Below are 144,004 nucleotides of genomic sequence, written 5' to 3' on the forward strand. Positions count from 1 at the left end.
ATTGAGACTAAGGAAATGACACATGGCGTAATACTGACACGTGTCACTGTCATTGTCACGTGGCACGATGACAGTTTGACACGTGACAATTTTTTGATTTTAAAAAAAAATTCAAAAAAAATAATAAAAAAAATAATAATAAAAAAGTTCAAAAAATTGAGGAACTGACACGTGGCACTCCCTCTAACGGCGTCAACCTTGACTTAACGGAAAGGGCAAACGTGAGACGTTTTAACAAAAAAAAGGGACCAGTTTAAGACTTTTAAAAATTTGGGTACCATTTTGAGATTTTAACTCCAAAATGGGGACCAAAGACATAATTAAACCTTTTAAAAAATTTGAAAATAACCTTTTAACTTTAGCCAACTAACTAATTTATATCCCTAAAAATATAAGTACCTCATGAAATTCGATTAAAAAAATTACCCGAATTTTAACATCCGAAATATATATATATATATATATATATAATATTCATTTTTTATAATTGGTTTATATTTTAATATATAAACCAATTATATATTTTTGGTTTATATATAATTTGAGAGAGAGAGAGAGAGAGAGAGAGAGAGAGAGAGAGAGAGAGAGAGAGAGAGAGAGAGAGAGAGAGAGAGAGAGAGAGAGAGAGAGAGAGAGAGAGAGAGAGAGAGAGAGAGAGAGAGAGAGAGAGAGAGAGAGAGAGAGAGAGAGAGAGAGAGAGAGAGAGAGAGAGAGGAGAGAGAGAGAGAGAGAGAGAGAGAGAGAGAGAGAGAGAGAGAGAGAGAGAGAGAGAGAGAGAGAGAGAGAGAGAGAGAGAGAGAGAGAGAGAGAGAGAGAGAGAGAGAGAGAGAGAGAGAGAGAGAGAGAGAGAGAGAGAGAGAGAGAGAGAGAGAGAGAGAGAGAGAGAGAGAACGGATGAAGGTCAAAAATTTATTTTGGAAAGTTTTAAAAATTTTGGCAGTGTTGAAAATATTGTTGGAGGTGCGGAAAAAAATCGTATAATATTTCTCATCTCCTTAAATAAAAGGGGATTCTTTTTAAAGTGGGCTTTTACTTTCCACACTCTCGTAGTTTCTAACTGGAACTCGATAATTCTTAACATGATATTGTCTTTCATAAAATTGGCTTCCAAATTATCCATTCTAGAAATCTTTCACCATTTTCTTAATGTTTTTCCTTTTATATTTTTGTTTGACTCCTTATTCCTAAGCTGACTCAGTTCACACAAAAGCTTCTGCATTCTCGTAAATTTTCAAATCTTTGATTAATTTTTTTAGAAAACTATCACATAAACTTTTAAAGAATTCTTAAAAAACTCTCAATCTACTCATCAAGAATTTACATTTAAAGCAAAAAAAGTAATAAATAGAGTAATAATATAACCAAAAAAAACTTTAAAAGATTAGAAGAGTAAATATAATAATGATCTGTTTAAAATTACCACAAAAAATTTGTAAAACAATGGAAATATAATGAAGAACTAAAAAATAAGTAATAAAAGTAATTCAAGACTACTTAAAAGATTAAAACTAATTTGAACATTTAATAAAAATAACTCAATTAAAAAAAAAATCATGTCTTCAAGAAAATATAGAGCCACGAGCTGTAAATGTTTTTCTATCTACATATCACATTTGAGATGGATAAAAACTAATTTAGTATTCACTGCTCTAATGCAATTTGCTTAATCTATGTTTAATTTCCCAATCTTAAAAGCCATTAAAAACATAAATATTACATTTAACTCTTAACCGTATAATAACAAAATTTAATATTAAACAAACAAGATCTTCTAACATTCAGTTCACAAATTGTCTCACAAATTAACAAAATTAAGAATTAAAAAATAATTATGAACATATAAATAAAATAAAATCTAATATGTAAAAAGGAAAATGAAACAAGCAAGAGTTAAAAAAAAACTCACAAATATCTAAAAAGAATAATTAATAATTCATGTATATCCATGCTAATTATTAGTTAGTTCATTAAAATTTCTGATAGACATGAATTTTAATTTTGGGTGTTCAAATTTAAAGATTAAAAATATATTTAATTCAACAAAAAATAAGAAAAACTCTGAATAATTTTTATTGTTGCACATGGGTTTGGCTTAATTCATAATTCTTTTTATTCATAATACGAAGTTCTAATGAAGGAAATATTTATAAATAAAATTAATTGTTGTTAGTAAAATAAAATAATACTATTGCTTTATTGAATTAATTAGTCAAAATCAATTTAATTTTTTTTAATAATTGAGTTATGAAGAATATAATACATTAGCACACATTTCCAAAATTTATTAAAAACTGATACACTTATATAAAGAGCCTCGTTCCATTTTGTAATTTTTAATGGATATAAAAAGCAGTGTGAATTTATAAATATTTTTTTAATACAATTGATAGACAATTACATTCCTTAACTATGCTCTGAAAAACTTATTTAATAATAAATCAATGTGCATATAATACCATTGGTTAAAAATATAACTCCTTAAATGGATTTTAGTATTTTAAAGAATTACATTTCTGTTAATTAAAAAATTAACAGTAAACTGTTTTTTTATTAATAATCTCGTATAGTATTTTTATTACAATTTTCAGATAATGTTTTTATTTATTATTTTTTAATTATTGTTCCAACACCAACTATAGCTGTCAATGTTCAAATAATAATGTGAAGATCTAATATATTGAGTTTAAAGATAATAATGTAATATACCTATTATAGTGTTCAAATAATAGAAGTCTAAAGAAATGAATAAAGTATTTAGATTCTCTATGATTTCCAAAGAAAGTGTTCGGTTTGTGCAGTTGTAAATCCAACTGTTATAATCAATAAAAGTTAACTTTAAACATTTATTCAATATGAAACGAATAATTTTTTAGGTGAGATTGTAGTTTTCATCTTATAAATATTTATTTCTAACTTTCGCTATAATTAAAAAAGAAAATAAGATATCAATTTAGAATTATGTTTTTATTAGTTATTTTATGTTTAGTAAAACAAGTTAAACAATAACTTATGAATAAATTATAAGTTATTTTCGTTAATTTTCTTACGGTAAGACCCACTTTTCTTTTTGTGTCTTTTTTCTTTAAAGGGCTGTCCTATCTTGTGGGCCTAAGGGCAGGCCCAAAGGGAGGATCAGACCTGATATGTCCCAATCCTAATCCTGTACTTTTCTCGTAAAATAGAACCCTTGTGCCTCCTTGAGCAGCCGTACTCTCTGTTAGGGTTTGCCTCCTCGCCGCTTCCACGTTCGCTCAAGCTGTTCTTATCCCACGTAAGTATTTCCGATCCATACTCTTTCCTTCTGTTGGGTTTTCGTATTCTCAGTTGGGGGTTCACCGTGATAACCCTTTTTGCAACTATTCCACCGTTCATTTCAGCTTCTAGGATCTGCTCTCTAAACTGTGGTGCTCGTAGTCTAAGAGTCGAGGTCTTTCCGCTAGCTCTTTCCAAGTAAGGGAAGCTAGACCTTATTGTATTTTTCGTGGGATCTGCCTATTTTACGAGCTTTTGAGGATTTAATGGTCTGTGTGAGAATACGAGTGTTTGAGAATGCATGTTTGAACTGTTTGGATGTGTGTGGCTGACTGTTGCACGAGAAAACAGTGGCGGGTGCTGGTTTTCTCGCCCAAGCGAGCTAGTCTCGCCTAGGCGAGATTATCAGAGGCTCGCCCAGGACCTTCTCACTCGAATTGTTGCCTAGGCGACTTGTGTTCTTTTTGAGCGAGACCTCGCAGAGTCACTTGGCCCCTTGTCGCGCCCTCGTCTAGGCGAGATGGGATCCGCCTGAGCGAGAGGGTCCCTCTCGCCTGAGCGAGCTCTGCTAGCTTGGGCGAGGCAGCGGGCAGGTTTTGTTGTTGTTGTTGTTGAGTGGTCCGCTGATGTGTGGTTTGTTATCTACTCCTAAATGTTTTACAAGAGGGGTTGTGTGATGATGGCATGATTAATATCTTACATTTGAAATGGAAATGGCATGTTAGTTGATTGGGTATGAATTGAAAAGCATGGGTTGTATGAACTGTTGATTTTGCATGATATTATTGTTATGAGAAATTCTTGGTTGGTGGGTGGAACATGTTTAAAGTATGGGTAGGGCATAATTTCATGACTCTTGTAATGAGAGATATTGGTGGCGCCTCATCGGTTTGACGTAATCCCACGGATCCTCTTAAGGGGAGTCCCTGGTGGTGCCTTGACAAAAGGACGTAATTCCACGGGGGGTCGTGGTGGTGCCTCAGGGCTAGGCCGTAATTCCACGAAGGCCGCGTGGTGGTGCCTCCTGTAAGGGTATAATTCCGTGAAGACCTCGCAGTGACGCCTCATTGCTAGGACCTAATTCCACTGCCACGTGGTGGTGCCTCAGTTAAGTATCCGAATAGTTTAATCTTAGGGTTTTATATGGATGGGTATTTCACATTGGGATGACTGCTATGTATGATTGAATATGAATGGTGTGTTGTGTGCCTGTATGATGACTTTTCGCTAGCTTACCCTTTTGCTTACTTGTGTGTTATGCGTGGTCTCTTCCTTTGCAATGATCATCAACCTTGTTGATGTGAGCAGATGTGAGAATCCCTGACAGTGGAGATGGTAATAGGAATGCTGCAGCTTGATGGATTGAACGGGTGTTGGGCCCCACATTACTGGAGGATTATATTATTTATGTTTTCTTGTCCGATCAAGACCTAGTAATTTTAATTTTGTTCTTTTCAGTATTTTGTTCTGGTTGGGTCATGTGGGGCCCTTTCCTTGTAATCCGGGTATAATGGACGTATTGTATACCTTTGTATCCAAAACTCTGTACTCTCTGAATATTCATGTATGTGATGAATGTTTTATTGATTGAGGTTGTTCAGTTTTTGGCACGTTACACTTACTCGAAGGTAATTTATAATTTATAAATTAAAGACAACGTTAAAAAAAGGAGCTGAGGGAAGTATATATTAAATACATTTTTTATCCTTTTATCCTTCTAAGTTATATATATATATATATATATATATATATATATATATATATATATATATACTTTTACATTTTTTTATTTGATAAATATTAATAATAAAATGAAGAAAATAAAAAATCACATCTCAAACTCATTTAATGACTCAAATATTATAGTACTCTTATCATTATATAATCACCTAAAGCTTACACGTGTAAAATAATTTAGGAATACATGAACCAAATCAAATATATGAAAAAAGTTCACAATTCTCAACTAAAATCAAATCTACCAATAGCATGGAAATGACATAATTTACTATAGGTGCACACTATTTAACTTAATTATCAATTGCCAAAATTAACTTATAATTGTTTTCATACAATTTAAATTAAATTAATGTAAATCAACAAAGATATAAAGATTAATTGATTTATCATATTGACTCTCAATTACAAATACAATTTGCATCATTAAGATCTCAAGTCTTAGCAATTCAAAAATATTATAGAATCTCGTAATCTTAATTCATTAATCAAAAACTCAAAACCCTAACAATCATTATTTACACAATGGATCAATGTAAAATCAAAACAAGCACCACTTTTAAAATCAATTAACGTATGATTACTTATTTTAGATGCTCATAACTCCTTGAAAGCATTATATATGGCACTATAAAAAAATTATTAAATAACAATTAATTTATATAAAAAAATAGTTAATTATTATATTGATTAAGTTAGATAAGTTTTTAACAAATTTAAAATTATTGATATTTAAAATAATTTTTATAATAAAGTTTTATAATTGGTTTGTGAATCATAAACTAAATTGACCTACAACATTAACTAATAAAATTTTAATTATTTAATAAAAAATAATAACTAATAATTAAAATATTAATAATTAATGTTAGAAACTAATTTAAATTTTGATTCTCAGGCGAATTATAATCTTTTATTAATAATAGAAATTATTTCATATTTCAATAATATTTAATTTATAAATTAATGTCTAATCTAGTTAGTACAATGACGAATTATTTTTTGTCTCTAAATTATTATTTAATAATTTTATTGTTGTGTAAGTTGTTTTGTCCTTCCTCCTAGAATTATAGAAGAAAAAAACTTAATCCCTATTGAATAAACTAAGGTAAGACTTTTGAAGACAAATCTCACTGCATTCCTACCTTCTTCTCTCTTTCTCTAACATTTTATTTTGTATAAAAGTATTTTTATTTTATTTTCTAATTCTAATGAAATAATTTAACTAAGCCAAATAAATATTTTTATATTTTTTAAGGAAATGACATTAAACTTTATGACAATTACAAATTATTAGATTATATTTGAACGATTGGTATTAAAGAAATGTATGAAAGTAGCCCTATTTAATATAGTCTTAATTATTTATTGTAAGTCGAATTTACAATTCATATTTTTCACAATAAAATGTTAACATTTCTGTGTGTGTGTGTGTGAAAATGAGAGAAAGAAGTTAGTATCTCATGAGAAATTTAATTATATGGTCATGCTTTCATTTATATGGCCTATGAGTATATGAGTTTTTACTCTCCCACTTTCATCTCTCACATTGTATGGTTGAAATCTGTTTATCACACTTTCATCCATAGACTAGAGACTAATATACAATCAATTTCATACATTACTTTTTATACACAATGAAATAGTAGAACCCTAATTAAAAAAATGTGTTAGACGAATCACATAGAGATGGAGTACCATGTTTTTGTGCTCAATTATTATATGACTAAATGCGCCAAGGAACCTTGTCTCTGTGTGTCTCATCCCAATTATACCAACAACTGTCCATTAATTTCCCTTCATCATGCAACCAAAGTCACAACATTGATCATTACTCTTGAACTAAAAAACCAAAAGAAATAAAGTGAGTTTTCTTTTTATCATACAATTAAAATAGGGTAAAGGAGGTAGAAGATTCCATATATATATATATATATATATATATATATATATAATTAAAATAGGGTAAAGAAGAGATGAGACCAAATTATAATATACAAGTGAGTGCAAACTTTATCTTACAAGTTATTTTTTTTAAGATTGAGTTAGACTTAAAGTTTATATTTGAACAATGTATTAGAGTCATGTAAGGAGTATATCTATCCTAATGAAATTTCTTGATTGTTTGATTCATATTGTTCCTCTCGGTATCATACTATTAACAAATATTAATCTCACATACGAAATATGTATCTTTTAGCACGAAAGAGATTTGTTAGTGTTTCTACTTATATCGTTTACAAATTAAGATATAAGACAATTTAAATACTCATTATTCTTTCCATCCTTTAAGACGTCTTTTAAGAATAAAATCGTGACAAAACACAAATAATACCTCGGATGAGAGGTGATTAACCCTAACAATACCATTAGGCGAACTTGGGATCGGAATAGTTAGTGATTTGTACATTATCTAAAGTTAAATTATACTATATATATGTGGATGTAAATTTTACCATATTAGTCAGAAACCGATTTTTTTTTTTTTTTAAGATTGAGTTAAATAATGTTTCCGTAAAAAAAGTATAAAATATTGAGAGAAGAAAATACACATGATATCCATCCACCAACATGCAGAATACTTCATTTTCTGTCATGGTTTTCTCTGATGACAGTGAATTAGAGACAAATTCTTAAAGCTATACTATAGAAGTGCAATAATTTTTGATATATAGTGTGAAAACGGAATAGAAAACCTTTTGGTTAGAAGATTTGGAACAGTGCTTTAACCCATGATATTGACAGAGTAGTGTGTTGTGTTGAGATAGTGCAGGAGTGGGGGCATGGTAAAGATAGTATAGTGCAGTGGTGGGGATGACTGCAACACCGCCACACTGAGCCAATAGACATTGGCGTGCACAGTGCAGTGCACACCACCAAATCAAAAGATGTGTGGATGAATGAATCAATATATGTTTGTGATTGATTCTACCACATGCCTCCAAATCCAACTCACATGCCTCACTCTTCCATACACTTTTCTACCCCACCACACCTTTTTCTCTCACGCCAAATTATTTATTAATTAATTCCAAACCAATTACTTAATCATCCTCAAAATGGTTTCTCACAACACCTAGCCATTGTACCTATAATGGGTGCTGCTACTGCTTTTGTTGCCCAGTTTCCAACACAGTTTTTCATAAGGACAAGTGTTACATTGCTAGGGTTTCGAATCAATCTCCCACTTCCCTCTTTGCAAACCAACCCCATCCACACAATGTGCTTTCTATATGTCAATCACAATTTACAATATTATTTATGTAAAATAGATGAAAAATACTTTGTTTGGACTAATTGATGAAAACTGAGTTAAAAGTAAAATATATTTGTTTATTATTTTTTATTTTTTATTTATTATAATAAGGATAAACATAAATATTAATAGAATATATATTTACTATGTGCTTTAGGAAAAAATATCTCAGAAATAAATTCATTGGAAAATGATATTTTTATCTGTTTATGCTATTGTGGTTTGCGTAAAGTAGAAATGGGGGAATGTATCTCATCATCTTTTGAAAGAAAAAGTATTTGATATATATTGCTACCTTTTTTTCGTATCATTATTTTTACTCCATTTGTTCATTTCTTTTCCTTAAGTTACATTGTTGTGTTCCAACTATGATTTGTTTTTCTCCTTAATCTCTTTCTCTTTTAGGAAAATATAAGTATTGGATTGCTATGATTTTTGGATCTAAAAGGATAAACGTGCTACTCCAAAAAGATTGAGATCTTTTCTTTTCTACCCCTTACCAAAAAAGTAATATTGAGATCGAGGAGTTGCCCGTGGTAGAAGAAGATGCTCATCGTAATCGGTGTAGATGATGCAAGTGGCCATTGTTTTTTATATATTATCCACAAATAAAATAAAAAAATAAAAAAAATAAATTATATTTGTTTGATTTGTGTCACTTCATGTCTCTTCAAACACTTGGAATCAACAACCACGTAACCATGTCCTTCTCATGTCCACCAAAAAAGGGCAAGTCCAAAACCTTATTTTCATAGGGCACTTCCCTATTGGGGAAAGTTTTTTATTTATCATGCCCTTTGTGGAATCCCACCTCGTATCATCATTCCAAATGGTACTATATCTAGCTACAGTTTCTAGTATAAGATATGGTCATTATTAGGTTCACATACCCCAAATATGACCTCAAAATTTGTTCACCGATCATGCATGCTGCTCAAGGCGTGAAACTGAAACACCCCTATCATCTTAGGGCACTATTACCTTAACTAATTAATCCATTTTACCAACAATCATTGGCTAAACTTCCTCAAATCACGAGGTCATAGATTGTATATGTTGATTCAACACCTGAACAATATATAGATAGCTAGCATAAGAAGAAAAAAAATAGTTAAAGAATTCCACACATTTTAAGATAAATATATATTATATATATTCACTATAGTTGATTTTTTTTTTTTCATTTTGAATTTATGTTACGTATACCTTTTTTCAGAGAAAGCTACAATCTTGTTAGATACATCTCGTGAAGATTTTGGAAATCAAGCAAGAGAACCAAAACCTCACAATTGTTTCAAACATGTCATCTCAATCTTTCTTGACATCTCACACCAGCAAACATTAGCAAAAGGAGATTGGTTTGTGATAACTTGATTAACTATGATTAAAAGACATAACGTTTCACTATGTCTGGAACATCCTTAATTATCTTGAAAACGAGGATAAGAGAAAGAAAGTCCGAGTGAAGATGGAAGAGAAAAGGGTTTAATTTTGATGCAGGCATGTGTAAAAGTGACATAAACAAAAATGTTACAACTGGGGCAATGTGTTAAAGGCATATAAGAGTAGCAGAAACACAGATGATGCACTTAGTGAACAGCGATAGGTTCGAAAATTGACGTCAATGATTTACTTTGCATCAATAATTAATGTGTTAACAAATGTAAAGCATAAAGCAAATATACTTTAAACTGCTTTAGCGCCGCATTAGATTTTTGCGTTTGTGAGTGTATTCAGACGTCGAACACTTATTGGCTGGTTTAGCTCGTGAACAGCAATTCCACTTTTTTTTTTTTTTTTAATTTTCTCCCTTAATTCCTTCTTTAATTAAAGGAAAAAAAGGAACCTGCCATTATACTTCCATGTGTTCATCTGCACAATATTATTCGTAATTAAAACCATGAATATTCCTACAAGATGGACAACAATAATGCTGCACTTGAATAGTTTTTGACATGATAATTCAGAGCAAGAACCTTTCTCATTGACTTTCTGTCGTTCATAAGAAAAGAATCGTTAGATATAACTCATCGTTTTTTGAATATATGCTTAATCATACACTCACATTAATTGCTGTAAATACTATATATATATATATATATATATATATATATGTCTGTATCTATATGTATATATATGTATATGTATATATGTATGTGTGATTGTATGATGTATATGTTTCTAGCAGCTTTTGTGACGTGTAGAATTCATGATTTAACTTTCAAAGATGGAGCAGTTAATCCTAGCTAACAATCTCATCAATGGGAAACACTCACAAGCACTTTTTCAAGGACTAATCCTGCAGTAACTAGCTAATTGTTATTTAAGAACTAAACAAGAAAATAAAGGTGTAATTAAAGGATTAATAATGATATCAGATGGTGAAGAAAAAGACAAATGATGGAGTAATTAATATTCGTTTGTTACAAAACCAATTCTTGAAGAGACCTGAGAAACATGATTAGAGGTAAATAGATTTAGAATGTGAAGATGCCTTTAAGCTAGGGCTTATAAGATAGTAGGTAGCAGCAAGGAATAAAATGAACTTGTGGTTGGGGTTGTTGCATATGGATGTAGAGATCATAAAGTTAGTTCCTTTTTTTCTCTTCTTTTCTAATTTCTTTTTCCATACATAAATTAAAATATTATAGATCAATGAGCAATGAAGATAAACCCACATTTATTCCGTGCATACGTGATGCAACATTTCCTCTTTCTGGCCCTATATATACCCTGCATCCCCGTTCAGGTCTTCACACAAGGGCAATTGATTTGTTCCATTAGAAAGTGAACTTGTTGTGTTGAATGTTAGAGAAAAAAGGGTGTTAATTATTACAGAAAAAACTGAATGTTTGTTCTCTCCCTTCGACCCTCATCCAATCCATTGTTGATTCTTATGCAGCAATGATATCAGATTTCAGTAAATGAATGCAGATTAGGGTAAAAGGGAGGTGACAGAAGAGAGTGAGCACACATGGTACTTTCTTGGATGATAAGGTTTCATGCTTGAAGCTATGTGTGCTTACTCTCTATCTGTCACCCCATCTTCATCTCTTTCTTTCAATCCTCTTGTTCTTCACTTTCTGTTAATATATATATGTATCTGATTTTTGTTTTCACTTTCCCTTCATATAAGTAACCCTAAGGCTCGTGTTGTCATATCATTCAGTATATTATGCTTTATGGGCATCTCATTCCATGTCTCAGGTATGTATTGCTGGTTTCCACATATGGATTTTTCTTGATTAGCATGCAGATTTGAAGTGCATCAGTTTCCTCAAGAAAAGTAATTTTATTTCTGTTTTCGCTTATAGAGAGCCTACTTTCACAGATACAATAAGTATCTGTAACTCTAATTAGTTGATGAATTTTGATCTTGTATGCTCTCAGTTAGCCTCAGTTTAAGAGGTTAATCACTGAAAACAGTTTTATATTTTCATCTGATGACAGTTTAGACACAAGATTCTATTTAAAACCCATCTTAATTTTCGTTTATTTTACTCATGAATTTACCAGATTAACTGCTAGGGTTTTGGGGATACTCAGTTAAGAAGAAAAATTGATCAGCAAAGGTATGGATTTTGTGACGGAAAAATGGGATTCTTTGTAGTAATGAACATGGTTTTACAGAAGTATAGATTTAACTGAAATTAAATCTTGATTTTGTTGGTTAGGTTTTATCTGGTATATATATGTATATGTACTCATCTCTCTTTTCTTTATTTTAAATTTTGGGATTGAACTCAGAAGGATTTTTGCAGTTGAATTGAAAGTTATGAACTACAATCTTTCAAAAAGGTAATTTTTTTTTTCTGGGATATGCACATAATCATGGATGGATAGTTTATGCATTTTTAACACGCACAGTACTCTATACTATTCATATCTCTTTGGTATTATCAGTCCTTCAGAGTATTATATGGGTTATGTCAGAATCTGATTTTTTTTTTTTTTTTGTAATGGTTGGAGTAATCAATTTAACTCCACGACCTTCATGGAAGTAGTGAATTTCCACATTTCTTTACTTTTACTTTAGTTAATCCTATGTCATCGAATTTAACTCTATGCGTTTCTGTGGTTAAATTAATTCAAGTATATTGATTGTCTCCCTATATATCAGATACTTTAGGGTTCTAAAACACAGTAATTTAATGAGTATGAATTTTCATTCCCTGACATTTGAGTTCTATGCCACTTTCAGGTTGTAAAAGGTCTTGTTGATGAAATGGAGTGCAAACAATTGAAATCTTCCAGAAAACAGCTTGGTGGGAAATTAAAACAACCATATGTATGTTCTATATATTTAGGGTTGATAAAAAAAGGAAGAAAAAAGAGTTATGGGGAAAAGGGAATGCCTAAATGATAAGTGTGTCTGCATATTTAATTTTTACCTGCACAATCATGTAATTGTAATTAATACTCTGATCAAATATACATGCACCACTGCATGCTAAAATTGTACAAACTATGCTAATTGTGTATAGGGTTAGCTTTTATATGTGTGTGTCTGTGTATTAAGGGTACGTGAAAGAGCAATAGTTTTAATTATTTTTTCTGCATTGATGTGTGTGTTTGTCTAGATACATTTCATTTCTCTGACAAAAGTAAATTATTATTAACATAATTCCAAGTTAAAACAGAAGTATATGTAATCTAGACTTATTACATGCATAAACAATAATTATAACATAAAATACAACATAATAAAAATGAAAGTAGTTAATCTTTATTAATGAGAGTGAGCTTCTGTATGTAATGAGAATTTCATCTAAAATAAACAATTTCCTGAGCAAGCACCATTAATCTTTGAGCTGCCATTGCTTCCTTTCTTTTTTTAAGCATGAATTCTGACCTGATAAGGCTATATATATGTACTTCTTTTTTGGTTAGTAGATTAATCAGATTATTAATAATAACTATCTTATACACAATGTTGAGCATATATATATATATATTGGAAGTAATCATGTAACTTTTTAATACTATCAATTCATTATAATATGACATTAATTAATGGCAGAATGTGGCCTTCAAATACTATAATTGATTTAGTTAAACACTTTATGATATGAAAATTAACAAATATTTAAAAGGACGACTAAAAAAATTTAAATACTTTTAGATCCGTATTTGCTCTTAAGAAGCACAGAGAAAACTGACATACTTATTTTCTTGAGGTCCATTAAGCTGTTGAAGATTAAATATACATTGCCTAATATTTAAACAAAGAAATTTTCAATAGAACAGTACTGCTCCCCTTATTGTAATGTAAAGGTAACCCTATGCAAAATATATAATATATATATGTATATATATATATATATATATATATATATATATATATATATATATATATATATATATATATATATATATATATATATATATATATATATCCAAAGAATATGTGTGCATGCAACCAGGAATAAGCTGTTCATTGAACATGAACATACTTTTTAGTCTTTTTATAACAAAAGAAATAATATATGCTTTAATTTAAATAAAAAGTGGATGTGCAAAGTGATGAATTCAATGGACAGTTGCTTGAGTGGTCCTTGTTTGCATTCTGAAAATTTAGCCGTACGAAACGAGGTAAGTTCATACAGAAAATGATTACACAAATTGCTAGAACTTTAGTAAATATAATATTTCATGGATGAACAATTGGTCATTTTTGCTCTGATTTATTCTTTCTGACAAATAAATTTGAATCCAAACAAGTTCTACCTGAATTTATCAAGCGCATTCTAAGTTACTCTTAAGCAATAATGTTTGCCAAAGACGTGATACTCTATTGAGGTAAAGATTTTTACTTGTTTACCAATGAAAAATCACTAAAGCTAGTTATCATAAAAATGAACAATCTCATTGTATATACATAATCTATAACTGAAGTAAAAAAATTAAAAACTTTTACAATGTTAGTACATTCACACTAAATTCAAAGTAGAATGTTTAGAGAAAAATCATTTGAGTTTATGTGTTACCATGTAGAATCAAGAAGCTCCAATTTAGAAGTTAGAACTGTATCATACTTGTTGTCGCCAATTTTTGCTAACGATTCCTCTTAAATGACTGAAAGATCTTTGACTAATCTGTAATTAACAATCATAATCACTCACAAAAAGTAATACTTTTGTATTTCCAAGAAAATGATGCAGGGTATACATAAACATCATGTGTCCATATGCCAATGCCTCCATGTGGGGAGCACAGCAACAAAAGTATATAAAATTAAGAAAAAGAAAACAGAATTCTCTTACAAAACCCCTCATCAAATAAAAAACTTGTACAATGAGCGCAAGTAATGAATCAACTAGGAAGTTACACTCTACTTCTTGTAATGAAGGAAGAATCAAGAAACCAATTTGCACTCAAGCTACAAATGCTAAACTCAATCAATATCACTCCATGCAGAAGAGCAAGATGTTCAATGCTGTACTAGGAAGATCATCTTTTAAACCATTGTCAATAAACCAGTTGTCTATAATGCTATGTGACAAATTACTTGAAGTTTCAGCAGGCCACTTGTCAACTAATCTAAACCCGAAATGTGCTGCAGCAGAAAGCAAGGTAGGTTCGTCTACTCGGCGAAAAATGTGGCAAAGAATAAGTGCAGGAACATTACCATCTTCATGGCTTCCACCAGTGGCAATGAGTTCTTTGGCAGTTGCAAACAAAGGCAATATGGCTTCAGGAATGTATGTCACATCTGTGCCAATGATGACATCAAATCCTCTATTGCTCACTACTTCCTTTATGCTTTCTATGTGGTCTTTGTTTCCCCACTCCAATCTTTTTGTGGTTAGTTTAGTCAGCAACGATGGTTCAATGTTGGATGCAACATTTTTGGCCAGGAGATCAAGTGCAAAACCATCACCATCGGTTGCAACCACTAGATCAGCATCTCTTGCAGCAATCATTGAGCAGATACCTCCGCTGCCACACCCCAACTCCAAGATCCTCTTTCCTGCAACAATGCTGGGATTTTCTGCAAGGACAGAAGCCATCAACCGCGCCGATTCCCACAGCATCAAACCCGTTGACTTGCAGGTATGTTGGTACTCTTTTGAAAGTAAACTAATCTTGAAATTCCAGCCTCTAAGGTTGATCTCAATGATCTACAGGAAAAACTCAGGTGATGAAAAGTGGACACACTAATATGTTGAAGAGATAAAAAAATCTAAATAAAAACATCAGTATAAAAAAATAAGCCAAAGAAAGCTATCGTTTATGACATATATGCAACTAATAAATAAAAATTGAGAATAATACTGAAGGAAATTTCGAAAAAGAAGTCATTCAAAAGTTGCTAAAAGGAGAAAGGAAAAGGCCTTGATATGCAAATTGTGTACATCTGAAAGAACTAACCTCAGATGGGATACGTTCAGATACTAAGAAAAATGATTCCATGAAATCTGATTAATTTTTGTTAGAACTAAAGGATGAGTAATGATTGAGCAACAGTGAGAACTTTACCTCGTACTCACTGGAAGGTAAGAATCCGAACATGTCCATTGCCACACCCTCAGACAAATCAACTGCAGAGTCATTTAAACCACCATTCAAATTATTTTGCTTGATTTCCTTGTCGACATTATCACTATCAAGATTATTGGCCTCAGCTTCTTGGCTTGAAGACAAGTTGGAACTATCTGATACACGAAATACAGCTTGGACCCATCGACTAAAACCAAAAAACAAAAAGGGAAAACAGAAGTACAGTCAATGTGTTTGAATGTGAAGGAAAACAAATGGAACCTCATCTTTAAAAGTATCATATATGATAGAAAGCATTAGAAGTTCAAGAAAGCATCCTACATGATAGGCTACCTAATGTAAAAACACAACTCTTAGAACACAATTAATACCATATAAAAATGACCAAAATGAACTTGTGATAAAATATATTACCGATTCATTATCAACTCCCTTGAGCGGTTCTCAACTTGTTTGCAGTATACATGGAGTTTGTCAACATCAAAACCATTTTCTTTGAATAAATTTGTCAAGAACTCATTTGAAAAATAGTAAGCGCGCTGGACAGGAAACAAAGGGAATACTACTTTAGAAATGAAGAAAATCACCAAGTTACAAGTTAAGATGGATCAAGCTGAAAACTTACGGTGCCGTCACCTCTAACATAAAAATTATCACTGATCTTTTGATCCTTGGTAGAGAACCTTTCCTGTAGAGCACAAAAATAGATACAGAAACTGTCAAATACTTAAATAAAAAGAAATTCATCAACCAAAATTTGATAGTCAACAGTTTTCCTTTCCAACACCAGAAATGCTAAAATTGAAATGGTAATTAATTAGTTAGATGATTCACCATATTTTAGTTAAGGAATAATGGTCTAAGAGTTTCACATTAAATGAGGAAGATGTAGTATTATAGTATAGAATTGCCCCACCTCGGTATAAACATAGCTAAAACCAAAAACTAAAGAGCTTAATATTTAAATCATTTTAATATTGAAAGTTAAAACAATAAGAACTATATTGGATTTTGATTTTCAGATCAGTATCTCTAGTATCACTATAAGTACTTTACGTAAAAATTTAGTAAAAATGGATACGTTGTGGCTTTTCTGGAATGATCTGAATATTCATGATTCTTTTTTCCCTCCGGTTGTTCTAATTTATCAATAAATTTGTGAGACCATTTCGTTGATTCCAATACAGTTAGTCCTATTTTTATTTACTGTTTTTTATAAATAATTATCAGAAGAAAATAAATTAGATAATAATTGCGCGCTTTTCAATTTTCTGTGAGTTAAAAAAGTAAAGTGCAATAATAAATCCACCTGAGCAAGGTCCCCAGTAGCATAGTCTCGGAACAACACATATCCATCTGGCTGCAATTGGAGAAAAGGTATGACTTTCATCACATGCAGACGAGTTATCTCCAGCAAGAACTCTGGAATATATAATGAATTCTTTCATACCTTGATAACTTTTCTAACATTTTGTAAAACTAGAGGCATCTTCTCTGGAGACACTGCAGACAACATAAATATCTGCTTACCATGTCAGCTACATAAACAACTACTAATTGCCAATAATAAGAATACAAAAACTATCTGAAATAAGGCCAGAAAATGAAAGCTTGCAACAAACAAAGCAAATTTGATCACATAATCAGTCCAATCTATGTTCAGTTAAAGATTTAAACTGCCAATCAGAATTTCAGATACCATTGTAACAATATCAACTGAAGATGGAAGAATCTCTTTGCACAGATCATCAGCTGTCAAATCAGAGACAAAAGCACTAACATGGGATTCCTTGTAGTCTTCGTGTGTCTGCAAAAAAAGAAAGCAAGATTGTTCTCACTAGATGTATCTAATAAAAAAGTATTACAATTCATATTTTTATAACAGAATAGATAAGCAATACAAACTCGTCTTTTAAAACAAAATAAAGTGTGCCCTTTTACCAAAGAAAGAATTAACAACTACTAAGGCTTAAAGTTAGCTGATTTGTAGAAGAAGACCACCACGTGGAACATTCTAAAGAGACAAAAGTTGCAAAATTCCACCAACATCCTAATGAATAACCTGTGTAAAAGATGAAGTTTATTTCCACAATGTATACCAATAATGTGGCATTAAACCGCAGATTAGGATGATTCCTCGATGTCTGTCTATTTGGCAAAACGTGATTCACATTAAGTTAATTACAAAAACTTGTGTGAATATACATTTCTCTGCATAATGAACCTGACCAGAAAGATCCACATTAACAGATCTGTTAAGGAATTCGAAAAGGGTAAAAATAGCAGGGAGATCTCCATTATTGGACCACAAGTAAATCATACAAGTAAACTTGATATCATATATAACCCAAAACCTTAAGGCATTACGTTATATCCCTCAAATTGTAATTTTTACAGCATATGAGACTTCTTACTGACACTTGCACAGACTGAATAAAGATGCACACAAGATAAAGACTGAATAAGGAAGCACGCAGCCAAGTCAAGTCACATACAAACACATATAGAAATAGATGATGATTGGACACAGATTTCAAAAAGGAGGTTTCTAACCTGAACCAACTCAACAGCTCGCGGTGAGAAATCACATGCATACACAAAAGCATCCGGATATGATGCTATCACCGGAAAGATAGTATTTCCAGCACCACAGCCAACCTGTTTAGCACACACCATGACTTGTTAAGAAACTTACTAGGCCAAGGACCTCATGGAGAGGATCGTGAACAGAAAATGAACTGTGTCAATAAATAACCAGTACAAATTTCGCAAGTGACAAGTAGAAGTGTAGAAAACAAATGCAGGAAGGTTCTATCTGCTATGGTTCACGCAAAAAACTTTATAACAATCACATTAATCCAATTATAACATTGTGGCATGCGTGTATGCTCAACATTATAATTCCTGAGTAATTTAAACAATTATAAAGGATAAACTAATAAAACACAGAAGCATAAACAGTATGATCAGGAATATATACCTCCAAAATCACTTTCTTTCCTCCTCCCTGAAAATTAAAAATCCCTTAAGCCATTACAACACCATCCAAAACACATAAATAAACAAAGATGGTATTTCCTTTCACTCACAGAAAAGTACTCGCCCCATTCCTTATCCAAGTAGTGCCGGTCTTTGAAAAACTGAAAAAAGGTATTATTACCAAAGTCAATTACACAACAAATTCCATGGGAATTAAACAATTAGAGTAAAGTTATCCAGTTACATCAAAAGACATCACCAACAAGAGGAAACCAGGTATACTGGATAATACACAAGTGAGCAACAAAATTTGAATTAACAGAGAACACAAACACAAGTACTGAGAAAGACTAACCCTGTCCTTGTGGCGCTTGTAGAAAACATCCCAATACCTCTTGGCCTCTCTTTCATACTTTTCTGCAAAGAAAAAACAAAAAAATTAAACTTTTTTTTCATTTCAATGGAGGAATTTCAAATGGATAGGGAATTACCTCTCCAGAAAGGTGAGACCCCAGAATTTGTATTGGGATAAATTTGCAACCTTTGGGTTTGGGGTGGAGATTTTTGCTCCCCTGAAGCCATTGCAATGCCTACTTTGTGAGGTTTGCTTATACACAAAGAAGCGTTAGAAGAACAAGTGAGATCAAACATCTGTTTCAATGAAACTGGATTTGTGCAAACACTTCAAAACCTACCTATTTGGGTTTCTTCCGGCATTTGGTAGCGGAAAATACACTTTCAGGCTTCGGGGTTTATACATTCATTAGTTAATCAATTCTTTTATTATTGAATCTAAAATATAAGAAAACAATTCGTTCTGGAAAAGATCCAAATATCCCCACTTACATTTTTGACAGCTGTCTTATTTTTAGGTTTTTGGGTAATCTGCCCATTCTCATTTCCGTTTTTGACGAATGTATCCCTGTGATTAAGCTTCGATTTCATTCGATTGTGTGGCCAAAGAAGTCATTTTCGTTTTCCCGCCTTAGATGGAGGAGTACTGCATGATTTGATTGATTTGCATGGATTAATTAATGAGCTCAGTTGCTTTGCGATCAAAGTTCATTGTTGTGTATTTTAAAAATTGTTGCAGCTGCGTTCTTTCCTTCTTCCTCAGTTTCTTCTTCCTCAGTTTTTACTCTCCGTTCTGCAATATCTTAACCCATCTTCTTAAGGTCTTCCATTTATTTGGTTTTTGTGGTTGAGTCTTTATTTTTTTTGTTTTCTGAGTTCGTTGTGGGTTTGTGTTATTTTTGGTTATCCATTTTTTTCTGTTTAATATTTGTGTTCTTTTTTCAGTTCTTCAGTTTTGGATATTGGGATTATTTATATTTGTTGTCTTTTTAGTTGGTTCAGTTTTGATTTTGTAGTTTCCTTCGTTTTTTTTTGTTGTTTCAGTTTTGTATGGTTTACCAGGTATGTATTCTGTGTATTTGAGTTTCATGAGTTATGGTTTCTGTTTGTTCTTTCCGTTTAAGAGTTGCTGTTATTTTTTTGTCAGATTCTGTAGTTGGTATTATTACGTTCTTTGTATTTTAACTTGGTGTAGGTTGTGTTTGTATCTTCTGATGGCGAGAAAACTTGATCTCATCAAAGATATTGATGACAAGAAAGAAACATTGAAACTTGTTGTTAGAGTGAAAGACTTGTGGTTTGTTCAAAACCGGGATAATAGTCGTCATATGGAGTTGATTCTTTTGGATCAGAAGGTAATGCAATTGTGATGTTGTTTTATGTGTTGTTGTTTTATGTGTTGCTATTTTTATGCTTTTTTTTCCAGGGTGATATGATTCCTGCCATGGTAAAAAAGGAGGATTTATGTTTGTGGGAAGAAAAAGTGGTAGAGGGTCAAACCTATATAATGCATAACTTTAAGATATTGAAAAATCAAGGACAATTTCGGGTATGTGAACATCCTTACAAATTGTTGTTCATTGGGGCAACAACTATAAAACAACAACCAATTTCGAGTATTCCACCGAACGTTTACAACTTCAAAAGTATTGAAGATATAGTGGATGGAAATTACTCTGCTGATCTGGTGTATGGTATGTACATATGATGTTGTTCTTTGGAATTTAGTATATGAAGATTATGAGTTGAATGGGTTGTTATTCTTTGTTTTAGATATTATTGGAGTGGTTGATAATGTGAGGTGTAATCCTCAGTCGAAGAATGTGGTCTTTCATATAAGGGATATGAGGTTAGTTATTATTTACTATGTTTTTTAATATTGTTGTATTCTCATTTAACGGTTGATATTGTCGCATTTTTTACAGTTCTGCAGTCATTGGTTGTACGTTGTGGAATTCATATTACTTCAAGTTTATGAGTAATTGGAGGGGTGAACCAGATTCCTATCTTCTTGTCGTTCTGTTGACACAGGCTAAGATTAAGTCGTGTTCAGGTTTGTCCATTTTATTTGTGTGTTTTGTGGTTTTTTTTGGGCTGATCTTGCTGTTAATTTAGGACGGTGGCCAGTCTCAATATCTAATTCCTGGAATGGTTCAAAGCTCTTTATGGGTGAAGAATGTGTTGAGTTAGTTCGATTCAGGGAGCAATGGATAGAGTATGTTTTGTTATATTTTAGACATTGTGTTTAACATATATTGTATTATAATCATTTAAATTTTCTACTTATAGACGTTTTGGCAATGAAGTTAATTCGAGTCAAGAGTGTAGCCAATTGAGTTCACCATCTCAGTATAGTGAACATGAGAAATTTATGTATAAAGTTGTTGTGCGTACGATATCTGAAATTACATGTATGAAAGAGGTAATCAGTAAGTTATTCTGGGTTTTTGTAACATTTTTGTTGAATTTATTATTTATTTGTTGATATAAGTTTGTTTTGTTTTTTAATAGGAACAATATTGTGTTACCGTTGCAAATACTATAAAGTTTAATTTAGGTAATGATGGATGATGTTATCCAGTATGCAATAGTTGCAGGAAGAAGACTGATGAAGTAAGTCCTTTTAAGTGTGTTCTCTGTGGGTTTGATAATGAAAAACATGGAATTAGGTTTGTATTTATATTTTAGATATTTTTCATGTTTACATCAGTATTATGTTATTAAATAACTAAATCTTTTTGTTTCAGATATAAGTTAGAATTACAGGTTACAGATGGAGACAGTTACACAAATTTTGTAATGTGGGATCAAGACTGTACTAACTTGATTGGTGTATCAGCTCTTGAATTGATGAATAAGATGATTGAGGTGCTATTAGTTTGTTTGTCAATTGTTTCACTAAATGGATGTGTAAGATTGCATTTTATTTGTTTTAGGATGGTGAAGATGATCCCAAATGTTTTCCAGAGGATTTAGATGCTTTGCTAGGATGTACTCTTGCTTTTAAGGTTAGAGTTCAACCAAGTAACAGATCTTCGTCTGTAATGAAAGCTTCGACCAATCCTGAAACTATTGCTTCAATTAGAAGTAAACTTGATCCTAAGATGGTAGGTTGATATGTTGTACCAAGAGAATTTATGTGTTTTGACTTATCCTTCATAGCATGATTTTTTTACTATTATTCATATGTAGATTAAGGACAGCAGTGATGAAGGTACATGTGATTCGAGTACCGAAGCAAACTCCAAGGGCGGACCCGAAATAGAGGAGGTCATTCTCTTGATTATGATTTAGTTGTTTTTCCTTTTTATTGATTTTGTGATGTAATAACTTAGTTTGAGATTATGTATTTAGTACTTTGATTTTCAATGACAAGATAAAGGAACTAAAGCAGCAGGTATATGCGTTTGGAATAAGCAACCAAAAACAATTGGGTCTATTAAAAGTGCACCTCATGGGATAAAGGTATATGTAATATCCAATTTTTTTACTTTCTTAATTGTAGATTTTTACAGTTTACATTTCGGTGAATGATAGCCCAAAGAGTCGAGGCCCAAGGTTATATGTGGTCCCAATACGCAATCTCAAACAATTGCTCTGAATATAAGTGGTCGTCATACAAAATAGGTACGTCTAATTTGTAAAATTTTGTACTTCTTTCATAATTATAAATTTATTCAAATTTGTTGAATGAATTTGACAGATTGAAGAGTCAAGTCCCACAGTTGTATGTGTTTCCACAAAGCAATCCAAATCATCTAATGGATCCACAAACAAATCAAAGTCTAGTGGTTCCACTAAAAGTGCATGCCATACAGGAAAGGTATGTAGAGTTTAAACTCATTGTATACTTAATTTTGATAGTACTATTGATTTGAAGTAAGGATTTTATGTTTAAAATCGTAGAACAAAGAAATCATTGGACAGACAGGTTTTGATCAAAATACAAAAGTTGATATGTGCATGGTAATATATAATCTCTTCTTATGTTAGTTTTACATGTTTTTTTAATCCACAAAATAAATATAATAAAAAATTGTTTGGAATGTGCAGTTGACTTTGAGTGGATCCGCAGATCATGATCCTTATATTGACTTCTGTGTTACCCCTACCAAGGAACTGTTGTTCGACTTTGAGGTTGATTGCGACCATCTGGATGATATTCCAAGTGCAGAATTTTCTAGGTCCAAAACTAAAAAGCGGATGAAACAGGAGAAGCTGTAAGGTTGACCAGTAAAGTTTGTAAATATATATGGATTTTGATGTCGTGGTGATCAAAGTTGCTGATGGTGTCTTGTATTTTGGAAATCATTATCATATTAATGGTTTTATCTAGATTTGGATTTTGGGACAGTTGTTTATTTTTAGTATACCATCGTTGTAATATTTTATCCACGAACTATGTTTACCAAATAATATGTTTACCAACTATATTATTATGTAAATGATATTATTTACTATTGCACATCAAAATTCTAAGTTCCGTTCAGAATTTAACTATTATGTTTGAAATGTGTTTACGTTATTTCTTCGTATATTCAAATTGATATTCAATCAGCTTAATCGTTTAAGCCTGTGTGAATTTATTGTTCTAATTTCCCACGCACATTCAATATATTATACTATTTGTTGTGTAGAAGGTCGAACTATGGTTATAACATTATTGTATGCATGAAGAGGTTCAAAATATAAGAATAAGCAAGGTAATTACAGATAGAATTAGTAGTAAATAAGAATTCTATAGACCGACAAATTAGATGTTTATATATATATAAATATATAACGATAACCAACATTTGTTAACAGATATATATCAAAAAGATTGTTGTTCTTCTGATGGACCTATGAAATACTATTGTGGTTAATTGTTGGACAAAACAAAGTACCAAATACAAAGGTTATACTTTTATCTCCATTACATAGATAAAATTCGATTGTTCCTTATCTACACCAAGTCTGATTATGGTTCCTTCCTTTAATTTGTTCTGCTTGCAGAATTCTTTCCACCCACAACTTAAGTAGCATTCTTTGTTCGTTCTTCCAGATCTTCGAATTGTACAAGGCCAACAATCACCTTCAGAATTGACCAATATGTATCGTGTCCTCTTCTTAACAAGAGCTTTTGCTGCAAATTCGGATTCCAAGTACTGAAAGAAAATCAAGTCCGTAGTTATAATTAGAACACATGAAAATACATTACACTATAACATCTAAGGTCAAAAATCATATACCAGTGATGATGATTTGGTATCATTCTCAGATAAGCATTTGGCCATTGAGTAGTAAAAATCTGCAGGGTCATAGTCTCCGAGATGTGTATCATGGTTACTAACGCTGACCACTTGAGGAGCATAATTAATTTCAATTCCCTCAGATGAAAAAAGCCTAAATAAAAACGTATTTCTGTCAACATAACTCATATGTATGATTTTGTTTTCCTTGACGTTGAAATATTCAGCCATCTCTAACACCCCTTTCTGTAGAATCAAGTCTCCATTTACCGACTTGTGTATACCAACATCATGTTTCTTCTGACGTGGATCAATTAGTTGAATGTTGTCATAGTCCAATTCATGTGCCCAAAAAATAACAAAGGCATATTCCAACTTAATGCATGTCTGCACCAGTTTAAAAGTATAATTAATAACTAGCTTAAGAAACCAAGATGAACTTATGAATCTTAAAATAATACCTGAGGCAGCAATAGTTCGGATTTAAAGCAAGTGAAAAACCTCGAAGAAGACAAGGGTCGTTGGGGATTAGGAACCAGTCTCGGAGCAGGATAGTCTATTTCCTTCATAGCCAAACTGAAAATACGAATCTGAAAGTAACGGTGTCCACAGTATAGTATCCCCAACCAGTATAGATCATCCAATTTATAAAAATTTGAAATTTCCCGTGCTATACGAAAGCTTCGATTTTGCATGAAAGACTCTTCAAATTCAACCATAAGATAGTTTCCTACCGGATCACGAAAGTAGTTTGTCCCCATCTCCATATGTTGTCCCCAGTAGTCAAAGAAAGTTTCATCAAAACGAACGAACTCCTACCCAACAGTTTCGAAACGAAAAGAAGTCATTTTTTTTATTCATCTTTAGAAAGAACCAAAGTATTACATATAGCAAGCAAGGATTTTTTTAGAAAAAATCTATGTATTTACGGTGTAGAAGATGATAACTTGATGAAAGTTTGAATCTTTACCAGAAATCTAACAATAATCATGAACAAAAATTAAATCATAAGTTCAATACTTACCCATGTTGGAAATACCAAGTGGAGTGAACTCTGGAACCAATTCTTGAAGGAATACCATCTTGTAGGATTGTTTTGGTTTGCCTCAGAAGTCGACATTTGAGAAAATTTGGTTGGTGAAGTTCGAAAGTTTTTTGGACAACTTGAAAATTTGGTTGGTGCATAAATGAATAGTAACATACTATATATAACTCTGAAACAACTTGAAACTCATCAAATGGAAGGTTCTACGCCAACCATCATTACTTTTTAACTTAATTATAAAAATTATTTAAAGAAACAAAACCTTCATTAATAGATGTAGACATTTAGATGAATGAAGTACATGTAGAATGACTTTTAGGGGTTGAACTGCCCCATCCTATACAATCAATCATTTCGATAATAAAGGATTAAATGCAATAAACTAAACAAATAAAATTAATTTGGCGCGCAATTTATATTTTCGCTCATCTAAAAGTTTGCTAAGATATTTTGTTTCAAAGCTTCAAGTATATCAAAGACTTAAACTTAGAAGAGTTATAGGAAAACCAAAATCCAAAAATCAATTATATTAAGTTTCGGGTACAATGTGTTGTTGTATTATTATTATTTTTATTTGTATATCATTGTTACATGCTTTGTGTTCTTCTAATGGACTGGGAGAAGTTTTTAATTCGTCAATGTTAAAACAAATATTGTGTTTGGCTTGAAATACGATATGCAATACAAATGTGTACAATGATTTTGTATGAACAATAATATTATTTGTCACAATTGTTTCAATAATAGTTTGATGATGGAGTCCAATGCATCTTGCGCAAATGCAAGACTGAAAAGAAAGATGATGCTCAAAGAAAAGAAAATGAAAAGGAATCATAGAGAACTACATGATGACGATCATCGAAGGAAAAGGAACTGTACACCACTGTCTGATATTACAATGATCGATTTCTTCAATTAGTAAGATTTTATATAGTACCTATAATTTTTATTATTCTTATATTGTACTTCATTTAGTAAGAGTATATTTGAATATACACAGTGTACGCAGACATTGGAGATCCAATATTCATATGCAGGGAATGCAAGGCCTACATGTGGTACGAGGAAAGGATTAAAAAGACCAGGAGATGTGTAAGTCCGACTTTCCATTTGTGTTGTAGTAATGGTAAAGTTCAACTACCAATTCTAAAAGAGCCACAAATTTTTTTGCAACGTCTGTTATTTGACAATGAATCCAAAGAAAGCAAGAATTATCAAAGTCATATTAGGACATACAATATGATGTTTGCCTTTACATCTCCTGGAGCTAAAGTTGACAGAACTTTTAATAATGGAAAAGGACCGCCCAATTTAAGAATCCAAGGTCAATCTTGTCATAGAATAGGGAGCCTTTTACCAGTACCCGGTGGACTTCCAAAGTTTGCCCAACTATATATTTACGACACCGAAAATGAAGTTCAAAATAGAATGGAATCATTAAGGCACATGAAAAGTTTCTTCTATTGAACTTAAACGAAGCTGAACAAGTACTTATATTAGCTCTTACTCTTTGCAGGAATCAAGATAATATCGATTTGGAAATTGTCAGCAAATTAAAAAAGATGCTCGATGAGTTCAATGTTCATGCTAAATCATTTAGAATGGCAAGGGACAGATATAGGAACCAACCATTTGATGATTTGAAATTGAGACTTATTGTAGACAGGACAAAGGATGGAAGGATATACAATGTTCCTAATGTTTCAGAAGTTGCAGCCCTTATTGTTGGAGATGTTGATACTGCTTCAGGTAGAGACATCATAATGGAAAAGCAATCCGGCAAATTACAAAGAATAAATGAATTGCACACAAGCTACCTAGGGTTTCAATATCCTTTACTATTTCCATATGGGGAAGATGGATATAGACATGATGTCAATCATCGTGATAGACCAGGAATCAACCAGAAAAGAAATAGATTGACAATTAGGGAGTGGTTTTGTTTCAGGTTGCAAACAAGACACTCAGAAGCATTAACTTTGGTTACATCTAGACGACTTTTTCAACAATTCATTGTTGATGGATATACAATGATGGAATCCGAAAGATTGTCGTTCATTAAATATAATCAATCTAAGTTAAGGGTTGATAAATATAATAACATCTGTCAAGCCTCAGGTAGTTCAAAAAGCCAAGGATCACAACAAGGAAAGAGGGTTGTTCTTCCTTCATCTTTTATTGGTAGCAGAAGATTTATGGACCAACTGTATTTTGATGGAATGACAATTTGTAGTTATATGGGATTTCCAGATCTCTTCATAACTTTCACATGCAATCCTAAATGGCCAGAAATTACTAGAGCATTGAAAAAGTTAAAGTTATCCTCAACCGATCGTCCTGATATAGTTTCAAGGGTCTTCAAGATTAAATTCGAACAACTTCTCATAGATCTAACCAAAAATCATTTATTGGGCCGAACTATTGCATGTAAGTTATCCATTCTATGAATAATGATATAATTCTATTATACTAACTGTTCTGTGATTATTTTGTAGTCATGTATATTATAGAATTTCAAAAGCGCGGCCTACCTCATGCACACTTGCTCATCTTTTTGCATCCGAGCAGTAAATACCTAACTCCTGATGATATTGACAAAATCATTTCTACTGAAATCCCGTGTCCAATTACATGTTCTGAACTACATCAATGTGTTCTAGATCACATGATACACGGTCCTTGTGGTACTATAAACAAATCCTTGCCTTGCATGAAAAATGGAAAATGCTCGCGCCTATATCCAAAAAACTTTCAGAACACCACCAGTGTATCAGAAGATGGATATCCACATTATCGTAAAAGGAACGATTCATTAACTGTGACAAAGAATGGTGTTTTCCTTGATAACCGTTCTGTGGTTCCTTATAACCTTGAACTACTTTTTAAGTACCAAGCACATATAAATGTTGAATGGTATAATCGCAGTACTTCGATCAAGTACTTATTTAAGTATATCAACAAAGGTTACGACAGAATAACGACTGCCATAGTTCCACAACAGAACGAAGCAAATTTGAATACACAACTAGTAGATGAAATCAAACAATATCTGGACTGTAGATACGTATCTCCATGCGAGGCATGTTGGAGAATATTTTCGTTCCCCATTCATGGACGAAATCTAGCAGTAGAAAGGTTATTTTTTCATCTACCGGGAGAACAGACAGTGTACTTTAAGGATGATGACGAAATGGATGATATTGTGGGAAAATCAACAGTTTCAGAATCAATGTTTACAGGTTGGATGAAATGTAATAAGAAATATGCAGAAGCCAGAAAGCTAACATATGCTGAATTCGTTTCCAAATTTGTTTATGTAAAGAAAGATAGATGTTGGAAACCAAGGAAAACAGGAAATACTATTGGAAGGCTAATTTGGGTACCTCTAAGTACTGGTGAAGTGTTTTATCTTAGAAGAATGCTAACACATGTAAAAGGTGCAACATCGTACATAGATATCAGAACAGTTAACAATGTAACATATTCTACATTTAGAGAAGCTTGCTTAGCTCTAGGAATTTTAACAGATGATACAAAATATGTTGAAGCTATAAGAGAAGCAAAAGATTGGGGTTTCGGACATTATCTTAGAAAACTATTCGTTACTATATTGTTGTCGAATAGTGTTAATCATCCAGAAGATCTATGGAACAAAACATGGGAGTGGCTTGCAGGTGGAATTTTGTATTGCGAGAGAAATATTTCCGGAATTGAAGGTTATATCTATTTTGTTTATTTGCACATGAATTGGGTTACGAGATTGTCTCTTCCAAAGTAATAAGATATTCTATAAATTATTTGTACGCAGATTTAACCATTGGAACAAAAATGCTCTAAAATCTGACTTTGATCGAGATAGAAAAATTGCTTGAAGATAATAGAAGCAGTTTAAAATTCTTCCCAACCATGCCATACCCAAATGATTTTGTTGTCCAAAATTGTGGAAATAGGCTTATTTATGCAGAACTGAATTATAACATTGCTGAGCAACGAGAATTGTTCCAATCCAACTTAAGATCAATGACAGGTTCAGAAGCTATGTTCTTTCTTATTGTATTACTTTAAACGAAAATGACATTATTTAACAACTGTCATAACAATTCCTTTCAGGTGAACAAAAGCAAATTTTTGAAAAGATTAGTAAGGTCGTTCTAAATAAACAAGGAGGAGTATTCTTTCTATATGGATATGGTGGAACTGGAAAAACTTTCATGTGGAGAACACTGTCAGCAGCATTTCGTTCTGAAGGAAAAATTGTATTGACAGTTGCTTCAAGTGGAATAGCTTCTCTATTACTACTAGGAGGACGAACAACACATTCTAAATTTAAGATACCAGTACCAACATTAGATAATTCAGTTTGTAATATCGAACAAGGATTTGAAGCTTCAGAGTTGTTAAAGAAAGTTGAACTTATTATTTGGGACGAAGCTCCAATGGCACACAAATATTGTTTTGAAGCATTAGATAGAACTTTGAATGACATAATGAGTGGTATGACGAAAGAGAATGCTGTTTTTGGTGGAAAAGTGATAGTATTCGGAGGTGACTTTAGGCAAATCCTTCTTGTTATCCCTGGAGGTAGCAGGTCCGATATTGTAAATTCCACAATTAATTCATCTTATCTTTGGGATCACTGTGAAGTTCTAACATTGACAAAAAATATGTGTCTGCTACAACGAGGTTTACAAAGTAGTACTGCATCCGAGATTCAGGAATTCTCGGATTGGATTGTTAAAATTGGTGATGGTAAGTAAGAAGAACCAAATGACGGTTTAGTAGAAGTCGAAATACCCAAAGAATTTCTGATTTCAGAGTTCAATGATCCGATAGAGGCAATTGTGAATACAACATATCCAGATTTAATTCACAAGTACACAGAAGAATCATTTTTGCAGAGCAGAGCAATATTAGCAAGTAGAATTGAGATTGTCAATCAAATCAATGAATACATGCTATCACTAATTCCAGATATGCCAATGGAAGTCATGAATTTATAATGGTACATGTTGGTATGATCGGTATTAATAATAGTCTTATTTATATATCTAACAATTGTTCACAGGAGAAGAAAAAGAATATCTTAGCTCTGATTCAGTGGATGAATCCACTTCAAGTGATGCTTATAGCAATATCACCTCTGAGTTTCTAAATTCACTTAGTATGTCTGGACTTCCTAATCATAAGATCAAACTAAAGATTGGAGTACCTATAATGCTTTTGAGAAACTTGGACCAAGCTACAGGATTATGCAATGGAAGCAGATTGATCGTGACCAGACTTGCAAACCATGTCATAGGTGCTAAATTGATAACAGGTAACAAGGATGGACAAGAAATTTATATTCCTCGAATGTCAATGTCTCCGTCCTAGTCCCCATGGCCATTTAAGCTAATTAGAAAGCAATTTCCCATTATGCTCTCATATGCAATGACAATAAACAAATCTCAAGGACAGTCACTAGGTTTTGTCGGATTGTATTTGCTGACACCCGTATTTAGCCACGGTCAGCTCTACGTTGTAGTTTCTAGAGTTCAAAGTAAATCTGGATTAAAGATATTAATCCATGACAATGACAACAAAAGATGCAGCAAAACAACAAATGTTGTTTACAAAGAAGTCTTCCAAAATGTATAACTTAGCAATCTTTTGTTATTAACTACAAAATATTTTATCCAGTAGTGTTTAGCAATATGATATAGTATTAAACATTGTAGCAGAAACTTACTTTATTTGGACATACATCCAAGTAGGCCAATCATGCGTGAAACATCTACCCATGCTAGATGCCGAAAGTTAGAAATCACGATATCAATTCCCAGAAATGAAATATCAATCTCCACGTTGTTAGATACCAGATTAAGAATTCCTGAAAACAATAAGTAAATAAATATCACAGAAACAAATTTGGTATACACTTGATGTGCTAAATCCAATAACGATCGACAAAGTAGGTAATTATCTTATTCATGAATATTTAAAGACAAATTTACAAATTTTTCATTGTCCCCAAATTCATAGCCAAATCACAGTGATGGAGGAGTAATTCTTACCCAGATCGATCCATACTTTGTTCTCTGGTCCCATTTCTGCTTTGTTCATACAAGCTGAATGACATGAATGACTGTAGGAAGTAATGTCGAAACCACGAAGCTTTACCATTGCTTTGTACCATTACTCCACATATGCAAAGCTGTATTTAAGACAAAACCAACTCATCCACCAACTCATCCTTAATTTAACTAACAACACCACAATAATTGATTTATGCACCTCCATTACATAACAACGTCACTGTAAAATATTTATATATTAATTCTGACTACATAACAGAATATCTTCAACCTAACGGCGTTATCATACCAACAGCGAAACAAAGGAATGGATTTCATGTAATTTCAAATCCGGAGATGAGTGGTGAATATAAATCTATAGGTCCCAGTATAATTGTACAAGAGTCAATTACACGGTTCCAACTAACATATTTTAGACCAATTTATGGACGAATACCAATAAAAACCATTGCCAATATGTACAAAGCAGTGGTGAATAATTCTTTGTTAAATTTTCAACATCTGTTGTAATGATAATCATATGTTTGAAAATTTTTAATACATATAGTAGGCTTATACATTTTCTTATAATTATATATTTCTACAATACGTAATGAAAAATTACTTTCAAAATGTACAAACTATTACTATTAAAATAAATTATACAAAACTTGAGTAATTGAAATTTTTTTAAACAAGTTGATTATAGTTTTGTACGTCATTGTTGAAAACAAAATAACAATTAAATTTAGATCTCATTGTTGAAAACAAAATAACAATTAATTGCTTATTAAAGACCAATTCATCATCGACTAAGGAAATTCAATAATGGATATAAAAACAAAAATATAACTACGGATAAACATATTAACAATATTGAGCACACAATATTAACACAATAAATAAAATAGTAGAGTACTTAATAAAATATATAGATGTACAGTTAAAACATGCTAAAGTATTCCAGGTGTTCAAACTACTACATTAAAACTACTACATAAGGCTTTACATTCTAAACCTTAACTACACGGATTACATTTTTCTTCTCATTGTCCATTCGAAATTGAATGATATCACCAACAACCAACAGATTATCTTTGCAAAATCTTTTCCACCCACATGTGATATAACATTCATAACAAGTTCTTCCAGTCCATTGAATTCTGCAAGGCCAGCGTCTGCAGGTTTCATTGGTAATGAAATATCTTTTCCTATCCTTATCCAAAAACTGTTTAGCAAAATTTGAGTGCAGATACTGCAACACAATGAAATTAATTTACACAAACCAGCAGACCGAAAAATCAACATCAAATTAAATACAATAAAGAATTTGCATACCAGACATGAAGATTCAACATCATATTGAGTTAGCTTCTTGGTCAGGTTATGATTTCCATTATCAAGGCCATTACCAACCACCGTATGAGTATCATTACCAGTGGAAGTATTACCATCATTGCTCAACAGTTCAGATGAAACCCTCTCATACAATATTTGTGTTCCTTCAGCCAAGAAAATCTTATAAAGGAAAACATTGTTTCCTATATAACTAAAATGTACATAAAAATTGCTATTCAAACCATAATACTTAAAGAACTCCGCGAAACTAAACAAAACAAAACAGCCATCTATATTGATGTCCACAAAGAACTCAAACTTTTTGTATAGGGGATCATACAATTCCACCTTCGAGTCCAGTTTAAGATCATCTTGACAAAACATTCAAAATTCCTCTGGCAAAACTATAAATAGCTGTTCACAAACATGAAATAAAAAACCAATATTACCCACAATATACATATGTATACAACGAAATAATAATAAACAAGTATAAAAATTGTTACCTTTGATGTATCCACCATCAGTCGAAAACATTGGAAGAACCTAGGTGAGCACGAAGGTTTACATAGTTTTCGTGATCCTGCTGAATTCCCTACAATAGGATAATGAATTTCCTTCCAGTGTACGTCAAATACTCTTAACCTAAAATATCGATCACCGCAATACAGGGTACATATATATGCAACATCATCTATACCATAAAAATCTAAAATCTGTCTTCCACCGACAAACTTCCTGTCGGCAAAAGTCTTTCCTCAAATTCAATGTTCAAAACATTTCCCCTCGGATCTGAGAAAAAATTTGTTCCTATTACCAACGTATCAGCCCATTCCAAAAAGAACCCTTCGTCAAAATCTAAAAACTCCTGAAAAACAAATTACCCAGACTTTAACGTTGATTCAAAAACCCAAAAAGAAACGATCTTTATAACAGAAACGGCTACAGGAACGAATGCATGATCATATTAAAGTCACCCAGAAATTTTACAGCGAAAAAGAAATTCAAATAACGAAACTATAAACACAAAGCTGTAGGGCACTTTTGTTAAAGCTAAAGCGTTTTGCACTTTTGTCCTCCATGTAAGCAGATGAAAATGGAAGTCTGTAGAGCACCCGATTCTTCTAATTCAGGAACGTAAAAATGAAAAACCAAAGCACTCAATGTGTACACTACACGAAACTGAAAAGCCAAATCAAATCTGCAATGCACTCTTTGTAGAGATACGAAAAGACTGTTTGAATTTTTCGGAATATGCGTTGCCGCCAAAAACCCACATATTTTTTCAACAAAGTAATTATTAATATATCTCACATATTTTCCCTTTCAACTTTTTATTATTTTGGAAACACACGACCTTTTTTTAAGTAGGTTTTTCAAAAGAGTATTTTCTTATATTTAGATTCATCTATAATTGATTCAAACATAAATTAAAACTATATCGATGAATAGAATAACAATAATATAAATACAAAATACACACAACGACAATAACAAAAAAAACAATAAAAGACCTGTGTGTCACGGGTCTCATACTAGTTGAAATTTAAGGCATAAGAACACCAGGGGCTAAAGTTACAACTTTTTTATATATCACATCTACTTATTTTTATTAAAAAAATATCTATGTGTGTATTATTTACAGATGTAATATATTTTTTTGTAATATTATAATTTATTTATAATAATATATATTTTTAATTTGACGTACATATTTTACACTTTTAACTATATGTTAAAATTAAAAAGTAAAAAGGTTGTCTAAATGTATTAAAAGTAGATACACATCTCAATTGTTTAACGTATTATAAATCATTCAAGAGTATTGTGTAATTATTTATTATTTATTATTTAATTATTGTTATTAATATAATTTTTTAAAATATATAGAAGTATCAAATATCTTTTTCCACTAGTAAATTAAAATAGAAATATACTTTATATTAAAGAATTTACAAAATTTTAATATATGTTTATCTATTTTTTAAAAGGTAGTCGCACCTTTTTCTCCAACTTGTAGGTTTTAATTTTTGTTAATATTTTAGTAAACTACTCTTTATTTTAATTTAAATTATCAAATGATAACTTTGTTATGATATAATATGTTATTTTTTATTATTTTTTTAAAACTACATAATCGTAAGATATAGATAAAGTGGTATTATAAATTGTTTATGTGTAATTTATTAGTTATTTTAAAAAGTTAAGAAAAATATTTCCGAATTAGTTTAAATTTTAATTTAGTAAATTAATATTTTGTACATAAAAAGAGAAATTTTAGGGTGGTTCCCGTAAGTGTCAGTCCAAGTTCCATTATTTACAAAATTATAACATTTATCTACATTATAAATTGCAAGGAAAAATATTGTTAGTTTTTTGAAACTTGGAAATGTTGATCAAAAGAGTCTTTAAATAATTTTATAATATAATTTATGTAATATCTCATTATATATTGATAATGTAAAACACATAGTGAAGCGAGTACATAAAAAAATATATATACAATCATCCTCTGATTAACGGTAGAAACAAAATGATTGCTATATATATTATTGTTCAAAATGTGTGGTGTAACTATCTACACATATTGTCTCTACTTCCCACCTATGCTTGACGGCATAAAAACAGTAAATTGTTTGTAGTCAATAATCCATCGAAAGTAAATAGCTTTTTTATGTTATAAATGAAGTAAAAAGAAAACGAAAAATAGTACAGGTGTGTTGTGAAAATTTTTGTGTTTGCAAAAGTTGAAAACTTGTTTGAAAAGTCTAGCACAGCTATCCATTTAATTATAATATATCTCCCAACTAATTATGAAAGAAAAAACCCGTTCATTTTTTATAATGACTGTTGACGGTGGTTTTATGTGGAAACGAAAAATAGTGGAAGTGTGTTGTCAAAAATTTTTAGCTAGCAAAACTTGAAAGACTTGTTCGACAATTCTAGCTCAGCTTCCAATTTAATTACACTATACTCCGCACTTAATTATGAGAGCAGCAACTAATTCATTTTTGGCAATGATTGTGACAGGCAAAGTTAATGGTGATTTTATGTTACGGTTCAACTTTGATGGAAACAAAAAACAAAGGAAGTGTGTTGTCAAAAATCTTTGGCTAGCAAAACTTGTTCGAAAAGTCTAGCTCATTTCCTCATTTAATTATACTATACTCCCAGCTTAATTATGACAACAACAAACATCTCATTTATGGTAATGATTGTTGAAGGCAAAGTTAGTGGTGATTTTATGTTACACTTCAACATTGATGGAAATAAAAAACAGTGGAGGTGTGTTGTAAAAAATCTTTGGTTAGAAAAACTTAAGAAAATTGTTCAAAAAATTTAGTGCAACTCCCCTTTTAGTTATATTATGTTCCCCACTTAATTGTGACAACAAGAACTAGTTCATTTTTTGTAATGACTATTGAAGGCAAAGTTAATGGTGATTTTATGTTACAATTCAACTTTGATGGAAACAAAAAACAATGAAGGTGTGTTTTAAAAATCTTTGGCTATTAAAACTTGAAAAACATGTTCAAAAAGTTTAGTGCAACACAACATTTAATTACACTCTACTCTCCACTTAATTATGATAGCATAAACCAGTTCATTTTTTGTAATGATTGTTAATGGCAAAGTTAATGGTGAGTTTATGTTATAGTTCAACTTTGATGGAAACAAAAAATAATTGAGGAGTGATGTCAAAAATCTTTGGCTACCAAAACTTGAAAAACATATTCCAAAAATCTATCGAACTCCCCACTTAATTTGATGTAAGTTTCCACTTATGCATGACAAAAGCAACCAATACAGTTTTGGTAATGAATGATTCAATCCAAGTAAATGTTTGTTTTATGTTAGAGTTGAACTGTGATGGGAACTGGAAATAATAGAGATATGTTGGGGAAAAGGTATGTCAATCGAAAATTCAAAAACTTGTTTAAAAAATGTAGCACAGCTCCCCATTTAATTACATGGTACTCATCACTTATGAATGATAACAGAAACCAATTCATTCTTGGTAAAGACAAATAAAGGCAACGTAAATGGTGTTTTTATGTTAAAGTTGAAGTTTGAAGGAAACGAAAAATAGTGGAGGTGTGTTACCAAAAATCTTGGTTTACCAAAACTTGAAGAACTTGTTCAAAAAATCTACTGCAGGTCCCCACTTAATTTAACGCAAGTCCCTATTGAAATTGTACTTCAGTTGATGCCCATTTCATTTATGTTGAAATAATTTATTTGTTTTAATTAAAATTGTTTAACTATTTTCAAACAAACTTGGTGAGTAGTGGTTTAGATATTTTGGGGAGTTGTTAAACATGGAATTGTGACCCAAGCAATTTTGTGCAGTTCCTATTAATTTGCTTTGAGTTTCAGTTTCATTTTTTTGTATTTAAAAGTCTTTCTCAATTCAATAAATCTGAGATAATACATTGCAATTTGCTCTTTGCTCTTTCTCTGTAATGTACTCCTTTGTATTCTCTCTCTTAAAATACCAACAGTCCCTAATTATGCATGATAACAACAACCACTTCATTTTTGGTAATGAATTATTCAATCCAAGTAAATGATGGTTTCATTTTATAGTTGAATTGTGATGGGAACCATAAACAATAGAGATATGTTATTGAAACGGTATGTCAACTGAAAATTCAAAAACTTGTTTAAAAATAATAAACAACAATCAACAACACATTAAAATTAGGCAGACACACTATCATATTTACCAAAACACACACACGCACACCACATTTGTAACACACCCATAATCAACCACAACAACTGAAACAGAAACCACACACACAATCACCCACGTAATAGTTGCCCACGAATCGAACGATAAAGTCCACGTACAACTCACCCACGAAAAAACCAACAACAAACGAGTGAATGCCCTAGGATATCTCAATGAAGACAAACGACGAAACGAAATAAGGGACCAAACACACAAGCACAACCACAAAACCACCAATTATCGTGGAGAATACAAACCAGATGCCCTATTTTTTCTTTTCATTTGAATCAATTTTCTCTACCAAATAACACAAGCGTTGGCGTTCCTCCGTGAAAACGAAATATTTTGGCTCCAATTACACTCGTGTGACATTTGAAAAGAAAAAATGAAAATTGAAAGTGAGGTGACACATTTGTTGTGTCAAAATTAAGTCAAAAAAAGTGTAGAAATATCATTTTCCTAAAAAATTTCGCACATTCATTTACGAAATTGGAATATACATATATGGTTCCTAGTGTTTTTATATTGTAATTATTACTCGTCCATGTCTTCATCACATTAATGCTTTTGAAGTATTTATAAGGGGTTCATATTTAGTGCTTGCATGAAGCATGTGATTTTAATTACAAAAGTTGGATGTCATTTTATTCTACCTAGTTAATTCACATATTAAGTCCATCATTTAGTCATATAATTCCTAAGTTGGCTTAAACTGTTAAAACTGTATAAGACTTATCTTATCGTAATTGATTAAATTCTTATAAATGTGTGGGACTTTTGTGGTAACCTAATATATATTTGAGCGAATTTAGTTTCATGCACAAGAACACACAATGATATATATATATATATATATATATATATATATATATATATATATATATATATATATATATATATGTTTTTTGGGTTGAATTTTCATGTATGTTCAAGGTAGTGATACTGTTGGTTTATGAAAACATAAAGAGCAATAAACCCTACAGATAATTAAAAAATTCTCAATACCCAAAGGACTAAAAGCGAAAGTGTATCTAGGAACAGTAGATAATGAATATTGGTATGTGGTCTTCCAACTGCAAAGCACCCTAAGTTTCCTCTTAGTTTTCTCTTATGATGAGGAGAAAAATAAAGGAACAAAATAATGATGTATGTGCTCTCATATGGGGACCACAACCCCTTGATGTAATGTTTGTCGGTTACTATTTTCTAAAAGTCAATATTCCTAATTTGTCCCCTTTATCAAATTATAAGAAAACAAATACAAAATGGAAATAGAAATGAGGCACGCCACTTTTAGAGGGGGCGTGATGCCATCCAACTGTAGAGATGAGTGATGAGTGTCACCATTTGAATAACAAGTTAAGGCAAGTGAAAACTCCATTCCTGGAAGGAGGAAAAGCTCACGACAATATGGTTTAACAATAAGTGTATAAACTAAAAATGATCAACCCGTTTACATGTAGTAGAACACCACTTATATAGATAGGCTTATACTAGCAAGAAAAGCTTGAAACCCTAATTTCTAAAAGCATCTCTAAAGTAGCACAAAATAGGATGGTAGTGTGCTCTCTCATGATGATTCTTGGCCAGAGTCCAAAAAGGAGACAAGGTGGTCTTCTAATAAGTCCAAAAGGAGCTTTAGGTCAAATGAGACAAAAGGTACAAAGGTGTTTTTGCTTTTTGCTTTATGCTTTTACTTTCTTCTCTCCTCCACCTAGGCTCCACCTCATCCATTCCCTCCACTCATGTTGTGCCACCTAGCCATGCTCCTTACTCCTAATTACCCTACAAAACAATTAAAGATAGATTAGCATGTTGACTTAAGTCAAGTCAACTTTAATGAACAAGTTAAACCTAGTCAAAGGTCAACTTAGGAAAATCATAATAAGGAGATAGAAAATAAAGATAGGGATGAAGGACTGGAAGTCTCCACTCTAGTCATGCTTCTTGTAATCCTTATTGGGGGAGCTTCCATGGAAACTTGTGTGGTCAAGCCTTTATCATCCTCTCCTTCTTAGAGAGAATTCAACCACAAATTCTTATACCCTACGTCAAAAGGTGAAAGATCACACACATTAAATGAATCACTTATGTTATAGCTTTAGGGTAAGTCTAACTCATAGGCATTGTTATTGATCTTCCTAATGACTTGGAAAGGGTCATCCCCTCTCGGGAGAAGCTTGGACTTCCTTTGAGTAGGGGGAACCTTTCCTTCCTCAAGTGAAGTCAAACTCAATCTCCCTCCTTGAAGATGACTTCCTTTCTCCCTTTATTTCCATCCTCTTGATGTTTCTTAACCCTTTTCTCAATAGTTTCTTTAACTTGCGCATGTAAGTCTTGGATCATCTTAACTTTGGTTTCCCCATCTTGGCAAGTCCATGCGTCATGAGTGGGGAGAGGAAGAAGATCTAAGGGGGTTAAGGGATTTAACCCATAAACAACTTCAAAAGGAAAGTGGGAAGTAGTGGAGTGCACTACCCTATTGTATGCAAACTCTATGTGAGGAAGAAGTACCTCCCACTTCCTAATGTTTTGGACTATCATGCACCTCAACATTTGTCCCAAAGTTCTATTCATCACCTCGCTTTGGCCATCATCTTGGGGGTGACAAGTAAGAAAAAATAAGTTTGGTTTCAAGCTTTCCCCACAATGTCCTCCAAAAATGGCTTAAGAACTTTGTGTCTCTATCACTCACAATGGTTCCAAGAATGCTATGTAGTCTTACAACTTTCTTAAAGAAGAGATTTGCAATGTAAGTTGCATCATCAACTTTGTGGCATGGTATGAAATGAGCCATTTTTGAAAACCTATCCACAACCACAAAGATAGAATCCCTACCCTTTATTGTCCTCGAGAGCCCTAAAACAAAGTCCAAGGAGATGTCAACCCAAGGCATGGAAGGGATGCGTAAAGGAGTGTAAAGACCATGAGGTTGGACTCCAAACTTTGCTTTCATTGATGCTATTTAATTTTTGCAATGTTAAACTACATGCTTCCTAAGGTGAGTTGACACATAACTCACTAACAACAACTTTTTATTACTTTTTTTACTGTTTTTAAGAAGTTTAGGTAAAATAGTAAACGCTTTGATTGTACTGCTATAAAATAATCAGTTGAGTCAGTCCACTTTAATTGTACTATAATAAAGATATAAAATAATTTGAAAGAACAAAATATCTTTAAGTTGATCAACTAACTAACCTACTAATCTGGCTCAAGTCAGGTTACAAATTTTTTTACCACAAAAATAAATGGTTAGGTTAACTCATTCTTAACTAAGTTCGTAGTGAGTCAACCGATGTGAATTTTGTCGACTCACTTTGACACTCCTAATCATAATTCATTATATTACAATCACATTTAAATAGAAATTAAAAGTAAATACAAATAGTAAGAAAATACAACTAATTAAAGATTGGGTTAAATATGTTTTTGGTTCCTTAACTTTCAATAAATTTTGGAATTAGTCTGTTTCAAAACTTTTGATCAATTTAGTCCTTCATCTTTCGAAATACATGAATTTAATCTTTACAATCAAATTTTGTTAGGTTGTTTTGATGTTTCGTATGCATTTTAGGATTGTATTTGAGTTGTTTATATTGTTTGACACATTTTTGCTTTAATGTTAAGTTAAATACTATTATGAAACGCGCTTGAAATGTCAAATAAACTTAACAAAATTTGATTAAAATGACTAAATCTACGTATTTCAAAAAATAAAAGACTAAATTGGTCTAAAATTTTAAAATAGACTGATTCTATAATTCACTAAAAATTAAGAATTAAGGGACCAAAATCATATTTAACACCTAAAAATTTGATTCTTATGAACTATTTTCTGTTTTGTACGGGTAGTATCTTAATTTGCTTCTTTAACTATAACCCATTTTGAATAACTTTTAAAATATGAAATCATGTTAATTATCTTTATTTGAATCGTAACATTTGAAAATTTTAAATGACCACAAAAATTGTAGATATTGTATTTAAATATTTTTTAATACACATATTTCTTTTCTAACACGCGATATAATTTTTTTAGCATAATAAAACTATTTCTTTAGAATGTAAGTTAAGATTTTTTTAATCATTTTGATAAAAGAAAAAATCTAATTAATATTATTGAGATATTTATACGTCGATGCCAAAGTTTTTTTTTTTTTTTAATTTTTTACCAAGATCAATGAAATATTTTTATGGAGGTTAATAGTATCTGTTTACATGAATTTTATAGTAATAAATTTTTATCATGTTTGTAAAAGAAAAAAAATGTATTTCAATTTACCTTACAAGGAGAATTATTTGATAATAATACCTTAAGCAAATATATCAAGTTAAATTCACTATACTTAAAATATCTTATCTAAATATTTAAAAATATTTAAATCCTTTTAAAAATTAAACAACATGAAATTAAAACAATTCACATTTAATATATTTGAATTCAAGAAAATTACAAATGCATTATACAATATATTTTATAACACTCTAAATCAAAAGTTTATGTCGAATGGTGAATTAAAGTTTTTGTTTGAGTGGGGAATCTCTTTATATTAAAAAGATAAAAAAATGAATATTTTATATATTCATATATATTGGATAAATTTTTGTATAAATATTTTTAAAAAAACTAAGAAAAAATATGTTTTTTTTTTCAAAAATAGTTAATGTATAAATTTAATTTGTAAAGTTTTTTATAATATAATTTTTCTTATTTATATATTTTACCATAAAAAACATTTTATAATTTTCTTATTATTTTTATTTTCAAAAATTATTTGTTAGAAATGTAGCTAAACATGTATCGAAAACTTATCAAACATGCACTAGTTACCATTTCATATTACTTTGTGACTTATTCAGTAGTTGTTAATTATCTATGTTTTACTTGAAAGTGAAGAATAAACTCATAATAGTCCTTCATTATATGTATTGGTATAGTTAATAAAAAAAAGTTGGTAGGTGTAAAATAATTTGCACAAAAACATTATGATTATGTACAAGTGATATTCAAATATGATCTAGATTGGTCAAAAGACAAATTTGGTCAACCTTTTAACAAATTGAATATAATATATCAGTCTTCAACATTGAGGAAACATTTGTAAACATGTTATTCAGAAGAGGAACAAGAAAATTTTAAAAATAGATAAAAAGAAAAGAAAATTAAAGCATAACAAGTGAATTTTTTTTTTACTGATTTCTAACTATATAAATAGTTAGTTGAAGTATACAAATTTTCCTTTAGATAAATTAATTAACGGAGTTTATATATTGTTTTTTCTTTGTTTGTGTTATATGGTTACTGTGTTTTTATAATATATCGATTTTGATGTATTAAAAAAATTATTTATTTTAAATTATCAGAATTAATGTATTTAGAAATGGAATACTAAAAATCCAATCCAGTATCTAAATTTTAATTCAGTATCTAAATTTTAATTTCTATACTTGAAAGTGTTGTGGCTATGCAGTATAGAAAAGAATAATATAGAAACAAGTTTAATAAATTTATTACCAAATAAAAAACTTGAATTAATTTCAATTTTGCCTACATGTTAGTAAGGGAATGGAATATTTGTGACAAAAAATGAGTCAAACTTTGACACAAATAATGATTTAATAATTGGCATCAAATAATTTAGAAAGAAGCATGGTCGGTTGAAAGAGTAAGTACAGAAAATATTGAAAATGAAGAAAAAGGAAAGTTCAACAAACAAAGACCATTGACCTTTCACTTTGAATTTTCCTTTCCAAAACCCTCTCCAACAAGTTTTAGTCATAAAGTGCAATCAACACACAATTAATTCCAATATCATATCCTTTCACATTTATTTTGTACTTGTTTAAGATAAACTAAACTTCAACATTTTATTTAATTATTATAGTTGTCTAAACATTCTCTTTTATTTCTTGATCACATTTTATCTAAGCATCATGTTGGAAATCTTATCTATATCAAATCATTTTCATTAATTAACACGTATTGGAAACTTCTTTACCAAAAGTATATCTTTTATTTTCTTAACAAAGATTAAATATATTTTTCATCTTTTAATTTTAAGTGAAAATTAGAATTAGTTTCTTTTCAAAATTTTAACCTAATTTAGTTTTAAAATTTTAAAAATATCTAGTTATTATAATAAAATTTGTTTAAGTTCATTTAACATTTCAAACATGTCTCAGGATAACATTTGAGTTATTTACACTATGTAATACATTCTCTTTTTGATAAATATGTTTGAAATGTCAAATGAACTTAATAAAATTTATTAAAATGACTAAATCCACACATTTCTAAAATTAAGAGACTACTGAACTAAAATTTTAAATAAAGACTAATTTCAATTTTAACTCTCAATATAGATAACATAACTACATACACAAAGTTCATTAATTATATTTTTCAAAACAAAATATATTTCTATTCATAATCTAATTTTATCTTTATTCATCATCCAGCTTAACTTCTACCGTTGAGTGATATAATTTTCTATTGCTTTTAGTTCATAAAATTGTAATTTTTTTCATCAAAACTTTAATATAGTTTAATCTTCAAATTTTTAAATTAAATGTATATAGTCCACATAATTTAATTACATTAAATTATTTTAACATTCTCAAATGATGTTCCTGCTTATACCGTTTGATATGTTAAAACTCATGTTATATGTAAAAAAAATCCAACATCATTATATTAAAAAAAGTTTATTTATTTATTTTTAAAATTTGAAATCAAAATATATATAAAAATTTAAGAGAAACAAAATATAATTTTGGGTTTAATTATAATCGTATCTAACTCTTTAAAATATGTTAACTAATTTTTGAACATACTTGTATCATTATTCTGAAGACTTAATAAAAGAATAAAAAAAACAATCAAAAAATCAGAACTTCTCTTGACATATCTTATATCAAAATACAAAAGAAAAAAAATATTTTTCAATAAAAGGAACTTTTGAAAATCAGTTGTAATTATTTATATATTTATGTGTGTGTATAAAAAACATGTTACTAGTTTACACGGTGAAGGTTATAAGTATGCACAGTGAGGATAGTGTATTTTCCCAAGAAGACACATAGAAAAGTGTTGTAATCGTTCTGGCCTCGCTGTTTCTGTCTTTGACCGAACTGAACCCAAAGAAGAGGAAGAAACCTTAGCAGCTTTCGGCGCTTTTTTTTTCTTTAATCTCTATGTTTCTTTCCCTTCTTCTTCATCTTCTTCGCTTCACATTTTTTTCATATCATATTCATCCCTGTCTCTCTATGACACACTAGTACTTGTTCTTTTCTGTACCCATTATTACCCACACACCCCAAATACTAATATATATATATTATAATCCACTATTTTATTATTATCACTACTATTATTGTTTTTATTACCTTAAACTAAACAAAAACCAGTTTTTCTTTATTGTTTTGTGATTGTTTTGTTTTTATATACTAGAGTGATGTATCCCTGGTTTCTACACTATGTGCAATGAACAAACCAACTGAAGTTATTGCCTTTTAGCTTCAATCTCTCAACTCAACCAACGCATCACCCAAATCTAGCGGCATATCTCAGCTTGCACTTTCACAACTCTGCGAAAGAGAAAAAGGAAAAAGTAAAAGCGAAAGAAAGAGAAGCCCTTTACTTGTTTTCAGGTAACCCTCTTGTTTTTCTCTGTTGTATTCTCAATCTCTCTCTAAAGATCGTTCCTTTTCCTGGTAAATTGAGATGAACTGGATTTTCTTTTGGCTGAGGAGATTTCTGTAATTGATTCTGCTCTTGCTTATTCAGATCGAGATGTGGGTTTGTTCCTTTTTCTGTTGTTGTTTTTGTTGTTGTGTTGATCTTGCATTTGGTTTGTGTACCATTTTGGAATGCATTTTTCTTTTGTTTGTTTAAGTTTGATGGGTTGATTGGACTTTGCATGCTAATGGTAGCATTTGAGGTGCTGAATTTTCTTGCTAAGTGGGAAGAAATTGACTTGTTTCTGTTTGTAGGTATGACACTGCCTAGCTGACCAATGATAACATTAATAGAAGCAAGGAAGGAGAAATGAGTGTATGCCCAAATGAATTGATTGCTTTCTTCTTGTGTCTATGAATTGGGGAGGCGAAGGTGTTAGCACATCAGAGATTTATGACTTGATTATTTTAGTAAACCCAAAAGGAACACTCTTAAGGCACAGTAAAACAATAGTTCGTGTAAAAGTCTGTCAAAGTCCTAGGTATCTTAGTTATCTTCATAACCCTGTCCTCAACATGGGGGTACTTGTAAAATTATCTGATTTGTGGGATGTATGGTGAAATTCTTGGTACATTGATGTTTACTACTACCTTGGACCTTTGTGTCACTCCTACTTCATTCCTCCTTGATTACTAAATTGTTCCCAATTGTGAAAAGTGGGGAATTTCCTATTGTCCATTCAAAATAGCATTTTGGCCTTTTGGGAAAATAACTTATTCATCATATTCTCATCTTCAAATATAACGTGGCAAATATTTTGGCACATATAGGTTTTAGTTCAACCTGCTATCAAGGGGTGCTTGAGTCTGTTTTACTTCATTCACCTGTCTTATTATGCTGAGTTGAATACCAACTTATGAAGTGACTTGAGATCTTCCTTTGCAGGGATGGTGATTTTTGTTTGTCTTGTTTTGGCTGCTGACACTATCTAGTTTCTTTGTTAGGTGAAACCAACCCTGCTAATGCATGTACCCATTACAGACGGGCATTGAAACTCAGTGATTTCTGGTGGAGCTTGACTAGTCATCTTCTATGCTGTCTTGTGTAACAGAAAATATGGGCTTACTCTGTAGCAGAAACCGGCGTTATAATGATGCTGATGCTGAAGAAAATGCGCAGGTCAACAATAGTAAAAAAAAGTTAAGGTCTTAATCTTAAAGTGTTACACAGCTTTCAATTTGATAAATTTGTGTGAATTTGCAGACTGCAGAGATTGAAAGGAGAATAGAGTTGGAAACAAAGGCTGAAAAGCACATTCAGAAACTTCTACTACTTGGTACAGTTTACTCAGTCAGTTTTCTTATATTTCTTTTGTATATATGCTTCGCTGATACATTTTGAAGCTAAAGTTAGTTAAATGGAGTGATTTATAGACACACTTGGAATCCAGTATTGTATAAGTGTTGATGATGCTACCAAATTTGAAGGAATCACACATATTTTGTACCTAGTATCTGCTGTTGTTCGGAGTGCTTCCAAAAACCACTTGGTTCCCAGATGTGTCACTGTTACAAATGTTATCATTTATTTGTCTCCTATATGTAGAAACCTGCAAACTCTGTGGTTTAAGGTCTTTTACTATTAAAAGAATGAAGGTTGCTTATCTTCTAATTAACATTATTCATAATTTGATATGCTTTTGAGATATAACATCATGCGGGCCTTCAACTAATATCTCAAGCTTTGGGGTAGTTGGTGATTGACATGATGATATACTCATTCTTGTAAATAAAAGTTTGTTGCAAACAGTGTTTTAGTTTCTATTGTTCTGGAAACTATTTGATAGATTTCGAATACTTATTAAACAGAATATCTTGGATGACTTCTTCTGTTAGTTTAGTGGTGTATCCCCTTCCCATTCATTTAATTGAATCATATATGCAATAAGTGCTTAATTTCTTGTTTAGTTGCTTTTTTTTCTTCTAGACTTATTTGTATGTGTCAAATTTTCTGTTGTTTAGGAGCTGGAGAGTCAGGGAAGTCTACAATATTTAAGCAGGTAAGAAAAAAACATTGCTGTCCTTGTTTTAGCTTTGTACACACTTACTTGATTGTTGATATTTATTTGTTTTCCTGTACTATGCAGATAAAACTTTTGTTTCAAACTGGCTTTGACGAGGCAGAACTAAAAAGCTACTTACCAGTCATCCATGCTAATGTGTATCAGACAATAAAAGTACGCAATACTTGAAAGGGTGTGTTAATTATTTTTCTCTTTAAAATACAGAGTTTGCAGTGTCCACTGCTTATAGTTTGAAAAAGTTTTTCTGTGAATTGAGTTTTATTGGAGGTAGTTGAGTATATTGTTTTCCTTAATATGTACTTGATGTGTTTACACAGTTATTGCATGATGGATCAAAGGAGTTTGCCCAGAATGATGCTGATTTTTCAAAGTATGTTTTATCCCATGAAAATAAGGTAGTTTACTGCCACCATCTCTATGATCCTCTTCTACAATATGGCCAAGAATTTTAGGATGTGGTCTTCAAAGTATTGCAACTGTGTTTAGTTCCTCCATCAGTCTTCAATTAAGTATTTAATAGATTTAGTTCATCCATACTTCAAGCCCAAATGGGTTTTGCATGAAGAGGCATGCTAGTAATATAAAACCATTCACCTGTCTTCTTCTTCAGCTTTTGGATAGAGGTTTGTGACAGGATTTTTGTCTAAATTCATATGAAGCTTTCTTCATTTTTCTTTCAGGAAATTGGGGAAAAGTTATCAGATATCGGAAGCAGGCTGGATTACCCATATCTCACCAAGGAACTTGCACAGGAAATTGAAAATCTGTGGAAGGATCCTGCAATTCAGGTGGCTAGATGTCATACTTTGGTTTCTTTTACTTAATTCTTTCTATATAGTTGTTTTTTGGCATAAGCTAATTAGTTTATGGATCACATTTTACTTTCTGTAGGAAACATATGCCCGTGGTAGTGAGCTTCAAATTCCAGATTGTACTGATTATTTCATGGAAAATTTGCAAAGGTTGTCTGATGCAAATTATGTCCCAACAAAGGTAGCAAAAATCTATCATACTTTTACACAGATTTTAAATCTAATTCATAATTTTATTTTTATCTGCCCTTGGTACATTGCGTATCTGATCCATTTTCTTGGTTGATTTAGTATTTTTTTATTTTCTAGATGTTTAGGTTTTGATCAGCCAAATTATTTTTATTTCTTCTCTTACTTTTGTTGGTGTAAGATTAAACAGGTCCGGGTTACAACCCATGACGCATCTATTTTATTACTGATAAAAACTGTGATTAAAATGGGTCTGAAAAATCAATATTTGCTTCATATTTGTAAAAGATCAAGTAATATGGTGTCATTCTTGATCTGAAAAACAATTAGTGGTATGTAATCCTGTTCTGACCGGCCTTATCTTTCTTAACTTATTTTTGTACTTAAATCAACTTGTGTTCTACGTTGCTTCTTGTTGGTATATTATAGTTGCCATACTATTCTACAAAAATAGAGTATCTATCTCAGAAGAAGTTCACCAAAATTTTGTACATTCATAATTTTATTTGTAATTTCTCAATATGTTTTACAACTGCAGGAGGATGTTTTGTATGCTAGAGTGCGTACCACTGGGGTTGTAGAGATCCAGTTCAGGTAAACATGCTGTTTGGTTTGATACTTCTTACTATACTTGTTGGTGGTGCTTTTTGATGAAGAATGAAGATATATCGCCTGCATTAATTTGCAGCAACATAATTTCTCTATATTTGAACACAAATCAAGATTCGGATAACAAATGCATCAGGGAAATTATGGTAGCACCTAGTAAGGATAGGATGGTAGAATCTTCTATATGATGATTTGGTCTTGTGAGAAGAAGACCAATAGAAGCAATGTAAGAAGAATTTACCAGATGATGGGGATAATATGTAGAGGTAGAGGAAAACCAATAAAAGGTTTCAATGAAACCATTAAGACAGACTAAGATCTAAATGGTTAAAAATTATCAAAATCTGGTTGCACTATACTTTTGTTTTTGTTTTTCAAATGATCTTTGTTATGCTTGTCTTACTGTGTTTGTGACTGACATATGTATTTGATTTTCACTGTCTCTTTTTATATTTCTTTAACATAATATGGCATACAGTGTAAAAATACTCAACAACATATGTTGTTATATCTTTGCTATTTTGACAGTCCTGTTGGGGAAAATAAGAAAAGCGGTGAAGTCTATCGACTCTTTGATGTTGGTGGCCAGAGAAATGAGAGGAGAAAGTGGATCCATTTGTTTGAAGGAGTTTCAGCTGTAATATTCTGTGCTGCAATTAGCGAGTATGGTCTTCCATCTTTAATTTGACACTGTCAACTCTCAAAAACACTAACAAAAATTCTTGCATTCTTGCAATATTTCTGGCAAGAAGACACTACAATTATTAAACATATAAACTTAAAGGGTATTATTGACGTCAAACTTGCCTTCAGGTATGATCAAACACTTTTTGAGGACGAAAACAGAAACAGAATGATGGAGACTAAGGAGCTTTTTGAGTGGGTCCTGAAGCAACCGTGTTTTGAGGTTTCCTTTTTATAGTCTTTTTTACCTTTAAGTTTCTACTACAATTACAAAAGAAATTTCTTATGTCAACCTTTTTTTTTTCTGGTTCCTTCATATTTTTTCACGAGTTGACATTTCTACCTATCTTAGAAAATAATGATGTCCTTGTTTTTTGTACACAGAAAACATCCTTCATGTTATTCTTAAACAAGTTTGACATATTTGAGAAGAAGATCTTGAAAGTAAGAATCATCTGAATATATTGCACATTCTTGCTGAAGAGGTTACCACCATTTCAGTCTCTAATGTCTTGCATTGTGCAGGTCCCACTCAGTGTATGTGAATGGTTCAAAGATTACCAACCTGTTTCAACAGGGAAACAAGAGATTGAGCATGCATACGAGTAAGCAACTTCTTTATACACTAAGGCATATAGAATAATGCAAGTTGATCAAAGCAACATGCCAAAATAGTTTATCTCTGGCATCCTAGTTCATCATTCTTTGTTGTGTAACTGCTTTCTACTGCATGATGATGAGCCAAAACAATCTTGGTTGTGCTGTGTTTCCATCAGAACCATAATATGAAAGGGAAAAGAGGAAATTCCAAGCACTTGATGCTTACTTTTTCATGTCCAACACTCTTTGTTTTCAGGTTTGTAAAGAAAAAATTTGAGGAATCATATTTCCAGAACACTGCTCCTGATCGTGTAGATCGTGTGTTCAAGATCTACCGAACCACTGCCCTAGATCAGAAGGTGGTGAAGAAGACTTTCAAGCTTGTTGATGAGACTTTGAGGCGGAGAAATCTCTTTGAGGCTGGCTTATTATGAACAAAAGGGATTACAAACACAATATTTTAACATTGAAGAGAGTTTATCAGATTTTGGGTATACTAGGGGTCAGGTATACTAAATATTAAAAATCGATTTGTTGATTTGTATTTTCAAGTTAATCTTGTTGAATGAATGAATGAATGAGTGAGTGGAGAAGAAGGGCCTTGTAGTTGATCTCCACATCCTTCTTCAAAGGGTAAAATTTGTTACTCAAGTTTCAAGATTTCATGATACCATGATTTGTGATCATGTTTTTACAGATTGAAAGATATATTTCATATATTGTGTCTGTGATCATACTTTGCCTCATACTTGTGTTGTGTTGTGTTCATGTGCATGCATGCTCCATGCACACGTGTAAATAATTTGGAGATGTTGTGCTGCTTTGTGGAGTTCTGAATTCAAACCTATGTTCATTTGTTTTTGAATACTTGTTTCCACCATTGGTCGGCATTGATGTTCTTTTCTACGATGTTAGAGACATGTTTTTAACACATGATTCACGTGTACGCGTTTTCTTTTGCTGTTGCGTATTGTGACTTCTGTTCTGTTTCCGTGCTTCACCCACATCTCTCTTAATACAAACATATTTTTTGTCAATGGCTAAGTAAGACTTTGTTTAATAATTTCATTTGTTACTATTTGTGTAACGCTTTCTAAATTTTTCACACCCTTTAAAAAATTTACTTAAATTAATTGAAAATTTGTATTGTTATTGAAGATGATTCTTATAATATTTAATGTTTTTATTGGAAAGATTTCTTACCATGTTATAAACTTATATAATAGTTTGGATTTTATTTTATTCCTGTTTTGTATTCTTACTCTTGTAATAGTTGTGTATCACACGCAAAAATCAAGGGCTAATTTTAGTTTTATTCCGACGTGGTTTTTTTTTGTATTCCTGTTTTTCTTATTGAAATATCATTTCCGGTTGTTCCTACGTAATTAAATACAAAAATTGTTAATAAAGTATAAATATTGATATTAATATTAAATAACGCATACGTGATGAGTATATCTTTAATACTTGAAGAGCTGTCTTTCCAAGTTCAACCATTTAAATTAATTGGTTGATCTAAATAGTATCATAAAAAAATAATAAACGTGATAATATTAAAATACAAAAGCAATAAGTAATGATTTTATTAAAAATTATTGTCAACAGATCCTAATTTTTCAATACCACGTTATTTAATAAGCAATAAGTAATATTGAAAAACATTTTTTTCTAAAGTCAAAAGTTAATGAAACGTTGAACACGTAAACAATGTTTCGATACAAACTATGACATAACGTTATTATTAATTAAAACGATTTTATGTATTTTTTTTTCTCAAAGGCAAAGGAAAATAATAATGACGGAACACGAATTCATATAAAAAAAAACATAATGGTGGGAAGATTCCTTTAAGGAAAAGTAATGAAAAAGATGCACACGGACACATCAAGTCAAATAAAGACTACAATAACAATATATGATAAGATTTTTCATTTAATATATAAAAAATTGCTTTCTATTTTATCTTTAGTAATATTTTAAAACCATGGTCCAAAATTTGTCATGAAAACCATCTATCTAAAAAACATAAAATAAGAAAAAACAAAACAAAACAAAACCTCATAATATAATGTATAACAAATAATATATTTAATTATCTTAACTTATATAATAAAAACCACAATAAATATACATATTTATACCAATTTCCATCTATATTGTACAGATATTATAATTAGGATATGTAAGAATGTCAAAACATTTCCTAATTACATATTAGTAAAGGAAAAACAAATAATTATCAATATTATTAATTATTAAAAATAAAGTAAGATGAAACTTTACTAAAAACATCATTAGATCAAGTCACAATGTAAACATGTCATAGTGTGTGCATTTATATATCAAATTTATATTTGCAAAAAACTAACAACCATAGTGATAATTTAATGCAATATAATGAAAAAAAAAATTCATTTGTATCACAGAAAATAATAAATTAAAAATGAAAAAACAAACTGATTTTAATTTTAGTTATATCAAATATATAATTTAGTGCCTATATTATGGTAAATTCCTAATTTAATTTCTACATTAAGAGCAAAATCAAGATAAAATTACATGTATAAAAATAAAATAAAAATTTAAAAAAAAAACAATGTGAAATGGAGTAATATTAACATTTAACGTCTATTTGTTTATAATTATTTATTGTAGCATATGATGAAAATGTAGGTAAATCTTGTGTTTGTATAAACTAATTTGAGAGGATTTAAAATGATAGTTTTGGAGGGATGGAAGAGATGGTGATATTTTTTAGAGTGAAAAAATTTGAGTGTAAATTCAGCTCACTTCTAACATAATTATCATTTTGTTTTTAATATTTTTCACTTTTTCACTTTTATCATAATCTATTTTATATTTATTATAATATTTTTTTATTTGAACATCACATAGAAAATGTTATCAATTTTCAAGGTAAACAATTTTCATTTAAATTTTTTTTGTCGATATATAAATCTTTTTAACAAAATTACTCCATTTAATTTATATTAATTTTAAATGATCATGTTTCAATTTAAAATAATTTCATAAAGACAAATTATTACTTAATGTTATTTAAACCAATTCTTTAAATTCTATTTCATCTTAATTTCTAAAAATCATATTTTAATTTAATATATTTTTATCAATATTTTTTTTTCGTTTTAAATTATATTATAATATAATTTACACCATTTACAATTTAATTTAAAATACTTTTATATACAATAAAAAAATATAATATTATGTTTTATCAATTAAATATTTTTTTAATATATTATAACTATCATATTACTTATTAGTTTTCATCAACTTTCCTCCCATGTATTTTTAAATTTCACAATCTTTCATTTAATTTAAACAATCCAATTTTCATCATTTTCGTTTTCCTTCAAATTACTCGAATTTATTCTTGAAAACAAATGTTGTTTTCAATGAATTTAATATTTGTGAGAGAGTGAGTGAGAATGACATACTTTTCATTTTTTTCCCTTGAAGAAATTTGTAGGTAAAGGAGAAAAAATATTTGAGGGAGGGAAATGAAGTTATATCTCTCCTAAAATAAGATGATTTAAGAGGATGAAAAATGCAATTATCAGACTTTTTTGAAATTTACATTCCTTTATCTATAATAAATAATAATAATGGAATATAAAATATAAAAAATAATATCATTGAAGAAAATGATACACCTAAATAAAACATTAATAAAAATTATAATGACAAAAAATTTAATTAATAATAACATTAATTTTTTATAATTTAATATTTAATTAAAAATATTTTTAACCAATTGCATTTTATTTTAAATTAGTTACATCTATTATTTTTTTATTTAAAAAAATCATTCAAATTTCATTTTAAATGAATTTTAACTAATTACATTTAACTTTTTATTAATTTTAACCATAAAAACAAATATACTTAATCTATTAAATTTAATTTTATCGGTTACATTCATTAAATTATTTGTAAATTTTTACAAAATTTTACTCCTAAATATTTTCATCTAAATCTCTTGAATCTCTTGATCCATGATTCTTTCTAAAATCATATATTCAACCCCTCCTCAAATCATTCGGTCAGAGAAGAACACAACCTAAATTTCAAAGCAAATATAAATAAAAACTTATAATTAAAATTAACTCCAAGGAATTAATTACCACCAAAGAGTAACCGACCACAATCGATGCCGTTAATTGCCATTGTCATAGAAAGAGATTCTAAAGGTCATAAACGTCATTCACTCGTTCTCAAAGATCATTTTGTGTGAAAAAAGGTGGGCCATGGAAACTTCACAACCGTCAAATTCACAAAAAGTGCCTCCACAATTTCTACCTTTTCCATTTTTACCCTCAAAAGATCGCTTTTGGGTTGAATCCTCCTTGACTACTCTTCTGTCCAAAGCATATTCCCCTCTCTTATTTAGTTCCCTTTTCCTTTCTCATTCTCTCTTATTTCCTTCAAACATAACAACAACGCCAATCTTCACGTCGCCACTCGCCAAAAGCCCAATCGCTTCGCATTCGATTATTCTCCGATCCCAATCAAACAGAACCTTTTCGTCTCTCTCCCTTTCCGTTTTCTCATTCCCCTCTCAAACGCCGCCGCCAGAACGCGCTTCGCAGGTTCTTCAACTGATCGCCGTCCTGCGTCGCGATGAATAACGATTTCGTTTGGCTGCCGTCGCTGTATTCGGATCCCGAGGTGTTCACCTATTTGGAGCCATTCGTGCTCCGCAATTCTCTGAGCTTGCGCTTCATGCATTCGCTGGCAAACAATCCCGGAAGTTTCGCGATCGGAGAGGCCTTCGGACACGTGTCGCGGTTCGCCGGCGCGTTTGTGGTGTGGCTCTCACGCGCCTCGAGTTTCAATGTCGCGTCTTCCCTGCGCGGTTCTCCTCCTCCTCTTCGGTTTGGTAGTGCGCAGGTTAAGGCCGTGGCGACGAATGTGAGTCTGTTCGGGTTTCCGTTTCGATCGAAGAGGAAATCGTTTGCGTCTGTGAAGTTGGGTAAGATATCGAGTTTGGCGATGAAGATGATTTGGAGTGAAACGAAGAGGCTTCGGTCGTTACCTATTCTGTCGCTGGCTGCTGCGTTGGTTCCACCTTTTCAAAACTTGTATGGAACATTATGAAAACTGAGATATTAATTTTATTGGTTTTCTGGGATATGTTAGATGAAATATGGTTAGAATTTAATTCAAATGCATGCTAATTATATTGCACCTAAATTACACGATCTGATGATGAGTTAAGATATTGTTGGATTTTATAGTAATAATTTTAAAATGATATCTAAGATGATTTGTAATTTATTCTATTCTTCAGTTTTTGAAATGTAAGTTTATTCTTCTTTTTTTTTTTTTTTTTTTTCATTTAGGTCATCGAAAGTTCTAGCCAGCCCATTGCAGAGTCCTGATATGCAAATGTATGGAACCATTGACCAAGTGCCCAAGGAGGTTGAATGCCAAGGGTGTCCGTTCCTATCGTATCTTGAGTTGAACCAAGCAAAACCTGCAGTTGAGCCTAAAACTGGCATTGAATTTCCCTTGGTTCTAGACAGTATATTTGCTGGAGAGAAGGATTTTGGCTTCAACTCTGAGGTTAAATATTTTGTTTGCAAAGTTCTCTTCTGGTTCATTTGGGCCTTCTGCTTTTTTGTATGTAGGGTTTTTTGTGTGCACCATGCAACTGCTTTAGACTTTTAGTCAAGAGTTTTTTGCTAGATTTTTTCATGATTGATGTCTAGTAGTGAAAAAATAAATGCTGGCTATCAAATACATGGGAACTGTTCAGGTAAATCTTTCCATAAAAACTTATAGGAGTAAGAAAGAAAAATAAAATAGACTTCTTTATAAGTAAAAGTTGGTTTATTAAAAATTAACTTCTGGAGAAGCTAATATGAGAAAACTTCCACAAATAAATTATAAATAAGCTAATTTTAGCTTATAGAGAAAACTTCATCATTGAACTAACTAAACTGAACCAATGAACCATGTGACAGTACATCCCAGTTGGAGGATGTGTAGCATTCTAACTTTTGGGATGAACAATGCATCTCATATTAATAAATATAAAGAACACTAATTGAAAAATGCAACTATTTATGCTGTAATCACAATTTGCTAACAAGAATGAAAATCTAAAATTCAATGCTGAATAGTAGTTTTAGTAGAACTTTCTTTAGACCTATTCTTATTCCCGTATCCCAATGGTTTATGACCCAAGAAACATGAATCTTGCTAGAACTATAAGTGAAATGGAGCTGAAATTTTTTTATTTGAAATAAGTTTCACTGGATTTATTGTTAGGTCTGTTGCCAGAGTAATCCCTGGTCACTTTACATTGAGGCTATGTAGGCCACCAAACAGCATTTTATTCTGATACTAATCAATCCTTAATGTAAGTCGTGACTCAGAAATAGAACAGGATTTTATAATTTGTTGGAAGAGGCCGAGGGTAAATGAAGGAAAATTTTGGGTTTATTTTCTGTAGAAATGAAAAGATGCAGGAAGAAGAAATGAGAAGGATGAAAATGACACTGCTATGATATCGTTTCTGGACTGACAGAGTGAATTGGAAAAGGATCTGAAACCATAGGTCACCAAACATCATTACATTGTGATACTAAACAATCGCAAATGTAAATCATGAATAAAAAATATAACAAGATTTGAAATAGAATTTTGAGAATGATTGAAATTGATTGGAAAATACTGAGGGAAAATGATGGAAAATTGTGGATATATATTCTGAGGAAAAATAAAGAAAATGCAGAAAGAAGAAAAGAAAAAAGATGAAAATGACAGTGCTATACTACGGTTTATAGAGAGGGAGGGTTAGAAGAAGGATCTGAAATTTATTGAGTCACTGACTGACTTATTATTGTGGAAATAACTGATTATCCACCAACTTCCATCCTGTAAGCCGAAACTCAACCATGAGCCACATGTGGTGATTTACGGAATAGGTTCTTGGGTGTAAGAGAATACATTATCTTTCAATTCCTTGTGTTATAAGTAGTATCCGAGAATTGTTAGTGGTGTGATCTGTTAATTTGTTTTAGTTTCTACTTTCCAGTTCCTTTTGAATTAATTTATTTGCCTATTATAGTATTACCACATGCTTTGGTTGAGATTCCATTTTTACCTAATGTTTTTTAGATAAACTGATCAATTAAATCTGCTTCAGGTCCTGGTTGGAACAGGATCCAGAACCATGAAAATTGTTAAAATCAAGTCACTGAAAGTCTATGCTTTTGGAGTTTGTAAGCTTTCTTGATTACTTGAATATTTTCTACTTCCTTTTGAACAGACAAAGCTTATTATTGGTGCTTCTTGTGTAACTCTTGGTCTTTTAACAGATATTCATCCATACTCCCTCTGTAAGAAATTGGGGCCAAAATATGCATCAATTTCTGCTGATGAACTGAATAACCAGCATGACTTCTACAGGGATCTTCTCAGGTCTCAAACATCATATCTTTGATAAATCTATAACATGTTATTGAGGAAAGATTGTTCTTATCAGTGATGACAACTAGTCATGCATTGATTATTACAAAGTACATAAGAAAGTTTATGAAGGTCTTTATGAACATTGTCGGTAATTTATAAAGCTAAGTTGATTTAATGAATTGGATATCCTGAAGCTGGATTTAGATAAGTATTATCTATTTCTATGCTTTGTTAACTTCAAGAAGCAATTGGTTGGTTTCATGTTTATGGTATTTAATCTTAATTTTGACGGAACTGTTCTGTTTTCTGCTATTGCAGGGAGGATATCAACATGACTGTTAGACTTGTTGTAAATTGCAGGGGTATGAAGATTAACAGTGTGAGAGAGTAAGTAATAGTTTTATCTTCTGAAAAGTGTGATTTGAAATTATATTTTCACAATTAGATTTGGCTTTCCTTCACTTTGTTTTTGAAGAAACATTCTCTTCTGTTTGTTTTCTGTTTCTTCTGTCTCTTATAAAATTGTCCAAATCTCAGTTTTGCATATTGCTATTGTACAAATCTCAGTTTTGCATATTGCTATTGTACAAGTCTCGTCGATGCATCAATACTGAGTAATTTTTTTCCTTTTCTCAGTAAGAATTTGCTGAACCGTGTTTGAATTAGAAATGAATTAGTTAATTTAGATTTGAGTAACTTTTGGGAATACTGGATGAAGTTTATAAAAGAGTCTGGTATGATTCTCTTCTAATTACAAAATTTTCATTTCTTCATAACCCAGATTACAAAAGAACAATAACCCCACAACTAACCTAATCGGATGACGACCATACAATTGTCATTATCAAGCTTTAGGAAATAAAAAGAATATTAAATAATTAAAATAACTTAGTCCATGCGATTTGATCTTTTTGGCCACTTAATTTTGGGCCTGAAGTCCATCCTACCAGGTGCTGCCTTAGTATAGAGATCTTAGGCTATACAGTTGATTACAGAAGTACATGGTAAAGCAACATGCTACTGATTTGTTTGTTATTTTTTATTGCAGTGCTTTTGAAAAATCACTTCGAGCTCGATTAGTAAAGGTACTCTATCTATGTAGGAAAATGATTTTTTTTTTTTTAGTTCTAATTTTAACGCCCTTTGAACCCCATTTTTTGTCAGACAAATCCTTCCACGGACTTTCATTGCCTAGAGACATTTGGTTCGTACTTCGTAGAGAATATCTCAATACCTTTGGTAAATAATTTATCAGTATGTTTCTTTTCTGCTTTACTAAATTGCTAATGATGTCAGGGTTACATTAAATATATTACAATGTTGCAGGGAACAGTAATTGAGTTCAAACAAACAGTTGATGGGCGTCTGATCACTAAAAGTGAGTTATATATGTCAACACGTATTTGACTTCTGAAAAAATGTTTATTTATGCTGCTTGCCTCTGGGCAGACGGTCATTAAACTCATCTTTTGTGTCTTTTCTCTGTGTTGTGTACTGAAAGTGTTCGTTTTACCTGTGCAGTTGGTGACAATCAGATAGGAAGTGTCCACAGCAAAGATTTGTGCCGTAAGTCATATTCAAATACCTGTGCCTGCAGTCCACCACTTTGAATTTATATTTCTTTTATCTTCAGTATGAATGAAACCGAGCTCATGATCTCATTTTAATTTATAGGGGCTTTCTTTGACATGTACATTGGAGATGTTCCTGTGAGCGAAGAAACTAAAAAAGAGATCGGCACGAACATAGCGAGTATCATTAGGAGGTGCTAAAAAGACTCGTTTTCTACCCAGTTGTTGTCCTACTTTTAGAAAGGACATTTGGACATGGGTAAATGGCATATACCCTTAACTTATAGTAGAAGCAGTGGTTTCTTGAAATTGATTTAAACCCGCTTTAAAAAGTCATTTTGCAGGCATTACTTCTCAAGCTTCGTCCTTCGAATCATAGAATAGAAGTCTTTAGGATAGCTTAAATTGGATTGTCACGGAAAATTCTCTGTTCCAATTGATTTTATCTTTATATTCATCGTCTCGATGCCCTTATCCCACGTGTTAGATGTACAGTCCTTATAGAGAATGAAAGGGAAAAAACGCTGATATAATCTTTTAGCCCCTTTGCTCAATCAAATAAGTGATGTCACCTTGCGTTCAACTAACATTTCCCGTTGATACAGATGACTTAGCACAAGGTTGATTTTATGGCTAGATAATGTCTCTTGTAATGTGTTATTGTTAAGTTATTATTACGTTGTTGAGGTGTAATATTTGGATTATTGTGTTTTACTCGTTTTCCCTATTTGTGGTGATTTGTCATTTTTAAATTAGGGTTTAGATTGGGTTGTGTTTTTTTTTTAATCGAAAGAAAAAATACATTAGAAATCAGCGAAGCCAATCTTGAAATGGAATTGTTTGGAGTGGAGGAGAAGGTCGTTGTCATTGCCAAACAAGGAAAGTATAAATTGTGTTGTCAATGAGTCACTTTATATGAGTTTACCAACATGAATGAATTGTGTTGAGTAGATGAAGAATTTGATATGCAACATGTGAGGTAAAGATGGGGTGCAGGAAGCAAGAAAGCCGATAGAGGGGTTGAGCTGAATTGGGGCTTGATGGAAGAAGAGGCGTTATTCAGCATGAGGACAATTGTGAAGACTTATGCCCAGGTAACATAACAATTTACCATTAGTTGATGAGATGAGCCACTGCTTCTAAGTGTGATTCAATTCCTTACTAATTTAGTCTCCCTTTCTCCTAAACAATGCAAAACCAAAACTTTTACATAGGTAATTTAAATTTATACTATGCCAACATTTTCTTTGTTAGATAAATAATTAAAATTTTAAATTTCAGTATAGTTGATTTTTGAATATTTAATAATTTAAAAATTCATGTTGGATAACATTTAACAACTAAAAAGTATATATATTTTGGCAAGAGTCTTTACTCATTTTTTGGATGACCTAATTAGAAAATCTAGCTATGCATCTGTGATCGCTTGTCTTTCGAATCATTACCATTCATATATTTAGTGTGCAATGTAATGTATGTGTTTATATTTTAAATAAATTATGTTAAAACCTATTTTAGATCTTTCACCAAACATGAAAATATTATAAATTTTCCAGTATATTTACGTTAAAACAGACACGCACTTTCAAAACATAGCCAAAAGTTGATCAAATTTACTTGCTTAATGCGGATTCAATTTCCACTAACAGCTAACTACATCTATTTATTTTATTTAAATTTTACAGTTGTAAATTAAATCTAGGATTACAGATTAATTTTCCAACTTTTAAATTTCATTTCCGTCATTTATTTCAATTTAATTTGACAAGGCTTGTTATTAGTGTTTTGTTTCCTTTCTTTATTATAATTCATAAAATAATTTAAAAATGAATTTGAAAAGCATTTTGTTGACTCGAAACGAAATCCAATAGATGAAAATGCAAGGTTTAGGAATAGAAAAGTGGGTGTAGGTTAACAGCAGCAGTATGCCCTATAAATAAAAGGTGGTAGGTGTTGTGTTGTTGAAAAATACTCATGCTCACTCCACACCTCCAACACGTGTTGGAAACCAAATGAAAATGAAATCACATGAAATGAAGAAATGACGTGTATTCTCTCTCCTTCACCTTCCTAATTTCTTTTATTTTTAACAGTATTTTTTCTCCACCATTAACTCATTTTAATAAATATATTTCATAACATTCATATTTTAAATTTACCATCTTAATCATGACGCGGCGCATGTTATAATACACAATTAACTTGTAACTCATATTTCAAACTTAATGTATCTTTTATATAAAAACTTTTTATATTATTAATCTACCTGTTTCAAAATTATACTTTAGAAGCAGTTATACCAACGTAAATTATACTAATAGGATAGTTTCAATAATTTTTTATTTACTGTTTTATAATTTGACCGTGTAATTATAATCACATTAAATTAATAGTATACAGATTAAAAGAACAACAATAACATAATAATTAATAATATATAATATATTTAAAATGCATACCCTAAAATGTAAAACTTCTATTCTCTTGAAAGTTCATTTCATTAGGTGTCAAAATTTTTCTTTATCTTAGGAATCATTTAATTTGTAGAAATGTGGACCCCACCTCACTTTTATTGTTGTGGATAAGCTTCAACTCTCACCACCTTATCTCATTCCTACGTCACTACATCCAACGTTGTACTATATTCCACAAATAATAAAAAGAATATAGAATTAAATTTCTAAAATAAATAAAAAAAATTGAAATTTTGGTACGTGCTTTTCAAACAAGAATTTCCTTGTTTTGGAAGGAATAGATTCTTGAGTTTCTTCTTGTTTTGTATATTTATTGAATCTCTGTTTCCTCGTAATGCATGGACCAGACTTGTTCCATGGAGTGAAGTTTCTTCCAACAATAATACTCGAACTATATTTTTTTATGGGTTCAGAGAAAATAAATAAGATACATGAATTTCTTTTCCTAAAAGTAAATAAATAGTTAAAATTTTCTGTTTAAAAATAATAAAAGAATATTTTGAGGTTCGTTATTTTTTAAATATATTTTATTTTCATTTTAATTTCAATTACTTTGACTTATTTCATTCTCTCTATATATACATATATTTATATCCTACCGACCAAAAACTAAATGGTATTTATTCTACACATTATTTGTAATTCCAAATTAGTATGGAGATATGTAATGTGCTTTGATAGCATTTAAGTTTATAAAAATTTCTTATAATAGTAAAAAAACTTCTGTCCCTTTTCCAAACAGTGGAATTTATTTATTTTTTTAACAAAATCCTTTTCAAGGTTTTTTCAAAGTATTTTAAAAAATTATTTCATGAAGTTATATCTTTTCACGCAAATTGCCAAGTTTTGAAACTTTCTTCGTTCAAAATGGATGTTATGATACATTAAACAATACATTGTTTGTGATAAAAACACAAATAATTTATCTTCTCCTTTGTATTTTATGTCTATGCACAAAATGTAAAAAAAAAAAATCATATTTATGAATATACTCTCCGTTTTCTTACTGCAATTTCTTCATGCCTACTTTTCTTTTCGATAAAGAAATGTTTTTTTTTTAGATATAAGAGTTTGAAAATTCTATATTTATGTTTCTTCTAGATAATTTTCAAATTTGCAAAATGTGCTAAATAGTTTATCATGTTTGAATGATATTCTTATATTAAAAACACCCATTGACATGTCAAAATAACATCTAATGAATAATTTGAACTAAATGGCATTAGAAATAACACTAATTAAATTCAATTAGCACTATTATGCATAAGTTACGTACAATTAATAGTATTAATTTTTAGAAAACGTATCAAAAACAGTAATTGACATTTTATTACTACCTTAAATTGTAAGTAAAAGTTACCCAAAATCTTAAACTACAATTTCATAAAATTTATAATTTATTTTATGTTAAGAACACAATTAATGTACAAGAAAATATTTTATTGGTAACAAATCCTAGTGATTAAAAGTTATTAGCCATTGTGGTATCAAATTTAGTTACCGATTAAAAAATAAGAAAAAATTATTAGTTATTATCATAAATAAAAAACTATAATCGGTCTCTAGTCAGTAATTAAATAAAGGTTAATTTAGAAAAAAATTCATTTTACAGCAAAAATCAAGTTGATAATATTTAGTGACTAATTTTCTTTAGTATTTAAAATCTTGGTAGGTAAATTTAGTAATCAACTATAATTTTTATTCATAATAATAATTATTTAAGTAATCCATAATTTTTTATTTTGTAATTTGATATCTAAATTAGTCATTATAATAACTAATAATTTTTAGTCACTAAAATTAGTTGTTAATAAAACATTTGTTGCAATAGTATAATACAAATTTCAATAATATATATATATATATATATATATATATATATATATATTATCCTTATATCGTAGTTAGAGTGAATGGTAAGCATAATTAAACTTTAACTTTGAAATTATTTCACACACTTATTTATCATATATAATCACGCGTTCGAACAATAATAATATCACAAAGTACTTTAAAATCAGTGATATATTTGATTTAAAATTTTAATTTGGTTTTCATGAAGTGAAAAAGAACCTTATTGTTTACAACTAAAAAAAACAAACCGATGACAGAATTTCAAATACAAAATTAGATAATTACTTTTAAATATATTTTTCATCAAAATAAAATCTGGTTACAATTTGATATAATCCTCAGCAATCTGAATCAATTTTTTTATTAATTTTGTTTTAACAATTTCAAATTTTCGATTGAATTTATTAATACACACTGTCTGTAAATAAATCCTTCCATCTTTTAATTTTTAATATGCTATTTTATCTTTCGTATTTTCTTTGCAAAATATGAGTTTCATATTCACAGATCCACATATATTTAAGTATTTTAACAATACTATAAAATGAACGGGTTAAATTTAGAACTTAATTAGTCCAAAACAAACACGATAAAGGCATGAAAAATATAAAATTGGATAAAAAATTATGAAGTTTTTAAAATACGAAAATTAAAGTCAGGTAGTGAATCCTTAACGATTTATGATAAAAAAAAATATTATAAAGAAAAAGGTGTTTGACTTTGTAGATAAGAGGCTTATAAAGCCGTTGAGCTCAAATTCACAGCTCATTTCCAAGTAAGAAAAAAAAAGAAAAAGAAAAAAGTGAAAACGTTTTGTTTATCTTGAAATGGAAGAAGAGGATAAGGCCAAGTAATCTTAAAAATAAATACGAAAAACCAAAACAATTCATACAACGTTGTTCCAAACCTTATCCACAACATTTTTAACCTTAAAAAAAAAAAAAAAAAGAAACACGTAAGATTCTAGAAGCCAATTACCTTTTCAGTTTTTCTTGCCGAAATTATAAATACGCCAACAAATCTATAAAGATCGCTATGTCGTGTGCTTGTGCCTATCCATTCCATTTCCAACTCATTCTTTCTCTTTCTTTTTGTTGGGTTGGGTTTCTTCTTCTTTGTTTCTCTTTGGGGAGTTCATGATGATCACACGCGCCGTATTGTTGGACGCGCCGGCGGGAGGAGCAGCGGAGGAGGAGTGTAGTACGTCGTCGTCGATCGGGAGGAACAGCGACGAGTCGTCGGAGAGATCTGTGGAGGGAGGAGAAAACGAGGTGGAAAGTTCCTACCGTGGACCTTTGCATGCTATGGAAACCTTGGAAGAGGTTCTTCCAATAAGGTAAAACTACATACCCATGTTCCTTTTTTTCTTTTTTGATCACTGCACGTTTTGCTTCCAATGAACTTAGATTTAGATCCTTCTCTTTTATTTGCATATTATTAGTGTCTTTTTTTTTTTGTTAAGTAGATTCATTTGTATGGTTATTGCTTTCTTTTCTGAGAGGATAAGCATCCACCCAAATCGGAGTGGGAATATGAGAGATGGGAAGGAAGAAAAAAGAAATAGAGAATAGTGATCTATGTAAGAAAATAAGAAATAAGAGACAAATATATTAAGGTGAAGGTGATTATTTTTCTTTTTCTAGGAGTTGGAAATGTTATTTTTTGTGGGAATGTTTTCTTCTTTGTCCACGGATTTTCTGCCTCTTTGAGTGTTGAATTTGAATCTGTCTTCACGGAAATTCAGTTATAAAGTTGTTGTATATAAGATTTGAAATAGTGTTCTAAGAACACTTTAGATCAGTTGTAGTTGTCCTAAAATTTAGGTATAAAAGGAAAAAGTTATTGGGGATATGTGGTGTGTGGATATGGCTAAATTGACGAAATTATTTATTTGTGGAAAGTCCATTTTCTTAGGTACTAGAGATCAAACATTCCCTCAACATAGCTGCTGCTTTGAAACAACTTTTTAATGTGAGTTTGTGTTATTTGTAATGATGTTTGGAATTGATGAGCAGGAGAAGCATCTCAAAGTTTTATAATGGGAAGTCAAAGTCATTCAGCACCCTGGCTGATGCTGCATCTTCGCCCTCAGTGAAAGACATTGCAAAGCCGGAGAATGCTTATAGCAGGAGGCGTAGAAGTTTTATGGCATTGAATCATGTTTTGGAGAAGAATAGAAGCTACCCTCTAAGATTTAGTGGTGCTGGCATTTGCAAGAGACCAATCAGTTTGAGTAGAAGCACTCTGGCTCTTGCTGTTGCCATCAATAACTCTGAGAGCAGTAGTAGTAGCATTACGAGTGAAGACTCCGGTTCTAGCTCAAACTCCATACAATTACTACCCCCTCTTCATCCCAGAAATACAGTGGTTTCTGCTGCATACCCATCTTCTCCTTCGCTACAAAATCTCTCTTCCTGGAGATCATTTTCCGTCGCTGATCTACAGCAGCATTGCGCCATTGCTGCAACCATGAAGATTTCAAGTGCCTCCTCCATCGGAAATAAAACAGCCCATCCATCATAAACATGATAACAGCTGTGTTAATCATTACTATTTAGGTTATTTTTATTTGAATCAATATCGTGCTCTCCTATTTGTTGGCGGAAGCAACTTGTCTTTGCGTACGATATCTTCAAACTAACTTCAGTAGGATATGATATGGATTGCCTTCAGAGCACCAACACTTTGGTAATAATGGTAAATTAACAGCATTGGCAGCGGGGCATAAATATTTAAAAGTAGGTTGTACACCACCACAAATTTGCATCTTTTATTAATAAACCATGCAGCATTTTGGCAAGAACAACTAAAAAAATTGGACAGATATAAAGCACTACAAGATAAAGGATGGATTAACCTTGCATGTTTCTTATACAGGAAGTAAAACTGAGAAAGGAACTAAATAGTTTAACCATAGAAAAAATAATTGTGCTAGTCTGTCACTCGCTGCCATATTACGCAACAATCAAACAAAAACCAAAACAATGATCATGTCCATTCCAATTGGAATGAAATCAAGGTATCACAAAAGGTTTAATTAGTGGCACGAAATGTCCGCACCATGCTTCAAAACACAAAGAAATTGCTCAAGGTGAAGCTAAATTTAGAACTCGAATGGGCAACATTAAATGGTGTTAATATTTACATGAATGAATGAAATTTAATTTTGGCCATGACCTAGTTACAATTGCATACCTACATAGAATACAACATGAAAATCAATAATAAATATACCTTAAGTGGGTGGGCGGCAAAATAATAGAGGCTTGCAGGGGTAATTACAAAAACATTGGTTGAAGTGTGTAATTTAGAGGGGGGGATTTCAATCACTCATCTATCTCTGGCATCATATACAGCAAGCGCACACTGTAACAATAAATCTGATGACAACCAAGATACTGTCCATGTGAGAAAACTTGTGTTTCCAATGCAGATACCGTATTAGCATTGTCATCAAAATCCAGAGACCATCTATTGAACTAAACTGTCAAGCGTAGACCGCTTACTTCTGATCTGAAATAAGAAACTGAGCACAGGAATATTCGGACACGAATTCTGGAAGATGAATCTCATCAAGATCTATGGCAGGGATAGCCATATCTATGTCTTCGGCAGAGAAAGGAATGCTGCAGCCAAAAAAATAAGATTAAATAAGACAAAGGAATCACAAACGGTCGGTCGCCGTGACTCTTGAGATACAAAATACAGTTCCTTATTACTAATTTGGTGCAATTTTAAATTTCCATTTCACCCGAATATGCACGACCTATATGCAGGTTTACATATTTATGATTTTTTTAGATGAGTGGAGTAGTGCAAATTTATCCATTTATTTTATTTTTTAAGTTGTAGGTGTGGTCAATATTTCCCTCTTTCTGAATAAAGTCCATATTTCCCCTCTTTCTCTCTCCCCAACATGCCACATCTGCATTTTGTTATTAGATTATTCTTCACGAGATCAAACATAGGAAATGTCTAAGAGCCAGTAAGCATTAGATATTGGCATCCATGACTGTCAGTACTCAATCGAAAATTCTAAATACCAGACAAATTTTTTGGGTTATTCAGCACGAAGTAAAAATGCAACCGACCGAACTGCAAAGTACACCGGATAAGAATTATGCTGCTTGAAGCTTCATATCACAATAGAATAGCTGGTAAAAAAAGAAGTATCCATGTTTATAAGAAAAACGTAAAAAAAGACCTTGCTTTTTCGGTATTATAATTTTGATTTAAAAAAACTGGAATAAGACTCAGAAGTCCAATTCAAGTAAGAACAGGCCAGAAAGACAGAAGCATGGAAACCACTCGTATTGATTCATACAAAAATCATATGTTAAAACTACAAGTGAAAAGAACTTCGATGGAAAAAGGTAGTGTACCTCAGATCATCATCCAATAGGAAAGAATTTGAGGTCAGGTTCTGATTGTCCTTGCTGACAATTTCTCTCATTTCACCAACCACCTGTTTACCATATATTGTTCAGAACTCTAAAGAAACTACAATAGTAGTTGTCCTTTGAATCAATTAAGAACAAAACTTGCCTCATTGGACACACTTTGGGTTCTATACTTGTCATCCCAGTACATTGTACTGATTCGATAGATTTGCCTCACTGTCAATGCCTGAAGAAGAAATGCATTAGCTTAATTTCTTATATGCATAGACGAACTGTATATCAAGAATTTTGTATTCAAATCCTTACACATGCAGGACCATGAACATATTCTAATGATCCATAAATAAAAGAAAGAAATAAGGAATGTCTTCATAGCATATGACTCGGTAATATATCCAATTAATTTTAGTCCTACAACAGCAATTACTACATACATCTGAAAGGTTCTAACATATGTATAAGATTCCAACGCTAACAAATGGGATAGTAGGAAGATCTTTGCAATAAATGAAACCAAATATGCTCCCTCAACAGTTGAAGGAAGGCCATTAACTGTTTGTGCCATATTCTTAGAACAGTTAAACCTGACACGTGCTGCTTATGAAGATACTTTCATAATTGTCTCAAAAAGAAAACTTTCAACAAATAAATGTATTACTATTAATGATTGAGAAAATTTAGTTCTTTTCTCCAGTTACTGTATATGTTAGAAGAGAGGAAATTGGTAGGAGAGAGAGGGTGGTAGAGGAAATTGGACAGAGTAAGAAGATAAAAAGGAGTGCACCTTGAAGTGTCAGTAGCACTATCCTCGTTCTTTCATCACTGAGTGATCTCAAGAAATGTGTAAATACATTTGTTTTTGGCATTCTCAACGTGAGTATAACAGGGAAAGAATCTTTGTGCAAATTCACAAAAAGTAATCTATTTTCAGTTTCCTATCATATTAATATAGGTTTCCATATCATCAAATTTCTTTTATCCCAACTCGCATGTAAGGTGTTTCACCTACACATTTAATCATTAGTAATAACTGAGTTAGATATTGGTTTTTTTTAGACTACACTGGGCATCTTTTTATGTTTCGTAAGTTGAATAAGGTTTTCTAGTCAAAGTAAATGTTCCTAGACTTAAGGAAAATGTATCTCAATTAGTTTTTTTGTTACTGCAAGTATTGTAAATATATATATATATTTTAACTGGCAGCCATATTGAGAATAATATTGATCAATTTTATTTCAACTCATACATTCTTTCTCTTTCAGAATTTTATTCCCGCTGATTTGCTACCTGCCTTTATTCTGTAAAACAACAATGTGGCCGAAGAACATCGTGATTGTAACACAATTACGTCTTGAATGATAACTAAAAAAAATTGATACAGGAAAGACGGAAGTCGGATGAATAGCATTGCAACAACAGATTTTAGAGAATATGATAATCATACTGGGCAGTCTGATAAAATAACAATCTTACCGGACAAAGATCTTGCCGAATTTCAATTAAAGATTTCTTTCTTTTCTGATGTATTACCTGCATAATTCAAACAAAGGAAAGTATATATAAGCGATAGCAGCTCCGTTTGACAACATTCAAGTCCAACCAAAGTAGGACAGTTTTTATACCAAGAACCCAACAGCTTGCCGTATGTAATTGAGCTCATGCCAGGATGTCCCTGCATACTGCATTTCACCAGTACTTAGTAACCCATTAAGCTAAAATTTCAAAAGGTATAAACAATCTCAATCTACCTCTTCCTTTGCATTCACTATCCATTTCTCCAGTTCTGCTAGACCAGACTTCACATATTCACCATTTGAGAAAGTGCAACATTCCCGACGCAAAAGAAGACTAAAAAGTGATGGAATTTAAAAAAAAATGAAAAAGCTGAACAAAGGGAAAAATAAGAAACAAAGTAAATTAGTGACTTTAAGCTACAAGAACAATCATGGTTTTTACCTGTTGAAGAGTGTAATATTGATGAAGGAAAACACCTGGGTAACTAGTTTACGGATGAAGAAGGATGGCACCTGAACAAGTAAATTTTAGGCATAACATGTTAGATATCGTGAATGGTTGAAACTTATTAATATTAATAGAACAGTTATATCCATAACCACATAAATCATCAATTATCTGTACTCCAAAAATTACTACATATGTTCCAAAGCAAAAAATCAACATGTAGAATACATCAAATGCCATAGACTGTAATCAAGCATAAAATGTCACCATGGTAATAAGTACAACTAGATTAAATTAGGTTTAAAGCCCACCTTTTAATATGGTATTAGAGCCATTTAATCATGACAAAATTTGTTATTTGTTGAACCTATAGAGCCATTTAAATAAATATCTAGTCTCAAACTTAATATGTGTACATCTCGGCATGAGGGAGATGTAGATGAATTGGACATCCCATAAATTTACAAGTCAAAATCTCACCTTACAAGCCGGTTTCATAGGATTGAATTAGGCTTAAAATCCACTTCTTAATATTAATGCTTAGAAATCCTTTGTATTTCGATTCAACTACCATGAATTTACTACTTAAAATAAATACTTCAAAGCTTTAGTTGATCAAACAGTTGTAATAACTCTGTTAAGATGTAGTACACTAAGTTATCACAATGTATTCCCAACTTCCCATCATTCCGTTTTCATTTTTCCATTCTCTCTTGATTCACTTTTCTTGGATGTAAGAACTTACTTTATAATCTACATACAAAACCACCAAGCAATCCTATGGTTTATGCATCACTTATTTGCAGTCATGGTGTGGTGAACTCAACAAATAGCTAGTCACTCTGATCATTCTATTGTCATTTTTCCATTCTATTACTAGGAAATAGGAATTTACTCTATTCTCTGTCATGGTATGATGGACCCAAGATGTGACTCGTGATTTTGTAAGGTCTTCAGTTTGCACCCTTAAAAATCAGTACTATTATGGCTCCTGCTAAACTTACATCTTGAACAGCAATATCAGTCTTTTATTCAAATTGCAACATGTAATTTCCTTGTATACTTTCTTCCTCAATAGATATGCAGGAAATGACAAAAAATAAAATATAGATTATAAAACGGCAGTAGAAAACATAAAGGGGGACCACAAGTGAGGTGCAAATAGGGATATCAAAAAAATTTGTACCCACGGATATCTGCAGATAAAACCCGCAACGGTTAGAAAACGGATATCAAAAATGGATACCGGCTACCCGCAAGTACGGATATTTTTGATACCCGCATGTTAACGAAACGGATACGGGTATCATAGTATCCGTACTCATGGATAACCGTACTCGCTAAACTTACACCCCTTGACATTCTTCCCTTGACATTCTTCTCTTTCCTTTCGTTGAAATTGAGCATATACATCAAACCTTAAATAGACAATAACGTTTATGGTATGCTTGTTGTCAAACGATGGAATCAAAATAAGAATACTTGGCACGTGGCAATTGAGGTTTATTATTTGTTTATTTTTCAGGAATCAAAATCGGAGAAAGTTGGTTTGTCGATCAAAACACTAATTAAAGAATTTCCATTCAACGTCATCTTATATTTACTTTTACAATTATTTGGACTTGTATCAACTTGAGTTTATTTGAACTTTATTTCAAATTTATGACTCATGTATTTTATTTTATTTGAATTTATGATTAAATATTTGTTTTTTAAATAATTTTGCAAATACTCGCTGGTACCTGTAGATACCTACGGATATGAAAAAAAATAGGCGGGTACCCGCATAACAGATACCCGACAGATATGGGTACAGGTACGAGGCAGAGCAGGTAGGGCACGGCAGAGTTATAACCCGTATCCTACCCGCCCCATTGACATCTCTAGGTGCAAACCTCACCTTACAAACCGATTTTGTGAGATTGAATTAGGTTTAAAACTCACTTCTAACAAAACACATTAACAAAGTCAAAAAACATTGAAACAATATAAAACGTACATGATTTCCACATAGTTTGCTCATGAGAGAATCCAAAAATTTGACAATGTTATCCCACTGACCACCAGATGATTGTTGAATCCCACCAGGAGACCTAGACGATTTTGCCCCTTGCACTCCTCGTCCTGTTTTGGGTGACTAACCAAAAATAAATAAATTATAAAATTAAACATAAACAAGCATCAACAAAGGTAGAATAGTTAAATAAAAAAGATTTGATAATTAAAAAATGTAAAATGGTGCAAGATTTTAAGGCTAAACTATGTTCGAAGTTTGTTAATGTCTTGTAGAATACTTTGTAAAGTTGTTATTTTGTTTTAACATGTCAAACATACAGGGCACGTACGACTTAAATACTTTGCAGTGTTATAATTATTGTAAAAAAGTAATTGATCGCATATAATCAAGAATATATATATATATATGGTATTTTTGTTTTTGTATCTTTGTTATTAGAGAATATCAAATCTCCTCTATTTATGGTATTGATTCATTCTTCTCCATATAAATATTAAAGCAACAAAGTTTGTTGAACAAACTTAGTTAGAAACATTAAAGCAACAAAATCTGGATCAATGCAGCAGTCTCAAACATTAAAGCAATTCAAACTGACTCCAGAAACAACAAAGTTTGTTTAACAAACTTAGTTAGAAACTTTGATAGCTCCCTCTTTCTCATACAAAGAAAAAGGTGTTTGAGAAACTGCCATGGAATTATATTCACTTCATGATATGACCACAAGAACCCAGAATAAAGCACAAATTCAACAACCGACAAGGTAGTTTAGCCAGAAATAACATCTCCAAAGCTAATGACTATAAGCAAAGAGTAAGAAATGTCACCTGAATACATGATCCCAGCAGTGGAGAGAGTTCTTTTTTCAAATTGTCACGCAACAGACCAAAAATCTTCTCTACACAAGCAGTTAGCTGTTGTTTAAAAAGTATAGCAGGATATCTTGCCTCCACATGTGACACACCATCATCATACCCAATAAACTGCAACGGAGATTTTGATCCCTAGAAATACCACCAAAACTAAAATCAGGGGAAGATACAAAAACAAACAGGGAACTAATGAAAACCAACGTAAAATGACAACCAATAAGCTTCCCAGATTTTAGTTTCAATTTTCTCCCATTATCGAAATAAGAAAAAGACCAATGTAAAAGCTTCCTTTCATTATTTATATCTACATTTATGTCCAGCTTAGTAACAAAGCACTTGAGAAATGAGAGGGAATAAAGAAATATCTTTTTAATTACATGCTGATTACATTCTCAACTCCTTTTTTTACAACAATCACATTCTCGTAAAAAAGAACATAAAATGTACCAGAATAAATATATAGATTCTAGGAATACTTTTATTCTAATAATCCCTTGTTTATAACACTATCCCTCAAGTTGGAATATTAATCATTCCCCAACTTACCTACAAGATCTGGGAATGTGCCATGAGAAAGACCCTTAGTGAAGATGTATGCTAATTGAAGTTCAACAGGGATATAGATTGTAACCACTAGACCACGGTTAAAATTCTTTTATGAAACGTCTATCAATTTCAATATATTTGGTCCTTTCAAATTTTTCCTGCACTATGAGTAATACTCATGATGGACTTGTTATTATAGTACAATTGTGAAGGGATGTCAACCTTTATTTTAAGGTCATTTAATTTGGTCTTCATCTAAAGTCCTTCCAACACACCTTAAGCAAGGGCTGGAAATTTAGCTCCTGCACTCGAACGAAATACCTTATATTTTTTTGCCCAAAAATATAAAATACCTAAAGGTATCAGTAACAAAACCTTGATGGCTTGCACTGGTATACATCTTCAAGGTCAAAGTATCTTCTTTCCTCCTAAGGAGTAATTGCTTCCGAGAGCTTGACTTCAAGTACTAAAATTTGTCAATTCCTTACATACATCATACTCTTGAATAATGAATAAACTAGCTTAAACTGAGCAGTATTGAGTGATGATTCAGTTCTTTAAGCAACTGTTTGAGCCAATTGAACTCACATTTGGCAAAGGCCATAACCCTATATTCTACTTATGCACTAGATCTTGCTACTATTGTATCTCTCTTGCTTTACCAGGAAATCAAATTGTCACAATAAAGACATAATATTCAGAGGTGGATCTCTTGTCAGATAAAGATCCAGCTCAATCTACATCTGAATAGCCCACAACATTAGTGTGATTATTGTGACCATATATCAAACCTTCTCCAGGGGCACCTTTAATACACTTCAGAATGCAAAAAATTGCATTCTTGTACAAGGAGAATTTAAAAATTGGCTTACCATACTGACGGTAAAGTAAATGTCAATACGTGTAATTGCGAGATATTCAATTTTCCAACCAGTCTTTTGCATTTCTCAGGATCCACCAATGGCTCCCCTTGACTAGATAGAAGCTTGGAATTGGGATCCATGGGTGAGTCAATGGGTTTGGAATTCATTAGTCCAATTTCCATTAAAATATTTTATGCATACTTCCTTTGAAAGGAGAATTCCATTGTTGGATTGTACCACCTCAATTCCTAAGAAACTTCAGTTTGCCAAGGTATTTCATTTGAAAATGATGACACTGATGTTGTTTTATCTAAAGTATGCTACTATGATCACTACTGTAAGAATGTTATCAACATATTTTACCAAGTAAATACATCCAACAAGTGTGCTAATAAAACACCGAATGATCAACTTCACATTTGGTCATACCAATTATTAGACAATGTTCCTAATTGCAGTGGATTACAATGTTATCAACATATTTTACCAAGTAAATACATCCAACAAGTGTGCTAATAAAACACCGAATGATCAACTTCACATTTGGTCATACCAATTATTAGACAATGTTCCTAATCGCAGTGGACACCGGAGGAAAAAGGAGCTCGGAGATAGAGCAAAGGGGCACAGAGTGGATCGGAACCTTAAACTATTGATACTATATAGAATTGTATATGTTCTGAATTATTGTGTGTATAATGCAGACCACACAATATTTATTTATACTATTTAATATATAATCAATTACAATAAAGACACGTAATAATTAGGAATCAATCACCCTAATTTACGAGATTATGAATTGGTTGATTTTCTAAAAATCTATAACCTATGATTATATTCTAACAGACAACAAATAGAAAACCTTAGGTTTGACCTTCAACCACGTTAGAAATGGAGAACCAGTGGTTAGAAGAAAGACAAGGATGTCTGATGCTGCGTGACATCCACGCATTGAGCAGCAGAGAATGAATAGTGCGCACATGGAGCAGAATCTGATTTTGGGACCGGTGAGGGAGGTCATCGTCTAGAGAGACGCTCAAGATTCAAGAAATTTGTGACGGCAGCCGACAACCAACAGCAAAAAGATGGTGGATACTATGCTAGAAAATACTGAGATCAACAAAGCGGAATTAACCCCCTCAAATATCAACTTCAAGTAAATAAAAGAGACAACATTTTAGAGGGCTCGATCATGCCTCTCTTTTGTCTTATATGTATATTGATAGAAGTCTGATACAATGAGGGAATAGCAAAGATAAAAAGCCAGAACTAGCATCCTAGATGTAGAGCTAGGTATAGCTCATAGGTACATCATGAAACGGTTTTCCAATACAACTACTTTCTACCTATATTTAATACCTATTCTAACAATCTGCAACTTTATCTTTAAGCATTTATACATATATATAAGCTGCAAATTAATCCTTGTAAAGTATCCATAATCCTTGTAAAGCTACATTCCTGCTACATCAGCCACTTTGCACCGTCAAATCTAGTTACACTGCTCGAAGTTAAATCTCAAGTCGCAGGTCGCCTACCTTTTCTATACAATTTTAATCCACTGCAGTCCACAATTTAGTCAAAACGAAATGCAACTTAAACTAAGTGGATCAACACCCACGTAGTCACAGAAAATTACATATAGTGGAAGTAATACACAAAATTCAAATTTTCAGCAAGATAACTCACATGTCCAGTCCGGCTGATTAAACCAGATGATCCAGGATAACGCTGAGCAGTGGCAGTTAAAAAACCATTTGACCGTAAGTTCCTCTGTAAAAGGCATAGAAGCGCAGAGGTATTGGACAGCCAATATGGCAGGATAATGTCATCCTCCCTAACCTGATGCAGAATGCACTCGGATAAGTTTCATAAAATAATTACACATCCTACATATTGAATACAGGACTATAAATGAAAAAATACGCAATAGAAATATGACCAAATTCTAAGTATGATGAGACAAGCAACACAACATAATAGACAGCAAGTTTTAAGAATAAAAGCACAAAATTTACCTTTAGAATCTCATTTATGCCTTCGATGATTGAATCAAAAATGGTTGTGCGCTCATTTTCAAATGAATGCCAATGAAGCAGACATTTATATATAATACGAGCAGCAATAGGTTTACCATTTTTAAATCCCAAATTTTCTTTTATACACTTGGAGAGGAATTCATAGTTATCCTGCAAAACATAAAGTATCTATCAGCTTAAGGTGCACAATTATATAGTGAGAAACATGTTGCAGACACTAGTTTATTACGGAGATTAGTAAAGACTTTTTCACCTTCATTGTGGATAATTTTTTATTCTGTTTCTGTATTTTCATCCAAGTCAATTGACTTATTACATTTTTCAAACATAGGTAATATGACTCTGCCTTGTCACTGAACTTCTCTGTCAAAAGGATGGCAAAAACACTGAATTTACCAGGACCAATAGTAATTTTTCCAACAACAAAAATCAAATCCACAATAACCAGTAAAGTAGGATTGGAGCAGGCACTTCTTAATGAAATTTTTGGAAGTGATATCCATTTTCCACATCATAATCAAATTTTGCTTCCGTTCAATTGCAACAACTAAAAAATGACCTTTAAGTAGAAATTTCTACAACTACAATACCCCAATACTAAACTGATCCCGCCCAAGAAATATTTTTTACCCCTTTCTCACACCTGCATGTTCAGCTATTTGTTCTCACAACTCTAACGCTAGCTCTCCATTAAAGTTTTCTTGTTTCAATAAAATGGTAGTGTAAAAGGATTCCAATGTTAATTGTCATCCCAACTATGTTTGCACAACAATTGACAACAATCATATGTAGTACCCCAATCAATAAATAAAGGAGAGAAAAAAAAAAGTGGGGGACTTTTCCTTCTTTTCTTTTAGATTGAGCATAGACTGAAATAGAAGGATGCCAAATCTAAAGGTGTAAAATTTACGCCAGAACAGAAATTAAACAAGATCTACCTGGTGTTTCTCTGCTGTTAGCTTAGATCGACGAGAGTCTGACAAGCCTAGTGTAAAAGGAGCAATAAGTTTTGTGGGTGTGGGTGACTCCTGAATAAGAGCATATTAAAATAATTATGACTCTGGTTAGTGATTATTTCTGAAAGAGGGAGATGAGAAAGTAGGAGCTTACAAATATGGTCTTTCGATCAGTGCGAGAGGTAATCGCACTTGAGTATTTCTGTACCAGAAATAAAATAAGTAAATAAATTCTAAGACAGTTATTAAAGAAGATATTTACCGAAAAATGAAACATGGTCATAAGAAATGAATAACAAAAGTAAAAGACAAAACAAACTTACTTCTGACACTGACTTGGCAAAACCTGGGCGGTTACTCTTAAGAGGGGTACTTAAGGCTTTCTGACGAAGCACATGATTTTCATTTTCTAAACTCTTTAACTTTTCCTCAAGCCTACATTGAATACAGTCAGAAAAATAATTATCAACTAGGATTACAGGAATACGTGTAATATCATGCATTAACTAAATCATATTGCAGAATCAAAAACAGGGAAAAGAAAAGGCACTTTTTTTCATTTTGCTCGAGTTGAGAACACTTATGTTCAAACTCCCTCAGTTTCTCCATGGTTTCATCCCGGCCTTTCTGAGCATTCATAAGCTCAAGCTCTAAGGTCCTGTACTTCCTTTCAAATGCATCCAATGAAACCTAGAAATCCAAGAAAGGGAAATGAATCATACTATATAACTAAATTTACAAGAGAAAATAAGCAAACGCACAAGTTCATGAAAGAAGATATTTCTCATTATTAAATATTGATTTTTTTCCTTATTATGTATACCTTCTTCCTTACAAATAACAATATAATGTGTACACAACACACAATTACAAGCAATCCTTTCAATATAGATAGAAGTTAAATTCCACAACAAGGATAAAGGGTGGGCCTTTGCATTGTCCATGTTTCATGCCCAAAGGGTTATTGGAATTAACGGGCATGTTAGATGAAAAACAAAGATTAAGTATTCACCAAACAGCTTAAGATATACGGATAAGTTGTTCATAATGACCGCCATAACCATGGAAATGTTACTTTAAAAAAAATAACAGACAAAAGGTAAGATTCTATTTTATATAATATTAGAAGAAAATCCTAAGAACCAAAAACACCCTCAACCCTCATCTACAAGCAAAAGCTTAGAATCTGGAGAAGGTACTTCTCTCATTTTTCTAACCTTAAACAAAAAATAAATTAATGGGAAATTTTAAATTACCCGTATCATTCTGTTTAACTTCGGAAACTCAACAAGAAAAATGAAAGTCTTACACTATTCTACCATAGGTTAATCCCCCATCCAAAAACCAGTGTTCTATGCTTCTACCATTTTCTTTGATAGTAATGATGATTAAACATCTTGCAAACTTGTCTCCATCTTTAACTCTTCTTTTGACATTTAAATCCAGATTTTCTAATACAGCCGTCAATAAACTTATCTCCAATTAGTAACTTACTCATAACATTCACAGTTCATAATACGAACTTCCTTGATTTATCATAATACCTATCTCATAAACCATGTCAGTGGTCTATAAAATATAACATGCCTCAGTAAATAATAAAAAGATGGACAACTTTATAACAAAAAACAATCAAGAATGTGAAACAAACTTGAATTTATCCCACAAAGAGAAGTTCCAAAATCCTGCCAAGGATTTATATGGTAAGGGTAACCAATATTTATTATCCATCACAATCAAACAGAATTAATGGAACATATCATTCAGCATTAATGAAGAACCTTTAATAAAGCATTTTCCTTTCGCAATTCATCCACTGCTACTAGGTCCCGTTTCAAAGCAGACTTTTCCTTTACTGACAATTCTAATTGATTTTGCAGAACAGCATTCTTGTTGCACTCATTAATGTTTGCCAATTTAGCAGCATCTAATTCAAGATTCAAAGCTTCTAACATCTTTTGAAGTTTGGAAATCTCTATTTTTTTAGCCTCTTCATTAGAAACCTGCACAATGAAGCAGAATCTTGATAAGTTCAATAATTTTGTTTTCAAAGCCTCTGTGCCTGACAAACGACAGATCACAGATAGGACATCCAGTCCAAATTTCAGATAAAAGTCGAAAGGTAAAACAAAAGGAATATAAACAGCAAAGAAACAAGCAAAAAAAAGATAACTAATGGTTTATTTATGGGGAGAAAACACTAGCTAAAATTTTCAGCTTATAATAACCAAATAAATAAATACATATATATAGAATGTTGGCATCAACAACACATAAATATGTAACAGAATGAAGTAGGAAAAAAACCTTCATATCAAAAAGACATATATCAAAAGGATTCGGTTAATAATATACAACAATTAAATACAATCATCAATTTCCAAAGCAAATACCCTTATTTTCTTTTCAAGATGCAAACGCCATGTGAGATCCTCCATTTGCTTCTCCAGTTTATTCTTTGCTAAACGAAGAGCACCAGCTTCATTTGCCTCCTGATAAAGACATTTAAAAACGACAATAAGAATAAGTTTTCTACTTTGAATGGGATTTTTCAAGTACCCACTAAAGGTAAAAATGTTACTTGTTTAAGTCTCCGCAACTCTCTTTTTGCTTGTCTGCACCGCCAAAGGCATTGTATTGCAACAATTGAAGTTTGATATCGTAAGAAAGATGACCTAACCTTGGACATCCTCCAATAGGCCTACAATGTTATGTATGATCAACAAAGCAATATAACAAAAGAATGTCATCCAAAATTAACCAGACATAAAAAGCAAGCGTGAAAGTGAATGCAGCAACAACTGAAACCAAAGCAAATAAGTCATTCTCCCATTCCATTGTAAACTATTAGACTGAGAAAAGATGGAAATCGTATGTTCTCCTATGGAGAATTCTCCACTAAATAGGAATGATACAATATTTTGCAAGAATGCTATCTGAGAAACAAAATGAACAAGAGAGAAACTTAACTTTATTGAATGCATTTCATTAACTTGTGAAATAAGATAGGCACAAGAGTAATTATAGCTAATCTCCGATAGAGGAGATAGGTATTAGCAGTACCGAACAGCTTCACTTAATTGATACAAGAGATATCTGTTAGCAGTAGCTTAACAGCACAAGGAAAAGATTTTTCAGAAGAAAAATTCTTTACATTGAGTTTGCCTATGAGAAGAAAAATTAGCAGAAGAAAGGGGGTTAGTCAACACATCTGCCCACTGATCCAGAGCTGCAATGTGATGAGAAAAAAAAAAAAAAACTGTTTGACCAGAACCTTTTCCCACACAAGGAAAACGTTAATCTCTATTAGATATAACAGGCTTAGACTCATCTCTTTGTTTTTTTCTTATTTATAAATGCATAAGCCTACGTGTAAAGAGATGGAATTTAAAATCAAACAGAATATTATCTTGGTTCACAACAAAGTACTACTCACCCTCGTCTCATAAATATAAGACATTTATATTTAATTCACACCTGTTAAGCAAGTTTAGTTAGTGATAAGAACTCGGGTGTTATGGGTTGCCTACTTAGCATCCCATAATAATCAAGTCCTTATCAATTAGAATCATTATATTTATAATTGTAATATTTTTCAAAAGTCACCCTTAAATAATTAATGGATGGGGAGAAAAATAATAGCAACAGTTGTTAAGGGTATTTATCAAAATAATTAATGCAAGAGAAACAGAAAAGAGTCTTATAAAAGGGGGCAAGGAATTTTCAAAACAATGTCTTGTACCTAGGGACAGAGGCTGTATTCGTAAACTAGGATGATAAACACCCAACGAAGTCAATTTTATAAAAGTGATGAAGACAGAGGCTATGAATTCACATATCACACATCTTGAAAAAGTTACCTGAACAAGAGTAGCAGCTCTATGTTCTTTTACATGTAAGAATCTTTGGCGAGTCACAAAACCTCGAACATGAGATTGAATGATAATAGCAGAAAAATACAATTTTAGGTGAGCATGCCTTGTAAACCACATCCGAATATATTTCTGAATGGAGATAGCCGCTGCTGTCTCCCTTTTAGCAGCATATATCTTTCTGGCAATGCGACCTACAATATAAGTACAAAAAGCTGATGACAGTCAAGCTAATGTCATATTACCGTGATCCCCATATATAATACATTTTCAATTGTTAAATTTAGGGGACGACAGAGAAATCAAGAAAGAGAAGAGAGAAGGAGTGTGCTACTGTAGCTGCTACAGAGAGAAAAATAGAGGCACTTTGAACAGAAATCAGCGTTAGAATATACTGTGAATGCATGATTATATAGGCCTATTGAATTCATTACACAGGATTAGAGGATACTATGTTTCCCCTAAATGAGATATTCAAGCACACCTATAAACCAAATTTATAAGATTCAGAATATTATGATTTGATTTTCAACACAAATTAGGCCTTTGCGAGAGAATCGCTTAACATACTTGAGAATCCAAATATTTGCATCACATTGCACCTAAAAGGTGAATTCAAGAATCGAGTCCCCATGGTAAATGCAAAAGCAATATTTGGACCAATGACATCAAGATAATTGAGTTTGCCAACTAGCATTTCCCTACTGATACTATTCCTAGTTCCCAAGTTGTTGAAGCACTACAACTCTCCCTGTTTTTTAACAGTTCATATAGTCCTTCCCATGGTGAAATCCTTGAAAACACAATGAGTGGGTAAAAAGGTTAGAAAACAATTTAGATCATGGATAAGTTTTTGAACAAAATAAGGTGATTAAAAAGTTTTCAAACATAAAGGACATCTTTAAAGCTAAGGGATGACAAAAGAGAAACATTACTGTGTCCGGTTATTGGGATGAGTCTCATTGGTTGTTACTAGAAAGAGAAACATACAATGTTAAAAAAGATGAATGAGGGGTCATATGGTCTGCCACACCAAAGTCTAAAATCCAAGAGTCATTACATAAAGATTTAGAAACATTAAAAAGGAAATGGAGTTCCTACCAATCATGACTAGAAAGCAAGTATCAGAAGGTGGCTTATTGATAAACTCCATGAGAGATTTTAGACATTCACTTTTAGCATGAAATATAGGCATTACTTTTTCAGTTGAAGATGACAAAAAAGTCTTACTAACTCGAAGTATAGGAATTCCTTACCCACCTCTCCTAGATTAAACAGATAAGAAAGACAAAAAGCTCAACGATGACAACAACAGCTCCGACAACGACAGTGGCTCCCACAAGCTAGGGTGGCTGGGGCAGCAACAGTGATGACAGAAACAACAGTGACAGACCCACAAGTTCAGTGCACTTCAAGCAATCCCAATAGTCAAAGGAAATGGGTGCACTTTATGCAACCCTAAAAAGAACCGTAGCTAAGACAATAAAGAAGAAATGTCAAAGCAGAGCTCTCAGGAGTTCTAATACTAACTCCAAAGGATTGATCAAGGAAGAATATTTGTATTCAATTGATTGGTTTGAAAAAGTACATTAGTCTCTCTATATAGAGAACTCAAACCCTATAGTAATGATTACAAAGAGAATTTGGGAATTCAGAGGCATTTCTTTTAGGAAAGTTCTTAGGTGAAATTGATTCTGTACGATATGCTCAATATTTGCACAAACAACGGAGATTATTTACTAGGCAAACAATTATCGGGTGCTACTTTATATACTAGTTCCTAGGAAAACAAAATGCATATAACATGCATTGCATGTTATTCTAACAACAACTTGGAATGAGTTGACTTGAAACAGAAGCCAGCCAATGAAAGCACAAATGTCTTGACCGTTTGGAAACAAGAAATAAGTTAAGGATTGACTTCTGACTGGTTTAACGAATATGGAAAATTAGACAATTAAATTCAACCCATCCTATACAATTCAGAACCACTTTATAACAATTTGTAAATTCACACAAATACAATTCAGAACCACTTTATAACAATTTGTAAATTCACACAAGACCATCTCATAGTGAAAATGTGGCCCGGTGCACTTGCATCTAACCTCGTAGGATATAGGAGGGTAGATGTATGCAACCTTTGCCCCACACAATTGAATAGACTGTTCCAGGATTTGAACCCATGTCCAACAAGTCACACAGCAGCAACTTTTACAATTGCACCAAGGCTCAACCTCAAGTGCAAAAGTAAAGGCAACATGTTAACAAGAGTAGTATACAGTTTTAACTGCGTAAGGAAAGATGAACTAACCCCTGCAGCATGCCTGAAGAGAAATCGCAGCAGATCTTAAAAATATAAAATCCTGATGTGCAATAAATGTCCTCATGCGGCGCTGGATACACTTTGCAGCATTGTCTAAAACTTCAGCACGTCTTTGGTCTAAAATACCTATTTGGCCAGCCCTGAGAAATACTTTGGTCCTACCCAACTGAACAACAATAAAATAAAAACATTACTAACACACTTTTTTACATCCATGCTTTGTTGGTGAACAATATCTGCAAACACATTTCTTAGGGAAGCGTACCTGAAAATTCTCAAGCTTAAGCTTTTGCAAAATTTTTTCAGTTGCAGCTTTATCATCATAACTATTAACACAAGAATACAGTTTCTATTAAATAAGCACAAATTGTTGCACATGCATTCATAATAATCCATGCCAGGAATAAATAAAACCTTTCATTGACCACAAGTTTTCCTCAATTCCTTACCAAATGTGATAATGACAATCTTCAAATGAGCAGCAGATCTAAAGCAAAGTTTTAACTATTTCTTTCTCTTTCTTCTGAGTTTCAGTTCAGCATATATATATATATATATATATATATATATATATATATATATATATATATATATATATATATATATATATATATATATATATTATTCCTTAGATAGCTTGATCATTAGGGACTGAATCAGACTTTGTATGTATAAACAGGAGTACAAATTGCTAAGCAATATACAAGAAAAATAAGCTAAACAAATATATGAAGTGCACAACAGAGAACAGAAATACTCAATCAGATGGATGATATTGATATCATTTAATGATGTTAAAGAAGGTGTTATACAACTCTGAAAATGTTAAAGAAGTTATGGAGTCATTTAATACTTAACAAGTAACCCTGAAAATTAATTTAATGAACTCACCTTCCATCCATAAATTCAGGGGCTATCAACCCAAAACGATCCACAAACTCTGAGTAAGTTCTTCGAGTGGGATAACCTGCCAGACTTATCCGAACAGCCTCAAGGACACCCTAAATAGAGATATGCCAAAAAAGACATTATAATGGGTGGTAAATCTGGCAGGAAAGCATGTGAAAAAGTGTCATCTTATTTCAAACAATATTTTAATCAAGTCCACAACTTCTTTTACACACATGTAGTTAAGAAATGACAAACTATTACAAGTTATACCTTACCATCAACACAACAGCCCAAAAACCCCAATTATAAGTTATACCCTACTGTGTACTGCTGTAAGAAATTGGCTAACAAGCCAATGTTCATAACAATGATTAGATAACACTCAAGATAACATTTTACAAATAGACAAGTTAGCAACCTGTATCTCTTTCAACATCCTGAATTAAAGGGTTTAGAGCTAAAATACTAACCCCACAGCGTAACTGGTGTATGACACTTGCATTTTCAAATAGTTGAGGTCGATTCAAAGAATTTGGTTTCACACATCGTATGTAGTGAGGCTCTGTTGAGTTTAGGGTCTCCATGAGTGCTTGAAGTTGTTGCTGAGAACACAGAAACGAAAACCAGGCCCCAAAATTGGTCATATTATGCCCTCCCTAGCTCCAAAAAAACAATAGCTAGAAGATGGAATCTACACACCTTAAATCTAGCAGCTACTGAAGAAAACTTGTATGATGATCTTGAAGATTCTTCAGATAGCAAAGGAAATAGACCAGAAACGAAAAGGCATTTTGAAGAAGATAAGAGATTGCAATGTTCTACTACAACATAATCACGATTTTTGTCTAAAAAGGTGTCTGTATGATACGTGACCTACATAGAAACAGTGGAAGATCTCCTTAAACATTGGAAATGTTGAGAATAAAGAAGATAGGGATTGAGATTAATCTCCCTTGTGTATAAACCACACATAGGGTAATCTATTTATAATAGAGAGAGGTACAAGTAAAAAGAGTAACTGAAAATAAAAAGATTAAATAGAAGATATTGTTTGATATTGTGGTTATCAATATCTAACAATATCTTAATAATATCAAACTATATCTAACAGGAAATGTCACTTGTGTCTGAATCAGGAGAAAGTCCAGTAACGTGTACTCACCTTTCCAGCATAATGAGAAATAGTAAAATCTGTTTGCGAAAACTTTTCCTTTCCCAACCTAGGGTGAGATCGGAAATGCTGAAACAACTTGGTTGAGAATGTTTCATGAGTCGACTTTGGAAACATACTGCAATAAGAAGCAATTCAGGACGAAGGCTGAAATTACATAAATGAATATACACAAATTCATATTGAAGAACTAAAACTGTACCAAGCTTCATCCAACAGAGCAATGATACCAATAGGTTTCTGCAAAAGAATGCAGTAATGAATCCACAAGAAACTGAAACTAAAGGCAAACATATCAAGTGAAATCAAGAGAAAGAAATGTATATATAAATAATATGCATACATTAGCGTTGCACAACGACATGAAACTATATTACTTTATTTTGACATAATCATGATTATCTGTACCCCATATAAGATAGTCTTAGAGAGACCCAAACATGAGACTTAGAGAGCATAGGATCAGAAAAAATGGTTTAAGTTTTGACAAATTTCTGAATAGCTGAGTAGCATCCTTCCTAAATATAGATTTTCTTCCAATTTTCGTATCTCTAACCTCATGTTCTTCATAATTTCTCATATACCATTATTTCTGACATCTATGCCACACATTATTCATGAAACAAGCAATCATGTATGAAAATGTATAATAATACTACACAGCAATGTCAATGCATCTAAAAAGACAATAAAAATATTAAAAGATAAAAAAAATACAAACCTTTTCAATTAAATCTAAAACATCTTGGTTATCTACAAATTCAATGTAACTCCAGTTAATTTCTTCTTTGCCATACTCCTCCTGTTCCATCTTGAACACATGCTGGAAACAATCACAAGACAGTAAGCAAAAAGAGAAGGAAAAACAACAAGATTCAAATTAAGACAACAAAACATTTGATAAACTTAGTGAATGCAAATTAAAATACAATAATATATGGATACCTCATTAAAATGTTGCTGAAGCTTTTCATTTGCAAAATTAATGCAAAATTGCTCAAAACTGTTGGAAGTGAATGTTATTGAGATGAGCAAAACAATCATATAGAAAAGGTCACTAAATCAACAAACAACTGCAGCAAGCAAATTAAATCAAATCAAACAATGGGAATACAAAGAAAAACAATTCATGCATACCTTTTATTGAAATGTAATGTTATTTTATTATTATCTCTTTTATACGAACCCAACTTTAGGGTGAGGGTTTAAGGTAAGTGTCTTGCCTCCTTTTGTAACTAATACATATACATATGCAAATATATATATATATATATATATATATATATATATATATATATATACACACACACACACACATGGAAAAACTATTTATCTTGGACCGCATCAGTGGAGTTATGGTTCCTAGGCTATTTTGAACAAGAAAACCGCAGACGAAGAAACTAGATTTCCAGTTGTGTTGTTTTATGGTAATCAGTTGAACAAGATGACTTAGAAATTCTAAGATCGTATAAGACATGCTCTTCCTTCTGGAAAAAGACACAAGATATGTCATTTAACGTCTCCCACTCCATTTTTTCACTAAAGAAGATCGCACAATTGATTGTCTTAATCCTTATCACAATGGGTGGGAAGTTCATGATCAACTGTGACTTGTTTAGCTTCAAACTACTCTTTCTAAATCAGTTCTCTCGTGTTCTCGGATTGACTCACTCCTGTGAAGTTTGGGAGAAAACTCACAAATATTGTGGTCTTCAAGTTAAGTCATTTATCTTGTGTTGTGTTCATCTAACACTCCACTATCCATATATACACAAAAAAAGGGGGAAAGAGCTCCTATAAATGACAAACAATTGAAAACCAACATACCTGTTATCCTTAAAGCACTCAAAACCATAAATATCCAAAACTCCAATTTGTATCTTCGAATTGATGTCTTGCCCAACAGACATATTGATCTTATCAACAAGCCTGTTAAAACAGCATAAACAAAAAGAATTTGTCACCCTAAACAATGCATAACAAAACCTACATCCCAATTTTGCATTCACCACATGTCTACCAATCAAACAAACGGGCATAAACAGTTTTCGCCAAAGCATCACGCCCAGCAACAGCCGCATTGCAATCAAGGGCCTTGACAATACTTCCTTCACGAGTTTGTATTGAACGAGTACACAATGTTGCCAGCAGTAGGTCTACATCACACCTATTAAAAGAAAAACAGAAATGTAAATTAAAATGAAAACTTTGTATTTTCTTATCAAAAGAAGGAAGTGTTAAAGTATCACTGTTATTTGCATCCTAAATATGTTGGTACACCAACTAAAAACAATCATTTGCAGCACCCCAAGTGATTACAGTGAGTTTGTAGAAGTGATGAGCTCCTGTTTACAACGACTAGTTACATACTACAGAAGCGCATCTAATTGACAGAATCAGATATAACAATCAGACAATGAGAGCGGTAACAAATTGACTAACAGAAATCAACACAAAGCAAAGTCAAAAAAAATTAATCCATTCAGTTCAGAAATTAAAAAAAAAAACAAAAACTACAATATGGGGCAAGTTTATTTAGTTAAGAAGTAAATAAGACTTGCTTATTTAAGTATGCAGAAAACTGCTTGTATTTAAAAAGATTAGACAAACACAAAAAAAAATAAAACTGAATTTCTTTATTTTATTAAATAAATACTTATTTAAAAAAAATAAAGCACAAAGAATCCAGCCATTATGACCATCAATATCAATTACATATTAAAAGAGAAACATAAATAATCCAATATTTTTGGTATAACTGCTGACAGTGACAGCTGTAAGCTAACTGACTTAAAGAAATCAACTGGTAATTACAGCTCTAGCAAACTAACAGAATACAACAGATAAAGGAGTTAACTCACTCATGACACACAGCAAAGTAAAAAAAATTAAGCCATTCAGCTAGAAATGCAAAACAAGAAAATCTAAAACATTATGACCATAATACAACTTAAAAGAAAAACAACAATCCAATTCATTTGGTATTCCTGTTGTTTCTCCAATACTGCCCAGAACAATAGTATAAAATGTTAACAATTTTTTTTCCATTCACCTATTGTTCTACCAGACTTCAGTATCATAAATTGTCGATATATTATACATGATCATACTACCAGAAATTAATAAATCAGCATCATAAAATGTTTGCAGGTTTAAAACTTGTGCATTTAAGTTGTGGCGCAAATGCTTGAATCAAATGAAATTCAACCTAGTTATGACTAATTTTATGACCACAAGATTATTATAGACAAAATATAAATCACCTACATGAAAAGATCAGCAGCCATCTGCATATGAAATCTTGATTTGTCGTTCTTTACTGCCGATGAGTCATGCTCTTTTCCAGGTGAAAATTCGACGTTTCCCAAATGTAAAATTGCTGCTAAGACACGAAATATGGCTTCCTGATAATAGGAAGAAGGGATGACTATTTGTAAAGCACTGGCCAGCGATAAAACTGTCCATTGAACCACAAAAGCATGCAGTAAAGAAAGAAATACACTGAAAGAAACAGTATTACACCTGATCCTCGTGACTAATGCCAACAATATCCATTGCCCTCCTTGTCTTCAGGTATTCTTCTGAGTTGCTTACACCATCTAATTCATAGATTTTACTTTGATTTAGATAGTGGAAGTGACTCGGATGTCCTAACTTATACTTCTCTGCATCCTAAAATGAGGCATCCCCATTATAAACTATAACACTTAATGCTCTGACCATGATATCATGAAAATCATAGCCTGCACACGCACAACGCAAGCAATTGCACTATGTGCAGTACTAACCCGACTCCAACTCAACAAAAAAATATAATATGCCTCAAAGAAATTAAATACCCTTTCAAATGAACACAACTGATAAAAGCAGTGATAATTTCTCTCTGGATCCGTTATCTGCACTACTCTTGACCTTTCCAGTAAGTAAGTTCTAATTGCAGCACCAGATATTCTACCATTTGAATCAAACTGAATTTCAACAAACTTCCCAAAACGACTGCAACCAAATAACATAGAGATAATGAGAGGCTATAAGCAATAATATAAATGGAAGAGTACATTACAAACTCCACCCCTTGACTTTAGTATGTTTAGCACAAAAAACATAAAATGAAGTCAAAACAACCAAAAATGATAGTCCACTAAATATGTTTGTATACAAAAGTCTATTTCATTGTTATAAAGCTCAACCACTTCTTTTAGCATTCCCATATCAATACCGCCCCAATATAACACGTGCAAAACAATTTTAAAAAATTTATAAACTTGGATATATAACCTGACACTTTCATATGGCTGAGAAACCAACATCTCCGAATGAATGGACATTTCAAAACATTAGTATTATAAATGTAAATAAATATATTCATATTTCTTTAACAATTAAGAAAAACCAAATTAAAAAGAATATAAAATGTTAAAAAAGGGTGAAAATGGTATTCCTCTATTTTTTCAATGCCGGACTCTTAAATGATAGAAAAAAATACAAAACTAAGAAAACCATTTCAAGATAGGTGAACATATAAAGTGCTTATATGGTAATTTGGGGAAGTCCCATTAGTAATTGGTGCTCTCATAGAAGGAGGAAGACCCAGCACTGATAAACATATACAGGATTCAAAAGCAGTGTTATCAATGGCACACTATGGCGGTGAGACAAAAGTCCTCCATTCACATATGGAGGATGGCATGGCAGCATATGGTAGACAAAGTAAAAATTACATTCACCCACAAAAAAATATATAAATAAATAAAAATAACAGAAATGAATAAAAAATAAAAGTACGAACTAAATATGGATTAATTCCAAGAAAATATCATGTCTCCTAAGAGAAATGTCATAAACTACTACTAACAACCTCATTTTCATCAAGTTCAAGAGTTCAAAGGAATTAAAACGCAGCAAAGCAAGTAAAAAATAGAAATAAACGGAATAGAAAATAATTAAAAAATAGAAGAAAATAGAACTGAAAAAAGTTGGAATTCTAAATATTAACTAGAAATATAATAATTATAATTTAGCATAAATATTAGAAAAAGTATAATTGTTAAAAATATATTAAGAAAACCAGAAGAAATAAATAATTAAAGAAAACAAAAAATAATAATTCAATACAGCAGAAAAATAACTAACAGAATTAAAGAAAACCAAAAATAATAATTAGAAAGTAAAAAAAAAAGAAACTTCATAAAAATAAATAAGAAACAACAAACCGAAAGAGGAAGAAAAATTTGTTCGACGGAGAAAGTAGGACCGTGGTTATAGAAGGTTGGAAATCACCAGAGTGTGGGAGGTTGGATGCGTGGAGGAGGCGCAGGTCATCATGGCTCATGAGGGAGAAGTGTATCGTGACTTTGTGCATCTTTTAGGGTTTTAAACCCTTTTGTCGAACCACATGGTCTAATTCCTTCTGTCTAGTTTTGACCATTTGAAAAAGCATGACCCACATTCCTCATGTTACCAACATAGCCACCATTAAATAATACTGCAGAGAGGAGGATCTTCTGGAATATTATTATATGAGGCAACTCTGGTGAATGATACTGAATAGGAATAGGATGGAGGGGTAAAGACTTGGACACAACTAAAAAGATAAGGAAATGGAGACAAAGAAGGGAACAAACTCGAGGAAAGAAATATCAACAAAAATTAGATAATGATGAAGAGTCAACAGCATTTATGACCCCTTTGACATATAGTATAACCTAGGAAAACACATTCATGAGTGCAGGCTGAAAGTAAGCACAGCCAAGAACTAGATTATGGATAAACACGGACCCAAAGACGTGAAGGGGTAAAAAATGAAAACATTGAGAGGACAAGATTGAATGAGGTAATTGGTTGACGGAAGGCACCCAATTGATAAGATAACAAGACAGAAGTACAAACCCCAGAACTAAAGAGGAAAACTACCATGAAGTAGGAGAGTTGAGTGATTTCAACAAATGTTGTCAAAAAACTGTTATGGTGATGTCATACCAGTATGGCATGGAAGTTTTGACTTCCATTGTCATCTGCTATTTGAAGCTTTTTGGCATTGTTAATCACAGTGCCTGGCATGGCCACTGCAGTTTACAGCACCCATGGCAGAAATTCACAGGGTTTTATGTTTTGTTTTAAAAAGTCCTATTTAGGGTTAGATCTTGGCCCATTTTAGAGAACATTATTTAGAACTCCCTTTCTGACAATATTCAAAGTCCACACTTCCTATCTCTCATAACTCGGGTAAACCTTGAGAAAGAGAAGAAACCTAGAATTTATACTTTCCTCTCACCTGCAAACTACTAAATCTGCTGCCAAGCAAGTCCAGCTAGACTTCTCCACTCACCACCCACGCCAGAAACCTTAACCACAGCGGCTTGATCTCTAACAAGCTTTTCCAAAAACATTTTGCAGCAACCCATAAATATTGTTTTTTGTTCATCCTTAAACTTCTTTATTTTCTTTGCTAATCTTTGTCTGTTCTTAATTTCTTCAGGTTTCTTCTTCTCCATCACTTGTTCTTTTTCTCCCCTTCTTTTCTGTCTATTCATTACACTATGTTGCCATTCTTATTCTTCTTCTATTAAAATTTTATGTGTGCTCTTTTTTAAAAGTTTCATAATTAATTATAGTTGCCTTTAAAAAAAAAAAAAACTATTCTTATAGTTCTATCTTTTTGTAGGTGTTTTTTTCTGAACTGTTATGTTTATGGCTTTATGTGATGACATTATGAAACTTCAATGAATGTTATGACATTGTTCATTGGAGATTTGTGATATTTTCTTCAATTTTAGTTTATTAAAGCTGTTGTTGTATATTTATGTTATTCTTAATTTATTTTTTTCTGTTTTTGAACATATTCCGTTTTGTCCACCAGGGCTTCTGCCACAGGTTGCCACGCCATAGTGTGTGTTGAATTTTTTACTTATTACCAAAGACCATTATCTTCTACTGATAACCTTAGTTTCAATAAGGTGTGTATTTTTATGAGTTTTAACATAAGACATCCATCCACCAATTGATAAGACAACATGTGTGCCTTTTCACGGGCATTGGCTCCAATACCATAAAATAAAAATATTGTGTGTTTCCTTACATTAAATTGTACAAGACTACAAGCTGTTGGTCCCTATTATGTAATACATTCGGTGCATGTTGAGTTAACTTATTTTTGAGAAATAATCACCTTTTACAAAGGGGTTCTAAAAAAGGCAATTCTTTCCAACAAAATAATTTTCCCCAAACAAGCACTCAGAGGAATAAAACCAAAAGATATACCCTAAAAAACAAATCTCCCCTTAAGCCTAAGAGCTACGTACAGAAAAAAAAAATAGAAATAAAGAATTCCTTTCAAAACACTCCGCACCTGATTGGGTACTGATTAAAAAAATGTCACGTAGTCTTATTTGTTAAATAACCTAGACTATTGCATAGGATTAAAAGAAGACAAAATGCAAGAAATAGAGTAGAAAAAAATTATAAACACAAAAGAGCGAACAAAATTCACCTTGAATTGTCATTCCTAACAGTCCTTGCATTACCAAACGCCTCTAAAAGTGGATTGGACTGAATCAAGTAAAAACGAAATTAGCATCCCATATTGATTTAAAAAGCAAATGAAACTTAGAAATAAATATCTCTGAATTCATAATTCATTGAGTTCAACAATTGTTTACTTCAAGAACTTGTTGTTCAACTGTTCTATCATCACCACCAGCACGTCCACCAACAAAGGTAAGATACTGCATGATCAATTTTGTTGTCTCAGTTTTTCCAGCACCACTTTCGCCGCTAACCAAGATAGATTGACTTTTACCTTCATTCATCATTGCTCTAAATCATGACCAACAAAATCTCACGAATTTACAACATAAATTGGCAAGTAGCAAATAGGGTAAAATTTGCAAATATAATAAAACACACCAAATGCACCCTCACCTGTATGATGCATCAGCGACAGCAAAAACATGTGGGCTAAGCTCACCCAATGGAGCTCCCTTATATTGCTCCATCATATGGGAATCATATAAATGTGGAAGCTTTGTGAACGGATTAACGGCTATTAAAATGCTCCCGGTATATGTCTAACAAAGAAAAACAAGTGAAAAATGCATAAAATGACAGTCCACAAACATAAAAAATGGTTCACAGTTAATATTAGCAACTGTGAAAGCATTAAAATCCAAAAAATTCCATTCACTGAAATCCTTAAAAGGACAACGGAAGTTTCAAAACCTGCAGTTTATTTATATTAGTTAATAGATTTGAAATTGATTATTCTAGTATGTGATTATTTAACAGTGCACTCGTCAAAATCATCAATGCAACTCCTCATAAACAAACGTAACAATGTAATATGAAAAATATCAAAACAGCATATACTATGGGTATGTTTATGTATCCTTCTTATTCTTTGGCAAGAAGAACATTATTAATACAATTGTACACTACTCTCAGTAATCAGTTTCTCAACCAAAATATCTAATAAATGTTGGAAATTGTTTTCAAAACAAGTATTTTTAAAACTGAAAAACCAAAAATTTTGGAGATGTTTTATTGTTCAATTCTTCTGTTTTGCTGTCCTAGTTTAAGGGTGTGTATCATCTGGGGCGGACTTGGTGAGGCTGGAACCTAGTTCCAGAGTTAGGTTGTGCTGTGCTGGATTTGCATATATTTATTCGTAATTTCAAATACTAAAAAAACGCTTGAAAATCAGCCACCTTACATGCTATCACTTGTCATGCAATTCAGTGTCATGGAATATGTTTAATTAACCTCAACTAAGCGTTTTACCCTAATACACACGTCAAGTAGCCCGGAATTGATTTTACGTGTAAGCCAAACAATCAAGTAACCATACTCGAGAAATTCAAAGCTACTAAAACCTAAAAACAATACTTCCGTATGAGTACTTCACTTTCCAATAATAAGAATATCTATCAGTCAAAGCCTAAACGTCTAGTCAACGGCAATTCAACATCTACCGACTATCCAAAAGCAAACACTCACATAGATATCATTGAGCGCGTATCTTCTTCGAAGATTGAACAACACTCCCGGCTCGTTCAAGTACGCCAACCGGGTCATGTCTTCGAATCCGCCATGCTCCTCTTCGTCAGCATCCCTCGGGAACAGTTTCTCCTTGGAAGCAAACACCTGCACAGAAAATCTTCTTAAATCACCAAAATCATCACCAAATTCAAATTCGCAACATCGCGTGAACTCGCTCACCTTCTTGCCGGAATCAGTTAGTAGCAGAATATTGCTACCTTCGGAATCGAGCACTTCAGCTGGCAGCCAAGCAGCATCCCGGTCCTCGACCCAAACCTTGGAGCCGGGGAGCAGATTCATGGCGTTGGTCACCGCGAATTGCAAAAGGAAGAGCAAATTGAAAACCCTAGGAGCAGAGAGACATGCAGCGAAATGAGATAGGGCGAGAGAAATGCAAGAGGTAAAAATGTCGTGTTCCCGCTCGAAGGAGAGCGGAGGCTATCGAAGTCAAAAATCAAAAATCAAAAATGAAAAACGGCAGATTGTGCGTTTATATAGCGGTAGGTACGACACGTCATCCAGTGTGCGTTGGTGTGTGAGAGAGTTGGTTTTCGACTATTCACTCTCTTTCAACTTTCCTTGCCTGTCTCTAACATTACCATTCAAAATTTGTTGCAGTCGCATTCCAAACCAAGAAGATTTCAAAAAAGAGCAAACACAGATTGTTACAAATTATAGCTTAAATTTCATACGGACGTTACTAAATATTCTTAAAAACATTAAGTAAATACTTTGGCTTAATTATATATATGAACCCCGTAAATTTGAGAATTTTTAATTAAATTCTTTCTAAATTTTTTGTCAATTCGATAAATTTAATTTTTTGGATTGAGTATTATATTAAGCTTTTATGTTAACTAAATGATGTGACGTAGTTGTTAGGTGGTTGACATATTTATTAATATGCCATTTTATTTTAATTTATTATCGTCTCATATTATTTTATTGTTTTATTTATCTAACTTTTTAATTGTGAAATTTTATATTTTTACAATTTTATAATTTTAAATCAAAATTATAAAATTATAATTTTATGAAATATAAAATGATATTTTTAATTTTATTCAAATCTTAAAATTATAATTTTATAATTATTAAATTATACAATTATAAATTATAAAATTGTAAACTATGAAATTATAAATTTTAAATAATAAATTGACATGTGATATTAAGGTAAGATGACAAGATAATAATTAGGTTATCATCTTAACAAACACGTCACTCGATTAAAAAAAAAATTACTCGATTAACAAAAAAAAGTTAATCGTGAAGACTTAAATACAAAAATTAAATTTATTAATTATTTAATAGACCCCAAAAATTCATCATAAATTTATTCAAAAGTTATCAAATTTATCAAACAAATTGAAACATAATTAAGCTTATTTCTATAAAATTGGTAATAAATATTTTTTGAAACATATAGTATAATATTAAAAAGTAAACATCACTTTATAAGCATAATATTAAAACTTTTAAAATATAGTATACTACAACAATTTATCCTTCGTCATTAATTCAAAGTGAACATTGATTATGCAACCAAAGTTGTTAAGGTTTGGTGGCCTGAGTAGAGGTAACAAAGAGGAACATATAAGTAGTTTTTATGCTTTTTTTTTTAACCTACAATTTTTTCTTTATGCAAAAACTTATAAGATTTATATATAGAGTATGCTTGAAATATTAGAATGTGATTTAGCTTTGGTATGCAAATATTTTTCTTCTAAAAATATAGTTTCTTGGATTATTTGAGATAAATGGAAAAAGTGTTTATGTCTTTATAGAGATATAGAGTTTAGAGTTTTATATTTTAAAAAATATGTGTTGTGCTAATAAATTGACTAATGTGGGTTTGATAAATAAGAAAGGTTTTAAATGTTATTATGTTTTATCATCTAGTATTAATTTGGATTTTTTTTTTTCATAATAGATATCAACTATAGATGCATAGGAGGGTTTAATTTTAGTTCAAAACTTGTCATGTATTTTTTGTTCATAGGTTAGGTTTGGCCTATAATGGTGGAAGTAAATGTAAAGAATAAAAATAATTAAAAACAAAAAAAAATTATTTTAAACACCTTTAGATTCAATGAAGAAATTACTAAAAAACAAAATCAAATAAAACTCAAAACTTTGAATTTAATAATAAAAATTAAAATTTACAATTCACTAATTTTTAATGAATTAATTCATGAATAATTAGAAAGAACAATTATAAGCTAGCTTAAATAAAATATATGGTGTCGTATTTAGCTCCCATGCGCATCTCATCCTTCCAACCAACACCATATTTATACAGAATCACCCCAACCAAAGCCATCATATATTATCAAACATAACCCTAAAATGAACTTGAAACACAAATATAATCTCCTACCATTAATTATCATGAGTTTCTCACTAACTACAACAAGAAACCACTTACCATATTAATTATCCTAAACATACAACATTATATGACCAAGAACTTTCAGACATATACATATTAAGTATGGACTAAATATTAATTGTTGGTCGATAATGTTCCACCAATAGCAACGTGATAGCGGGTAGAATATTAGACCCAACAAACAAAAAAAACCTAAGTCAACCATACAAAATTAGTTTGTAAGGTAAGAGTGTACATACTTATATACTTGAAACTTGTATTATTTCTAGTTAATGTCGGACTTCCAACACAAGTTCACCCTTTACCCCTCATAAATTTATTCTAACCTTTCACTTTATGATGCAGTGATACTTCAAATTGTGTCCAACACATATATGTACCTGATACTTTACCATGGAAACAATTTATAAATTTTTATGTTGAAAACCTTTAATACATTTCATTTTATTTTGAATTCATACAATTGTAATCATATACTTATCATGTGATTTAAAAGTTTTTGTATGTTTTTCAATATGCATATATCATTTATTGTATCCTATTATTTTCAAGATAATTGTATATTTGTATAAAATACATGTCGAATCAGATATGTGTTTCATTCGATACATGTACCGTATTTACAAACTTACCTCCAAGCACACCTCTCTTTAATGTGCCTTAGAGAGACATATAAGAAAGGATTGACAACATATTTTTCCAACAATTCCTGAAGAATCAAGCAATCATTATGCTACCCTTCTATGCATATATCAGACAAGACAATTTGCAACGTATTTGTTGACCATGTTTTCCATTGTTTCCCTCGAATCAACCTCAATAAGTTAGATACAATTGACGAAGAAGAATTTATGTTGTTATGCCGCAGTGGCGGATCTTGACCAAGAGTTTTGGAGGGGCCAAAGTAATATGATTATTTTATTTTGATTGAATCATTAGTATAATGTTTTCAAAAAATAACTTCTCTAACTGAACAATTGAATCATTAGATTGGATCATTAGTATAATGTTTCAAAATATGTGAAAAAATAGAATCTATCTTGTTTTTCATCTTCACATAGTTTTTCTTTTATCACCTTTAAAAAAACATTAATTATTTTATTCTTCATCAATATATTTTTCTTTAAATATATTAAAAAGTAATTTATTATAATCTAATAAAAAATTGAGAGACGTAATTATTAAAAGAGAAATATATTGTAGTCAAGTCACAATTAAAAATCGGTTATGAAAAAAATATATAATACATTATTTTTTACTTTTATAATAATAAAAAATGGATATACAAGATACTCATGAGATAAAAAAAATTAATTTTAATAACTATTAAACTAATATTTCATTATCAAGTAAGACAAGAAAGTTATATCTTGTTATTCAAAAAAGGAAGGAAACAAATAAGAAATAAGAACAAAAATAATGAGTATATGTCTAACTTTATTTTTTCTTCAAAAAAAAAAGTACGAGAGTGAAAAACTAAAAAGACAATGAAAAAGAAAATAAAAAATATGTTAATAAATATTTTATTTAATTATTCTTTTTGTTACTATTTCTAAAAATATCAAGGTCCTCCAATTTTGTTTAGCCTCAATTTGATCCCAATTGTTTAGGCACAATTTGATATTTTTAGAAAAAAAACATAAATAAAAAAAGTTTTTGTTATATTTAATTTTATGTTTTATTATTTATTAACATTAAATATTATATTTTATAAAAAAAATAGAAAAACATAATTTAATTTTCATTAATTTCTAAAATATACTACCTATAATTTAAAATTTTTAAATTTTTTTTAAAATTCTTAAAAATTTTAAATATATATATATATATATATATATACATATATATAAATAAAAAATATTTGGAGGGGCCATGGCCCCTCCCAGCTTCATAGAAGTTCCGCCACTAGTTATGCCTAAACTAATATGTCATACAATAGCGCATATTCCATACAACTGTACGTGTTTGATTGAGAAAGCTTCAGACAACCCTTTAAAAATGTGAAGCACTTCATTCTTGGAACCAAAAGATCTATGCTAACTCCACCAAGCAAATTTCATCTTCCAAGTTCTCTACAAAACTACAAGACCGCCTCTAAGTACCTCTATATCCTACATGCACCACTGTGACATTATTTCTTTAATAACTAAATGTCTACCTCTAGAAGGAGTTATAGAAGATTCTAAAAGGTGTCCAAGGTTACTACAACACTTTTGAACCCTTTTTAAAATGTTGTAATACTTGGACTCCAACAAAAGATAAAAATATATTTAAATCATAAAATTTATATCATTTATTTATGAATTCTCTCAGTAATTATCGACAACATATGTTTCGTCGTTAAGTTCATATTACCAACGAAAGTTAGGCCATCAATAATGACTTTTTGTAGTGACTAAATTATCGGGGCATTGTTCCATCAATATAATTGTATTATATATCGTCAATGCAGATATATTTATTCTTTACATTCAAACAAAACCTACAAATAAGATACACAATATCAAATACAAAAGAATAGATTAAAAAAATACTCAACTACTAATATTATGTAAGGAAAACTCCCACACAATGAAAACATATACAATGAAAAGTCCTACACAGTGAAAACTCTTAATATCCATTCCACAATGAAAGCTTTTAACAATTGAAACTTTTATCAATGAAAACTCTAAACAATTAAAAATTCTAACAATGAAAACTCTTAATTCTCATGAAAACTCCTAACATTGAGGGACTTAAATACTACTACCTAAGACTTTAATACTATGACCTTAAATGTGTTTGAGAATAGTAGTGTACCCTCCTTACATTGTGATTGTCGAGATTGTTATAGTTTAAATGAAAAAGTCAATTGCATCTTAATAATGAAAATTCCTAACCTTGATTATTACATCTTAACATTTTAAACCCAATAAGAATGATATATCAAGTTCACAATGTGTGTACTTCATTCAATATTTTTCCATCTCTCCATAACACCTTTGACATTCACTTATGAGTATGTACTACGTGCACTTTGAACTCAAGTTGCACAAATTGTCATTGGACAATGAGTGTTTGCAACGTGAGTTCAAAGTGCATATAATGCATGCTCATATGTGGGTATTGAAAGCATTGCAGAGAGAGGGAAAAACATTTAATCAATTACACACACTATGAACTTGATATGTCATTCTTATCGAGTTTAAGATGTTAAGATGTCCAATTCTTTCATTATTATGAGTTTTCATTGTTTAAATGCAATTGATTTTTTATATTTTAAACTAAAACAATATCATACACAAATATCATGCAAGAAGGGTACTCCAATCTCGAACACATTTATGGTCTTACTTTCTCTAATCTTAACTACTAAGAACTCGATATCAGCATGAAAGTATGAAGACATGCAAGTTACTATCACAAAATGAAGAAAAGAAACTAAGACCTCTTAAGAAAATGGCACAATAAGAAAAAGAGAACGTGACAAATTATTTTAAAAAAACTAACATAGTAAAAACACACACACGCACAAACACACACACACACATATAATATGAATAAAATAAAATAACAAGTTTTTCTTTTTGTAACATATATCTTATATCTATTATATATCTTATATCTTTCATATTTTCATAATTTTTAAAAATTTTCAACACTCATAAATTTTATACTATAATTATATTATATGACTCATAATATTTTATATTATAATATGACTCTTAAAATTTCATAAGTCTATATCCCAATTAACTCTGCATCAAACTCTCAATATCAAAATGTGAACTTAAGTAATATTTATGTTAAGCCAACGTACACATACTAAAACAATTAAGATCCTACGATGGTGAAACTAATTTGCAATATTCATCCTGAAACATCAATGGCTCAACATTAGAAGCAAAATAACATGAAAATTTGACAGTTTCTTCTCTAAATAAATTATATAACTCTCAGCCAAGCAATTTTTTAGGCTTCAAAAGTGTTTAGAAGCTTATGACCAAACATATGTTAGGCACCAAAATCATTGAATGTAACCAATGTAATAAAGAAATCAAAAACTCATTTTTAACTTGAGTGAAATTAATTTCAATGAAATTATTTAAATTCATATATAACGTATTTGTAAGAAAAATAAAACACAAGACATTGTTTTGGCTATTACTTTTTATATTTCTATATATTCTTCACACACCATCAAAACATAAATTATGAGAAATGTCATAAATATTTTTCTATATGGTCGGTTTGGTTGGCAATATTAAGGATTGAGCTATTTAAGAAATCCCTAAATATAATTGAAAGTTAAAAAATTAAATGTTAATGTTTTATATTGTATAATTTAAAATTATTCTTTTAACATTGTTTAATAATCTAGATTGTGTAATCATTAAGTGAAAAAAAAAAATCTAGATTACGTAATTTAGATTTCTAAACAATACTAAAAATATAATTTTAAATTATAAAATCCAAAATACAATATTTAACTTTTAAAATTTTAAATTGTATAATTTAAAAAACTTTCTAACAATCACAAAGGAAGGAAGGATGTTTTTGACATCTCTCACAATCGTAAAGGTGTGCAAGCAAACATAGAGGTTCGGAAAGTAAAATCCCTTTGTGTTTTCTCCATTGAATAGAGTTAATCACAACGACAAAGCCCACGCCATTTGGAATTTATAAAGTACATGTATCAATTGTGTTTAAGACTTTGAAAATTTGCAGAATTAGTTTTAACTTAGTTTCTTTTTCAAATATTTATACTTCGGGAAATTAAAATTCAAAAAATTGATAGACAAATTTAAAAACTATCAACTAATAAAATTTTAACACTATCAGCGAAATTTAAACTCCTTTCTGTGCAAAAATTGTCTCATTCTTACTAACCAGATCACTCTTTATAGACAAATTATTATTTAATTTAAACCAAGTTAGTTAAAATCATTTCAACTTAAACCCAATTTTTAAACAGAACAAATTATATCAAAATGATCACAATTAACCAATTGGTGTCAAGTTACTTGAGATAAGAAAATTAGAATTAATTCAAAACATGAGTACAGAATATATTAATACCATTTTTAAAAAATAAATTTTAACCTAATTTAAACTCATAAAACTGCCCATAAAATAATGTTTGCATTCAAACTCAGAAAACTATTATCTGAAATATCTGTACTAAATGTAACTTCTATCTTTTACCATAATTTTATATAAATTATATGTATATCCAAACAAATCCCAACACTTCAAAGTCAAAACATCTGAGAAACAAACAGTTCAACTTCCTAAAGTTTTCAAACTACCTAAAAACTCAGGTTAATTAATATTCTTAACTATTCTCTACAAAACCAATTGTGCCTCCCAAGATTTTAATTTTTCAGGTAAACCAATCACAGATCTTCATCAATGAAGAGTTGAATATTCCAGAGACCATGTTATTTATTTTAGTCCTGTAATTTTTTTACCACCAAGAAAAAGTTTGAGAGCTTGCATTCATGTTTGAAGCGGTGATAATTGTTGAATTGATGACACTGAACGCATTAAACATTTTTGAGTCAACATGGCACAGAAACCAATGGCATATCTGAGCCCTGGCAGAGGAAGCCAATGACCCAAAATTTGATGAAATAATTTCATGGCACTTTACTGAAGAAATGGCCTGAGGTAATAAAAGAGGTAATGGATGCAGTCTGCAGAAAACTGGCAGCACTCAGACAGATAACTGATACCAGGCCAGCTAAGAAAGAATCAGTGCATTATTGATGTTCACACATTATGCAATGCTTCTTCTCCCTACCATTAACACCTTTGCTACCCCACCCTCTGCACATTGGCCCCAGAACCTTAACTTTTACTTCTGCAACCTTGTGTGCTACCAAACAAGTACAAGAATTTGGTTACCACTTCACCTTTCAAATTGTGGTGCTCATAGAGACATCCATATCTTTTTTTCCTGTTCAAATCAACAACGCTAAAGCTAGTACTAAAACTTTTATAAACATTTTCATTAACTTGTACCTACCCTTCATCCCATTTTTTTTTCTCTTTTTCGGGTTTTGATATACATGATCAATTGTTGGACTTGATTTTCATGACTCACTCACTCACTCACTGTTCTGAGAGATTACTTCTCCAAACTTGAGGAAGAGCTGTGCATCTGAGGTGCTCATTGAGGGGCAATTCACCAAGTGTGGAGTCTTGAGGTTTGCATACTCATCCATGTAGCATGGCACTTTTGCAGATGGGTTTGAAGCAGGTGGTGGTGCAACTGCTTGTTTTTGAGGGGTGTTTGATGGCACAAGGCTTCCAAGAACTCTTGTCACTTCGTGCATTGTAGGTCTGTCAGCTGGTTGCCTCTTTGTGCATAATAGAGCGAGCTGGTAAACCTTTTTCACTGCTCCAAGGTCCTTGCATGTGGCAGTAATGTCTGGATCAACTGTTTCCATTACAGCATTCGTTGCTGCTTTGGACAAAATCTGCACAAACATGAGCCATTAATATGTATGTGAACAAAAAAACAGACAAGAATCAAGTGTTAACAATAAGTTGACAGTGATGCTATAGCAACTAGATTCTGCAATCTTGAATCATAAGTGCAGTTTCATTGATTTGTATCCGGTGTTCTCAATCAAAATTGATTTTTTATCTCAGTAATCTGCTTAATAAAATGTTATCATTGATTACCAAGGAGAAACTATTTGGAGAAAAACACCAGTGAAAATTAGTAAACTCACCAGATGGTGGAGGTTGGATTCATTGTCAACTGCTTTCCTTCCAGTTAGCAACTCCAGTAAAACGATGCCATAACTGTACACATCAGATTTCTCAGTGAGACGGGAAGTTCTAGCATATTCAGGGTCTATGTAGCCAATTGTGCCCATTATGTAAGTAGAAGTATGAGACTTTGTGGGGCAGAGGCTTTTGGCAATGCCAAAATCAGTGAGATGGGGCTCAAAGTCTGCGTCCAATAAAATGTTTGATGATTTCACATCCCTGTGGATTATTCTAGGACTGCAATCATGGTGTAGATATGCAAGTCCTTGTGCTGCTCCAAGTGCTACTTTTAGACGCAGATCCCAGTCAAGCTTTTTCTTCTTAGTAGGTCCTGAAAAAATATACACAATGGATGTATCAGTATGCTCATTATACAGTAATTTGCTATTTAACAGGAGATTGTGATAGATACTACTTCTTTCTTAATGAAGGGTTCTATGAATGTCTACAAAAGACCAGAAAAAGAAATAGCTTGGATTTACCATGAAGAAGATCCCACAGACTGCCATTTTCCATGTAGTCATAAAACAGAAGGTGGCCATAAGGGGACAAAGAGTAGCCCTGGAGACTGACCAGATTCCGGTGCTTAATGCTGCCAACAGTCTCAAGTTCAGTTTCAAATTCTTTAATGCATTGGGGGTATTGAGAATAGATCCTCTTGATAGCCACTGGCTTGCAATTCTTGAGAACACATTTATAAACTGTACTTGACGCACCATATCCAATTATATACTTTTCACTAAGATTTTCTGTCATCCTCATGATATCTTCATACACATGAAGTGCCATATTCATATGAAGAATCACCAGTTTTGGAGGTGAGTAATTAACTGTCAATTCCATAGTTCATGAAGTCAGTAACTTGTTGAATTATGTTTCATAAAATACTGCCAGATTTTAAACCTTACAAAATCCAATAATGTTGAAAGTTGGCATGTAAACTTTAATGCATATAATTACACAATCCAATCAATTTCTGATTTTCTAACACTTCTGGCTTAAGGTTAGGTACACTAAAGTATCTAAAGACAGCTCAAATCTACAAAAACACAGCTGATTGAAGGCTACATCTTACAATATGAGGATGAAACAAAGATAAGTACCTGGTTTGTCAAGTGATCCATCAGGAAAAGGAGGACTGTGTGGCCGGCAAGCTGCCAGCAATACCATTAGAAGAATCACAAGGGCACCAAGAGTAATTCCAAGAATGGCTGCCTTAGATAATGTAACTGCACAGTCAATAAAATAGATTAGCTTATTCTGCATAATTTAAACTCAAAACCCTTCTATCTATCGAATAAGAGAATATCAAAGATAACACAGCAGCTCCATTTGATCTCATTTCAATGAATTGTGAAAGATAAAAGCAACAGGAAATTCCTGCAAAGTGCAGCTCACCTCGCTCTGCAGGCCGAGAACCATGACACGGCAAATTTAGCCAATTACCACAAAGACCAGGGTTTCCGATGAAACTGCAAGATAAAAGGTTGTACTCATGAATCCAGAACATGTCTATGAACTTAAAAGGTGATAGGTGATAAAGACAATGCAAACAGTGAATGACCCTCACCTGTCAGGGGGAAACCTGGTAAAGTTGTTACTAGTGGGGATAACGCCAAATAGTTTGTTATAGGACACATTACTAAAAAAATCACAAGAAAACTTCAACTTATTAGGCCAGACAGACATTGTCTATTAGAAATGTCAACAAAATCATTAAATTGAAAGCTAAACTTACAGCACAGAGAGAGTAAGACAATTCGAAAGTGATGCCACATCCCCAGTTAATTTGTTGTTTTCAAGTCTCCTGCATATCATTTTAAACCAAAATAATTATAAATATCAATTGAATAGTACAATTACCAAAGTCAATAATCATCCACCATATTGACATGTGAAAAACAACACAGTTAATTTGAAGCCAATAAGTTCTATTGCACAAAAAAGTCTATACTTAAGTTCGATGAACATGAATAACTACTTATTATTTGGCAATTTATCAACTAATCAATATAACCCAAAAGAGAGAGAATTCCAAACTCACATTTGCAGCATCCAAACCTTGATATCTTTATGAGCAATTAAATACAAGGCAGATTTAATTACAGCACGAGATTACACATAAGAATAAAGCTACCGTCAAGAATACATAATTTATTAATAAAAGCATTTGAGAATATGAAACGAAATTGGAAAAGATGCAAATGAAGCTTACAATGATATCATGTTCTGAAGCTGGCTAAGTTCTTCAGGAATCAGGCCAGAGAGTTCATTATTTGAAAGATCACTGTGACATAGAATCATGTAGAACAGTCACAAAAAAACATGGAAATAATATTTACTTTATAAGAGATGGCTTACATTTCCATGACACTTCTAAGATTTCCAAATTCTGCTGGAATAACTCCTGTCAAATTGTTTCTGCTTAGATTCCTAACAAAATGAATATCAGCTATCAGTAAGAAGAAATAGCCCACATTCCAAACATGACTACGCAGATAACTCACAACTTCAGAAGATGTTCCAAGTCACCAAGGGAAGAAGGAATGGATCCAACTAGATGATTGTTTGAAATATCCCTGTGGAGGAAATCATTTTTTAGTACAAATTTAAAAATGTCGGTGCAAAGAGATAATTTGAATAGTTCATACTCACAACGTATCCAAATTACCGATCCGTGACAGTTCAATTGGAATTGCACCCTGAAGATTGTTGGAAGAAAGATTCCTAAGGATGACCATAACAGTGTCATGAAAGTCATAAGAACCAATTAAACAAAAGGATAATTGGTTAAGGCATGGAAGAAATCAAGACGTGCTTGAAGGAATTCGTGTGTGCATTGACGTGTTTATGGGAAAGACAGCAATAAAAGCAAAAACAACAGAAGAGCAAGTCCATTAAGGCGAATGTTCCTCATGTATCAAGGTGAAACTTACAAAGAGGTCATGCTCTCCAAGCTTTGCAAAGCAGGGGGAATTGTTCCATTCAACTTGTTTCCATGCACATTGCTAAAAGGGTAGAAAAGTGTCACCTTAACGTATTACATAAACTACATTGTAACAAAGTACTAGCGCAAGTTTAGTTGCTTACAGGCTGTTTAGATTTTTACACGAGCTAATATTGCTAGGAATTGTTCCTTCGAGATTGTTATTAGCAACATTTCTGCAAGAATGATGAGTGACTCATAAAACTTACAACAACAGCTAACAAAATTGACACTTCAAGGTAACCACTCTTACAAATCAAACAAATCAGTAAGCTTTCCAAGCTCAGGGGGAATATGTCCACTTAAATGATTGTCATTCAGTTCCCTGCAATAGGAAAAACGTTAACGGTTAACATGGACTGCCTCAAGGCAGTATGTCATTTTTCAAAGAAAACTTAGGCAAAACATAATGTCACGTGTAATAGATTATAGAATCAATTCCATATAAGTTCAAAATCAACTGAAATGATTTCAGAGGCAACTACTTGCTGAAGCAACTTACAAATAGTGAAGTTTTGTCATATTTCCAAGCTCCGGGGGGATGAAGCCAGTCAGCTTGTTTCCATGCAAGTATCTACAAACAATTCAAAAATTGTGCTCAACACATAAATGAGTCTAGAAGCTTTCTCTTAGTTGTTGATATGAACAATTTACATCAAAGTCATCTATTAGATGTAAATGCAAAACCACTAGCTTATGCATACAGTTTCTCTGTGTAGGTCAAATTTCCCAAGATAGGAGGTATCGGTCCACTTAACATGTTACAGCTCAAGTCTCTGCATAGGAAATTTGAAAAAATCCAATGTTAAAGGAGCATCACTGAGAAAACATAGTCAATGATCAAATTTCCCAAGTCACGTTTTAGAAATTGCTATCAAACAATGCTTACAAGACAGCAAGTGCTTGCATGAGACCAATCACCGATGGAATATGTCCAGAGAGTTTATTGCCTTGCAATGACCTACCAAAGTCAAGAAAATCTATCAAGAAATTCCTAGACAAGGAAAGTAAAAGGCCAAATCTCATGCCTGTAAGAATAACTTAAGAAAATCATGCAACACATACAAAGTAGCTATTTGTAGGAATCCAATATTGAATGGTATCTCTCCAGTTAGCTGGTTGTAGGATAAATCCCTGGCATCAACGGAAGACATAAGAAAGGTAAAAAGAAAACAAGACCAAGTATGGCAGAGACTTTCATGGAATTGGATTACATACAAAACCTGGAAGGTAGTACAATTGCCAATATTTTCTGGAATACTTCCTGTCAGGCTATTGTTTCTGACATCACTGCAGAATAGGAGAAACACAAGTATAAACATTTTTGAAGCTTTGATTATAAAAGACAGTGATTGTGCAACTTACAAATACCACAGCCCAGTTAACTGGCACATATCTGGTGATAGTGAACCAATCAAATTGTTCCCTCTTAAGCCCCTGTCAAATGGATAAGGAAGGAAGGAAAAAGAGTCAACACTAAGCTTATGAAATAACAGTTTGATTTGAAAATTGTTTATACTCACAGATACTGCAAAACTTCGTTCCAGTATAGAAGCCTTGGTATTTCACCACTTAGATTATTTAGAGCCAGGTCTCTAGAAAACATTTTCCAGTAGTCCAGAAAGTCAGTTATAGAATCTAAAATAGTGTCGTGAGGAGAGGAATGGGGAGTGAGAAATACAAGAACGACTTACAGAATCTTCAAATTAGGAATCTGAGACAAAGTTGAAGGAATTGGTCCAATCAACTGGTTGTTCTTCAAAATCCTGAGATACAATTTACATAAAATCGAAAAGCCGTCATAACCTCCTCCCAGGATTAAAAAATTTCATTTGTAAGGAAATGTCATAAAAATACTCACAGATTCTCCAGTTGTTTCAACTTAGAAATAGAAAATGGGATATCCCCTCTAATTTCGTTAAATGACAAGTCCCTGAAAACACAATAAATATCAAAGTTCCAAGTAAGTCGCATTGTGGTATAAATATAAATTGAATTCAGTTCTTCAAGGGAGAAACATACAAGTTCTTCAATGATGAACAGTCACCAATCTCATCTGGCATCTGCCCCGATAACCTGTTTTCTCTCAGGTCACTGTATAAAAAAAGAGGAAAAAGGCATAAGAAAGACAACACAAATGCCTAAACTACATCACTATAACAAAAAATGGGGAAGGAGAGTAACAATTACATAGAGACCAAACTCTGAAGTTTCCCTATTGCAGGTGAAATTTCCCCATCAAGGTTCAACCCAGAAAGATTGCTGCAAAAGATAAAAGCGTAAGAGAAAAGAAAACTGGTATATACAATGTCCAAGGACAAAGTAACTCACAGTGCAACAACATTAAATGTGACATTGTCGCATGTTATCCCTCTCCAGGCACAATAATCTGATGATGGTGAGTCTGTCCAATCATATAGAACATTATCCACATCCCTGAATGACTTCTTTATCTCCAACAGCGTTGCTCCTGCCATGGAAATATCCAAATTTCAAACATTAAACCATGGAGAACATAGTTAGAAGCTTGAAGCCAAGGAAAACCAAGTCCTTCCTTATAACATTAGTAAACTCGTTGTCTAGACACCATGTTATACACAATATGCTATACAAAACCTCATTTTTAGCGAAAATTCATTTTCTACAATGTGAACCGTGCAGAAAACAGGCAGAAGTAGTAGATGTAGCATACTCGTTCCAACAATGAGAAAAATAGACAACTGAATTAAAAGAAGAAGCAAAAGATCCCAAAAGCAACCAAGTCAAACTCAAAATTCGCGGGACATACGCTGACGTTTAAAAATAAATGGACCAACTGAAAACAGCAGAGGAAGTGCCATGTTTGGCTGCGAAGGGAGAAAGAAAAAAAAACTTGTTTTTACAACACCCTTCACCAAGAAAAAGAAACGAGAGAGAAGAACACACGAAGGGTACTAGGCTTTCTAACAATGGCTGTCACAAGTCATACACCTCTCTGTTAAGAACCGCATAGCCACAACTACTTTCAACATTGTTATGCTCCCATCCTCCCCATAAAAACTGGTAGCAATAGCCATGACGAAGAATTCAAACACACACAAACAGAAACTTGAAACTGTGAACAACACTCACCATCATCAGATTCCACAGAGTTAACACTCAAAGAAATTAGCAAAGGCAAAATAAGGACCCCAAATCGAAATGCCATGGCTGCAACTGCAGGACTTCAACTTCACACGAGCCTAACCATGAACTCACTCACAACCACCACCAAGCTCTTGTTCATACACAAGGAACCAGGTAACAGTTTTAACAAAAAAGGGTGTTATGGGTAGTGACACTGAGCACCACTCAACTTAACTGTGGCCAGAGATAAAAGGGTAGTTGTTAGATGGGTTTTGTTTGAGACTTGTATTCTTCTTCTGTGCACTCTTCGTAGCTTTTTATGCAATTACAATTACAATTGGATTTCCATATAACAGAACAAGTCCACAGCTTTGGCTGTGCAATCACATCGTTCTGCCACAAACATCACTCCCTAACACAAGATGCAGAAGAAAAAGAAAAGAGAGAGAGAAAAAATCACTGAAAAAAAAAGAAGAGAGATAGAAGAAAATTATTTCACACATAAAGTTAAAACCATCTGCCACCATTTCTGCTACAAACCTGCACACTCTGCACACACACTCTCTCTCTCTCTCTCTCCACCCTCCTAACTTTCTCTCTTTTTACACTCGTTTTCTCTCTCTCCTCCTAAACTGTTATGCCAGTGCTATGCCATATAGTAAATAAACACTGTACACTGTGCTATGCTGTGCCATTGGTTTTAACTTTTGATTCCCAGGGGTCACTTTCTGTGTGGTTTTTGCCATTGCATTATCTGCAAGAGTTTATGGGGAAATGGGTCATGTATGTAAGAACTGGGGACACTGATATAGATTTCTTGTTACATTATTTCAAATATTTCTTATCAAGTAACAAAAATAATTTAAAAAGCATCTTTCAAACTTTTTTCTTAACTACACTTTTTATTCATGTTTCATGCTTACATATATATCTAATGATGGGAAGATTAAAATCATTCGACCGTTATATTTGAAATAATTAAAATCTAAAATACTAAACTTTTAAACTCAAAAATTCAATTTTTTAAAATTAAAATTGTTAAACTATTAATGATAAACCCTTTCTACATCTTCTAATTAATAAGCTAGTATAAATAGTCTGAATAAAACATGTCATTTTCAATGAGTAATGCAATCCATTTGAGGTGACAGGGACATCTTTCTCTTTCTGGTTTTTTCTTTTTTGCCAGTCTCATGAGCATTGGATTCAAGCTCATGATATTATGTTTTTCTTTTTCTTCCTTTAATTTATTTAATTTTCCTGTTTATCTCACCCCCTCTCTCTCTCTCTTATCGTCTCATTTATTTATCTCATTTGTTTGGTAGTTATGCATCCTGGTATTAATTATTTATTTATTGTTTAACACCGTCTCTGTGATTGCTGAATGGAATTCTCTAGTGCTTTATTTTGTGCAAATTTTGAAGTTAATTGAAAAAAGAAAATATAATAAAAAAATGAATACAAAGTATTTTGGTCCAAAAAGCAGAGTATGTTGACATTGGGAAGGTAGGAAGAGAGGTAAAGGTTTAAAGAAAAGGTGACAAAATTTACTGCAGGTCCCTATCAAGCAATTATCTGAATAGTGACATTCAACTGTTAAAAACACACTCTTGTTCTTGTTTCTTGTTAATCGGTTGTGGTTCCAATTTGGAGAGAGAAACAAAGGAGATTATGTTTTGTTCTTCTTCCACTTCCATTGTAAGCCAGCCACAAAATATATGGATATTGGGTAGACCCATATAAACCATTACTTAACTCACTAATCATATCAAAAAATCTTTAACAGTTAATAATATGATTATTTTTCTGACATTTTTTTCTGCATAACTGTTTTACAGTTTTAATTTCTATGTAAGAAACTACAGTGATGAGTAGAAATTCGTTTTTATGACTGCTTTTATTACACTCTTTTTACATAATTTTAATAATGTTTACAGTAGAGTTTATGGATTTGATTCAATGTTTAGTAATTTAATTATTATGTTTGTTTGAAATTATAAAAATTTAAGTTCGAGGCTAAGTCTCAGATTTTTTAAAAATAGAAAGTAAAATATTATATAAAAATAAATATTTATAAATTTATTTTCTTAAAGTTTTTAGTCGAAAATAAAATTTTATTGATGTTATATATCTTTTCTGTAAATCTAACAGAAATTATAATTTTATTTTAGTCAGAGTTGTTTTGAATTTGTATAGCAGAAATTTAAAAAAAAATGATAAAATGGGTGACGCTGTTTACTCTATTGAATTAAGATAATTTTTATTTTAATTTGAAAATTTAAAATATGTTTTATAAGATGTTTTGAATGATTTTTGTTCACATAATCAGTATGATACTTTTATTAGAGATAATATTTAATTTGAAAGTGTAATTTTTTTCATTTAATTCATAACTTGTGTGCAAGGTACGAATATTTACGAAAAAATTTATCTTTTGAGTTAATAGTTTCTATACTGACATCTATTTCGTAGCACTTGTACTTTGTGAATGATCATTAATTGATTTTAATCCATCTATATACGTTGTCATTAGTAGTTTTTGAATACAATAAAATAAAATGAATTAGTTAATTATTTTTTATCTTGATAACCAGTTTTATAAGGATAACGATTAAGAATAATTAATATTTATTATATTTTAGAAAAATTTATATCTAAATGTCATATAAAAAAATTACGTAATAATCATTAATACAAATTTATTTTATTTAAATGATAAAAATATCTTTAAATATTAAATAATTGTGTTAAACATCTAAAAAATTAAAAAAAAATTAAAATATCTATATTTTAATGTTGTTAGAAATTTCAAAAGAATTTTTCTTTTTTGTAAAAATTAAAGAGTGTCGTTTCAAACGTTTTAAGTTTTCACATCTCAAAATTTTATTTAGAGGTTATTCAAGTGTTATAAATATTTTTTCTTTTAGTAGAGACCTTATGAATTTCAAAGTATTATTTTGTATATGAGATATGTTGGTTAGAAATTTCAAAAAATATTTTTGTCTAAATTAATAAAATTAATTATTTCTATTTTCAATGTAAAAATTATGAAATCAATAATCATTAAGTATACCTTAAACAGTAGCAGGACATCGGTTAACATTCTCCCTTATCTAACAAAGTAATGAACTAAGTTAGAAGGAGGTGTTGAAATCTTTGGTCATTATTGAAAGTAATGTCTCCTCATGTTCTCATAGGAACTTTGATTGTGAGGAGAAAAACTTGCTTAAAGATGTTTCTAGTCCATCAATACAACACGAAAAAAAAAATGCAAAAAGCTTGAAAACATACAAAAATGTGTAAGACTCGTGTTAAAATGACGCAACCAAAACTACCATGATAATTCAAAATCATATGATTTTTCTTTTCTATTGGACCAAATATATTTACGAGTTCATATTTCTATCCATACAAGAAAATTTCACATAGAACCTTTAATTTGTTTTTACTAAAAAAATCATATTAGACATCACTATATACTATATATTTTGACATAACAACTATGCTCATATCAAAAACATATATATAATTTGTTATAACATGAAAAATGTTATTAAAAAAATAAAATATAAACAATTATGGAAGGACCAAAACAAATCCATGAAAAAATACACAATAAATTTTAACTAAAATTAAACCCTTGGAGTTGATATTTATTATAAAAAAATATAAACTACGGGAGGATAAAACAAAATATCATTTAAAATCTTTTTTATTTACCAAACTCAAATTAATTAAATTATTAGCGTAATGATTTCTTTCATAAAAAATTCAAAATTTTATATCTTTAGAAATAGTTGAACATTTCTCCATCTACCTCTAAAAATAAAATAAAAAAGCTATATATTAAAAGAAAAATAAAATTACACACCAAAATTGAACATATAATTTTGATTATCATACTTTTTTACATATCATCATAAAAATAATAAAGCAAAATCACATCAATACATTATCCTACACAAAAATCTATCATTACATTCACACAGTTATGCTATTCTAGGATTCTAAATTTGTAAAGATTCATTTTTGCCTATAAAAGTACACATGCAATCAATAGAAGAAAAAGATAAAACTTATATACAATTCTGATTAGTAACTTGCAATGTCTTATTTCCCAGTATTAATAAACGGTAAAATCTTAAAAAAAGTCATTTTTATTTTAGAAAAATGATAGTTTTATCAAATAAAATTTGAATAATCAAGTTTTATATTTTATAAAGATTTTTACTTAACTAGTAAAACAAACATTGATTGGCATGATTAATTTAGTTATTGTTGAATTTTAAGATAAATTGCAGGAATTCAAAGAAGTACTTTAGTTAAATTCGAAATAATTATTTTCCAAATCAATTTTAAGACAACTGTTCTGTTATCCGTTACAATTCAGTTTTCTCTAACCATAAACAAACCTAATGCTGATGTGTTGTTCATAAAAAATATACACGAAAAATATTATCTACAATAATACGTAAAGATATGTTTTTTATTTTTATATTTCATATTTTTATTTTTACCATTAATTATTATTTTAAAAATTATTTTATAAATAGTTTATTCTAAAAATCTCTTCTTATCTTAAAAATCTCTTTTATTTTTAACGATTATTTCAAAAATATCTTTTGTATATATATTTTATTTTTTTTATTAACATTTAAAAATTATTTTAAAAATTAATTATATATATTTTATTAATTTTAACTCAAATCTTTATAAAAATTAAGAAATACGAACACATATGCAAAATATGAATACGAAAATGTTCTGTATGTTCATCAACTGTATTAACAATAATAGTATCTAATCACTCTCACTAAATTATTTCTTGAACAATATGGGATCATAAAAGATTTTCTATTAGACAAATTTTCAATGACTCAATAAAAAAAAATCAAGTTAACATAGAAAATAAATTAAGACAATATCCAGAAAAAATTAATTTTGAATATTTCAGCTGTAAATTAAAAATTATTTGCGATTTCATCTGTTACTTTATAACATTTAAAATTCACTAATTTTTTAAATTTTAAAATTTTGAATATTGTAACTATTATAATTATTATTATTATACAAACACATGGACGATAATGAATGTCAGAACTTGTATATACATTCTATTTAAATAGATATTATATTATATTAGTAATTGATAATATATATATATATATATATATATATATATTTTAAATAAAAAAAATTAAAAGAAACAATAAAAAGTATTTAAATATTAAAAGTTACAATTATGATGAAGAAAAAAAAACTGAAACTCAAGACAGATTTCTTAAAAAAAACAATTTAAAAGTTACTACTAAAAAGAAAGTTAACAATATTATGAAATATATATATATATATATATATATATATATATATATATAAGAGATAATTATCTTTATAGTATAGATATACAAAATAAATTTATATTTAATAAAATTAAGGTGAAATGAATGAAAAAATAGAAAATAATTTTTATCAACAAAGACAAAAGTTATTAAAAAATAATTTTATAGAAAATATGTGAAAATAATTATTATTTTAAAAAATAATGAATGATCTATTATGAAAAATAAAATAGAAGTAATAATTGTGGAAACAAGAAAATATCTTCTTTGTATATAGTTTGTGTATTTTATTATTATTATTTTTTTCAAGAACATTTTTCTCTTTCAGTTACATACTTATATTTTTACCTATGCATAAAAAAATATCTAAATTAAATTAATCATCTTCAAATAACTATTTTATCTAAATTGAACAGAAAATGTATACTATAATAATCAATCATATATTTCATCCGCATCAAAATAATTAACGTTTTAACCTTTAAAAATATAAATTAATCAAACATTTAAAAATTTATTTTCAAGTAAATTATATCAGTATTTGTTTATATTATAAATATATTTGTCATTTATATACACATTTTTTTTCTAATTTTATCATTTAATAAACAATACTTTTTAAATTAAAATAATCATTTAATTTATCTTTTCGGATTTTTTTAATTTAATATTTTTTCAATTTGACAATCTTTCTCATAATTTTTTTTATTTGGAAATTTTTTAAAATTAAATATTTTTTAAGCTAAGATAATTTATCTGTAAAAAGAATTTCTAAAAAATTATATCTATTTTTATAATTATAATTATATATTTTTTATGGGTTAAATATGTTTTTGGTCCCTCAAGTTTCAGCGAAATTTGGAATTAGTCCCTCATCAAAACTTTTGACCAATTTAATCCTTCATCTTTCAAAATGCGTGAATTTAGTTAGTCCTTTTAACCAAATTTTGTTAAGTTTATCTGACGTTTCGAGCGCATTTCATGATAGTATTTAAGTTAACATTGAAGCAAAAATGTGTCAAACAGTATAAATAATTTAAATACTATCATGAAATGCGCTTGAAATGTCAGATAAACTTAACAAAATTTGGTTAAAAGGACTAAATTCATGCATTTTGGAAGATGAAAGACTAAATTGGTCAAAAGTTTTGATGAGGGACTAAACCCAAATTTCGCTCAAACTTGAGGGACCAAAAACATATTTAACCCATTTTTTATTAATAATATTATTTTAACAGACAGCATATTTTATTATTCCTGATCTATGCAAGAGAGAGGTAACACTTTATTACTATAAAATATTGAAAATTTGATGATAAAAAAAATTTATAATATATAAATGTATAAAAACTTTATCTTACAAATGTACCCTTCATTTTGAATCACAAAGGTTATGTTACAAGTTCTGTTTGTTTCTTTTTATTTATTTATTTTGGGTCTCTTGAACATAAAATTATAAAATAGGGTTGTTTGACTAAGGATTTATACATTGGGTCGTGTTGGAATGATTTTTGACCATTTTAGTTGTGTTTGGTTCATCATTCAAAAAATAATTATAACTGAATCAATTTTTTAATGTAAAAACAAGATTCAATTTATATCATTTTAACACAAAATTAAACACACATTTTATACAAGTGAAGCTATTATGTTCAAAAATTGTTTCTTCATAAATCATGAAAAAAACAAAATCATTAATAATGATTGCGATTTCTATTTCCTAAACTCAAAAGAAGTTGAGTTAGTGACATTGAAATAAAGTTAGTAAGAGTCATAATAACTTCTTTTTTATCAATTAATAAAAATTTCTCATAATAACTTTACTTTTTCGCACAACTCAATATAGTTAATGAATTCTGTTTTGTAATTTAAAAAAAAAAAAAGTATTGACCAAAATCTAAAAATGAAGCGAAAATTTGAAATATAAAAGTTGAAAGGGTATGATGAAGTGATTAAAAATGTGCAGAGTAGCAGAAGAGAGACATGATAATATAATAACAGAATATGTTTTTATTGACCTCGGGAAGGTGAAATGTCTGACCTCTCTCATCACCATTCCTGTTTCCATGCTTCTCTTCTCTTCCCTTCCTAACCATTTAATCAACAAATAAAAAAATTGTACTAAAATTCCCTTATCCAACAACACGACAAGATGGTTTAAATAATTATTAGTATTAGTTACAGTGTTTTGTTGGGTAGCCGTAAGAAGGGTGGTGGGACATTAAAGACCTTTCTTAATCCCTGCACTGTTCTCCGTAATAAGTCATGCTCCTTGTTTAGGAACAAAACCTCTCATCATTAGGTTACCCCTATTTCTATCCAAACACACTCTTATTTTACCTTTTTTTTAATAACAAAAATACATTTATTTCTTATTCCTAAAAACTCAAAATTATATTTTCATTCATATTTTATTAAATTAAATATAAATAAAATTATAAGTTTATTTATATTTTATTAATTTAATTTAATAAAAAAAAATTATATTATATTATATATTATTTCGGGGGTAGGGACTAAACACCTACCAATAACCACTTCAATTTTACTTCTTTTTTCTCTATGTTTCTTCTCTTCGTAATTTGTTGTAACTTCCTCGCCAAGAAATCTTCCTCCTGGTTCAATCGGTTGAACAGACGATCGGGGTACCTGTCTAAAAGACTCCGATGCTTAAGTCAGTTGATGGACCGATCGATGCATAAGTGTAACTGTTGTAATAAATGCGAATTAAAGATCCTCACCAACCTACCTCTGGGCCCTATTTATAGTCTCTGGTGTGGACCTACAATTAGGGTTCCTTAATCACGGCCCAATGATCCCTTAATCATGATTACTGACTTGTTTAATGTTAATTAATCCAGCTGACTGGTTCAGGTTTTCTGTTTGGTCGATCGGCCGGTGGCCGCTTGGCTAGGTGGTTTATCTTCTTTGAGTTTAACAACCTTAAGTGAATATTTAATCTATATGGCCGATCGATTGATGATCATATGTAAGACACTACACGAATCACCTATGGGGTCGATCGTCCGATGGACCTCTATAGGGTAACACGTGATCTACTTGGGGACCGATCGACCGATGGTCCCTTATGAGGTAACGTGTGATTCATCTGTGGGACTGATCGACCGATGGTCCCTTATGAGGTAACATGTGATTCATCCGTAGGACCGATCAACCGATGGTCCCTTGTGAGGTAACGTGTGATTCAAACCGATCGACTAATGATCCTTTGTGAGGTTCATATGTAGTTTATTTAAATTACCGATTGATCGATGGTTCTGTTTCATATGCAAGTCCTCCCAGTCTTGTTCGATGCACCGGAGGACTGTGCGTTGCCGATGGTCTGATGGGACATACAATATATATATATATATATATATATATATATATATATATATATATATATATATTAATTTTATTTTCAAAATTTATATTTTTAAATATTTGTGATATTTTAAATATTTAATTTTTTTTAAATCTGCAGTATTTTTTTAATATATATCCAAAAATAACAGTATATGTATAGATAACAAATGAATTTTTGTTAAGTTCGAATAAGGAGTAGGCACTACCTACCGTAACCCATCCTAACCATTACAATCCATACACGATCCTTTGATTAAATATTCTTCTAATAAAACCGTTTTTTTTCTTCTAAATGAATTAATCGCTTTGGTATGAGTTTTAGCATATGTGAAAAAATGTAAATAATTACCTCTTTTTGTAAAGAATGGAGAATGATCACTTTAATTTAATAAATATTATTTTATCGTAAACAAATAAGCATCAATTTCTGCTAATATCAAAATACTTAAAAAAAAATTAAGGGCAAATAAACTAACTCATTCACTGTTAAAAAAAGAAGGAAAAATTGCAATGGGTTTCTACGTGGACGTAAAAATCTATTTTACAGTGTTTTATTATTTAAAATTATTTATTTGAGTTTATTTGCGAGGATTGTGTGTATTTGATGAGTGGTTTTGAGATGCTTTATAGTTAAATTTTTGAGTGAAAAAATTATGTGTGGGATAAAGAGAAAGTAAAGAATTTATGAGGATTTTTCTGTGAATTACAATTTTACTACATGTAAAATGTCATTTTTTAAAAATAATTTTGTTTACTGGAAATTTCTTTAATTTTTTTATAATTATTATTGTCAAATTATACAACTATTTTTAAATTTTGATATTTTTAAGAAAAATAAGCTAATAAAAAATAAATCACGTACGATACCATACATATGATTAATAGTAATAATTTATTTTCATATTACACAACTTATTTATTGTCTAAACAAATGTTGTCACATCACATTTCTTTTCTTATCTCAACAAAGACTATTAATAAACAATGATTGTCTTTTAAAATACATGTATCAAATAAGTCTCATTAAATATTAACTTATAGTCAATGATTATGATTTCTCATGTGAAATAAGGGTAGTTCATTCTATATACACCATAAAGCTTTATGTAACAACTCAACCAATTTGTGATCACCTATTATCTAAATTTACATGATTTAAATTATCAGTAAAACCTTAATTTCTCTTTCTACCAATAATACTTACATATCATAACCATCAAACTTGTTCGTATTATCATTTTGAGTAATTAACTTTTATCAACCAAAATCAACCGTATATTTATCTAAGTCAAACTCATTAAATCTCGATTGATAAAATCATAAATCACAATCGATGAAATTATAAACTTATAAGACAAAACTCGTATTCATGGTATACTATTACCATATTAAAATTTACTTAATCAGTTTAAATATGAGTTTCTGAAATAGTAAAGTGTAGCATAAGTGACATATTCTTGTTTAAACATATATTTTGAATTGGGAGAGAATCTATAATGATTCTTCTTTGCTAAAGTATAAAGTTATGGAATCAACACTTAATGACTCTTATAATACCCTAGTGATATATTTTTAAAAGAGAAAGGGTTGTTATGACTTCTATTTTTCTCGACAATCATTTGTTGCCTAAGAGACATAAGTTTTAGAAAAGAGATAAATATTATGACTTATTTCATACTTAAACTACTATTAGATTGTTTGAGCATTTTACGCTGTGGCACGAGGAACCAATTGAACATTTAAGCATTAAACCTCCACAACAACATTAAATGTCACTACTTGTACCTTATTTGAGCACTTGTTACTTGTGACACACAAATACAATACATGTATATCAGATACGACACATATTCGATACGTCAATACATTGATTTTTAAAATAATAAGATACAATACGTGATAGATATGTGTCATATGACTATTGAAGAGTGAATAATAATTCTTAAAAACATAATAAATATATGATTTTGATTGTGTGATTCCAAAATAAAGTTATATGTACTAAAGTTGTCAACATAAAAAATATAAATTATTGTCATCGTACAAGTACCGTTATAAGAAAATTCTCAAATAATGAACAATTTTAGTAACTAAAAATATGTTAGAGACAAATTATTTTGATAACCAAAACCTGATAACTAACGATAATGACCAATTTAGAACTTGCTTGATTTCATGCTTAGATATTTTTTCTCCTTTTCTCGTGCTTGATCACCATGAACATGTATGGACACCTCAGCAACTTATTTGCAAGGAAAATTTTGTAATTATTGACTTTTATCAATTAAAACTTTTTTTATCTATCACATCTATCAAATTATTCTCAAACTTTCGCAAACTATATTGAAATTTATTTCCTTTCATATCCAAATCACTTAAAATAAACTATACAAACTTTACCTATAAATCTCCCTAAATCCATTCATCCACTTTCCTCAAAATCCATATTTAGATGTGAGCACAACCTAAAGAGAATTTTTAATAATTTACCAAATTACCTATCTATCTATCTTTATAAACAAATGCTATTATATAAAGATCAAAGCTAATAAATAAATACACCACCATGAATTTATACCGACAGATTTTTCTTTTTTGAATTGATCATACATGCAACAAATTTCTAGATCACGTATAAAAGAAAGAAAATAAAGTTTTTGAAGTAAAAAGAATATATAATTACTCAATCATTTTGTTTAAACAAGATTGAACTATTTTTTAAGTACCTCGTAGGATATGACTCCACAAAGGAGAAAAAAGAAAAAAAATATACAAATTACAAAAACGTAAAGAGAATTTTAAGTTTTAGATAAATCGTAATTTAAAAAAAAATATATATATATATATATATATATTATATTTTAACTTAAAAATAGAATTAACAATTATTCTTTATCAACTTTAAACTTGATCTCTTGATATAGTAGAGACACGTAAAGTAATATGAAGGAAAGGAAAAAATATCCATGTCAAACCTAGTGTTGAGAGAGTCTATAAATATGCAAGGTTGACCAAGATTCACTCTGAAAATGATGACAACACCCAAATATCTACGGAATTATAATGCGATATAAAAAATGCTGAAAACTTAAAGGAACCCACAATTATAAAATAAAGATCTTAAACTAATTACTCGTATGAAAAATAAAAGGATAAAAAAAAAGCCAAAAACAATGTTCATCAACTTCTTAACTAGTGAATCTAACTAACATAAAATTCTTTCCTAAACATGTATAAATCTCCTAACCACAATGCCCGGTAATTGAATCTCTATTTTCCACGAAGAAACATGAATTAGTATAAAAGATAAACCGTATTTTTGTAATGTAACGTTAATATTGAAAAATTAAAAATTAAAAGTTAACCCTTTTTTATATCAAGTATAAATCTTATTTTATAAATTGATTTTGTAAGATTGATAAATTTAAAATCTACTTTTAAATAATATCAGAATCATCTGAAATATATTTTAACGAGATGATTATTAGACAATTCTTTTATATATATATATATATATATATATATATATATATATATATATATATTCACTTGAAAAAAATTGTGTGGAAGATTCCACGTATTAAAAAAAATAATGTGAATCAATTATATATAAACAAATACAAATCTTTCTTACGATTTAATTTTATAAAACTAAACTAAATTTAAAATTTACTTTTTAAAAAAGAAAGAATTACCCAAAATAGGTAGATTATTTAATGAATCCGAGGCTAGAAATATTTTCCCAGAAAATGTTGAAAGGGGTGTTTTTGAAGCATAGGCATAGGCATATTTTAAAAGGCAATGATGGACGATGGTGACTTAGTAGTAGGGGAGAGTTAAACCCTATAAATGAGGTGGGGAACCCCATTTTCTTACTTCTCCCTACAACCTATTCTCACTTCTTAGGTTATCAACTTTTCAATTTCATCTTTCAAAATCTGTTAAAAACCATACAAATTATTAAGGTTAGCAAAATCAAAAAGAAAATCATAGGACTGTGATTCTGTCAATGTGGCCCAACAATCACATGCAAAGCGTTTTGGCAGAAGCTCCCTTCAACAACAATTGTTCATAGTCACGTGGTCATTAAATGTAAACATTTAAGGTTTTTTTGGGTCCCATAATCTTTCATCTCAACTGCAAATACAGTTTTAATTTCTAATAAACTCACCCCAACATAACCAATTACAAGAACCTGTCTTCATTTATCTGCTGCTTATTACATCAGAACATAATGCTAAGATTTGAAAGAAAGAAAAGAGAGATATTAACTTTGAGAGAAAGTTCCATTGACACTCATGTTTTTTGGGATTGAGTTTGGAACATCAAAAACTTAGGTTGTAGTTTCTTTTCCTTTACAACCAACCCTTCAAGCCATTACCTTTTTCTTCCTCTCTTCTGGAAAAAAGATATGTCCCATTCACAAAACAAAAAAACACCCCTCAATTCATTGATACAACAAAAAAGTATTTCTCAATTCTTTTGAATAAAGTGGAGCATTATTAATCAATATTAAATATGTATAACATACCAATATGTTCTTAGTCCTATTAAAAAATACTACGACTTCCTTAATATTACAGATTGAAATCTTATAATATAAATGAAAGTAATATAACAAATTGGAGAAATTGATATATTTATGGTTATTTTAGCATGTGTAATTTGCATGATGATTTACTTATTATACAATACAAAAATTGTGAATTTGCAAGATGATTTGTTTAGTATATAATAAAAAAACTGTATTATGAACGGTTGTTGTGTATTATGGTATCTATAACTTAATTATTAATAAAGAAGATTGTTTTTATAATGGTTTAGTAATCGTTGTTTGGTATACAAATTTTTTTATTAATTTCCCTTTTAAATGTTATATCTTTTTTTTATAATTATTTATTGAAAAATATTAGTCATAAATTTAGTAATAGTTTTTTATTTAAAATAATTAATTTTTAATTTTTATTATCATAAGATAAAGGTAATGTATTTTTACTAGTATACATAATGAATATAGTATTTCAATTACCAGTTTATTAATTTTTTTAAACCTTAAATATTCATAAATAACTTCATTGAAAAAAATAATTTTTTTAGAAGAATAATGTTTTTTTAAACATAAATAATAAATAGATAATAATTATGTCTACCCAGCTTATTGTCATCTTAATATTGAAAAGTCATGACATAAAAGAATACTCTCAAATGATGAAAAATTATTAAAACTAATACATTTCTCCTTTCTTTAGCAATGTTTGATGTGAGAGTTCAAATCATCCATAAAGATGTCTTATGTAAATATTCATGTATTTTCTTTTTTAAGCCCTGAGTATGTCCGATGAACTTACAAAATCCAATTCATCTAATTTTTTCAAAACTAATTTAGTTATCATAATTTCATAAATTAATTCATATATCATAGGAAAGTATTATTTACAATTATAAGTATATACTTTTCTTTTTCTGGTGTTTATTTTTTGTTTGAAAACAAGAAAATAAAAACATAAGGTTTTACGATAATTGATTGTATTGATTGCACAAGCTGTCTCGGTAGGTACCAAGTAAATAGAACAGGCGGTTAGACGTACTCATAGGCCCAACATCACATTCGGCCCAATCCCATCAACCGGGCCCCGCAGGCCCTACTCTTGCCAAAACAAGAGTGACAATTTAACGTTGTCATTCACGTTAGTCACTATCCCAGCCACATCAACGTTTTTCACGGGCACGGGCTTGGTTACGGGTTCGGATTCCACCGGCAACCCGAATTTCAGAAATATTTCAATTACGAAGCTACAAATCACACTACCCAATACTTTTACAATATAAATACATCGATAAATTTTATATAATCAATTAACATCCATTATTTTACTTACTTTATTTTTTAATTAAAAATTTATTTTCTCTAATTATCATATTATTCTTGAATATTTAAGTGTTAAAATATAGGTTTTCTAATTTTACATAATTTTTGTTGGTAGTGGAGACATGATACATTGCATTTATGATTTTTGTTTTGCATGAAAAGAGTCTAAATTTTTTATTGGTTGTTTTCTGATTGTGTGGTCCTTGCGATATGCCTTAGTATACATTAACTTTAACATTTTTTTTAAAATATTTTTAAATATTAAAATTATTAGATATCAATGTATTTTTGAAAGTCTAAAAGAACAATACAAAAAATCTAACGTAAAATTGAAATTGAACTAAAACTTAAAAATGAAAGAACTTTTATTTTGATCTTAAAACTCACATTGAACTTGAATCCTAGAATTCCTGGTCTGCATAAATCTCATGAAAAGTTGTGGAAATGTTAAAACAAAACACACCATAGAAGGCAAAAAGTGAATAAGTTGATTAAGCTTTATTAATTTATGAGGGGTGAAAAAGATTAGGGTGATTTCTTTTGTATGTTGTTGCAGCTTGGTGATGGTGCAATGCGCAGGCAGTTGAATGTTCCAGTAAGCAAAAAGGGTTGATGATGAATGATTCTTTTAGTGAAAAATTTGATAGTGAACGAACACATGAACTTGGAGCTACCATAAAATGCAGTTTAATCCTGGTAACTACACCATTTTCCATGTGTAGAATTTGGATTTGTTTTAACACTGCAGTATCTCAGTTAAAAATTTAACCACAATTTGGTTCAAGTTAGAGAAAAACAGTGTTATTCCAACAACATTGTTTTGCCTCGGTTTTAGTCTCACATTTCTGTTACACCTTATCACTGGTTGTGATTTTGTCCCAATAAAATTGTGGACAAATTGCTGCAAGTTTAGTTGCAGAAGACCCCAAAACCTTGATTCTTTGGTTTGGTGCAGTACTGATTATTGAAAATGGTTCAGGTTTTATAATAGATTCTTGGTTGAATCTGGACCATTAATACTTTTCTGAACAACCCTAAGTGCAGAACTTTTCAGAGTAGGCTTGGTACATGAAGTGTGTGGGGACTTTCATCAAACACTAGGCAATGAATGAACATTTTCTGTTCTGAGAATTTTTCTGCTACCTTGGTCTAGGCTTAGGAGTTGCTGTAGTATTGGGAGAGTTAATTCAGCAACATGCAATGACTGATACATTTAAGGCAATTTCATCACTTGGTGCTCCACCAGATCATCTTCAAATATCAGTACAGAAGCTAGCTGTTTAAAATTGGAACTGCAGGTTATATTATCATTCTATTGCTCTGACATTATGTCACCTTTTCTTTCATTTCCATATTTGTATTTTTTCTCTGATGCTGATTAAGAGAAGAGAACTAGAACAGAAGTAAAATCAATTTTTTTCAGATAAAAAGTGTTTAAACACAGCTTTCACAGTTGAGGCACCAGTTACTGGAACAATTAACAAAAGGGCAATCCAACATTGCATCAATGATGTCTCAAAAGTAGGAGTGTGACATGTCTTTTTAAAAGAGGATCACCATGAACATATAACATTAACATTAATGAAATATACAACTGAAAAATTGACACCATTGTTTTCTACTTCTTTCTTATGCGATTTAGACTTATATTTGAACTTTTCAATAATTTCTCTTTCAAGTATAAATCCTTTTATATTGGTTTTATTTCTGATGAATGTGAAACTTAGATCGAATCAAAATGAAAGAGAAACTTAACTCTGTATGTACAGAGACTGCAGGATCAGCTCATGAAAACTTGAGTGTATGTGATGTGTATTAAATTTGCAATGGCTAGAAGAAACAAAACATGTTGCCAATTCATCAGTTGATGGATAGTTTATGCCATGTTTGAACCTTAATGAGAACATATCCATAAATATAAATTGTTGAAAGCCAGAAAATACATTGGTGGAAGCATTCTGCTTTTCAACTGTTAGTTGATTCTGCAAGACACACATTTAAGCAAGAGTGGTCCCCTACTCCCTATAGGATGCAACTGTTTTCTGACTTGTATTAATTAGATTTTTGTGCCATGATTCTTCACTGTACTTAAGACTTTCTATTTCTTCCAATTCAGATGCATTTGACTTAATATTTCTTGTTGGATTCACTGTAACTTTGCTTTTGCCTTGGTTTGTGCACAAACACAGGTCCTGATAAAGTTGTTCAAAGCCATTTTCTTTGGTGAGAAAAAAAAAAATCTTGAATTGACTTGTCTAGCTAGTTTTCATTTTTATGTGTTATGACAAGGAAAGTTGCATTGATTGGTATGGTAGTTAGATTTTAGTGCTACATTGAAAATAATGCATGGAAAATAACAAGTTTTATCACATTAAGTGAACAATATAATTTTACTTATATATATATATATATTTATTTATTTATTTATCTTTGCAATAGATTTGTCTACTGTTGCTTCTTATAAAACTTCTCCTTGCTGATTTTTTTAGTTCGTGTAATAACTTTTTCTTCTTCTATATTTTTGTGTGAATATTTTTTTTTCAACTTATTTTCAAAGGGGTATTTCAAAAGTAACAAAAACTTTTAGGAATTACTAAATGGAAAAAAATATTACTAGTGTTAAAAAAAATAAATAAATTTTAAGCTAGAAAGTTCTAGCAATGTGTTTCATTATCAATGTAATTATCAATATTATCTTTTATATGTTGATGAATAAAATCACACATACATTGATGCTAAAGTCTCATTCTTCATCAAACATAGAATCTTATTTCTGTGTATAAAGACGAAAAGATGCAATTTCTTGACCAACAAGTATTTCATCTTGTCTTTTCATAAGTGATATTTTGTATCATTTTAAGCAATCGTCTTTGTATTTGTCTTCATCATTCAAGTAAGTAAATATAGTCCAACCCGAGGAGCGAGTTTAAATACAATCGATAAGGCCCAAGAGAGGGCACACATAATAAAGTTGGCAGTCAAGAGAAGGCTTCAAGTGCAGCATGCCAACAAAATCAAGACCATGATATTTACAAAGGAGACCTTGTACTCAAGAAGTTCAGTTATTCCCAAATCGAGGACAAGTTGTCCCTAAATTGGATTGGACCTTATAAGGTGAGACAAGTAAAGGGAAAGGGTGTAAAACCCAGGAAAAATTAATTAATTAATTAATTAATAAATACGAAAAGTCAAAGCCTTTATGGCATTAAATATTTATTGATGTGATGTGGAAAAGTACTAGTTCAAATGGTCAAGAGTACTTTATTGTGTGAAAGGATTTGATGCCAATTATGTGTTGTTTGATTTATTATTAATTTTTAATAATATGCATGATCATGTTGAGTGATAACATAATTATAGAATTATGTGAATTATCACGAAATATAAATTGCTTGAGTGGTTGTGCATTGATTTGATGATAAGCATGGAATGGGTTTGAACCTTGGTGAACCCAAATTTAACTCTCTTTTTGTTAAAAAAATTAGTTGTGGCATGAATATGAAAGGGTAGAGAAAACCCTAGGCCCCCAAAAGGGGGCTGAAAACCCACTAAATAATGGCCTTGAATAGCAATTAACCTCACCATTAAACCAGATTCGTTTTTTTTTGGCATTACCCATATTAAGGCCCTTTAAAAGGTAAATTTTGAGAAAAAAGAGGGGTTTTGGAGGCTGGTTTTCATAGAGCTCTGTGAGGTACACGAATCCAAGGTAAAATAGTGAGTTGAGAGTGAATTAGAAGAGGGTAATTGAAATGGTGATAAGGCAAGCCATTGGTGATCAAAGGAACCTTCCAATTTCAAAGTTAAGCAAGGAAATTCCAGGTTAGGGGAGCTGAAACCGAATTCTCTGTGTTATTCTATGAACTGCATAATTTTGATGTTGTGAGCCTTGATTTTCGTGCTCAAGTCGATATGAATTGGAGTTTGATTAATTCTCTTTGATGTTGTATGAGAGATTCAGTATGCCTCTATATGAATATGATGAGGGTTGGGGGTATATGTTGTTTAGGCTTTAAACTCAAATTTTTTGTGATCATATTGGGTTTCAAATATGTTCATATGTTTGTTGCATTGTTTTCAAATGATTGGTATGAATTGGAGTGTGATTTGGGCACGTTTGTTGGTGTTTGCGTGCGTAAACAGTGTAGGAGTATGCAATTCTCGCTCAAGCGAGCCCGGCTCGCCTAGGCGAGATTAGTAGAGACTCGAACAGTGTTTCTGCTCGAGCATCTCGCTCAGGCAGAGGATTCTGGTCTTGAGCGACAGGCCATCTCGCTTAGGTGAGTGTGCCTCGCCTAAGCGAGAACTCGTGAGTGTTAAGTGATTTTGCTTGGGCATCTCGCCCTGGCGCGAACCTCAGTTTTGAGCGAAAGAGTGTCTCGCTCAGGCGAGAGTCCATCGCCTAAGCGAGAATTCGAGGAATGATTTGACGTTGGTTTAACTCACCGCCTAGGCGAGAAATTTGATTATGGGGAAAAGGTGGTCTCGCCTAGGCGAGTAAGGCTCGCCCAAGCGAGAGTTCGAGGTTTGTTTTGTACGAGGTGCTTACACAAGCGAGATAACCTAGCCTAAGCGAGGTAAGATTGAGTACTTAGGCGAAGGCTTCAAGTTTAAGGGAAGGATGGAGAAATCATGTGTTTCAAGGAAATGGATAATGGTATCTTGGATTGGTTAGTGTTTGATTTGTGATGTGTGGTCTACAAAGCTTCTATGATATCTCAAAGGTGGGCTTGCTGGTGTTCCTTGAGTTGTGGCTCAGAACGTATCTCTTGAGTTGTGGCTTGGGATAGGGGTTTAAGCACGTGGCATTCTCTGAGCTGTGGCTCAAAATGACGTCCCTTGAGGTGTGACTCGGGTTGGCGAGTGTTGCCGGTGTGAGTGTGCTGGTTGTGGCCAGTACGAATGGATCCAGATAGATTGCCCTCCTCAGTAAATAATTGACGAGTTTGGTAGTCTTGGGACGTTACGAACTATGTTCGTATTGGGAATTCCACTTGACGTTATGGTGTGTGATCCGTATCATGGTTTCCCGCACGTGCTCTATCGGTTGGGCCGATAGGTGTGGCAGTAAGATATCTTGAGGTACTCACAAGAAGATGTAGAACACGGTCAACATGGTTGTGGCCATGTGGAAGGAAAGGATGAGATTCCTTTAGTGTTCCTGGATATCAAATCATGGTTGTGGCCATGTGAGATCAAAGGGTGGATTTTCCTTTGATGTGCTTATGATATCAAAACATGGTTGTGGCCATGTGGGATGAAGGAAGGGAATTTTCTTTGGTATAATTAATTGGATATATAATTGTTTTATATACATATGATTGTGTGATATTAGCTCACCCTATCTGCTTGTGTTTGGTGATGATCGTGTATGCGGTACACGAGAGCAAATGATATTACAGGTGGTGCTGGTGAGACATAGGCTCAGAGCGTGGGCTAGTATGGGGAGAAGATTTTACCAGAGTTTTTACTGTTTTGTATTTTAAGGATTGTGTAAACCCTTGGATTAATTTAGTGTGGTTTTCTTATCTATTCACTTTTATGAATTGTGAATTGAGACGATTATTATTGTAATAAGTTTTAAATTTCCCGTGTTTTTGGGAAATGATGTTTTATTAAATGAAGTTCTTTAAATTTTCTTTATTATATTATTTAAATTAGTAATATCCGGTCGAGATATTACAAAGGGAGCTTATGTATCAGAGACGTTGGACCTTATGTTATATTTTATATAATGAAATTATATAAAATTATTATTCTCTATGTTATTATTATTATGGATTAGCATTAATAATAAATTAAGTTATTCGTTAATATTAATTATTATATGGGTAATATATATATAATTTTGGGTATTCTGATAAACGATCCGTGATGGGGTTGGATTGTTTGATAAACGGTCTGTGATGGACTTGAATAATCAGATACATTTTGAGAGGTCCCTGATCTCTGCTGAAGGGTTATAAAACTGATACCCATTAGTTAGTTTTTAAGTAACAACGTAAAATACTCTTACGTTTGAGAATATCCATCAGAAAGAGAACAGTAACATCTCATACTACGTGCTTCCATGGATCCTTCATTAGTTCCAGGTACACAATTTTTAACTCATACTTGAATATATTATATTATTGTATCTTATACATATTTTATTTCTATCAATTGGTATCAGAGCCTATTAAGATACAAAATATAATTATTCATTATTCTTTTGGAAAGTGTATCATAATATTGGAAATTTAATAGAGGGGATTAATTACTGTTTAAAACCCTAATTATGTTTAAAACCCTAATTAGGGGTAAAACCCCCTTTCTGGAATTTCACGATCTATGCTCGTGAGTTTTTATTGTTTTTTCAAACCTAATATATCAACATCAATTGGTATTTGGATAAATCAATATTCGAAATCAAAGCCCCAAATTGTGCATCACGTTCCAAAGCCCCAAATCAAAGCCAGGTTTCTCCTGTTTGACCACCAACCATTTTCATTTTCTCTTTCACGAGAAATGTTTGACACTGCATCACGACGATGCTCGATCTGCGTGGTGGTAGTCTGCGTTATGCACACCAGCGGTGAACGTCGTTTTCGTCACGGAACAGTGGTTCGTGTCGTCGTTATGCGTTGCAGTGGCTCCCTGTTTGGGTGAGTTTTGGGGAGTTGCGATCTTGTTTGTGTCTAGTGATGTTGCAGGGAGGAAGATGAGGTGTTGGTCCCGTCTGCAAGGGTCACGTTGCTGCATCGGAGGTCGTTTTTGTTTGTGCACAACGGTGGTCATTTTTTGTTCGCGGCCGTGCGCTGATGATGGTCACTTTTGGTGGCACATATTTCGCACCTTGATGGCCATGTGCACTGTGCGTCAGTTTTTTTTTTTAATCTTTCAAAACATTAATTATCTATCAATTGACCAGCCTCACTATAATGAGTGTGGCTAAAAATTGCAGTGGCACTTTTAAAAAAATAAAAATTAAATTAATAAAAAAAAATAATAATAAAATAATTACATTTAATAATAATAATAAAATAAATAAATAAATAAATAAAAATTAAATTAATAATAATAACGATTATTATCATTATTATTATTATTATTATTATTATTATTATTATTATTATTATGATTTCATGCATTATATAATTTATTATATTTTTGTTAAGCATGATATAATTTTATATAATTGTTAACTCACCTATCGTGGGTACACTTGTATGAAATTATTTTATTAATTAATTTGATATTACATTAATATTAATTATACCCTATCGATATTTTATTATTAATGCATTTTACTTTTCTTGATACAATGTATTTTTTGAATTTTATTATGTTAATTATTTGTCTTGTACCCTATCGGTATTAGATTTCTTTTGACATGAGATGTGCATTGTATTTTATTATATTTTATATTTTGTTTTATTTCTTATTTATTATGATTCGGGACCCTTAGGCGGAATCATAGTGAATGAGAAATAATTTGATATCATAGGCATATTTTGCTGTGTATTCAGAAACATTTATTTTGTTTATTTACACAATAAATGTGTATTAAATGTTTCTTTGTTATTTTGATACCAGCTTCTTTGCCTATGCCATTGACTTCGGTCAAAACTTTAAATGGGACAAATTTTGAGGACTGGAAAGAATCTTTGGATTTGTATTTAGCAATTACCAACATTGATTTTTCCTTGAGAGAAGCAGAACCTTCAGCTCTTACGCCTGAGTCCACTATTGTCCAGAGAGCTTCTCGTGAAAAATGGGAACACTCGAACAGGGTGTGCCTGATGGTGATGAGATATACCATGGAGAAGTCTATTCGACAGAGCATTCCGGATAATGACAATGCTAAGGATTTTATGAGATCAGTTGGTGAGAAGTTTAAAACTTTTGATAAAGCTCAAAAGGGTCAATATCTGTCACTTCTTGGGAAGCCCAAATATGATGGTATCAGTGGTGTTCGTGAGCATATGATGAAGCTTGTGCACTATTATAACAAACTCAAATCTCTAAAGGTAGATCTTGGTGATAGTTACTTGATTTGGCAGGTTATGGAATCTCTTCCTTCTCAGTTTGATGTGTTGAAGACTTCTTACAACACTCAAAAGGAGGAATGAACAATTGATGAAATGATAACTATTATTTCTCAAGAGGAAGCATCGATTAAAAAGACCAAGTCTCATAGTGTGCAGTTTACAGCTACTACTTCAAGCACTAACCTGTGAAAAAGGGCTTCAAAGGTAAATCTCGTCCTGAAAAAGGGAACACAGGGAAAGCACCAGTGGTTTTGGAGCCTAAGAAGAAGTACTTCAAGGGGAATTGTGCCTATTGTAAGAAATTTGGACACAAGCTAGATGATTGTTATATTTTTAAGAAGAAGAATGCTGATAAGGAAGGTATACTCCTATATGCTCTAGCTTGTTTTGAATCTAATGTTATTGATGTTCCTCCCAATTCTTGGTGGTTAGACTCGGGTGCTACTATTCATGTTGTGAATTCTTTACAGGGGTTCACAAGTCTGAGAAAACCAAGTGATGTCGAGTCCAAGATTATCATGGGAGACGGAGCTAGAGCACTAGTTGAAGACATAGGAGTAGTTTCTTTAAATTTACCTTCTGGACATGTTTTGTTATTAAAAGACGTTGTTTATGTACCTTCTGTGAGAAGAAATTTGATTTCAGTTTCAATTTTGGACAAGTGTGGCTACACTTTTGAATTTGGCAATGGTAAACTTGTTGTTTATTTCAATTCAATTATTGTTGGCTCAGGAGTTTTATATGATGGACTTTACATGCTGAATCTGAATGATATGTCTGTTAATTCTGTTATTGGACATAAGCGTAGTAGAGTTGATGAAAATTCCTCTATGTTGTGGCATAGACGTCTAGGACATATTTCTAGACCTCGGATTGAGAGGTTGATTAAATAAGGTATTCTGCATGATCTGGATTTTTCTGATTTTGATATTTGTGTTGATTGTGTTAAGGGCAAGCTTACCGCAAAAGTAAGAAATACAGGAGCAAACAGGAGTGATAATGTGTTGGAGCTTATTCACACTGATATATGTGGACCTATCACACCCACTTCCATGGGCGGATATAGGTATTTTATTACGTTTATAGACGATTATTCCCATTTTGGCTGGATAGATCTCCTACAGGAAAAATCAAGTTCCTTAGATGCTTTTAAGTCTTTTAAAGCTGCTATTGAGTTGAAAACAGGAAAGAAGATAAAATGTGTAAGGTCTGACAGAGGTGGAGTGTACTATGGCAGATATGATGAGACTAGAAGAAATCCTGGACCTTTCGCTAGATTTCTTGATGAATGTGGTATTGAAGCTCAGTATACTATGCCTAGTACTCCTCAGCAAAATGGAGTTGCAGAAAGGAGGAATCACACTCTTTTAGAGATGGTGAGATGTATGTTGAGTCATTCCTCTTTACCGGATTTCCTTTGGGGAAATGCTTTAAGGACTGTTGTGTATATTCTTAATCAAGTACCTAGCAAGTCTGTTTCAAAGACTCCTTATGAACTCATGTCTGGGAAGAAGCCAAGTTTGAGACATTTCCGTGTGTGGGGCTGTAAGGCGGAGGTGAGACCTTATAATCCTCAGTTAAACTTGATCTCAAGACTGTCAATGGGTTCTTTATTGGTTATTGTGTGGGTTCTCGTGGTAGCAGGTTTTATTGTCCTTCTCACTCTATGCGGGTTATTGAGTCTGACCGTGCGGTATTCTTTGAGGATGATTTGGACAGTGGGAACAATACATCACGACCAGTCACTTTTAGAGAAGACCGTGTTGTTATTCCCGTGCCATCCATTTATCTTCCTGCAGATAATGTCGTTCCAGTTGTCCGTGATGAAAATGAATTTGTTCCAGATCTTGTGGATGCCACATCACCTGTAGTAGATGAACAAGTTCACGATGATGTTGTTGAAGAAATTTCTTTGAGGAGATCTCAAAGAGTACGCAAGTCTTCTATATCTGATGATTATCTAGTGTATCTTCAAGAGCATGAATATGATCTAAATAATGTTGATGATCCTACTACTTTTGAAGAGGCTATCTCTAGTTCTCATGGTGATGATTGGTTAAATGCTATGCATGACGAGTTAGCTTCTATGGCCCATAATGATGTTTGGGATCTTGTGGATTTGCCACTAGGTTGTAAACCAGTTGGGTGTAAATGGGTCTTCAAGACTAAGCGTAGTCCAGATGGAAAAGTTGAAAGGCATAAAGCCAGATTTGTAGCAAAAGGCTATAGTCAGAGGGATGGCATTGATTATAAGGAGACTTTCTCACCGGTCTCTACTAAGGATGCTTTTCGTGTTGTTATGGCTTTAGTAGCTCATTTTGATTTGGAGCTTCATCAAATGGATGTCAAAACAGCTTTTTTGAATGGAGATCTATTTGAAGAAGTGTATATGGTTCAACCTGATGGTTTTGCTAAAAAAGGTAAGGAGCATTTGGTTTGCAGGTTGAAGAAGTCTATTTATGGACTAAGACAAGCTTCTAGGCAATGGTATTTGAAATTTGATCAGGTGGTCACTTCTTTTGGCTTCAAGGAAAATGCCTCAGATCAATGCATTTACTTGAAGAAAAATGGGAGCCATTTTATCATTCTTGTTTTATATGTTGATGATATTCTTCTTGCTAGTAGTAGTGTTGAACTTTTGATTGAGACAAAATTTATACTAAATAGCCACTTTGATATGAAGGACCTTGGTGATGCTTCTGTTGTTCTGGGCATTCAGATCTCTCGTGACAGGTCACGTGGCATTCTTGGTTTGTCTCAAAGAGGATACATAGATAAAGTCCTCAAGAGGTTTAACATGCATTCTTGCTCCTCATGTGCAGCACCTGTTCAAAAAGGTGACAAACTCTCCAAATCTCAGTGTCCTCAAAATGATAATGACAGAGTTGAAATGAAAAAAATCCCATATGCTTCCGCTGTTGGTAGTTTAATGTATGCTCAAGTTTGTACTCGTCCCGATATTGCTTTTGCTCTTAATGCTTTAGGGAGATACTTGAGTGATCCAGGTTTGGATCACTGGAAAGCTGTTAAAAAGGTCTTTAGATATTTGCAGGGAACTAAGGATCATATGTTGACCTTTAAGAAGTCTAATCAACTTCAGGTCATTGGTTATTTTGATTCTGATTTTGCTAGTTGCCCTGATGACCGAAAGTCTACTTCTGGCTTTATTTTTATGATGGCAGGAGGAGCCATTTCTTGGAAGAGTGTTAAACAAACTCTTACAGCTACTTCCACTATGGAGGCAGAGTATGTTGCTTGTTATGAAGCTACTTGTCAAGCTGTGTGGCTTAAAAATTTGATTTCTGGCTTTCAAATTGTTGAAAGTATTTCTAGGCCACTTGTGATATATTGTGACAACACTGTTGTCGTCCATTTATCTCAAAACAACAGAAGTTCTACTCGCTCAAAGCATTTTGATATAAAATTTCTGTTTGTTAGAGAGAAAGTTTTGGATTATCAAACTCGGATTGAGCATACTGCTACAGAAAATATGTTAGCAGACCCACTAACTAAAGGCTTATCTGTTGGAGTTTTTCAAAATCATGTAACTCATATGGGTGTGGTTAAGTCTTTTGATGTATTGGGTTAGTGGGAGTCTGAGATTTACACTTTATATTATTATGATTTTCATGATATGTAAATTTGTCAATGACGTCAGTTTCGTTACATCTTTTCTCTTTCTACATAGAGAATTTATGAACCATTTTGGGATCACATATTTATTATGTTTGTTTTTATTCTATATATTATCCATTATTTAAGAAATCTAAGCATATGGTAAGTATCCCTATCGGATATTATCTTTGTGATTCATGTTTATATTTCTTAATTGGTATTTGTACTTATGTTGCAATTGATATAATTAATTTATTTATTAATGTTATCCAAGTGGGAGAATGTTATATTTTATATAATGAAATTATATAAAATTATTATTCTCTATGTTATTATTATTATGGATTAGCATTAATAATAAATTAAGTTATTCGTTAATATTAATTATTATATGGGTAATATATATATATATATATATATATATATATATATATATATATATATAATTTTGGGTATTCTGATAAACGATCCGTGATGGGGTTGGATTGTTTGATAAACGGTCTGTGATGGACTTGAATAATCAGATACATTTTGAGAGGTCCCTGGTCTCTGTTGAAGGGTTATAAAACTGATACCCATTAGTCAGTTTTTAAGTAACAACGTAAAATACTCTTACGTTTGAGAATATCCATCAGAAAGAGAACAGTAACATCTCATACTACGTGCTTCCATGGATCCCTCATTAGTTCCAGGTACACAATTTTTAACTCATACTTGGATATATTGTATTATTGTATCTTATACATATTTTATTTCTATCACCTTACACATTCACGTTTTTATTACATCTCATCAAATGTAAGGTGCACTATATTTCTTTCATAATGTAAGGTTTTGGATGAGGCACCAATAAATAAAACTTGTTCGAAGTTTTCCGAGCTCATGTCTCCCTCAAGCAATGTGTAACGAGGGTCGAGCTCATGCCACCCCATAATTATATGTTAACAAGGATGGAGTTCTGTCACCCCAAGCAATATGTTAATAAGGGTAGAGCTATATCTCTCCCAAGCAACGTTTAGCGAAGGTCGAGCTCATGTCTCTCCATAATATATATTAACAAGGGTGAAGCTATGTCTCCCCCAATCAATATGTTAACAAGGGTAGAGTTATGTCTCCCCCAAGCAATATGTTAACGAGGTTTGAGCTATGTCTCTCCAAGCAATGTGTTAACGAGGATGGAGCCATGTCTCCCCCAAGTAATGTGTTAACAAGGTTGGAGCTATTTCTCCCCCAAACGTGTTAACAATGGTTGAGCGCACAACTTCCCTCGAACACGATGAATATGATTTATATCTCCCAAACACAATGTTTCTAGCAAAGATGAATCTGAGTGTCGTTAATATATGGATATCATGACTGCCATTAATATATGAATAAGTACAAATAATAAAGTGAAGAATAGCACATTACTAAAAAGACTCATATTTTCTACCAATTTTGTTTTGAATTTTTTTTTGTAGGAAATACTTACAAATTTTGTTATGAAAAAAAATTGTAAGAAATTGGTACCGATTTTTTTGCAAAATATTTTATATAACACTTATCGCAACAAATTTTGTAGGAAATACTTGCGAATTTCATAATTTTATAGGAAATAATTACCCACGAAAGAAATACTTGTCAATTAAGATTCTTATAAAAAATGGCAGAAAAAATATTTTTTTTTTTTGCAAATTTCTTTAACAAATTTATAAAAAAAATTTCATATAATAATTTCTAGTAATGACATGGTAAGTTTTAGTTTTATAAGTTTTTTTTAAACATCGTTTAACAATCATATAAGTTGTTTTACTTAATAATTAATAAGAAAAGCTAAAACAAACCATGTGATCTACTACAACCAATAATTGAAAATACCAAGTTTTGGAAATTTATACTACAAATGATTCCATTTAAAAAATAAGAAGTCGAGACTATCATGAAAACAAATAAATTAAAAGCATAATTACTAGTACATTACAAACATCTATGTTATTGATTGTCCTTAACCTTGAAACATGTGCATTACAAACAACAACGATGGTTCCAGAGTGTAAAATAAAACATCTATGTCAAAGGTTCACTTTATTATCGATATTTGTGAAACCAACAAAATGTGCATATTTATGTGTGTTGGATTAAAATATTTGGAACACCCTGTCTATAACTTTAATGTGTGCATGCATCTCAATCATGATGGTATAATAATGTTCATTTTTATATCAAGACGCAACGAAACGAAGTAGCAATATTCTTTCAACAATTTTATCTATTGGAAAAAATATAATAAATTTGTATTTTCATTTTTTAATGAAAATTTAGTTATTTATTTCTAAATAAATTATGGTAGTATTTATATTTATGACAGATAAAAGTAATACATGATATATTTATTATAATTAAGATAAAGAGAATGACTTTTCTTAGCAAAATCATTTATAAATGATATATTTATAGTTGCTATTAGGTTAAGACAAACTTTAAAGTACAATTACTTTATAGTGAAAGGTAATATGAATTAAATATGCACATTGTGGAAATAATCCTTAAAACCAAAAATAAATCTTTAGTTTCTGTCGTACATTAAAACTTCGTAGAATAGAAAACCTAAAAAACGATTCTCTAAAATATTTTTTAATATATTTTTGTCGATTAAAATTTGTTGAAAACTATATAATTAGTAAATAAGACAAAAGAGGCTCAGAGAATTTTATAATTTTAAACAAGTTTTAACTAATGATAAAGTATTTTGAGTTTTATATAAGTTTTGTTAATTAAAAAAAGTAAGATTTGAGTTCAAAATATGTCAACTAGCTTTTTCGTATTATATTAATACACGTGCTTCACATGTTTCATATGAATTTTTGAACCCAAAATATCGTGTGTGATTTCAATCTTCAATGATATCGTGTTTGATGTTCGCAGGGATAGAAAAACAAACATTTTATTTACCCACGTGGATGTCAAATCTTATTTATAAATAAAACAATGGTACATTAGCATCTATTAAAAAAAACGTCTGACAAATTTATTTTAATAAAAAATATATATGTACATATTATAATTTAATTTTAAAAATATAAAAATGTAATTAAAATATGAATATAATAAATTGTTAAATGATTACGTTGGACAGAAACGCGTAAGCTAGAGTCTAATCCTTAAAACATTCTAGATGAATAGATGTTTAAAAATTGTGGAGAAAAAAATCTTATAAATTAAAAATGTCAAATACATAGAATGTAGAGAATATTAAAATCAGTATTAATGCAGTATAAAATTTCTTGAAAGATAAAATTCATAGATTAAAATAGAGTGTATAACTGGTTAACAATAATAAAGTAATCATATGTGAAAAAGAACTAAAAATATTTTGATATAATGATTCTAAAAGATTCTTTTTGTGATGCTGTATTTTTTTAAACTAGTTTTAAACTACATTTTTATAATTTAGATATTAATTTAGTATATTATATTTTTGAAATTCATATGAAATAAAACTGAAATTTTAAATTTAAGAATTGATAACTTATTCCAACATGATAGGTAGATTCTGTAATAATCAATGAAAAGTAGAAGTAGCAAAAAACATTATTAAAAGACCGAATAATGGTGGTTAGGCACCGTTTATGTTATAAGAGAGAGGAAGAAGGAAAGCTGGCAGCATGGTCTGTTTTAATTTCTTTTCTTTTTGTGATAACCATTATCAATTAAACTTTTTTTCTCGAAAGATGAAAAGCAAAAGCATATGTTTCTGCATCAGAGGGCGCCACAGGAAGAGAAAGGAAAGCAAAGTGGAAGAGTTGGAGAAACATGTGAAGCCTAATTACAAGGTGAAAACCAAAGCAAGAGGTTTTGTTGGTGATGGTGGTGACAGCAATGTTGTTGATGGAGGCAGCATGGTTGGTAGCAATGAAGCTGTGATGAGTGTAGCTCATATGTTATTGATGAGTGGCAATGAAGATGGATGTGGGAATGGGCATCTGGGGGAATCTGGGGCAGATGCTGCTGCTGCTGACTGATATGTCATACTCTGATGTTTCTGTCAAACACTAAACTTTCATCTACTTTCTTAAATGTTTCTTTTTCGTCTTCTTCTTTAACTGTGATGATTATATTTTAATGATACTTGTTGTGAAGTTTCAATTTTGATAGGGAAGTATGACAAAAGCTAGTTTGAAGTTATCATTCTTCTCATGCAAAGTTAACTGTGATGCTTGATTGCTACCTAAGGATTTGTTTTGTTATGTCTGGAGTAAGACTTTTGAATCAGGGATCGTCCCTTATAAATGAGGAAAAGTGTGCAAAATCCTACCATGATACACTGGAATGATTGCATAACAATAATATTTAAGGGTTTTTATGTTTAAAAATATTATAATATTTAAATGAATTTTAAAACTAATAAAAGCTTGCAAAAAATATGTAAGTTTTACTTATTGGTTTGAAAGAATAATTTTAAAAATGAAAATGAAAAACTTCTTCATAAAAGATCGTTCATATGAAACACCATATTTTTATATTTCTGTGTTATATTATAATACTCACATTTCTCTCCAAGAGTTGAATAGCAAGTTTCAATCAACATCTTATGAAAGGCGTGAATATGATATTTTTAGAAAGATGTATGAATATATATATATATATATATATATATATTTTATCTGTTGGAATTGAACACACATCAGGAAATTTATAACAACTCAAGCATCCCCTCCAACTTTGACAAAATATATGAATATAATTATGCATGGTTCAGTTTGAATTTTTTTTTAAAAAGAAAGTTCCTTGTAATGGACATGCATAGCAGAAGAAATAGTATCAGATTCCACATAATGTTGCAGCCCCACCTAATATTGAGCTTTTACAGTGGAGAATCTTGTTCACATCCATACACTGTAACAGCCGGTCCAATCCTTGTCTTGTGTCTTGCGCAAGACACGCACTCTTTCTAGAGTTAAGAGGTTCCTTCCTGCAGGTAAGAATCTCCCTCACTTTCCACTAAAATCTATCTCTTATTCTCATTCACCAAATAAGTGTATTAGCTTATGATATCTACTCATTCCAGATGGCATATAAATGAATGAAGAGTGCACATTATAGTGCTTTCCTTTTGAAATAGCATGGATGCAGATACCTGTTAAATAGAAACAGAGCATAGTAAAATGGTCTGTGGACGTGGTGTAAAAAGAAGAGAATGAAGAGGACATTAAGTTAAAATCTGGTATATTTTTGATTCCGCTAATCGAATGAAAAAGGAATATTTGAGTGCATCCAATGCCATTTAATGTTTACTTTGAAAAAGCAGGATTCCCTTCACCACATTAACATTTTGTGTGGCAGTTCCACCATACATATTTTAGCATAAGAAAGGCAAGATCCGTGAGAACCAAGGTAATTTATTCATCGTCTACCTTCGGAATGGAAGTTGGAGAAAGCAGAAGGAGGAGCAGACTTTCGTCTTATGAGAGAGTGGCAGCGATAAGCTTGGTGGTTCTGGCAGTGGCTTCTCCTCTCTCCAATATATTTTTTATCTTATCATAACCTTTATGTAATTATGTTAAAATAATGTATGTTAATAAAAAAAATTATGTCTTACATTTGAATATTTATATTATTTTTTAATATTTTTATTTATTATAAATTTTCCTTTCACATGAGAATGTTTATACTCTCAATTTAAGGTAATATAAAAAAAATTCTTTACTTATTATTATTATTATTATTATTATTAATTTTTGTTTAATTTGAAGAACTCTTTTGTTTCATTAAAGTAATTTTCGTTATTTTTCAACCATTAAATATATATGTTGATATTTGAAAAGTTTTCTTAGTTCTCTGAGATATTTTTCGTCTTATCATACCTTAGTTATACATTTGATTTCCTTTGTGTGATTTTTTTCGATAGTCTCTCAAATTATTTCTAAAACACACATTTGTTAGTTTTTTAATATTTTTATTTATTGGTTTTATTTTCATCATGTAGAATAATATATCATAATGTAATTGTTTCACTTTAAATTCTGTTTGAAGTGGTTAAAATTATATATATATATATATATATATAATGATATTTAGGAATAGTATATGATAATTCACTACAAGAAAAAATGAAATGGTGACTGATTTAGTCAGTAACCCATATCAGTCACTATTTTTCGTCATTGGTGGTAGTAGTTGATTTATTGTCTAAATTAGTGACTGATTCAATGATCGAATCGGTACTTGATTTAGTGACCAATTTAATTACTAATTTATTTGTAATTTAATGATAAATTTTTTGGTCACTAATGATATTTCTATTTATTTTTAACCACTTCAAACATAATTTAATAATTAGTTCTCTAAGGTTTTTTTCATTTTATCATACCTTAATTATACATTTGATTTCCTTTGTGCGATTTCTTTCGATAGTCTCTCAAATTATTTCTAAAACACACATTTGTTAGTTTTTTAATATTTTTATTTATTGTTTATTTTCATCATGTAGAATAAAATATTTCGATATATTCTATCTAATTATTTGTTATTTTATAACTCACTATTAATCATACTGTAATTTTTTTTACTTTAATTGTATAAATAACTTTTATTTACTACAATATAAAAATTTAATGTAATTTCTATGAATATTTTTTTGTCACTATGCAACATATATTGAAGTTCAAAAGATACAAAATCTATGTCAAAATTTTATTATTATGTTTATTATTTGTTTTTTGTGTTATTTTGATCAAGTGATGTATTATAACTTTTTATTAGTGTATAAAAAAGAGATTCATTATAATTTAAAAAATTGAAGTAAACAAATATTTAAAATATATTTTAATTTGAATATTTGTTCTTTGTATCATTTTGATCAAGTGATATATTATAACTTTTATTAGTGTATAAAAAAGAGATTCATTAGAATTTAAAAAATTGAAGTAAACAAACATTTAAAATATATTTTAATTTGAATATTTGTTTTCCTTTTATACTTTTTTGAAATATTTTTTAATTTTATCAACTAAGTTCATTAATGTTGTAGTTTGCAAATTTAATAAATGTTTTGGTTCACATGAAATTTTATTTGGTATTCTAATATAAAATATAAACAATTATAATTTATTTTAATGTATTTGGCATCGAAGAAAATCCTCCTAATATTGAATATTTCATAATATTATGTTTTCTTTACCGTAATTTTTTTTCTTTTATAAAAATTAATATTGAAGTAGTTAGAACATGGGTACGGGTATGGGTACGAGATTATACCCGTTACCCGGTGGGGATGGGGATGAGAAAAAAGTTTGATACCCGTTGGGTTTGGGTATGGGGATGGGGATGAATTTTTTATGCGGGGATGGGTATGGGATAGTGAAACCCGTCCCCGCCCCGCCCCGTTGCCATCCCTAGCTGAGTCTCAAAAACAACACCTACTTGACCCATCATCCTCTTCACTTTTGGACAACTAAAACTCGTGAGAAAAGGGAGAAATAATGGAGATATCTTCCATGAATGAACTTGAAGTATAATTTAGTTGTATAATGGCAGAACTATAAATTTCTCTTACTAGTATTGACATATCCACCTACGTACGTGCATCGCATGATATCTGTAAAAGGTTTGCAAAGTTGATTTGAAAAAAGCCCATATCATAAACATCGTACACAAACATAAATTCTATGAAGCAATTGGCTTGAATGTCCTAACAATTTCTTTTTCAAAAAGAAAAATATCGAAATTCTGTAAAAATTATAATGACAAACTAGAAACTAAATGCAACCAGAACTAAAGAGTCAAATAGCCACATCCTACCACCTGCATCCTTCTAAGTGTTGGTCAATCATGAGCATAGCTGCACTTGTCATTAGCTTCACAAAAATAACCATGTTTTGTTATTTTAACCGCACCACTCCCAAAAAGTAACGCTATTGCTAAAGAATACACAAACCGGTTGACCCACCTTCAATGCAAGTTCTCATTAATTATTTCATAAAGAATTGAGAAAATACATAGCGAACACACTATAAGCATCCCAAACAATCGAGAATTACATAACGTAAGAAAATGCATACCTGCTATTTCTGAACCATAGACGGGGCGAAAGGAGGGCTTAGAGTATTGTCAGAAGTACCGACATAAATTATGTAA

General features: G+C 31.2%; 8 protein-coding genes and 2 long non-coding RNA genes across 25 annotated transcripts; 6 read left to right on the top strand and 4 right to left on the bottom strand.

Annotated features, from left to right (window-relative positions):
- The first annotated feature begins 3,172 nt into the window (after positions 1 to 3,172).
- LOC114193131 lies at positions 3,173 to 4,827 on the top strand. Its single transcript, XR_003606226.1, has 3 exons — positions 3,173 to 3,271; positions 3,378 to 3,450; positions 4,561 to 4,827. It is a non-coding gene; the product is annotated as an uncharacterized LOC114193131 (long non-coding RNA).
- Positions 4,828 to 10,981: 6,154 nt separating this feature from the next.
- LOC114195371 lies at positions 10,982 to 12,870 on the top strand. The gene is made up of 2 exons (XR_003606475.1): positions 10,982 to 12,043; positions 12,447 to 12,870. It is a non-coding gene; the product is annotated as an uncharacterized LOC114195371 (long non-coding RNA).
- Positions 12,871 to 14,356: 1,486 nt separating this feature from the next.
- Positions 14,357 to 19,521, bottom strand: LOC114195343. 2 transcript variants are annotated; one of them, XM_028085770.1, is made up of 13 exons: positions 19,420 to 19,521; positions 19,216 to 19,331; positions 19,080 to 19,141; positions 18,835 to 18,885; positions 18,726 to 18,752; positions 18,299 to 18,403; positions 17,445 to 17,552; positions 17,196 to 17,267; positions 17,055 to 17,105; positions 16,371 to 16,433; positions 16,160 to 16,284; positions 15,725 to 15,932; positions 14,357 to 15,366 (listed from the first exon to the last, which is right to left on the bottom strand). In XM_028085770.1, the coding sequence occupies exons 1-13, from the start codon at positions 19,482 to 19,484 to the stop codon at positions 14,650 to 14,652; spliced, it is 1,770 nt and encodes a 589-aa protein (XP_027941571.1). In that variant the 5' UTR covers positions 19,485 to 19,521; the 3' UTR covers positions 14,357 to 14,649. The 2 variants fall into 2 exon arrangements, with proteins under 2 accessions (XP_027941571.1, XP_027941572.1); XM_028085771.1 differs by having other exon boundaries at positions 19,216 to 19,314; positions 19,420 to 19,505.
- Positions 19,522 to 23,976: 4,455 nt separating this feature from the next.
- LOC114194236 lies at positions 23,977 to 25,391 on the bottom strand. The gene is made up of 5 exons (XM_028084351.1): positions 25,334 to 25,391; positions 25,280 to 25,286; positions 24,771 to 24,885; positions 24,310 to 24,696; positions 23,977 to 24,225 (listed from the first exon to the last, which is right to left on the bottom strand). The coding sequence occupies exons 1-5, from the start codon at positions 25,389 to 25,391 to the stop codon at positions 23,977 to 23,979; spliced, it is 816 nt and encodes a 271-aa protein (XP_027940152.1).
- Positions 25,392 to 26,955: 1,564 nt separating this feature from the next.
- Positions 26,956 to 30,727, top strand: LOC114194237. Its single transcript, XM_028084352.1, has 4 exons — positions 26,956 to 27,781; positions 27,850 to 29,070; positions 29,465 to 30,103; positions 30,420 to 30,727. Exons 1-4 carry the CDS (start codon positions 26,956 to 26,958, stop codon positions 30,725 to 30,727), a joined length of 2,994 nt encoding a protein of 997 aa, XP_027940153.1.
- Positions 30,728 to 44,563: 13,836 nt separating this feature from the next.
- Positions 44,564 to 50,999, top strand: LOC114195563 (guanine nucleotide-binding protein alpha-2 subunit). Of its 7 annotated transcripts, none has more exons than XM_028086073.1 (15): positions 44,566 to 45,133; positions 45,476 to 45,536; positions 46,154 to 46,340; positions 46,425 to 46,497; positions 47,183 to 47,220; positions 47,308 to 47,397; positions 47,562 to 47,639; positions 47,925 to 48,032; positions 48,136 to 48,237; positions 48,784 to 48,839; positions 49,383 to 49,517; positions 49,668 to 49,761; positions 49,923 to 49,982; positions 50,064 to 50,143; positions 50,395 to 50,999. In XM_028086073.1, exons 3-15 carry the CDS (start codon positions 46,254 to 46,256, stop codon positions 50,570 to 50,572), a joined length of 1,179 nt encoding a protein of 392 aa, XP_027941874.1. In that variant the 5' UTR covers positions 44,566 to 45,133; positions 45,476 to 45,536; positions 46,154 to 46,253; the 3' UTR covers positions 50,573 to 50,999. The 7 variants fall into 7 exon arrangements, with proteins under 7 accessions (XP_027941879.1, XP_027941874.1, XP_027941873.1 ...); XM_028086072.1 differs by having other exon boundaries at positions 46,166 to 46,340; XM_028086076.1 differs by lacking the exon at positions 44,566 to 45,133 and adding an exon at positions 45,178 to 45,281 and having other exon boundaries at positions 46,166 to 46,340.
- A 3,539-nt stretch (positions 51,000 to 54,538) lies between these two features.
- LOC114195344 (fatty-acid-binding protein 2) lies at positions 54,539 to 59,863 on the top strand. The gene is made up of 10 exons (XM_028085772.1): positions 54,539 to 55,240; positions 55,502 to 55,724; positions 57,313 to 57,388; positions 57,485 to 57,587; positions 57,897 to 57,965; positions 58,627 to 58,663; positions 58,743 to 58,817; positions 58,905 to 58,956; positions 59,100 to 59,144; positions 59,253 to 59,863. The coding sequence occupies exons 1-10, from the start codon at positions 54,780 to 54,782 to the stop codon at positions 59,348 to 59,350; spliced, it is 1,239 nt and encodes a 412-aa protein (XP_027941573.1). The 5' UTR covers positions 54,539 to 54,779; the 3' UTR covers positions 59,351 to 59,863.
- Positions 59,864 to 64,501: 4,638 nt separating this feature from the next.
- Positions 64,502 to 66,172, top strand: LOC114194664. The gene is made up of 2 exons (XM_028085023.1): positions 64,502 to 64,813; positions 65,493 to 66,172. Exons 1-2 carry the CDS (start codon positions 64,614 to 64,616, stop codon positions 65,998 to 66,000), a joined length of 708 nt encoding a protein of 235 aa, XP_027940824.1. The 5' UTR covers positions 64,502 to 64,613; the 3' UTR covers positions 66,001 to 66,172.
- Positions 66,173 to 66,559: 387 nt separating this feature from the next.
- On the bottom strand, positions 66,560 to 95,059 carry LOC114194662 (myosin-15-like). 7 transcript variants are annotated; one of them, XM_028085019.1, is made up of 39 exons: positions 94,606 to 95,052; positions 94,384 to 94,530; positions 93,313 to 93,458; positions 93,051 to 93,207; positions 92,882 to 92,940; positions 89,232 to 89,388; positions 88,915 to 89,064; positions 88,660 to 88,796; positions 87,413 to 87,559; positions 87,220 to 87,321; positions 86,338 to 86,395; positions 86,114 to 86,215; positions 85,595 to 85,632; positions 85,384 to 85,510; positions 84,921 to 85,094; positions 84,692 to 84,823; positions 84,222 to 84,331; positions 83,596 to 83,656; positions 83,319 to 83,496; positions 80,993 to 81,198; positions 79,714 to 79,833; positions 79,526 to 79,624; positions 78,914 to 79,135; positions 77,683 to 77,822; positions 77,456 to 77,567; positions 77,287 to 77,334; positions 77,115 to 77,204; positions 76,156 to 76,326; positions 75,827 to 75,979; positions 72,681 to 72,857; positions 71,839 to 71,976; positions 69,834 to 69,904; positions 69,626 to 69,725; positions 69,500 to 69,556; positions 69,351 to 69,407; positions 68,023 to 68,103; positions 67,860 to 67,942; positions 67,569 to 67,631; positions 66,998 to 67,103 (listed from the first exon to the last, which is right to left on the bottom strand). In XM_028085019.1, exons 1-38 carry the CDS (start codon positions 94,723 to 94,725, stop codon positions 67,613 to 67,615), a joined length of 4,446 nt encoding a protein of 1,481 aa, XP_027940820.1. In that variant the 5' UTR covers positions 94,726 to 95,052; the 3' UTR covers positions 66,998 to 67,103; positions 67,569 to 67,612. The 7 variants fall into 7 exon arrangements, 5 of the variants coding, with proteins under 5 accessions (XP_027940819.1, XP_027940821.1, XP_027940823.1 ...); XR_003606410.1 differs by having other exon boundaries at positions 67,015 to 67,103; positions 67,521 to 67,631; XM_028085018.1 differs by lacking the exon at positions 67,569 to 67,631 and having other exon boundaries at positions 66,560 to 67,103; positions 94,606 to 95,051.
- A 7,244-nt stretch (positions 95,060 to 102,303) lies between these two features.
- On the bottom strand, positions 102,304 to 110,433 carry LOC114195362 (LRR receptor-like serine/threonine-protein kinase ERECTA). Of its 3 annotated transcripts, none has more exons than XM_028085796.1 (27): positions 109,677 to 110,433; positions 108,897 to 109,035; positions 108,756 to 108,827; positions 108,588 to 108,659; positions 108,427 to 108,498; positions 108,260 to 108,331; positions 108,089 to 108,160; positions 107,931 to 108,002; positions 107,784 to 107,855; positions 107,631 to 107,699; positions 107,455 to 107,526; positions 107,270 to 107,341; positions 107,068 to 107,139; positions 106,819 to 106,890; positions 106,670 to 106,741; positions 106,516 to 106,587; positions 106,235 to 106,306; positions 106,087 to 106,158; positions 105,941 to 106,012; positions 105,795 to 105,866; positions 105,318 to 105,386; positions 105,150 to 105,221; positions 104,978 to 105,051; positions 104,683 to 104,808; positions 104,062 to 104,409; positions 103,540 to 103,910; positions 102,304 to 103,281 (listed from the first exon to the last, which is right to left on the bottom strand). In XM_028085796.1, the coding sequence occupies exons 1-27, from the start codon at positions 109,750 to 109,752 to the stop codon at positions 102,910 to 102,912; spliced, it is 2,940 nt and encodes a 979-aa protein (XP_027941597.1). In that variant the 5' UTR covers positions 109,753 to 110,433; the 3' UTR covers positions 102,304 to 102,909. The 3 variants fall into 3 exon arrangements, with proteins under 3 accessions (XP_027941597.1, XP_027941599.1, XP_027941598.1); XM_028085798.1 differs by having other exon boundaries at positions 110,211 to 110,432; XM_028085797.1 differs by having other exon boundaries at positions 110,172 to 110,432.
- Positions 110,434 to 144,004: the final 33,571 nt, after the last annotated feature.

This window comes from Vigna unguiculata, chromosome 8 (genome assembly GCF_004118075.2).
Source record: "Vigna unguiculata cultivar IT97K-499-35 chromosome 8, ASM411807v1, whole genome shotgun sequence".
NCBI lineage: Eukaryota > Viridiplantae > Streptophyta > Magnoliopsida > Fabales > Fabaceae > Vigna > Vigna unguiculata.

Bases quoted from the DNA above. Each gene is read 5' to 3' on its own strand.
- LOC114194664 (XM_028085023.1), top strand. From the start codon at position 64,614: ATGATGATCACACGCGCCGTATTGTTGGACGCGCCGGCGGGAGGAGCA. The intron at 64,814-65,492 runs GTAAAACTACAT...ATTGATGAGCAG, and splicing joins GAAGAGGTTCTTCCAATAAG to GAGAAGCATCTCAAAGTTTT.
- LOC114194237 (XM_028084352.1), top strand. From the start codon at position 26,956: ATGGCAAGGGACAGATATAGGAACCAACCATTTGATGATTTGAAATTG. The intron at 27,782-27,849 runs GTAAGTTATCCA...ATTATTTTGTAG, and splicing joins ATTGGGCCGAACTATTGCAT to TCATGTATATTATAGAATTT. The intron at 30,104-30,419 runs GTAAGTAAGAAG...AATTGTTCACAG, and splicing joins GATTGTTAAAATTGGTGATG to GAGAAGAAAAAGAATATCTT.
- LOC114194236 (XM_028084351.1), bottom strand. From the start codon at position 25,391: ATGGTATTCCTTCAAGAATTGGTTCCAGAGTTCACTCCACTTGGTATT. The intron at 24,697-24,770 runs GTATTATTTTAA...AAACTGGTGCAG, and splicing joins CCGAACTATTGCTGCCTCAG to ACATGCATTAAGTTGGAATA. The intron at 24,226-24,309 runs GTATATGATTTT...ATTTTCTTTCAG, and splicing joins ATACCAAATCATCATCACTG to TACTTGGAATCCGAATTTGC.
- LOC114195343 (XM_028085770.1), bottom strand. From the start codon at position 19,484: ATGTATAAACCCCGAAGCCTGAAAGTGTATTTTCCGCTACCAAATGCC. The intron at 19,332-19,419 runs GTAGGTTTTGAA...TTTGTGTATAAG, and splicing joins GCCGGAAGAAACCCAAATAG to CAAACCTCACAAAGTAGGCA. The intron at 15,367-15,724 runs GTAAAGTTCTCA...TTTTTCCTGTAG, and splicing joins TACCTTCCAGTGAGTACGAG to ATCATTGAGATCAACCTTAG.
- LOC114194662 (XM_028085018.1), bottom strand. From the start codon at position 94,725: ATGAATCTGCTCCCCGGCTCCAAGGTTTGGGTCGAGGACCGGGATGCT. The intron at 93,208-93,312 runs GTGAGGGTGCAT...GTCATGATTTAG, and splicing joins GTCGCTGATGCATCATACAG to AGCAATGATGAATGAAGGTA. The intron at 85,095-85,383 runs GTGAGTACACGT...GTTTCTATGTAG, and splicing joins TTTCTCATTATGCTGGAAAG to GTCACGTATCATACAGACAC.
- LOC114195344 (XM_028085772.1), top strand. From the start codon at position 54,780: ATGAATAACGATTTCGTTTGGCTGCCGTCGCTGTATTCGGATCCCGAG. The intron at 55,725-57,312 runs GTTAAATATTTT...AATCTGCTTCAG, and splicing joins ATTTTGGCTTCAACTCTGAG to GTCCTGGTTGGAACAGGATC. The intron at 58,957-59,099 runs GTGAGTTATATA...TTACCTGTGCAG, and splicing joins TGGGCGTCTGATCACTAAAA to TTGGTGACAATCAGATAGGA.
- LOC114195362 (XM_028085796.1), bottom strand. From the start codon at position 109,752: ATGGCATTTCGATTTGGGGTCCTTATTTTGCCTTTGCTAATTTCTTTG. The intron at 107,700-107,783 runs GTATGTAATCCA...CGTTGATGCCAG, and splicing joins TGTACTACCTTCCAGGTTTT to GGATTTATCCTACAACCAGC. The intron at 103,911-104,061 runs GTAAATCCAAGC...ATATTTTTTCAG, and splicing joins TCTGTGGGATCTTCTTCATG to GACCTACTAAGAAGAAAAAG.
- LOC114195563 (XM_028086073.1), top strand. From the start codon at position 46,254: ATGCTGTCTTGTGTAACAGAAAATATGGGCTTACTCTGTAGCAGAAAC. The intron at 48,033-48,135 runs GTGGCTAGATGT...TACTTTCTGTAG, and splicing joins GGAAGGATCCTGCAATTCAG to GAAACATATGCCCGTGGTAG. The intron at 48,238-48,783 runs GTAGCAAAAATC...TTACAACTGCAG, and splicing joins CAAATTATGTCCCAACAAAG to GAGGATGTTTTGTATGCTAG.